Source organism: Marmota flaviventris, chromosome 9 (genome assembly GCF_047511675.1).
Source record: "Marmota flaviventris isolate mMarFla1 chromosome 9, mMarFla1.hap1, whole genome shotgun sequence".
Classification (NCBI taxonomy): Eukaryota; Metazoa; Chordata; class Mammalia; order Rodentia; family Sciuridae; genus Marmota; species Marmota flaviventris.
This window is the reverse complement of record NC_092506.1, coordinates 127379711-127519035: the sequence shown is the minus strand read 5'-3', so window position 1 is coordinate 127519035 and position 139325 is coordinate 127379711. Positions and strand designations below refer to the sequence as shown.

Below are 139325 nucleotides of genomic sequence, written 5' to 3'. Positions count from 1 at the left end.
ACTAACTACATTCCAACCATCACACTCTTCAAAAATGGTTTCTGTGTCTTGCCTACCACATTTATCCCAATATTTCCCTAATATTATGGCTTTCCAAGTATGAATATATCTACCTAGCCAAACCGTTATCTCACTGTCCTCAATACTGTCATGTAAATAAAAAGATTTTACAACTGTTTCTCAAACACACAATGACAGTTTCTGTCTGGAACTTTACTAGATTTTTATGCAAAAATATCTTTGACTTTCTCAATAATTTACATAGTTTATTCCAGTATACTTAATTTTAAGTGTTTACTGTGTTTTTATAAAATTGATTTGTCATTTTTACTTTACCATATTTGTTAATAGTACCTCAATTTTACCTTTATATCCCAAGGGATTGAATTTAGGGCCTTGTGCATGTGAGGAAAGCACCCTACCACCTGAGCTATATCCCCAGCCACAGACTGTATTATAAAAATGTAAAATTTCATAGATACCATTGAATTTATGTATTGAGATGCAAGAATAAATAAAATGGCCTAATGAGTCATGAATAAAGAATAATTTGAGATTATTCAAAAATAATATCAATAATAATGATATAAATTAAGATATTACTAATAATTAAAATGTCTATATTTCTAGCAGTTAAGACAAATAATCAACCTAGTCAGCAAGAAAATGAGCACATGCATTATTATCTAGGCAGTATATATATCCATGTAAGGTCTAAAAATATTTGGCTTTTATTTGGTGCTAAAGTTAAGAAAAGTCACACATCACTATTGCTGCACTATTTAAATAAAATTCTTTTTGTTAATCTTTTCTTTTTGCTGGCATTGTAAATATTTCTAGTAGACTTAATGTATTAATTTATTGAGGTATTCTGCTTAACTTGCATCATAGACTCCTCAAGATTTACATTTAATATGTAAAAATATTTTGACATGCATAATCTATTTTTATTTCATCAACACTTTTTCTTAAGTTATGTATTTATGAACCACATAAACAAAAATAGCCTACAAAGGTGATAACAAAATGAAGAGAAGTAAAACAATTCCATTAAACATATAATAATCTATGTTCACCATTGAGCATCAAAATTTTAAATTATCATATCTTGGCATTTTTCCCTTTTTTTCCTAACACAAATTATATTATTCAATACATCTTATACAAAAACCCTTTAATTCTTATTAATAATGTTTTCCAGCTAAAGCAGAATTTTCTGAATATTTCTGTGTGTATATGTTTGTGTGCATAAACGTGTATGACTTTGTGTGTGTGTGTGTGTGTGTGTGTGTATGTGGAGAGAGAGAGAGAGAGAGAGGGGAGAGAGAAGGACAGAAAGACTTTTTATGTTAGGTAAATATATTTGTATTTGTATGGAAACTCTGGTATAATTTTGCTATAAAATTTGAACTTAAAAATGAAGTATCTGATATAAATAGTTTATAAACAGAAAAATGAAATATATGATAATAAACAGAAAAATGAAAATTGAAAAAAAGTATTATCTGCTCATACATTCTTTATTTTGTAATTGATCTTTTAATATCAGATATTGATTAGATAATATCAGTACACATTGAGACTAATTATTTGGGAAGATCATCAATATTAAATGCATTTGAGAAGTCCAAAATAACAGCTATGTTAACATTTTGTTTTTCTTTTATTAGTTTTATCTAAGTTTTTTTCACTCTTTGCAAAGTATAAACTATCACCACCTTCTTTTCTCATATACTATAGCTACCTAAATAAATTGTTTAGAAAATTTATAATGTATTCTCCAGTATGTTACTTGATCTTTAAAGTTGGAGACAAATGTTTTCAACTCTTTGTATGTTTTTTACATTGTTGCGATATTTTTTCATTTTATTAGAATACATGTAATGGGAGGTAATATCTCTATATTTCAATGTCAAAATTTTTAAAGGTCTTAATCACAGTACTTGTTGTAATACAGAGTTATATACATACAAGAGAATAACATTAATTTGAAAATATAGGACATAATGACAATTAAACAGGAGGATTGCAAGTTCAAGGGCAGCCTCAGCAACTCTGTGAGATCCTTTCTCAAAAATGGTTTCATCTGCTTCCCTGAAATAAAATGTTGGGGATCTTGCTCAGTGGTAGTGCATCCCTGGGTTCAATCTCCAGTGTTAGAAAATAAATGAATAAAAATAAATGAAAAAAAGAACCAATTAGTTGATAACAATTTCATGAAATGAATGTGTATTTTATAAGATAATACATTAAAGGTTTTATTTTATTATTTAGGTAGAACAAACAAAAAGATAAGGTTATTTTGTCCTAATCATATTTATGACTTATGGGATTTATTTTGATAATTTTAAATTACTGAAAAATTGGTATATTACTTTAGTTATTTATATTTCTTTTTGTTAATAACTAGTTGTCATCTAGTTATATCTAGTGTATAGTGAGCATGGTTTGGCCACCATTCTTTGATGATATAAAACATTTAATCATAAATATGGCTTAAGAATCCTAATCTGGAGGCTTACTGAAGCTGGGGTGTGAGTGGAAAATAATGAACTATGAAAATAATAACGAGGACTTTGGAAAATGTTTATTTTTCTCTCTCTTTCTCTGATTGATATGAGTCTATCTATATGTTTATCCATTTATTTATTAACATGTTTGATTGGAGATTGAAAAGGCAATTTGATATTATTTCTTTTTATGTGACAAGGGAGGAAAAAGTCACCTTGTCCTCTACAAAGGACTCCAAAATTGGTGTTCTGTCATGACAAGTCATCAAGATTTGAACAATTTGCTATTTGGGAACTAAGGCAATTTACTTTTTTTTATGTTCCTATTTCTCTATCTAAAAGGTAGCAATAAATATAGCAGCTTGTTTATAATTTCCATTAGTTTTAAATAAATGACGTGGAGACAAGCTGCCATGTAGACAGTGCCCAACAAAAATAGCGGCAACTCTTGCCACTGTCATTTATCTTGTGGTCCTTTCTTGTCATATCACAATAGTGCTGAAGTATCAGAGAGATTTAATCCCTGATAGTATCATTAATTCTCTGTGATCTAAATAGTGATAGCTAATCTTTCTGGGTTTGGTTTGTCATAAATCAGTTGGTGACGAATGGTTCCTTTTCCACACAGATGTTTGAAAAATTTTATGCATTGTTCATACACTGTTGGGTGACATTCTTGGAACACATTCAACTGCAGCTATTTAAAATGTTATTACTAAGAGCCCCTCCCCCAATTGTCTTCATGACACCTATCTTCTGTAGCTTTTCCTATTATTTTCACTTACATCAGAAATTTCTTTCTAAAAATATTCACTCTTGTCACATTACTTCAGATGTACCTTTAGGATAAAAATACAAACAAAAAAGAGACTAACATAAATATAATGATAATGAATTCTTTTTGTTAGTTGATAAGCTAAACATATTATAGAAGTTCTCTAATTTAGTCCTTCCAGGGATTCTTTAATATGGGTGATTGTTTTCCCAATTTTAACTGCTGAAGAGACTGGAAGAAGTAAGATGAATCATGTTTTAGTGGCATCATCTTCTCTTTATTATTGAGACTTAATGAAGAATCTGTCAGTTATTTTCTCCTTCTTACAACTTATAACTTAACATGCTTTTATGCACTGAAAATAAATACTAAAAATAAAAGAAATTCATGTTGCACATCTTTGTTAAGGGAATAGTATACTAAAAATCCTCAGTATCAGCAGTCAGATATAAGGTAAAAATATTTTTTTTAAAATATCTGCATCAGTATTTCTGAGAATAATTTGAAAAAGTGATCTAAGGTATTTGAAAAAATGTTACAACACTTCACTGAAATAAATAGCACTGTTATTGTTTTAGAGAAAAAAATAAACACTCAGGATATTTTTAATTAAAAAATAAGTTATAAATTTAAGCTATAAAGGATACTACTTAAATAATTGAAATTTAACAAAAAAAAAACATTTGTATAGGATGCATAAGTGTGCATCAAGTATAACTATTCATAATAGAGGTAAATGGAAAATAAAAATGAGTAGTTCTACAAAATATTTAACTGTATCATTATACTATAGTAAAGCATTATAGTGTGGACACAAGGTAGCAGGTCTATTATATAGAATAAAAATGGATAACTAGAAAATTTCTAATTTTTTGAAAATAAATCTAATAAATTAATTGTAGAACTTGAAATTTTTATACTATTAACTTCATTTCTAAAAATCTTGCCAGAAGTTACAGAAAAAAAACGTGTGACATCTTATGAATGAGTATATGCATTGTAAGTTAAACAGTAGAACACATTGGTGTTCAAGTTCTTACAGGCATGACATTAAGCACCTTGCAGCAGAAGAACAAGCTGTAGGTAAATTCTTCTCCATGACATTATCACCTGTTTCTTTAGTAGAACTGCATAAGCATCTCAATAAAGTTCAGAATGAATGCACATTTAATTAAGGATGACAGTAATTTTTATGTAGTTTTTTATCTGTCATCATTAGAAATGTAATTAATATATAATTTTCCTACAATAAATATAACATTAGAATTTCAACTATTTTGCAGAAATATTATTCCTGTCTCATCACAGTGAAAACTTTAGTAAACTTTGTATAATCCTTAAAACATTTTTATAAATATTTTGCTAATTCAATATTAATAAGAGATCAGTCTAGATTATATTTTTCCCTAAAAAATGGCATTTTAAAACAAAAGTGCAAATTTATACCTACTTCCATCTTATTTTCAGATGTGCATCTGTAAGAAAAAGTGGATTTTTGTGAAATGTAATAAAAAAATACTTTTTTTGTTTACTTACAATGTATAATATGCAATTTTCAAAGAACACTGTGAATTATGTACACATTAAATACATATAATCATATATGTAAATATATATATATATATATATATATATATATATATATATATATATATATATATAATATAATATAATATAAAGCAATGTTTTGATGTTCTAGAACAGAAGTATCTAGGGAGTTCTTTCAGATTTCCTTACACTAAATTCTAAATCGGCAAGCTAAAATGGATGTATTTCTCTCAATACAGCATAAACTAATAGAAATAAAGAAAACTATGATTTCTAAATTAATTTAAAAACTACTGTTGTGTTACAAAATGGCAAGGTTGGGGCTGGGATTGTGGCTCAGCGGTAGAGTGCTCACCTAGCATGGGCAGAACCCATGTTCGATCCTCAGCACCACATAAAAATAAAGGCATTGTGTTGTGTCCATCTACACCTAATAAAATAAATATTTTTAAAAAGTAGCAAGGTACTAAAATTAGAATTCAAATTCATATCTCTATATATTTTCAAATATTTGTGCTCTTTTCATTTTTGCACGAGTCCAAAATAACAATGAAAATACCTAAATCCACACTCTACTAGCCAAAATTTTCACAATATCTAATTACATACTTATTCTATCCAGATTCCATGGTAACTGTTGGCAATAACTAAAAGTGTTTCTAGTAGTAGTAGTAATAGTAGGTAAATGTTATTTTTTTAAAATCCAAAATTATTTTTTTCTTTTTTTTTTAAATATTTATTTATTTAGTTAGTTATTGGAGGACACAACATCTTTGTTTGTATGTGGTGCTGAGGATCGAACCCGGGCCGCACACATGACAGGGAGCGCGCTACCACTTGAGCCACATCCCCAGCCCCCAAATTATTTTTTCAATTTGTAATTTCTTTATGGTTTATTTATTATTTCTGCCCATGTGTGGTTAAGAGTTATGTGACAGAACAGCCCTGAATGGGGCTATGTAATTTTCCTGGAAGTTACATAACAAAATAACACAAAATGTGTAGCTAACAACAGACATTTATTCTCTCAAAATTCTAGCTGTCAGAATCTGAAATCAAGGTGTGAGTAAGGCTGTGCTGCTTCTGAGACTCTGGATAAAATCATCCGTTCCTCTTCCTAGCTTTGGTAATAACCATTAATCCTCTTCAATTTTTGTCAGCTTGAAGCTGCCTCACTCCAATCTGCTTCTGTTCTCACAGGTCCCTCCATTCCCATTATCTTATATATAAGTCCTTCAAGCATATTGTTTAAGGGGCAACATTAATTCCCTCATGTTTACTGCAAGTAATAAAAACATAATGGATTTTATGATCTTAGCCATTATTAGAGACTGACAGATTAATTTTGTTCAAATTATAATTTAAAATAAACAACTTACAAGAGTAACAGGCTTATTGCGTATTTTATTTTACAGTCCCAAGCTCTGTTAAGTATCCAATTTTGTAATGCCATTTGAACATTCTTAAGTTAGATATGTAAATAGTTGTTTTGTATTAAAATATGCTGGTATTTTAAATCTATAATTTTCAGTTAGGAATAAATTTTCTTAAATGATACTTAAAAAAATCAAATAGTAATTCCTTTAAAATAACATGTTAGCCATTTTAAGTGTGTAATAGAGTAATATTAACAATTCACATTGTTGGAACAACCTAGGTACTCTTCAACAGATGAATCAATGAAGAAAGTATGGTATATATACACAATGGAATATTACTCAGCCTCAAGGAGAATGAACATATGGCATTTGCTTGTTAATTGATGGGACTGAAGCTGTCATGCTAAGTGATATAAACCAGTCTCAAAAAAAAAAAAAAAAAAAAAAAACAAAGGCCAAATGTTCTCTCTGAGATGTGGATGCTAACCCATAACAAGGGAGGGGAAGTATAGGAGTTCATTGAATTGGACAAAAGGGAATGAGGGAGGGGTGGGAAGAAGAAAGAGAGTAGAATGAATTGCACATGATTTTTGAATGTGCATATGAACACATGAGCAGTATACCTGCACAAGAATGGGATAAAAATTGGAATGGTTTGCACTCCATATATGCATAATATGTAAAAATACATCCTAGGGTCATGTGTATGTAAAAAAAAAAACAAATTTAAAAAAGGAGAAATAATTTTATATAGGTTTTGTATTCAAATTAACATTTTATGCTGTCAGTGATGAGAAATAAAATAATGTTTTCTGATAAATAAAAAGAATCAGTATTTGCATATTTTCCTTTCCTAGAATGTTTATATGATCATTTGATTTTTTTTTTGTTATACCATTCTTTTGTTTCCACTTGAAAGACTCCCTGTAGCAATTCCAAAAAGAAGTCTAGTGGTAATTAACTCACTCAGCTTTTATTTTTTTGCCAAGAAAGTTGTTATTTTTTCTTAATTTTTAAAGGAAATTATTGCTGGCGCTCTCTTCTCAGTTGTTAAATTGTTTTTAGTTTGTGTGTGTGCATCCTTTTTCTTTGAAAAATTAATACATCATATCTGACCTAAAGTTTTCTTCCAAAAAATCTGCTGATGTTTTTCTGAAAGCTCCATCTTAGGAGATAAATCACTCTTCACTTCTTGTATTCAAAATTTTTATTTTCATTTTATTTACTTATTTATTTATTTATTTTCTAGTTGCTGATAGACTTTATTTATTTATGTGCTGAGAATTGAACAGCCTTTTATTTATTTATTCATATGAGGTGATGGGAATCAAACCCAGTGCCTCACACTTGCGGGGCAAGTGTGCTTCTGTGAGCCACAGCCCCAACCCATCAAAAATCTTTATTTTTAAATTTTTATAGTTACAATTTGCCTCACTTTGGGTCCTTTGTGGATTCATCTTAATTATTTCTCTTTGAGTTTCTTGAATTTGGGTATCCATTTTCTTTCTCAGAATTGAAAAAAAAAGTCTTTTATTTTTTCAAATGAGTTCTACTCACCCTTCGCTTTCTCTTTTTTAGAGATACATGCAAAACACATATTTGTCCTTGTGATGTTGTCTCATAAGTCCCTTAGAGTTTCTTCACATTTAAAATTTTATATTTTTAATTTTCTTTTTATTTCAATCAATAATTTCAAAAAGCCTGTATTTGAGTTCAATGAGTCACTCTTGTGCTTGATCAAGTCTGTTACTGAACACTTCTAGTAAATATTTTATTTCAATTATTGTTTTATTTAAATACTGTCGCGACCCCTTGCCCGCAAGGAAGACGCAACTCCGAAATCTTCTCTCAGTAGTTTATTCGGGCCCTTGATATTTATTATTCTTTCTTCTTCTCCCTCCTTCCGGATGCCCTCCCAGCCTTAATAAAGCATCCCAAGCCCCAATGCAAAGCTGCCGCGTGGAACTTTCTCACAGGGTGGTGAAAAATCATGTGCCAACTCTCTCAGATAAGGAGTTGTTTGTCACATACCACAGCGGAGCCAGCGCCATCTCGTAATGGCGACCATAGTCTGCAGAAACGGCAGAAGCGGCTCACCACAAAATACTGTCGTTTTGGCATTTTTACACTTTACATGCATTTTCCTGATTTTGTGTCATTTTTTTTTAATTTTTTTATTGTTGGTTGTTCAAAACATTACAAATTTCTTGACATATCATATTCCACACTTTGATTCAAGTGGGTTATGAACTCCCACCTTCACCCCATACACAGATTGCAGAATCACATCAGTTACACATCCATTGATTTACATATTGCCATATTAGTGTCTGTTGTGCTCCACTGCCTTTCCCATCCTCCACCCTCCCCCCTCCCCACCTCTCCCCTCCCCTCCCCTCCTCTCTCTCTACCCCCTTCACTGTATAACCTGAGGGTCTCCTTCCATTTCCATGCAATTTCCCTTCTCTCTCCCTTTCCCTCCCACCTCTCATCCCTGTTTAATGTTAATCTTCTTCTCATGCTCTTCGACCCTACTCTGATCTTAGTTACTCTCCTTATATCAAAGAAGACATTTGGCATTTGTTTTTTAGGGATTGGCTAGCTTCACTTAGCATAATCTGCTCTAATGCCATCCATTTCCCTGCAAATTCTATGATTTTGTCATTTTTTAATGCAGAGTAATACTCCATTGTGTATAAATGCCACATATTTTTTTATCCATTCATCTATTGAAGGGCATCTAGGTTGGTTCCACAGTCTTGCTATTGTGAATTGTGCTGCTATGAACATCGCGCAGTGTCCCTGTAGCATGCTCTTTTTAGGTCTTTAGGGAATAGACCAAGAAGGGGAATAGCTGGGTCAAATGGTGGCTCCATTCCCAGCTTTCCAAGAAATCTCCATACTGCTTTCCAAATTGGCTGAACCAATCTGCAGTCCCACCAGCAATGTACAAGTGTACCCTTTTCCCCACATCCTCTCCAGCACTTGTTGTTGTTTGACTTCATAATGGCTGCCAATCTTACTGGAGTGAGATGGTATCTTAGGGTGGTTTTGATTTGCATTTCTTGTGTGTCATTTTTTTAATATTTATTTTTTAGTTTTAGTTGGACACAGTATCTTTATTTTATTTTATTTTTTATGTGGTGCTGAGGATTGAACCCAGGAATTCATGTGTGCTAGTGAGTGCTGTACCAATGAGCCACAATCCCAGCCCTTTTATGTAGTTTTCTGCTGTTCTCTCATAACACATGTAGGTATTTTTACAAGGATTATTTTTCATTTCATGAAATTATTCATAGACCTTCAAAGTCTTAGGATTGGTCTTTGTAGAGTTATCTCATTTATTTGATTTATTTGTGTTTCTGTGTTTCTTCATGTGTCTTGTTATTTCTGTTATAATTTTTTGTTTTGTTTTTGCATTTGAAGAAACAGCTACCTATTCCAGACTTTGTGAATCAGTTTTGTTTGGGGGACAAGTTTCACAAATTAGCCAGAAATTTTGGAAGCCCTTTGGATCTTTTATGGGAGTGGTTCTTTTCTGGACTTGAAAAATGATTTCTGAATTAGATTTGCTGGTTTCTTTAAGTCTTGTACTCTCTTCCTCCCCCTGGTGTCTCATTGCTGTACGGTAGAGTCTAATGCTTAGACAATCGTTTTGAGCTCTCTCTGGTTCTCAGCCCAACTCAGGTATTGAAAGTAAGAAATTACCTCATATGAGCCTTGAGACAAGTGAGACAAATCATTTCCTCAGACATCTGTCTCTCCCTAAACAACACCTATGATATTGGAAGCATATCCACCCTTCCTTCTAAGAAAGCAGTCATGAATTATGTTTGTCTTGCTGGGTTGGGCATGGGGTTGATAGCAAGTGAATGGAAATAGCCTTTTTTTACCTCTTTAAATAAAACTGTGTATTCCTGGAATACCCCAATTTCATAACTGGCTTATGCAATGTTCTTATGGGATCATTGGACCATAATCTTTGTGTGTCAATATTTGTGAGGAAGTGAGGTCTGGGGCTTTATATTCTGAAAAATTTCAGACATCACTCAAGGAAAACATTTTTATTTAATAAAAATGTCAATACTAGGCTATTCACATTATAATGTGACTTTCATTCAAGTATACTTTCTTAAATGTGAGCTACATTGTAGCATAACTTTCATTTTACAGGAAAGCTTAAATACACTTCGGCCACTTTTATCTTATGACCCATTGAGTAACTACAAATAATAACATTTATGATATTTGTGGTATTGTTAAAATATCCTAAACCTTTTGGGTTTTCAAGTTGCAATATTCTTGTAAAATATGTATTATTTAAATTATTTTCAATGCTGAATAGCTGAATGTGTCCAATTAAAGTCATATGCATTCTCCAAATTTATAATTCAATTTTCTCAAAAAAGTTTAGTCAAATAGTATTTTTTGTGAGCCCTGAAATAAGGGAATCTGATGAGCACACTTAAGATTTTTATATTTTAAGGTGTTAGATTATAAACCAAATCTGAAATCAAAAAGAGTTTTCCATTTAACTTTTAATATTTGATATTTTTTTCTTATTGTTTTATTGAAAATATTTTGCATTCCTTTAATTTGTTCCTCAGAGCCCCCATACATCCTAGATTTTTCCTTTTAATACTATCCCATATTTCATGAAATTCAGCTCCTATTCTCTTAACATCTTTTCTCCATGATCAAGTTTCTTTGCCAAGATTATGTATATTGCCTTTATTATGTCAATATCTATTTTTCAAATGATGTAGTCTGTTGGTAATGCTTTCCATTAAATTTTTAATTTGGTTTAATGATTCTTCAATTTCAAGAGTTTCCAAATTATCCTTCTTCAAAATCTATATCTCCTTCTTGACATGATCTTTCACTTCTAATATTTTCTCACTGATTCCAATCCTTACCTCAATTTTACCTCTTATGTCTTCTTATCTTTGAACTTTCTAAATTTATTCCTTGACATTTCCTACACTACAGTATCAGTAGAGTCTATTGTTGAATCATTCTGTTTTGGATGTTTTCTTCTCTTGTTTTTTTCACATTGTTTATGTATCAACCCATCTATTCAAATGGATCTGAAATAGTGGGGTTTCTACTCTACTAGCTTTTAGTTATCCTGTAATTTTCCAGTTCCTCAGAGATTAAGGGAAGTCAAATAACTGCAAAAACCTATGCATATAATATATAGGATTAAATTAAGTACTTAGTTCCTATTATGACATGTACAATGTTGATTGACACAATAAACAGAAATTGTAGGGTCAGCAATTTCTATCATTAAAGATAGTAGTTAATCATGAATTATGTCCATCAAAAACTCAAACAATTGGTATTACCTATGACTTCCAGTGTTTTAACTGCTTCTATTGTATTAGTGGTGGGGTCTGACATTATACAAACTAATCAGTGGTAAGAGAAGTTAAAAATACAGATAATTAAGATTAAAGAAGAATATATTAGGGAGACAAAGATTTGCGATTTCAAAATAGGGCTGATCCATAGACAACACATTGTTCATTATTTATGAGGGGGAAGAGAAGAAATAAAAGTAAAAGAAAAATTAGAGGAAGAGTGAAAGAGAGAACAATGAGTCTGGCTTCTGTTGGTTTAACATCTATTTATTTATAGATTTTTAAATTACTGCATTATAGACATACACAACATTGAAATTCACCATGCTTTATTCATAGATGTACAAAGAGAGTTTAGTTTGTTTCATTCTACTGTTCATCCCTCTGTTTGTCCTCCATGCCTTCCATGTAACCCCTTCCACAGATATCTCTGATATTTTTTTGAATGCCCTCTTTTCCATTATGTGGTCGAGTATTCACATATGAGGGGAAATATTTGACCTTTGGCTTCCTGAGTATGGCTTATTTCACTTAGAATTGTGTTCTCATTTCATCAATTTTCCACCTAGTGCCATAATTTAATTCTTCTTAATGACTAAGTAAAACTTCATTGTGTATATACACCATGTATTCTTTATCCATTACTCTGTTGATGGGTTTGATGGATGGTTCTGTAATTAGGTTATTATGAATTGTGTTGCTATAAGCACTGATGTGCCTGTGTTTCTATAGTATGCTGATTTCAGATATTTGGGTATATACCAAGGAATGAGACAACTGGGTCAGATGGTAGTTCTATTCCAAGTTTTGAAAGGGTTATTCATCCAGTTTTCAAGAATGGCTGTACTAATTTGAAGTCCTACCAACACTGCATTTCCCCATGAATTATTCTTTCTTTTTTAAAATTATTTTCAGGTGTATGTACAGTAAAGTGTATTTTGACATATTATACATACATGGACTGTAACTTTCCATTCTTGTGCTATATATACTGTGGAGTTACACAGGTTGTGTAATTCATATAAGTACATAGGAAAGTTATGCCTGTTTCATTCTACTATTTTTCCTATTCCCATCCTCTCCTTTCCCTTCATCCTTCTATGTCTAATCCAATAAACTTTATTCTTCCTTTCCCCACAAATGTTCTGTCTGATATGTGGATCTCTGCACAATATTCTTGATAATGGATATTTTGAGTGGAGTGAGATAAAATCTCCATGCAGTTCTTTTTGAATCTAATAATTTTATTGAAGTATAGGGAAGAGCAAAGACATTATAACAGACTTTCTCTTCCTTGTAGTTTTGATTGTCATTTCCCTGATTCCACTTGTATTTTTTCTTTTAAGCAATGTCTGTTTTAGATTTTGTGCCTGTTTTGTTTAGTAATTGGGGTTTAATATTGTTTAGGTTTTTTTTTATTATTTCCTGAGGAAGAGATGAAAAATATTTTATCACATTGGTAAGCTCTTTGTTTACATTCTTGTTTCCTTTGTTGTGCAGAAGTTTTGAAATTTGATTTCATCTCATTTATTGACTGTTAGTTTTATTTCTTGTGCTTTAGAGGTCTTGTTAAGTTGATGATTTTGTCAATATGTTGGAGTGTTGGGCCACATTTTCTTTAAGCAACTGTAGAGTTTCTGGTTTAATTCCTAGGTCTTTGATATACTTGGAGTTGGCTTTTATGCAGGGTGATAGGGATCAAGTTTTATGTTTTTCACATATGAATATCCAATATTCATAGCACCAGTTGTTAAAGTGTTTCTGTTTTCTTCAACATATATTTTTGGCCCCTTTGTCGCATATCAGGTCACTTTACCTATGTGGGTTTGTCTTTGTTTTCTTTCCCATTCATTTTGAGGCCTGTTTTGGTGCCAATATAATGCTGTTTTTTATTTTTTTTAGTAAAGCTCTGTGATATAATTGGATATCTGGTACTTCTGGTTCAGGATACATTTGGATGTTCTATGTCACTTCTGTGTCAAAATGAATTTGAGAAATGAGTTTTGTCTGTGTGTTATGAAGAATGTCTGTGTTGTGAAGGATGTCATTGATATTTTGACTGGGATTGTACTGAGTCTGTTCACTGGTTAAGGTAGTATGACCATTGGGATAATATTAATTTTGCTTTTTCAAGAATATTGAAAGTATTCCCACTTCTTAATATTGTCTTTGATTTGTTTTACTTCACCATTTTATAATTTTCATTGTTGAGGTTTTTCATCTCCTAAGTTAGATATTTTCCAAAGTATTTTCTTTAGGTTTTTTTGAATGAGACATTTTTCTCAATTGTTTTGAAGAGGGTTTGCTATTGCTTATAGGACTGCAATTGATTTATATATTATTTTCTTGTATCATCTCTTTTAGTAGATTTGTTATCAGCACTATAAATTTTCTGATGGAGCATTTTAAATCATCTAAGTAAAATGTTCATGTCAACAGTAAACAGAGGCAACAGGACTTCTTTTTCCTATGTGTATGAAATTAGTTTTTTCTCTTGCCTGTTTGCTCTTGCTGGAGATTCAAGGAGTGGTGAAAGTTTACTTCCTTGTTTTGTTTTTGTTTTTAGAAAAAAATGTTTCATTTTTTTAAATTCAGTTTGATGTTGGCATTTGGTGTCTCCTTCTATCACTAGTCCCTCTGGTGTTTTTAACCTGAATGGGTGCTGAGTGTTGTGAACAGGCTTTTCTGAATCTACTGATTATATCATGGTATTTTTGTACTTAAATTTGTTTATACAGTAAATTTTGTATATATGTGTGTGTGTGTGTGTGTGTGTGTGTGTGTGTGTGCATGCATGGGTGTGTGCATGCATTGGTGTGTGCATATGTATATATGTACACATATATGTACTTAAATATTTTTGGAATTGGGAATTGAACCAAAGCATGATTTTCCAATTAGGTTCATGTGCCACTATACACTTTTTAATTTTTTTCATATTTTTGTAAATGCATTATAGTATTACAGAACAGTGGATTTATTGTTACATATTCACATATGAATCTAATATAAAAATAAGCAATAGTATACCCCAGTGTTTCCTTTTTTTTTTTTTCCCTTCCCTCCCCCAGGTCCTTTTACTCCTTTTTTATTTCTTCTTTTTAGATATATGTGACAGTAGAGTACATTTGGAGATATTATATATGGATGAGATATACCTTATTCTAATTAGGATCCCATTCATGTGGTTGTACATGGTGTGGAATTTCACTGGTCATGAATTCATATGTAAACATAGGAAAGTTATGTTCAATTCATTCTCATGTCTTTCCTATTATCATGCTGCTCTCTTACTTTCAATCCTCTTTGTCTACTGCAATGAACTTCGGTTATTTCCTCCCTGACCCTTATTGTGTATTAGCATCCACATATAAAAGAAAATATTTGGCCTTTGGTTTTTGGGACTGATGTATTTCACTTAGCTTGATAGTCCCTAGTTCCATCAATGTACTGCCAAATGCCTTAATTTGATTTTTCTTTAAGGCAGAGTAATGTTCTATTGTGTATATATAACCATATATTCTTTTGGATATTTGATTTTAAGAGAGACTAGGATGAAGGGTCAGAAGCTTGGAAGAGAAAAGCTATTGGTATGATTCTGTAATTCCCAGGTGTCCTTATGGAGAATAAAATTGACATTTTCACCCCAGGCCATCTGTTCAAGACTACAACAGTACATCTCAAGTAGGGTACATGACAGTCACTTGAAGAGCTCACTCAAACTCAGACTTCTGGGCCTCAACTCAGAGTGTCTGACTCAGGGCCCAGGGTGGCCCTTCTTTATTCCTTACAAGCACCCAGGGTTTACTAAAGTTCCTGGTCTAAACACTTCCAACTGATGGCCCTGGTCTAGAAATTTCAGGGGCAGTGAAGGTGACATAAGGTCCAACTTGGGTCCAGTCTTCACCTTCTTTCCCTACCTCTTTTCCCAGTGCCCTACAGAGAAACCTACTGTAGCTCCTACTTAGATCACACCTGCATATGTCCATGATAAATTGGAGCACATGGGATCTTCCAGTCTCATGGGCCTTCCACAGTTTCAGACTTTTTTCCCTGAAGACTGCAAGCCCTATCTCTGTACTTCAACCACTGTCTACATATCAGTTTTTAGAATCTCATCTTTTGGATTGTTGATTTCCATGTGAACTTTAGAACATTGTTTACTCTTAGAATTCCACACTGCATTTTCATGATATTTTATCCAGGACTTTGTGGACACAGGATGTTGATGATGACAATGGGATTCCTCTTTTTCCCTTTTATGAAAGGAAGCTACAAGTCTGGGACTAACTCCTCTACTGAGTGTCAAGGAGGAGCCAAACATGGGCCCTTTTGGGTTCCTAGGACTACTCTGAAAAATAATACTTAATGGGTGTCCTAAAAAATCAATTTATTGTACCACAGTTGTGGACTCTAGGAGTCCAAACTGAATTATTATAAGGTATCTGCTCTGGAAGGTCTAGGGGAGGATTTTTCCTTGTCTTCTCTAGCTTTCAGTAGTTGTAGGAAATCCTTGGCATACCTTGACGTGTAGATTCATCTCTCCTTTTTCTGTCATGATTATCACATGTTGTTCTCTCTGCACAGGTATACTTGTCCAAATTTCCTCTTCTAAGGTCATGAATCATTAGATTATAGCCCACTCCAATTGACTATGGACTCATACAACTTTTTATGTGCAAAAACCACATTTCCAGATGAGGTAATAAGCTGATATGCTGGGAAGGACATGACTATTCAACCCAGAGCATGTATTGAGCACTTAATGTGCCCTATTCCCTGTATTTCCCATGGCAGTACTGTGAGGTACACACAGGCATCACTCACACTGAATAAACTAGGATATGAAGCTCAGTAAAGTTGTGCTCCAGCCAGAAGCACATGGAACACACAAGGTTGTAGTCACAGTGTAGATGTAGCATGGGTACACCTATCCATTGAAAGAACCAAAGGCCAAATAATCTTTATGATATGTGGATACTAACAAATAATCAGGAGGGAGAAGGAAGAATGAGACATGTGTAGACATGAGACTGCTTCCCAGAAATAGTCCCAGAGTACTACAAAGGACTTCAAATCTTTTAGTAGCTGCCTCTTTGAGAATCTTAGAGCAGGAATGGATGCATAAAATAACAATGCTCAAATTTACTCATCAATTATCCCAAAAGTTGCAATATTACTCTTCTAAATTTAGATTACTAGAATTTCATTGAACATCCTATGCAGGTTTATAGTATGGAATTAAAAAATATTTTTCTTCACTATTTAGATATATAAATGACAGTAGAGTGAATTCTGAAATATTATATACACATAGAGTATAGCATATAACTTATTCTAATTAGGATCCCATTCTTATGGTTGTAACATGATATGGGGCTTCACTGTGTGTGTGTATTCATAGATGAACATAGGAAAGTTATGTCTGATTCATTCTGTCTTTTCTATTCCCATTTCCCCTACATTCTTTTATTCCCATCTGTCTCATCCAATCAATATGTATCCTTCCTTCACCCCGTGATTATTTGTTAGTATCCACATATCATTAAGATTATTTGGCCTTTGGTTGATAGGGTCTATTATGCTGATTTTATGTCCTTTAGGTTTATACTGAGAAGTGGGATAACTTGGTCAAATGGTGGCTCCATTACAAGTTTTCTGAGGAATCTCCATACTGCTTTCAAGTATTGGTTACACCAATTTGCAGTCCAACCAGCAACATATGAGTGAACCGTTTCCCTACATCCTCTCCAACATTTATTATTACTTGTATTCTTGATAATTGTCATTCCAATTGGAGTGAGACAGAATGCCCGTGTAGTTTTAATTTGCATTTTTCGATTTTGTAGTGATGTTGAACATTTATTTCATATATTTGTTGGCCATTTGCATTTCTCCTGTGATGTGCCTGTTCAGTTCCTTTACCCATTTGGTGATTGGAATGCTTGTTTTTACAGTGTTAAGTTTTCTGATTTCTTTATATATCCTCGAGATAAATGCTGAACCTGATGTGCAGGTGGCAACAATTTTTCTCCCATTGTAGGTTCTCTTCACATGCTTGATTGTTTTCTTTGCTGTAAAGAAGATTTGTAAATGGGCAACTCTTGTCCCTCTTGAAGCAATTCAATAATAAATGATACATGGAAAGCAAAATATAAATTACATGTGTGTCACGCTCATTTAAAGAGTCATAATTCCTTCAAGAGATAAAGGCAGTGATAATCCTATAAAATCATGAAAGTAGGTTCATAAAATGTAGGCTCTTTAGCCAAATTCCAGTTTCAGTAAGTCATAGAATACAGATAGAAACCTAGTTCTGCACTGTTATTTGTGTTTTCCCTGAGCCAAGCTGTAGTAACAGGCCCAAAAATCTAATGAATTCAGTTTGTTTGGATAGAGATAATAAGATATTCTTATTAAAACCCACTGGCCCAGATAGTATGATGGTTTAGCATTATGTCCTCTTTGCCAGTATTAGATGTTGACAATTTAAAATATTGTTTAGGATTCATCATTGATTTTCTAAATACAGATGTTTGGGGTGGATGAGGTAGGGAGAGAGGCTCTGCTTGTAATATAAAAAAAAACAAATTGCTTCATTCAAAAGCTGACAGATATAGCTGAAGGATGTTAGAACAGTCAGTGAAAGAACTCAAAGAACTCAGAAGTAAGCCTGTATTCTCATTTCAATTGAATATATATATATATATATATATATATATATATATATATACAAACTGTCATTTGTTTTGCCTGCTTTATTCCCCTTTTTTTCCATTTTGACATCAGAAGAAAAACATAAAGAAGAAAATGCCTAAAAAAGACACAGGAACAGATAAGAGAAGCAAAATCATAAGTCCACAAGCATATGGAAGATTAAGTAAAAAGTGTCTTCTCTCCTGTACCTTATATCTGCGAATGATTTTATTGTGCTTCAGAGTAACAGGTTTATAACTAGACAGGGCCCCCCTCTCTCTGTGAATTTCTCCACTGATTAACTTTCCAAATGATCACTAAATTTATTACAGATCAATCAGTGTGTAGTTGAATAAAAGTTTGTGGCACATGAAGTGCCTTTTATATAAAATGATAAGTAGTTAGGAGATGGTTAATAACCACTATCTGAATGTTCAACATCCTTCATTCAGAGAACATGATGAAAAGAAAACTAGTATCCTGGGAGGCACCTGACCTTTGTCCAACAGCTGGCAAATAGTACCCTCCTAGGAGTAATAAGAATGTTGGAAGTTTATTTTGAAGTGTGAGGTTCCAGATTAGTTGGTAACATGATCCGTTGCTTCAGGGAGAAGATAAAGATGGTCTCCTACACCCTAGAGGCGGTGCATCAAGAGGTATGTGGGCTCATGATTCTTTACACTCTTTAAATGGTGTGTGAGCATTTTGTGAGCTTGTTGAGCACTTATGGAAGTAAATACAATGCCTTGCTGTACCTTTTGATCACTAGCACCCTACAGAGTTGCTACAGGGTGTAAGCACTCTATAATCAGTGTTTCTTCACAAACCATTTTCTGTATAAAAGGGCTTCTTTGAAAATAGAAAAGAATCATTTGTTAAAACATGAACCTATAGACATGATGTAAAAGGGAATTTTTAAAAAGGAATTTGGAGTCATCATCAGTGATAGACAAGACTGGCAGACTCCAGGTGTTACCAGATCCAAGTCCATGCTCCTCATTACTGGAAAACCAGTAGTCAGGAGATGTGAATAAGTGGGAAAGAAATCAGGTTCACTGAAGATCCAGCACACTGGTAGAGGGAAGGTGCTGTCATCCTCATAGTGTCCTCTTGGGAATCTCAGGGACACAAAGGATTTTTATAGGGAGAGAAAGATGGGATTGTGTGGCAGTGGGAGAGGTTTCTTTAAGCAGAACTTTTGTCATTGAGGGTGTGTTTCCTTTTCTTTCTTTCTGAATGGACCATCACAATGGAGCTTGACTTTCTGGGGCTAGTACCTATACTTTTTGTGAATCAACATATTTATTTCTGCATGGTAAGTGTCACAGAAATTTGCTTGTTTTGTGTTGGTATATAGCTAAAGACTAAGAAGAGGCATGACACATTCTTATTTTATCTGAGAATCACCAGATGTTCTGGGTTTTGTAAATCTAAAGGAACATTATATAGCAGTTCACATCTTAATCAGTTAGCCACAGCCTCTCTCCAAAATTTAGAAACCAGGGTGGAAGAGAGGGTGTAACTCTGTGGGGGTGCACAGGAGGAAAGCTGAAGTAACTACCTAGGACAGCTCCCAGTGGTGATGTCCTCCCCATCTTTTTCTTTTTTTTTTTTAAGAGAGAGAGAGAGAGAGAGAGAGAGAGAGAGAGAGAGAATTTTTTAATATTTATTTTTTAGTTCTCGGTGGACACCACATCTTTGTTTGTATGTGGTGCTGAGGGTCGAACCTGGGCCGCACACATGCCAGGCGAGCGTGCTACCATTTGAGCCACATCCACAGCCCCTCTCCACCTTTTTCATTGATTTTTTTAATGAATCCAGAGGCACTTTACCATACAACTGAACTTATATATTTTTAATTTTAAAAACATTTTTGTTCCAATCTCTCATTAAGTTGTTGAAACTTGCCTCAAAGTTGAGATATTCTGTCTCGGCCTACTGAATAGATGAGGTGACAAGTATACACCACTGCACCTGGATAAGGGTGGCAACTGTTACACAGAAGCAGTCCTTATTTTTATTTTTTAATATATTGTTATTAAAATGTTTAAACACTCACAAAAATATAAGTACATGGAATACCATCCCACCCTTTTCTGTTATCACACTGTTTAAAAACTTAGCTCTAAAGTACTAAATATGGAAGGATAATTCTTGACCAGGCCAGCATATGATGAAGTATACAGTCTAGATTAAAAAAAAAAAAAAAACACTTTTAATTTAAAGAAATGTACAAGCTTTTGAATTTTTCTGAAAATGAACCTTTTTTCATATGTAGTTTATTATGGATAGAAGAGGAACGATGTAAATGACAGGAAGAGCTCATGGAAAAACAGGAGGTAAACTTTTAGCAGATTCTGGATGGGGAGCCAAGGTAAATACAAATGACATTTAATCTCAATTCAGTAAGAATTAAAAACTTTCTGCTTCATGTAAGCAGGGTTACATTCCCAAGAGGCTGGCCTGTGGTACCTGGAGTCTTCTGTACCATCCTGGATGACATCAACCCAACTGCCAGTCCAACGCCATCGTGGAAGGGCATCCAGCAGCAGGTAGGGAAGGCTCTAGGGTGACCAGGGGGAGTGGGAGGTGTTTCATTCTTTGTCAAAAGAAGTTCCAGGGGACCAGCACAGTGTTGCTGAGGAAGGTTGGGTTGAGAAGGAGATGGGGGAGGGGAGACCATTGAAGCCTGTTCAGGGGTTCTGTGCAGAGCAGAGGAAGTGGAGGCTGGGTGTTTGTTGGGGGCAGCAGCTTTTCAGAGGTGATAGCATGCCAAGTTGGGAACTGGGAGGGCTTCAGTGTGTGGGAAGCACACTTGGACTGGAATAAAGGAGAGATTTCTTACATAAATAAGTGTCCTGAAGCGGTGTCATTTGAAGTCAAGGTTCAGAATGTGAGCTGACAGTGGTTGTGTTTCCTCTGAAGAAGAACTTGCAGGTTTTTAATGCAGGTCTGTACTTCACCTGATTAGTGCCAGGAGTGGTTATTTTCTTCTTCACTGATCGTTCATCCCAGTTCAACTGAATGGTAGTGGTCCACTCTTTTGTATGCTAAAGATTTCCACATCCATGCACAACTTAATGTTGTCAGAAACATTTTGTGTACTTCTTTCTTGACTTTTATTTGGTCTTTCCCAATAAGCAGAGTAGCTGTCCAATGTTGTTTATTAACATGGTCCCCAATGTCTATACAGACATTTAGACCACTGTAGATCCTTTTTGAAGTGCATGATGAGATGACTTTGAGTCCAAATAGAATTCACACATGTGCAATTAAGTACTCAAAAGTATTTTGAGCCTGAGGGGGGCCATGACATTCTCAAGTATGAAAGAAAAAGGATACTGCAGTATGATCCTTCAAGATATCTCTGAACAGAAAAGCATTATATGTTAAGAAAAAAATTAGCTATATATTGAGATTTGTGTGTATCTTTTCTAGGTAGAAGAATCTACAATTGTTTTAGTTTAGCCTTGATCTGTTAGTACTGTAATGATGGTGAGGACATTTCCTTGCCTTTCCTTATCTTTCTTGCTTCCAGTTTCCTTCTGTATGTAAACCTAAAAAAAAAAAAAAAAAAAAGTCAAGTGTGAGTGAAATTCTTATTTTCTCCCTCCTTCTTTTGTAAATGATGTTTATATTTTGACCAGTAGAAACTTAGATGTACCAGAGCTGTACATATTTGTGGTAGTTAAATAAATTAACATGGTTATTTTAGCTCATTCTGTTTGTTCTCAGTTTTGATAAATCTATCCCTGTTGTCTTAATGCTTAGTAACACATTGTGTTTGTATGGAAATAGCAGCACCGTTGCCTCTGATCATTGGCCTGGTAGTTTTCAGGGCTTGCTTGCTGAGTAGGAGAAGTTTTACGAGCCTCAAGTCAGTGAACTGGTTTCTTGTGAAGAATATTTCCTGATAGGGTTGCACTCTAAATTCCATTTCTGTGTATGACAGGTTGTGTTGATGGGATGGGACACCAAGTATAATGGGAAGAATGGTGCTCCAATGCTAAGGGAATGACTCCTAGAAACATCAGTTCTCACACTCAAACCAAGTGTGATCTTGCAGGTGCTGGAGTGGATTGGAGACACTTGGAGACCCTGCTGCAAGCTAGGAGGCACTGGTTTTCAGTTGAGCAGAAAGGCAGTGTGGGCTCTGGTTCAACATCCACTTGGCAGACACCATCACCAGTGCTTAAGGATGGAAGAGAGCCCCCCAATCTGGATTCTGCTTGACTCCAGGGGAATGACCAAAAATGGAGGTTAGTTGTGGCCTACATGATGGGGAAGTGTGCTCCTGAATATTGCTACTGAGAGTACCACCTGTCTTCTACATGCACCACAGTGCTTTGAATGCCTGGAAGCCCTGGGATGTGTGTCTAGGTATTAGTGAGCAGCAGGAAATTGGGAGGCAGTGGGAGCTTCCAGAAAGGGGAATTGATAGAATGCAGGGCCCTGTCAGGACAGGGTTCTTGTGGGGACTAGGCTGGGAGTCCTGGGAGGGGAAGCAGTGGGAGCCAGTGCAGGGGCTACTGGCTGAGGAGTAGCAGTTTGGGTCTGGACATTGGCTGATTGATCTTTGAAGAATTTAGAGAATGCCAAGCCTGGGGACACATACCAGTAGGGATGTGTGTCCTCAAGGATGTAGGGCCTGTACCTGGGGGTGAGGCAGGGTTATTACATGGAGGAGGAAGTATTTTATGGTGACTGATTGTGGGCCTTGGTTAGACAGAAACTTCTTTTTGTTATTAAGCATATTGAAATATCAAATATGAAATCCAGGTTCTGAAAAACATTTAGCACTTTTTTGTCCTCAATAAGGAGTGTCCTGCAAACTTGTGACTTTTTCACTATAGTCAATAGGTCATAGCTGGTTGCCTATAATTTAAAACAAGCTGACCTTGCCCAAAGCTCTTTTTATATCTCTTCTGGTACTTTGAATTTTATTTTACCTTTGCCAATAAACAGTGTATTTCCACTGACATTTGTCATCAAGTTATGCAAGCTGAGTACTCAGTAACTTTGCTGTCTGTCCCATTCAATATTTTAAGCTCACCCATCTTAAAAACTACCTTGCCACTGAGAAGCTGAATATCCAGGTGTCCTGGTGTAAATGCCAGTGTGTTGCACTTTGTACCCTCAACCCCCAACAACCACAGCATGCCAAGATGGAGGATCCTATCTTGGTGAGACCTACAACTCCAGGAGCAAAGCCTCTTCCATTTTTGTGCTTGAAGGGAAGAAGGAACCCTAAATGCTGGCAGCTGGCTTGGATCAGGGAGGCCCAGCAATTGAGAAGCAAGATATCACAGGAGCTAGAATAGTGTCTGTATCTTCTAAGAGACCCTGCAGTGTAGGCCCCTCCCTCAAATTTCACAGGTTGCTTCTCTGGGAGCTCAGGTGTATGCCTGAAGCAAGTGAGGTTGGTCAGCACCGTGAAGTGGACCTTCTCAAAATCACAAGTAGAAAGAGAAAAAGGAAAGACCAATATCTAAGATCAGTGTTGTTAAGAAACAGATGCATAGGGGCTGGGGTTGTGGCTCAGTGGTAGAGCACTTGCCTTGCACATGTGCGACCCTGGGTTCGATCCTCAGCACCACATAAAAATAAATAAGTGAAATAAAGGTATTGTGTGCAACTACAAGTAAAAAAATATTTAAAAATAATAAAGAAAAAAGATGCTTAGTGCTAGTCTGACTTACTCATATATTGACGTTTGGGGTTGAGAGAACAGGAAGTTGTTCTGACCAAGGAAGTAGAAGCTGTGAATGGATGGGGTCTTCGAATTTTTGAAAAAGTAGAATTGTCTGGTGATTGGTCTTTGGCTAACATCATGCACCCCACTTTCCAGGAACATCAACTCTGCTGCTGGTGACATCAGCATTCTGCTCATGGGCCATTATCAATGTGTGCCTCTTTGGTAGCTCTGTTTGGATATGTGGAAGTTCCTGCAGTACTAGTCAAGACATGATGTTGTGGGTCCTGGAGCATCAGTAGCTGATCAGACCAGACTGTGTACTTGCATCTGTATTGGAGAACCAGCCTTTGAACTTGGACTTGAGGATATTTGAGGAAGGAAGCTGTGACATACAGCAGAATTTGAGCAAAAACAAAGATGGCAATATGGTTATTGATATTGTACTTGGGATAGACATTTCAAAACCCAACAATCTACCAATAGATGTGAAAACCATGACTGAAGTGAAGAAAGTGAGGAGTTCTGGCATTCTTCTGAGAGAGTGCCAGTAGCTCCACTCACTCACTGCACTCTGTACTGCCTTCTGGCGATTTATGAATGAACTCTCTCCATAGCCTCAGTTGATACATGTGCAATGTTTCTTTCCTCTGGCAATTACATCATATGATGTTTTTAGGGCACAAATATTGTTTTTAACTTATTCCTCATTGAGAGAGAATTCTCAGAAACTTCAGGACATTTTTATATATTCCAAAGTACATTTCATCATGTAGCTACTGCTTTACCCTCTTACATCTTTGTAACCAGTCAGGTGGCTCATCACTGTGTGATCTTCTTTCTATTTTTATGTGAGCCCTGGTTGTTCTTCATTTTTCTCTCTAGCTTTTTCATAGGGTATAAAACATTCAACCCTTTGCATTCTGTGTCTGATTATGTCACTGATCATGTCATTCCTTGTTCCATTCATAACTTTGCTGGACATAGCAGCCTTGGTTGGTGAGTATATACTTTCAAAGCTTGGAATACTTTATTACAAACCCCCTTGATTTTAGAGTCTGAGGTGAGAAGTTTGAAGTGAAGCTTATAAACGTAAATATAATTAAATTTATACAAACAAATATAATTTTATATAAATGTGACCTAATGTTTTTCATGTGTATCTTTTACTATTTCTCTTTATTTCCATTGTTAGGTCCTTTGATTATAATATGTCTTGCAGAGCTGCTTTTTATCTTAGTATTATTTCTTAGGGATTCTGTATGTATAGTGTATGTATATGTCTATCTTATTTTTAATGTTTGAAAATTTTTAGTGTTATTTTATCAAAAAGGTTGACACCATTAGCCTGAATCTCTATGTTCTTCTCCAACTTTGGCCAAGATTTTCTATTTGACCTTGAGCCCAAAACAGTGGTGTTTGCCAACCATGTACTGAAAGTTTTGAAAATGTAAGCAAAAATAAACTTTCCTTCTTAAAATTGTTGTATGGTATATTAGTCATATTAATAAATAATTATTAACAGGGAAGGAGATACTTTTTAATCAAAATTTTGAGCTTTTGTTTTTTTTCAGTTTATTCTTTTCCAATTTTAAGGCTATTTTGAAGTGGAACTTAATGTATCTCAGTTTTATATATTAAGATTTACATTTTCATTTATACCGGTTTTGCTTCAATGTTGAGTTTCTCTTCAAAGTCAAATTGGAAAAAATTGATTGAGACTATAAATTTGATCCATTAGATCCTCCAGGATATATTCTTATTTAATATGCATAAGCTTATCTCAAATGATTTGGAGAGTTCTTCAGGCTGGACTACTTGATTTGAAGAGAAGAAAAATTTAAATTAAAAGCTTCAAGTTATAAATACATTTTGGAAACCAACTCATATCCTTCTCAGCTATATTGGTGTTTATATATTGTGACTTGTTAACCACCTGTGGGAAATTTCACTGAGCTGTTCCAATTATTATCTTGCAACTGTTGTTTTAATATTAAGTGATATTTTTCTCAAGACAAATCATAAGTATGCTTTCCACTGATATTTTGAGAGCCATATTCACTACACAGGTTTTAAATAACAGATACTTTTACCTCCAAATCTATTTTCTGACAGGGTACAGTAAGCAAATGTTTTGTGGATTTGTATGGAAAATTAAATAACTCTACCCAATGGAAAATATAAACATTTGCCCATGTATCTGAATCAAAAACATCAAGGTATGTTTCTATTGTAGATGTAATAAAATAAGATTTTGAATTACTCCTTCTTCATACTTATAAACCATTCTTTTAAAAATGATTGTAGTAGAGTGACATGAATTTAATGAAATTCTTAAAACTATATGAGCATCTCAATTACAGTTGAATGGCATTCCCTTGTCTCTCATTAATACTTGACCATATGACACAGAATGAGAATTCAGTAATGAACTTTCCTATGGTTGGAAGAATGATTGATATTAATGTAGAAACAGAGGATCTGTCCTTGAACCATAAATGCTCTTCAGCAGGGAGTAAATGCTCATATAATTAAATACCTATAACTATAAGCTACCATAACTTCTATATTATGATATGTAAGTAAGTCATTTTATGTTGCCTTTATAAGGCATATAGGTAAGGTTACTTTTATAATTTTCTGTTTTTTGATTCTTATTCCTTTGTTATTCAGAAAGTTTTTCCTTGGAACCTATTTTCACATTTAGCACTATTTTGGATGCTGGAAAATATATAATAGCATTTTTATTTGGTATTTAATATTTTTTACTTTTAATATTGGACAGGTTGTCTATCCCTTTCTGTTTTAGAACATGAATATATCTGTAGGGATATCAAATTGGGGTTAAAATAAATAAAGGAGCCAAACAAAAAGCACTTAAGTTAGAAAACAACAAGCCATTATATAAAGAGCATAAATCATGCTGTCTTTAGTTAAGTGGGTCCACATTTAGAAGGTCAGGGGCTCACCCTGCTTATGAATAGGTTGAGTTCTTTTGTAAGTCTTGAGTGTCATAATCTATCTATCTATCTATCTATCTATCTATCTATCTATCTATCTATCTATGTCTATGTTTAGTACAGTAAAATAAATATGCAGAAAAACTTATACATACATGTGTACGTATGTAATAGGGCTTCCAACAGACAGAGCATCATAAAATGATTATAGATATTTGTAGATTTTTAAGCTGAAACAATCAGTTCACACTAGCTCTTATTTTTTTCAACATTTTTAAAATTTGTGCATTATAATTGTACATAACAAGGATTTGTGTTATATATTTATACATGCACAAAATTTAACAATATAATTTGGCCAATATTGCTTCCCAGCACTTCTTCCCTTCCTGCCTACCTCTCAACCCTTGGTATTTTTCTTTAATTATCTCCCTTTGATTTTCCTGAGATCATCCCCCACACCTTTCTATTTCTTTTTCCATTCTAGCTTGCACATATGAGAGAAAGGATATGATCTTTGATCTTCTAAGTTTGACTTATTTTGTTTAATATTATGTTCTCCACTCATTTTCCTGCAGATGACATAATTTCATTTATTTTATGGCTGAATAAAGTTTCATATTATCTCACTTCTTTTTTGAATTCCTAGCATTAGGCAAAGAGGGAAGCTAGTGTTTGTCCATCATATTGATGATAGTAATAGCACAGCCCTCCTTTCTCGTTTGCCTCCAATTCTGATGTTCCTCATGTGTGCCTGCCATGATCCTTTGGGTGATCTTTTCATCCTTATGGTAGAATAGTATAACTTGCGGTAAGGATGAAGGATTCTAAGCCAGAGAAGGAAACAGATGGCTGTGGAGGGAACTCCATTAGTTTGACTCCATGTCCATCATTTTTTTTTCCTTGAGAAGCATGGGTGCCAATTTTAAGCCAGAAAATGTCTGAAGTATGAGGATTGCCTTCATCTTATAAAATTTTATTCTTCTTGTATGTATCACAGTATTTTTCACATGTGAACTATAATTCTGGATGTAGTATAATTTTGATAATTATTTGACTTTCTCATTTTTTCTGGTTGGGGATATGTTAGTATTGTAATAAGTTTTTTCATTAATGAAATAGGTGGATTGGATCAGGTTATTTCTAATTCTGATTTCATCTTTGATACACCTTTTAATCTTTTACAGTTATTTGATATGTGTTTCTTTTTTCCTGAGCACCTAAAAATATTTTTTATTCATTCTATTTAGTTGTACATGGCAGTGGAATGCTCTTTGACACATCATACATAAATGGAGCATAACTTCTCATTCTTCTGGTTGTATATGACGTAGACTCACACTGGTCATGTAGTCATATATGCACATAGGGTAATTATGTCAGATCCATTCAGCTATTCTTCCCACCTCCATTCCTTTCCCCCTCCCTTCACTCCCCTCTGCCTTATCCACAGTACCTCTGTTCATCCCTAGGAACCCCAACCCTTATTGTCAATTAGCATCTGAAATTCAGTGAAAACATTCAGCCTTTGGTTCTTTAGGATTAGTTAATTTTGTTAAGCATGATATTCTCCAGCTCCATTCATTTACCACCAAATACCATAATTTCATTCCTATTTAAGGCTGAGTAATATCTGGTTGTGTATGTATACCACATTTTCTTTATTCATTCATCTGTTGAAAGGCACTTAGACAGGTTTCATAGTTTAGCTATAACATTGATGTGGCTGCATCACTGCCGCAGTCTGGCTGGGCACAATCAGGAGCCACTTGTCAAAAGAAACTAACTTTATTTTTAGAACGACACACGCCAAACAAAACAGCCTCTCAGGAAAAACCCTCAGAGCCCCAACTGCAACCACCGGCTTTCCACAAGCCTCTCTCTCCAACCCAAGCCTCTCTCTCCACCTCCCACAATCCTCCTGCTCTTGAGGCCAATTGTCTGGGTCATGTGGGCAGAGCCAAAAAAGTCCCCCAATGAGCAGCTCCGTGGTCTGAAAGGGCAGGTAAACAGCCCAATGAGCATCACCGCAGAGGAGCTAATCAGCTAGATGTTGCTGGGGCTGCTGTGAGCCAATCATCAGCCGGCAGCTGGAAGTTTGCTGGCAGCTGGAAGTTTGCTGGGGCCCCTTCGGCTGTGGCTCTCAACATCTCCCCCTCTCTGTTTAAACAAAAAGCATGTGGCTTAGGGACCATGCCTGCCTTAGGTTGTCCAATAGTACATATGGTCCTTACCCATTAGGTTGGTACAATTGCAATTGGATCTTACCCGTCACTGACTACCGGTCCAGTATACAGCCACACCTGTGGAGAGGTCTTTGTACCAGCGGGGGGGGGGGGGGTGAGGTTCTTTGCCTCAACTCTGTTGGCCCCCAAATTTTAGCTGGACAATCATGACAAGCAGAAGGGAGGAAGATACACCAAGCCAATTGACGGCTCCTTTTGGAAAAATTGTACCACCGATGACATCATCAGCAAAAATACCCCAACACTACCACAAGTCGCTGCACCAACAGATAGTTCACAATGCATACAGGTGAGTTCACAATGTGTCCAGGCAAGTTCTGCAAGCAGTTCAGTGATGGCTATTGCAGAAGCTGTAGATTGGTTTTATCTTTGACTTCACCAGCACTGGGATGAAGATAGGAATTCTGGCAATAATGGCTAAAGAAAAAATTATGTAACATTCCAGAAGGCACTAAAAGAAAACAATTTTCTTAACAATTTACATTATCTTTAAGAGAATTATTAAATATAATGAAAAGGAAAGGTAAAAGTAAACAAACAGATCTGTTAACCTCCTTTTTTGTTCACATATTAAAACAATCCTCAACAGTTATTTAACCAATTTAAATTAAACCATTTAAATCACATGAATATAAAAAAAATTGGATCCGTTTTTTTCATGAGCGCTCATCATATATGATATATGGACATACGTACATTCAAACATATAACACAAAACACATATAATATAATACATACAACACATAACATAATAGTAAAGGCCTTATAACATTTTATGGGTGAAATTTCCATTGCAATGTTTAAAAACTCTATAGTCAAAAAATAGAACTGATCAGCAAAACATTAACCTAGGTCTGTATGAGCTCAAAAAACAAAATAGAATGTGGGAAAGGACAATAATAAAATTGATATTGAAAAAAGCATCCTGGTTCTATCGCAGATGTAAGGATAGCCAAACTGGAGTTTTGGATATCAGCTGTTATGGACTTGAGTCAAATCATCTTCTTTTTGGTCTGTAGAAATCGCTTTAGTTAATCTCTCTAGAATCCAAATCGGCTGCTGTTCTCCCTGTGGAAACACACAAACAGGCCCCCTACTCCAGACAATCACTGGGTCAGGACCTTGGTTAATCTCTCTGGAATCCAAATCGGCTGCTGTTCTCCCTGTGGAAACACACAAACAGACCCCCAACTCCAGACAATCACTGGGTCAGGACCTTTCCATTGTCCTGTTAGAATATCCTTCCAAAGTACCTTGGGCTTATGCACATTTTTTGGACACATATGCCTTTCCGCAGCACTAAGTCCTGATGAATCCAAATTTTAAAAGTTTAGAGTAAAAAGGGTTATTTTAAGTTTATCTTTGGGGAATATATACCCCTTCCCAATTCCGTCTTTTTGCTTTAATAAGTACATTTTAATAGTTTGATGAGCTCTTTCAACTATGCCTTGTCCCTGTGGATTGTATGGGATTCCTGTTATATGAGTAATGCCAAATGATGAGCAAAATTGTTTAAAAGAGGTAGAAGTATAACCAGGGGCATTATCTGTTTTTAACTGTTTTGGAACGCCCACAGTGGCAAAATTTTGTAAGCAATGAGCTATAACATCTTTAGTTTTTTCTCTGGCATGAAGGGAGCCCATCAAAAATCCAGAAGTAGTATCAACTGTAACATGCAAATATTTTAATTTTGCAAATTCTGGCAAGTGTGTGACGTCCATCTGCCAAATATGGTTAGGTATCAATCCTCTAGGATTGACTCCAAGATTAACTTGTGGTAAAAAGGTCACACAATTTTGACATTGTTTTATTATTTGTCTAGCTTGTTCCTTAGTTATTTTAAAACGCTTTTGTAAAGTATTAGCATTGACATGGAACCGTTTGTGAAAATTTATAGCTTCTTCAAGTGTAGAGAAAATATGTATGTCATGTGTAGTTTTATCTGCTAAATCATTGCCCAAACTAAGGGCTCCAGGCAATCCTGTATGTGCCCTGATATGTCCTATAAAGAATGGATCTTTTCTGTCCCAGATTAGACTTTGTATAGTGGAAAGCAAATAGAAAACAGTAGAGGAAGGGGAAATCCTACCAGCATCTTCAAGGGACATTATAGCATTAACTATATACTGACTATCAGAAAATAAATTAAATACAGAATCTTTAAACATCACAAAAGCTTGTAATACTGCATTAAGCTCTGCCTTTTGAGCTGATTGTTTGGGTACTAAAAATGTAAAAGTTTGATCAGGTGTAACTATTGCTGCTGTACCATTATTTGATCCATCAGTGAATATATTTGGAGCATTCATGATAGGTGTTTTTCTTGTCATTTTTGGAAAAATTACAGGATGCAATGACCAAAAGGACAATAAAGGATTAGATGGTAAGTGGTTATCAAATGAAACATTAGATTTACACATGATTATTGCCCAAGTATTTAACTCATTAGCTAACTCATCAATTTGATCCATAGTATATGGAGTAATAATTTTATTGGGAGAAATTCCAAACACTCCCTTCGCTGCTTTTATTCCTTTGAGTATTAATTGTCCTACAGCCTCAGGATACCTAGTAAGAATAGTGTTAGGAGAATAAGATAAATGTATCCATAATAATGGACCTTCTTGCCAAAATACTCCTGTAGGAATATTTTTTGTTGGTAGTACAATAAATAATAAAGGCAAACTTATATCAATTCTGTCCAAATGCATATTTTCCATATATGTTTCAATGATTTTTAATGCCTTTCTTGCTTCAGGCGTTAACATGTGGGGTGAATTTGGATCTGATGGACCTTTTAGGATATCAAATAAAGGTCCCAACCCTCCTGTTGGTATACCTAAATAAGGCCTTATCCAATTTATGTCTCCTAATAACTTTTGAAAGTCGTTAAGTGATTTGAGTTGATCTACTCGTATTTGAATTTTTGGTGGACGGACCATGGTGGAGGATAATAGAACTCCTAAATAATTAATTGGAAAATTTAATTGTACTTTATCTATTGCTATCTCTAGATTATAATTTTTTAATAAGTTTGTAAGTGTGGCATAACATTCTAGCAGTGTGTTTTTAGCTTTGTGTGCTAATAATACATCATTCATATAGTGAAATATTTGTAGTTCAGGATTTTGATTTCTAAGTGGCTGGATTACTTTGTTAACATAAATTTGACACATAGTTGGGCTGTTAGCCAACCCTTGAGGGAGTACTTTCCATTCATATCTCTGATCAGGACCTTCATGATTCAGTGCAGGGATAGTAAATGCAAAACGTGGACTATCCTCAGGATGAATTGGAATTGAAAAAAAAACAATCTTTAATATCTATAACTAAAACATACCAGGTTTTTGGCAAAGCAGACAACTGAGGAATCCCTGATTGAGCAGGTCCCATAATAACCATCTCATTATTAATGGCTCTTAAATCTTGCAATAATCTCCATTTACCAGATTTCTTTTTGATGACAAAAATGGGAGTATTATGGGGAGATACAGAAGGTTGTATATGTCCTTCTGCTAATTGTTGTTTGACCAGGTCATGGGCTGCTTGTATCTTTTCTTTAGTCAGGGGCCACTGAGGAACCCATACTGGTCTTTCTGATTTCCAAGTAATTTTTATTGTCTCAGTGGCCCTTTCTGAAAATCCAACCCATGTCTGTCTGTTCCTTGATCTATTTGTATTGGTGCTGCTATTCCTTGTTCTTGTTTTTCTAATCTTTTTCCTTTCCTAAAACCTTGTCTAGTCATAACAGTGGGTGCATTTTGGTTGATGTTATTTGTTAATGTCAAACCTAATTGGTCTAGGACATCTCGTCCCCATAAATTTACGGGAAGATGATCCAATACATGTGGCTGTATAGTTCCTTCACATCCTTCAGGATCCTTCCAATCTAATACCATTGCACTTCTATGGGGATTAGTCGCCACTCCTAGGCCTCAAAGCGTTTGAGTGGCTTGTTGTAATGGCCAATGTTTTGTCCATTCTTGACGAGAGATGATGCTAAGGAATGCACCTGTATCCAGTAGCCCATTAAATTCATGTCCTTGAATATTTAGTTTTAGCATGGGGCGAGAATCTAAATTTAAAGAAAGCATAGCCCAATCTACACCTGTGGAGCCTAATCCCTTGGAACCTCTTTCTACAGTATGACTGGAAAATTTATCATGTAGGCTGGGTATTATTAGTAACTGTGCTATTCTATCTCCTGGTGAAATTACTGATATACCCTTTGGAGAACTGGCTATAATTTTTATTTCACCTTCATAATCAGGATCAATTACCCCAGGACTTATCATAAGTCCTTTTAGAGTAGAAGAGCTGCATCCTAATAATAAGCCTACTGTTCCTTTGGGAAGAGGTCCTTTCACCCCTGTGGGAATGATTTGAACTCCCATCTCTGGAGTTAGTACTGCTCTGGCGGAGGTGCAGATGTCCAACCCTGCGCTCCCTCTGGTTTGTCTGATGAGGGATCTGATGGACAATGTGTCCTGGGAACTACCCTGATGGTGTTGTTGGGTTCCTCAAGTGCTCCGTATATTTGTGGTTTTGGGCCCCGGAGCATTGGGCCCCCCTGTCCATTTTTTGGCAACGGAGCCTGATGCCTTTCTCCACGATATCATGGATAAACACCTGGTCCTTGTTCATTTTTTGATAATGGAGTACCCTCTATGGTGGTTTGAGAACGGCATTCATTAGCCCAATGGCTCCCTCTACGGCATCGTGGGCAAATACCTGGTATTCTACTCCTTTGATACCTAGTTTTGTTAAACCCTCCTCTAATGGGGCAATTCCTTTTAAAATGTCCTGTTTGTTCACAATTGTAGCATGTTCTTGGCCTGGCATCTAAAGCCTGTTTTACTGCAGCTGCCACAATTTGCCCTTGTTCATTAATGTCTCTGGCATCTAAAGCCTGTTTTACTGCAGCTGCCACGACTTGCTCTTGTTCATTAATGTCTCTACATAATTTAATATATGTGTTTAAATCTTAATGTTTCCATGGTCTAATGATATCTCTGCACCAACGATTCACTTGCTCATAAGCCAGGTGTTTTAATAATGGCATTGCTTGTTCTGTATTCCCAAAAACTCTGTTAGCTGTTTGAATAAGCCTATCTACAAATTCAGCATAAGGTTCATTAGCTCCTTGTATTACCTTAGATAATTGACCTTGTAAACCTCCATGTCCTTGTAAAGTCTTCCATGCCTTAATTGCATCTACAGCAATTTGTGTGTATACACCAGGATCATATGCAATTTGTTGCTGCTGATCCTCATAAGGTCCCTTTCCTAACAACATATCTAGATTCCTCTGAGGGTAAACAGCTGCTGCATTTCGCCTAGCCATCTCCTTGCAAAATTCCTCATTGGCAACCTCTCATAACAGGTATTGTCCTCCATTTAGCACAGCTTTACACATATTATCCCAATCTGCTGGTGTCATGTTCAAGTTGTTAATGGATTCGACCATGCTTACAGTGAAGGGTGCTTGAGGACCATAGGTTGTTACAGCCTCTTTTAGCTGCTTCACTGTTTTGAAATTTAAAACATGGTAAACTCGCTGCCCTCCTGCCTCAAATACAGGGCATGTTAATATTTGAGATCTTGTCTCAGGATCCCAACTATCAACTGCGGGGGTTGGGGGCCTCCCAGCATATGGAGGTGGCCTTGTTAGTTGGACACTTACGTCCTCTGGTGATAGAAAGGTGTTAGTAGCAGTCTCCTGTAGAGGTGGTGCTGTTGGTTGGACACTTACACCCTCTGGTGATAGAAAGGTGTTAGTAGCAGTCTCCTGTTGTAATTTTCCCCCTGATGGCTTTTTCGGTTTTACACTTTCTTTCTCTGTCTGACTAGCTTGAGAGGCCTTCTCTTTTACTTGAATTTTTTTCCTCTGTCTGACTAGTTTGAGAGACCTTCTCTTTTACTTGAATTTTTTCCTCTGTCTGACTAGCTCGAGAGACCTTCTCTTTTACTTGAATCTTTTCCTCTGTCTGACTAACTTGAGAGACCTTCTCTTTTACTTGAATCATTTCCTCTGTCTGACTAACTTGAGAGACCTTCTCTTTTACTTGAATCAATATGTCTTCTCCTTCCTCTACCATTGTCTGAACTGAAGGCTTTGAACTAAGCAAACAAGATATGAACGTCCACAATGGCAATGTGCCAACTGGCAGAGTCCCTGGGCTTTTCTTTTCTATTCTTTTTAAATCTTCACCATGATGGTTCCATTGTGATATATTTAACAACTCCTCCTTAAAAAGCCATGGGCTACATTTTTGTATTGTATCAACGTATGCCCTGACTGCTCTTGATTTTACTGGGATGCCTCCTTCCTCTAACAATTTACTTAACACTCTTTCGGTTTGTTTTTTACTAATTTCTGATCCCAAATTTCTACTATAATACAACCCAACAAGATAACACCAAACAAAACTGAGATAGAATGAAATAAAAATGGAACAACAAAAAATCATTATAACCTTTTTCCCTATCTCTTCCTCAGATGCAAATAGTTTTTCCTCAGATGTGAGTGGTTTTTCTTCCATCTCACTCATCTTCAGGGACAGGCAACTTAAAACAAAAGTGAAGCAAATCAAAAGAGGAATTTTAAAATGGCTACCCATCCTCTCGCCCTGCCCTCAGGGGCGAGCAGTTTACCTTATCACTTACCCTCAGTAGCTCCCCGTGAGAGCCACCAAATGCCGCAGTGTGGCTGGGCAAAATCAGGAGCCACTTGTCAAAAGAAACTAACTTTATTTTTAGAACCACACACGCCAAACAAAACAGCCTCTCAGGAAAAACCCTCAGAGCCCCAACTGCCACCACCGGCTTTCCACAAGCCTCTCTCTCCACCTCCCACAATCCTCCTGCTCTTGAGGCCGATTGGCTGGGTCATGTGGGCAGAGCCAAAAAAGTCCCCCAATGAGCAGCTCCGTGGTCTGAAAGGGCAGGGAAACAGCCCAATGAGCATCACCGCAGAGGAGCCAATCAGCTAGATGTTGCTGGGGCTGCTGTGAGCCAATCATCAGCTGGCAGCTGGAAGTTTGCTGGCAGTTGGAAGTTTGCTGGGGCCCCTTCGGCTGTGGCTCTCAACACATCACTGTAGTATTCTGACTTTAAATCCTTTGGGTATGAACTGAGAAGTGGGATAACTGGGTCAATTTCAAGTTTTTTGAGGAATCTCCATGCTGCTTTCCATAATGATAAATTGAAAATTTGCCTTCCCACCAGCAAGATATGAATGAACCTTTTTTCCTACATCCCCCCAACATTTATTGTTGCTTGAATTCCTGATAATTGCCATTCTGACTGAAGTGAGATGAAATCTCAGTGTAGATTTCACTTGCATTTTTATAATTACTAAAGATGAACATTTTTTCATATATTTGTTGATGGTATTTTTTTCTGCTGTGCAGTGTCTGTTCAGATCCTTAGTCCATTTATTGATTGGGTGGTTGCTATTATTGTTGTTATTATTAATATTATTAGTAGTAGTAGTATAAAGTTTTTGACTTCTTCATATATCCTGGAGATTAATGCTGAAGCTGAGGTGCAGGTGGTAAAGATTTTCTCCTGTTCAGTAGGCTTTCTCTTCATATTATTGTTTCTTGAGCTGAGAAGAATTTTATTATATTTTATTTTATTTTTTAAGGTGAACTTTCTTTTTTTAAATTTTTTATTGTTGGTTGTTCAAAACATTACATAGTTCTTGATATATCATATTTCACACTTTGATTCAAGTGGGTTATGAACTCCCATTTTTACCCCATATACACATTGCAGAATCACATCAGTTACACATCCATTGATTTACATATTGCCATACTAGTGTCTGTTGTGTTCTGCTGCCTTTCCTATCCTCTACTATCCCCCTCCCCTCCCCTCCCCTCCCCTCTTCTCTCTCTACCCCCTCTACTGACATTCATTTGTCCCCCTTGTATTATTTTTCCCTTTCCCCTCACTACCTATTGTATGTACTTTTGTATAACCTTGAGGGTCTCCTTCCATTTCCATGCAATTTCCAATCTCTCTCCCTTTCCCTCCCACCTCTCATCCCTGTTTAATGTTAATCTTCTTCTCATGCTCTTCGATCCTACTCTGTTCTTAGTTACTCTCCTTATATCAAAGAAGACATTTGGCATTTGATTTTTAGGGATTGGCTAGCTTCACTTAGCATAATCTGCTCTAATGCCATCCATTTCCCTGCAAATTCTATGATTTTGTCATTTTTTAATGCAGAGTAATACTCCATTGTGTATAAATGCCACATTTTTTTATCCATTCGTCTATTGAAGGGCATCTAGGTTGGTTCCACAGTCTTGCTATTGTGAATTATGCTGCTATGAACATCGATGTAGCAGTGTCCCTGTAGCATGCTCTTTTTAGGTCTTTAGGGAATAGACCGAGAAGGGGAACAGCTGGGTCAAATGGTGGCTCCATTCCCAGCTTTCCAAGAAATCTCCATACTGCTTTCCAAATTGGCTGCACCAATTTGCAGTCCCACCAGCAATGTACAAGTGTACCCTTTTCCCCACATCCTCGCCAGCACTTGTTCTTGTGTGACTTCAGAATGGCTGCCAATCTTACTGGAGTGTGATGGTATCTTAGGGTGGTTTTGATTTGCATTTCTCTGACTGCTAGAGATGGTGAGCATTTTTTCATGTACTTGTTGATTGATTGTATGTCCTCCTCTGAGAAGTGTCTGTTCAGGTCCTTGGCCCATTTGTTGATTGGGTTGTTTGTTCTCTTATTGTCTAATTTTTTGAGTTCTTTGTATACTCTGGATATTAGGGCTCTATCTGAAGTGTGAGGAGTAAAGATTTGTTCCCAGGATATAGGCTCCCTATTTACCTCTTATTGTTTCTTTTGCTGAGAAAAAACTTTTTATTTTGAGTAAGTCCCATTTGTTGATTCTAGTTATTAACTTTTGTGCTATGGGTGTCCTATTGAGGAATTTGGAGCCCGACCCCACAGTATGTAGATCGTTCTTGAGCTGAGAAGAATTTTAAAGGCTGCTTCTTTGATTCCATCCCATTTATTGATTCTTGATTGTACTTCTTGTGCTGTACTGGTGTTGTTAAGAAAGTAAGTTCCTAAGCTTACATTCCTACTTTTTCTTCAGTTAGTTGAAGATCTCTATGTTCTAATGCCTAAGTCCTTGATCCACTTTGAGTTGAGTGCAGGCTGAGAAGTAGGGGTTTAATTTCATTTTGCTACATGTGTATTTCAAGTTTTCCCAGCACCATTTGTTGAAAATGCTATCTTTTCTTCAGTGTTTGTTTTTGGTGCTGTTTTATAATATTAGATAACTGTACTTATGTAGGTTTTTCTCTGTGTCTTCACTTCTTTACCATGGTTCTGGTACTGATTGTGATGCCTCCTGCATCACTTTTCTTGCTAATGACTGCTTTGCCTATTCTGTTTCTCTAATACATCCAAATGAGTTTTATGGGTGATTTTTCTATTTCTACAAAGGAACTCATTGGTATTTTTATAGGAATTGCATTGAATCTATATAGCACTTTGGGTAGTATGGTTAATTTGACAATATTAATTCTGCCTAAGATAGGCAGAAATAGGGCATGGGAGATCTGTCCATCTTCAAAGGTCTTTCATTTCTTTCTTCAGTATTCTGTAGTTTTCATTGTAGAACTATTTCATACCTTTTCATATATATATATATATATATATATATATATATATATATATATATATATATATATATATATATATATATATATATTCCAAAGTATTCTATTGTTTTCTGAGGCTATTTTGAATGGGATATTTTTCTAATTTCTCTTTCAGTTCATTTGCCATTGATATATAGGTACATAAATTATTTGGGGGTGTTAATAACCCAATGAATTTTGATGTATTGTATCCCTGTTCCCATTTATTTCTGAAATTTTTTCTCCCATGATTGTATCTGTGATCCAATTCTAATCCAGAGTTGTGAATTTTAACCTCCAGGCATTAAAAGGTTTGTTTCTTGTCATTAACTTCTTTTTTTTTAAATTTTTTATTGTTGGCTGTTCAAAACATTACATAGTTCTTGATATATCATATTTCACAATTTGATTCAAGTGGGTTATGAGCTCCCATTTTTACCCCATATACAGATTGCAGAATTACATCAGTTACACATCCATTGATTTACATATTGCCATACTAGTGTCTGTTGTGTTCTGCTGCCTTTCCTATCCTCTACTACCCCCCCTCCCCTCCCCTCCCCTCCCCTCGGCCCCCTCTACTGACATTCATTTGTCCCCCTTGTAGTATTTTTCCCTTTCCCCTCACTTCCTCTTGTATGTACTTTTGTATAACTCTGAGGGTCTCCTTCCATTTCCATGCAATTTCCCTTCTCTCTCCCTTTCCCTCCCACCTCTCATCCCTGTTTAATATTAATCTTCTTCTCATGCTCTTTGACCCTACTCTGTTCTTAGTTACTCTCCTTATATCAAATAAGACATTTGGCATTTGTTTTTTTAGGGATTGGCTAGCTTCACTTAGCATAATCTGCTCTAATGCCATCCATTTCCCTGCAAATTCTATGATTTTGTCATTTTTTAATGCAGAGTAATACTCCATTGTGTATAAATGCCACATTTTTTTTTATCCATTCATCTATTGAAGGGCATCTAGGTTGGTTCCACAGTCTTGCTATTGTGAATTATGCTGCTATGAACATCGATGTAGCAGTGTCCCTGTAGCATGCTCTTTTTAGGTCTTTAGGGAATAGACCGAGAAGGGGAATAGCTGGGTCAAATGATGGCTCCATTCCCAGCTTTCCAAGAAATCTCCATACTGCTTTCCAAATTGGCTGCACCAATTTGCAGTCCCACCAGCAATGTACAAGTGTACCCTTTTCCCCACATCCTCGCCAGCACTTGTTGTTGTGTGACTTCATAATGGCTGCCAATCTAACTGGAGTGAGATGGTATCTTAGGGTGGTTTTGATTTGCATTTCTCTGACTGCTAAAGATGGTGAGCATTTTTTCATGTACTTGTTGATTGATTGTATGTCCTCCTCTGAGAAGTGTCTGTTCAGGTCCTTGGCCCATTTGTTGATTGGGTTGTTTGTTCTCTTATTGTCTAATTTTTTGAGTTCTTTGTATACTCTGGATATTAGGGCTCTATCTGAAGTGTGAGGAGTAAAGATTTGTTCCCAGGATGTAGGCTCTCTATTTACCTCTCTTATTGTATCTTTTGCTGAGAAAAAACTTTTTATTTTGAGTAAGTCCCATTTGTTGATTCTAGTTATTAACTTTTGTGCTATGGGTGTCCTATTGAGGAATTTGGAGCCCGACCCCACAGTATGTTGATCATAGCCAATTTTTTCTTCTATCAGACGCCGTGTCTCTGATTTGATATCAAGCTCCTTGATCCATTTTGAATTAACTTTTGTGCATGACGAGAGAAATGGATTCAGTTTCATTTTGTTGCATATGGATTTCCAGTTTTCCCAGCACCATTTGTTGAAGATGCTATCCTTCCTCCATTGCATGCTTTTAGCCCCTTTATCAAATATAAGGTAGTTGTAGTTTTGTGGATTGGTTTCTGTGTCCTCTATTCTGTACCATTGGTCCACCCGCCTGTTTTGGTACCAGTACCATGCTGTTTTTGTTACTATTGCTCTGTAGTATAGTTTGAAGTCTGGTATCGCTATACCGACTGATTCACACTTCCTGCTTAGAGTTGTTTTTGCTATTCTGGATCTTTTATTTTTCCATATGAATTTCATGATTGCTTTGTCTATTTCTACAAGAAATGCCGTTGGGATTTTGATTGGCATTGCATTAAACCTATAGAGAACTTTTGGTAATATCGCCATTTTGATGATGTTAGTTCTGCCTCCATGAACAGGGTATATTTTTCCATCTTCTAAGATCTTCTTCTATTTCTCTCTTTAGGGTTCTGTAGTTTTCATTGTATAAGTCTTTCACCTCTTTTGTTAGGTTGATTCCCAAGTATTTTATTTTTTTTGAAGATATTGTGAATGGAGTGGTTGTCCTCATTTCCATTTCAGAGGATTTGTCGCTGATATACAGGAATGCCTTTGATTTATGCGTGTTGATTTTATATCCTGCCACTTTGCTGAATTCTTTTATTAGCTCTAATAGTTTCTTTGTAGACCCTTTTGGGTCTGCTAAGTATAGAATCATGTCATCTGCAAATAGTGATAATTTAAGTTCTTCTTTTCCTATTTTGATGCCTTTAATTTCTTTCGTCTGTCTAATTGTTCTGGCCAGTGTTTCGAGAACTATGTTGAACAGAAGTGGTGAGAGAGGGCATCCCTGTCTTGTTCCAGATTTTAGAGGGAATGCATTCAATTTTTCTCCATTCAGAATTATGCTAGCCTGAGGCTTAGAATAGATTGCTTTTACAATATTGAGGTATGTTCCTGTTATCCCTAGTTTTTCTAGAGTTTTGAACATAAAGGGATGCTGTACTTTGTCGAATGCTTTTTCCGCATCTATCGAGATGATCATATGGTTCTTATTTTTTAGTCTATTGATGTGGTGAATAACATTTATTGATTTCCGTATATTGAACCAGCCTTGCATCCCAGGGATGAATCCTACTTGATCATGGTGCACCATTTTTTTGATATGTTTTTGTATCTGATTCGCCAGAATTTTATTGAGGATTTTTGCATCTAGGTTCATTAGAGATATTGGTCTGTAGTTTTCTTTCTTTGAAGTGTCTTTGTCTGGTTTAGGTATCAGGGTGATGTTGGCCTCATAGAATGAATTTGGAAGTTCTCCCTCCTTTTCTATTTCCTGAAGTAGCTTGAAAAGTATTGGTATTAGTTCCTCTTTAAAGGTTTTGTAAAACTCTGCTGTATACCCATCCGGTCCTGGGCTTTTCTTAGTTGGTAGTCTTTTGATGGTTTCTTCTATTTCCTCAATTGATATTGGTCTGTTTAGGTTGTCTATATCCTCCTGACTCAATCTGGGCAGATCATATGACTTAAGAAATTTATCGATACCTTCACTATCTTCTAATTTATTGGAGTATAAGGATTCAAAATAATTTTTGATTATCTTCTGTATATCTGAGGTGTCTGTTGTGATATTGCCTTTTTCATTCTGTATGCTAGTAATTTGAGTTCTCTCTCTTCTTCTCTTTGCTAGCATGGCTAAGGGTCTGTCGATTTTGTTTATTTTTTCAAAGAACCAACTTTTAGTTTTGTCAATTTTTTCAATTGTTTCTTTTGTTTCAATTTCATTAATTTCAGCTCTGATTTTAATTATTTCTTGCCTTCTACTTCTTTTGCTGTTGTTTTGCTCTTCTTTTTCTAGGATTTTGAGATGAAGTATGAGATCATTTATTTGTTGGTTTTTTCTTTTTTTAAGGAATGAACTCCAAGCAATGAATTTTCCTCTTAGAACTGCTTTCAATGTGTCCCATAGATTCCGATATGTTGTGTCTGTGTTTTCATTAATCTCTAAGAAGTTTTTAATTTCCTCCTTGATGTCTTCTATAACCCATTGATCATTCAGTAACCTATTGTTCATTCTCCAAGTGATGTATTCTTTTTCCTTCCTTCTTTTGTCTTTGATTTTCAGTTCCATTCCATTATGATGAGATAGGATGCATGGTATTATCTCTACTCCTTTGTATTGTCTAAGAGTTGCCCTGTGACATAATATATGATCTATTTTTGAGAAGGATCCATGTGCTGCTGAGAAAAAAGTGTAACTGTTTGATGTTGGGTGGTATATTCTATATATGTCAATTAAGTCTAGGTTATTAATTGTGTTATTGAGTTCTATAGTTTCCTTATTCAACTTTTGTTTGGAAGATCTGTCCAGTGGCGAGAGAGGTGTGTTGAAGTATCCCATGATTATTGTATGGTGGTCTATTAGACTCTTGAACTTGAGAAGAGTTTGTTTGACTAACATAGCTGCACCATTGTTTGGGGCATAAATATTTATGATTGTAATGTCTTGTTGGTGTATGGTTCCCTTAAGCAGTATGTAGTGTCCCTCTTTATCCCTTTGGATTAACTTTGTCTTGAAATCTATTTTATTTGATATGAGTATGGACACTCCAGCTTGTTTCCGAAGTCCATATGAGTGATATGATTTTTCCCAACCTTTCACCTTCAGCCTATGTATGTCTTTTCCTATCAAATGCGTCTCCTGTAGGCAGCATATTGTTGGGTCTTGTTTTGTGATCCATTCTACTAGCCTGTGTGTCTAAATTGGTGAGTTTAAGCCATTGACATTTAGGGTTATTATTGAGATATGGGTTGTTCTTCCAGCCATATTTGTTTACTTCTGTTACTAAACATGGTTTGTTTTCCTCTTTGATTATTTCCCCCCCTTTACTGTCCTACCTCCCACTATTGGTTTTCATTGTTATTTTCCATTTCCTCTTCCTGTAATGTTTTGCCAAGGATGTTTAGAAGAGATGGTTTTCTAGCTGCAAATTCTTTTAACTTTTGTTTATCGTGGAAGGTTTTAATTTCATCTTCCATCTTGAAGCTTAATTTCGCTGGAAACACAATTCTTGGTTGGAACCCATTTTCTTTCAGTGTTTGAAATATGTTATTCCAGGATCTTCTAGCTTTCAGAGTCTGTGTTGAAAGATCAGCTGTTATCCTGATTGGCTTACCCCTAAATGTGATCTGCTTCCTTTCTCTTGTAGCTTTTAAAATTCTCTCCTTATTCTGTATGTTGGGCATCTTCATTATAATGTTTCTAGGTGTGGGTCTCTTATGATTTTGCACATTCGGCGTCCTGTAGGCTTCTAGGATTTGTGATTCTGTCTCATTCTTCAAGTCTGGGAAGTTTTCTCGTATTATTTAATTGAATAGATTGCTCATTCCTTTGGTTTGAAACTCTGTCCCTTCCTGTATCCCAATGTCTCTTAAATTTGGTCTCTTGATGTTATCCCATATTTCTTGGATGTTCTGCTCATGGTTTCTTAACAGTCTTGCTGAGCTGTCTATGTTCTTTTCAAGTTGAAATACTTTATCTTCATTGTCTGATGTTCTATCTTCTAAGTGTTCTACTCTGCTGGTAGTATTCTCCATTGAGTTTTTAAGTTGGTTTATTGATTCCTGCATTTCTAGGATTTTTGTTTGTTTGTTTTTTATAACCTCTATTTCCCTGTATAGTTGATCTTTTGCTTCTTGGATTTGTTTATGTAATTCATTGTTGAAGTGATCTTTCATTGTCTGATTTTGCTGTCTGATGTCTTCCTTGAGACTCCAGATCATCTGAAGCATATATATCCTGAATTCTTTATGTGACATTCCATCAGCTGCAGCTATTACCTCTTCTAATGTTGAGTTGACCTGCATTGCTTGTGGTCCTTTCTTTCCTTGTCTCTTCATACTGTTCGCATTCCTTTCTACTTGGTGAAACTGTTGTGCTATTGAATTTTCCCCCTATATATTTATATTGGTCTTGTATAGTTGCAAAGTCTCCCTCGCAGATGCGGGCGGCCGCTCTGCCCCTCCTCCAATTGGGGCAATGTGCCTACCATGCCAGCAGACCACTGGGCCTGCTCTGCCGGTCGGTAGCAGGTCCGCCGACCTTACAGGCGCGGGCGGCGGCTCTGTCCCTCTGTGGGCCGCTAAGCTTGTTCTGTCGGTGGTCGCAGTTCTGCCTACTTTGCAGGCGCAGGCAGCGGCACTGCCCCTCTGCAGGCCTCTGGGACTGTTCTGCCAGTGGGTCGCAGGTCCGCCTACCTTGCAGGTGCGGGGGGCGGGGCGGCTCTACCCTTCCTCAGGCCACTGGGCCTGTTCTGTCTGTTGGTTGCAGGACTGGCCTGTTCTGATGGTGGTCACAGTTCAGTCTACCTTGCAGGCGAGGGGAGAGGGGGCGGCTCTGCCTTTCAGCAGGCCGCTGCTCCTCTTCTGCCATGGGTTGCAGGCCCGCCTACCTTGCAGGAGTGATTGGAAGCTCTGCCCCTCCGCGGGCCACTGGGCATTTTCTGTCGGTGGTCACAGTTCCGTCTACCTTGCCGGCGCAGGGGGAGGGGGCAACACTGCCTCTCAGCAGGCCAGTGCTCTTCTTCTCCCGGTGGGTCGCAGGCCCGCCTACCTTGCAGGAGTGATTGGAAGCTCTGTCCCGCCGTGGGCCACTGGGCCTTTTCTGTTGGTGGTCACAGTTCCGCCTACCTGGCAGGCGCGGGGGGTGGGGGGCGGATGTGCCCCTCAGCAGGCCGCTGGACCTGCTCTGTGTGTGGTCACAGTTCCCTCTACCTTGGCACAGGGGGAGTTGGCGGCTCTGCCTCTCAGCAGGCCGCTGCTCCTCTTCTGCCGGTGGGTCGCAGGCCTGCCTACCTTGCAGGAGTCATTGGAAGCTCTGTCCCGCCGCGGGCCACTGGGCCTTTTCTGTCAGTGGTCACAGTTCCGCCTACCTGGCAGGTGCGGGGGGTGGGGGCGGCTCTCTGTCATTAACTTCTTATTTCTTTCATTTATGATCTTATAGGGTGCAGGAAGTTATCTCTATTTCTTGTATTTACCTTGTACTCAAAAATATGATTTTTTTTTTGGTTCAAGGGATTGAACTCAGAGGCACTTGACAATTGAGCCACATCCCCAGCCTTATTTAGATACAGGATCTCACTGAATTGCTTAGCACCTTTTGTTTTCTGAGGCTGGCTTTTAACTTGCAATCCTTCTGTCTCAGATTGCTGAGCTGCTGAGATTACAGGTGTGTTCCACCACGCATGACAATATGAACTATTTCAAAGAATGGTCATTGTTTCATGGAGAAGCAAATGAATTTATTGTTGATGGATTAAATAGTCCATAGATGTCTATTCAGTCTATCTGACTAATGTTTTCTATTTAGTTCTGAAGAAGCTAGGCTGGCAGGTTTTTCTTTTTGGGTGGGCATGGTACAGAAAGTTTTCCCCAAACCTCAGCAGTGCAAAGAGTATGCAGTGTGGTCCTCACAAGGCCTTTCATCTTCCACAAAAACTCTGTGTTCCATATGTGGCTCCCTCCAATTGTCACCTCAACCACCCCCCAACACCAGACCATTTTATAGGAATCTTGTTTTGTTTAAAAGCATTGACCCAGGTGTTGGGTATATGGCTTAGTGGTAGAGTGCTTTAGTATGTATGAGAACCTGAGTATGGTGCTTATCTCTTTAAAAAAATGACTTGCCAAAATTATTTTTGCCAATGAAAAAGCTTATCAAGGGAGATTGAGGGATACTGGCTGATGTGGGCCATATGTGGAGGTCCTGACCTGAAAGCCTAGAGAAGCAGAGAGTCCATGAGTGTCTCCATGCATCTATTCACTCATTTTGCAAATTTGACTGAGTCCTGGAGGATAAAGTGCAAGTCACTTATGTAGGTTAGAACAGTGTCCAAGATAGTATGTCTGGTCTCCTTCATTTCAGTTAATATTTAGGGGTAAAACAAATTAAGTACAATAAATACAATAAAGAAGGCTCTGTAAAGGACACAAACTAGGCATTCAGTGTTCATGGTTCCAAGACTGGCTTGCTTCTGAGTGAGGGCTTCATTATCCTGTGATGGCAGGAAAAGTGGGAGCAAGGTGCTACCAGAGGCAGTGGATTAAGTGCAGGGATATGAAATAATGCCACAGGCCCTGAGGGGAGGGAGCAAGATCAAGGGAGGGTACAAAAGGATTACAAAAATCATTGCCTGGTCATGGGGACTGTGGACCATGGTGAGTATTTTGAACTTTATTCTAAGAGGAATAGGAAGTCATCTGTGCCTGAATCAGGGTGGGTGTCATGGGTCAGCTCCTGGAATAAACTTTCTTCATTGAACTGATTTTGTTTTAACCCAACTGTTATGTTGTTTTCCCATTTTCAGTATATCAAGGTCTCTAATTTTGTTGGACCATTCATTTAATGAAGACTTTTTGTGTTCCTTGTGTTACCATGTTTCTCTGATTCTTCTTGACCCTAGTAGCTTGAAAAGGTGCATGCACATTTGAAGAAACCATTACTTCTTCCAGACTTAAGGACTTATTTGAGGATGGGAAAGCTTTTTTCCTGCAGAGCAGTATGGGAGGACATGCTGACCTAGTATAGTACTGGTCTAGTGGCATGGAGCAACATCTTTGTTATCTGAGGTTGAAGGATGCATTGCTTCGCTTTTAGCAGGCACAACTGTTGGTAACATGAGAACCTTCATGGTCATTGGTGGCTAGAGCTATGGGAAATCTAGAGTTGCTATGAGGACTAGCTGGGTCATAGATAGTGCCTCTAGATCCATGCAGAGAAGACTAGAAAAGGTGAAAGACATATGGGCCAGGCAGTGTGCACACTTTGGTGCAGTGTCAGCTGCAGGCATGTGCAATGTAGAGAGGCTACCTGTGGGCATAGAATTAGTAAGGTAAAGCTAGGAACAAGGACAGAAGCCAGGGCTGGCAAAGAGTGCCTATTATGTGGGACCTAGTTTGTTAAAGCACAGGACTGTAAGATCAGATCTGATTGTAGACACATAGGGCTTCAGGGAAGGACCAGAAGCAGAGCTCTGCCTGGCTGCTGTGTATCTACAGATCTGGGGCCTAATCATGGATGCATAAGGCTAGAAACCTCACCTGTGAATTGAAGTATGGTGGCAGGGACATGGAGGTGTTGAGGATGGCTGTAAACATGCACTATTATTTTGTGAGTGGAACTGAGGAGAAACATGTGCAATGGCACAGAACAACTCTCTTCAGGCAAAGCTACATGGTGGTGGGGATGGTTAATGGGACTCTGGTTGCTTACATTTGTTAATATCACCATGAAATAGAGCTGGTGACACATGTGCCTGTAACTTCAGAGGGTGCTAAATATGGCAAGCAGTGGCTCGTGACAGGTGTTGGAAGTGGTATTGTGCATGTGCAACTGCCAGTCCAACATCTGGCAGTGTGCATGGATATGGCTGCAGGTATACACCCATCACATGGGATTGTGCCTCCAGTATGGGCTGTAGCCTTCATGTTCTCTTGCACAGGAGCAGGCTGTTTGGGGACCTTGGGTCTGGATTTGTGGCAACTATAGCTGAGGTTACCTTGGGTAGGCAGAATCTAGAGGTAGTGGTACAGGTGCTTGGAGACTGAATGCAAACACCTTTGAGGCTTTTTGTAGTAGGGAAAGATGCAGGGTTCCTCTGTGGCTGTTGGTTTCCTCAGTGGCAAAAACTACTGCAGTCTGTTTGGAGCAAGCACCTGAAGTATGTAATGGCAAACCCTGAGGGAACGCCAGAAATGAAGGCTATAGTTGTTTACAGAATGAGACAGTGCAGAGGTTGTGGGGGTTCTGGGCAGAGTAGCCACTGGGGACCATGATTTCTTCTGATGCAAGTTGATCCATGTGTTGCACCACTTCTTCTTTGTTTCAGGTCATCTCCAAATAGCTCATCTCTTCTTCTCTGCTCAATTATCTGGGTTGGGAGAAACTGAATCAGGACATTTTGATACTACACTGGAAAGCCTAGGGTGATGGTTGTTACACTATTCTCCTTTTGCTTTTGAGTGGAACTGGTGGGCTGCTTACTCCCTCTTTGTGTTGAGCAGAGTTATGTCAGGGAGTGGATGATGCAGCAGAGTGACACTAAAATTTGCTTTTGGTGCAGTTATTCTGTTGTTTTCTTCTAATCTGTTGCTTTAAATTAAATGCATTCCTGAATTTTTTCCAGATTTTTTAATGGACATCTTAAGTCAGGGATATCCTTTTCTGCCATTTACTGAATAAAGTAATAGGAAGAGTGCAGTATTTGTTTCCTGCTGTGGATATACGCAGCTGTGCAATGGAAGAGAGGATGAGTCCTGCCCACCCAGGTCTGGGTGGGGGGGGGTTCTCACCTGCCCGCCATTGAGGCCCACCTGATTCTGGTGGGGCATCTCACTCACTGTATAGGTTTTGGGGGGTCTCAGGGGAGTCTCACCCAGTTCTTGGTGGGGTCTGTACAGAATAGCCAGGCGCTGATCACAGTACAGGGGGCGGAACTTCCAGGAGCCAATCACCTAGGGCTATGCAGATTGTGGAATGTGCATTTGTGTTTATCAGTGTCACCTGGTAACGACTATTTTTCCAGTTGGTTGGCAGATAGGTAATGGCAGACCTGCTTTGGTAGGCCACTTGACAGAGGTTGTTACCTAATTGTCTTTAGGATGGATAGAGCCTGGAGAAAGTTTGTTTATGTAAGACTGGGAATCAAGTTTTTCGGATATAACCCTCTTGGGAAGATCCACCAGGCTGCCAAAAATTGTGAACTGGGAAGAATTAAACGTTATCTGGGACGTGGATGTCATGTTGATAGCACCGATCATAAAAATAGGTAATAGGGTCTGGGAGGCCAGGGACTGAGGGGTAAGGGACCAATGGGCTGATGGAATTGAAGCCTGCACCATCCAGGCTGTGGCAATGGGAGCAGAGAAGAAAGGATACCAGTTCTCCTTTCACTAGAATATTTGACTTTAATATCCTGTGGAGTCCTCAATATTCAGGACCTGCACACCTTGGAAGTTCAGTACCCAGGACTTCTAATGGGCAGCTAAACAAAACCAAATTTTTAACTTGTTTCCCAGATACTTAAAATTTCCCTATAAAGTCACTGATTTTTTTAAATAAATACACACAACAGCTTTTAATGTACACATTTTTCAAAAGCATTGAAAAATTTTCAGATGTAATCTATTACCTGTTGTGTCCCAAGAGCCTCACAAGAACTCTGAATTGGGAAGATGGCTCCATGTTCTTTCTTCTTTTTTATATTTTTAAAATTCCTTCACACTAGTATATTTAGGGGTGTGTCTTCCACCTCTAAAAATAAGATTTTACTTATTTCTCACATGCTTCACTCACTAATTTATCAAATTCTTAGGATAACTTGGTGTCATCTTGATAATCCAACCATTTTCATAACAACAGTGTTGACAAGCCCTGAATTTTCTGCAAATACTTCATTAACATCAGTTAGTGAAGGTAACTACCTTTAACTACCTTTCCACATAGGACACTAGAGTTCACTGGAAGCTTTCACACTTTCCAAAACACCAAACACAGCATGCTTTTTCAATTTTGTTATCACTTTAGACTAAAGTAAAAAAGCATCTGCCAAAAGCTTCTCGCACAAAATTCCAAAATTGCTGATTCCACTGTTCCAGTACCCTTTCCTGTAGTTATCCATTACTGTTTATCTGTACAAGCATGGAGAGTAGAGCATCCAGGCAGTGCAAGCTCTCAGTCACCAGGGCCAAGGGAGTAGCACACAAAGGGTGCCTAGTCTGTACAGGGCTGCCTGCTGCTACCCTACTGTAGCTTGCCCTACTCGGTTCTGAAGGGACTAAGAGTATCAAAGGTAGGCCCTGCTTGTGGTTTGTACATTAGAATACTCATTGACCCCAAATGTGAGCTCTCTCTGTGGTTATCAATTTCACAAAAAACAAATGAAAATATCAGTACATTTTTTAGTTCCACACGCAGTCATTTAGGGTCATGATGACACTAAGAAAATGTTTGCAATGAACAAACACTTGCCATTCTGTGTATCAAAATACATTATTAACTTTCACAAATTACTTGTTTGCCAATGGCCAAAAGATAAGTTACTGGAACAGGATAAAAAGAATATTCAAATATCTGGAAGAAGAGTAAAATGGAATTGGTAGGTAGTGGCATGAACAGTTTTAAATGTGGCACAGCAGTTATCATTAAATCATCTATTTGAGGAGCAATAAACAGCTCAAGCCATAATCAACAGCCCAATACCACTACTCTTCATCTTAAAAATATTGTAGCTGAGAAATTTATTTCATTTGTTAGACTTAAATTCCTTCTATTTCCAAGGACATAAATATTTTTTTCTATGTTCATATGTCACTGTCACTTGAGCGTCTGTAAAATTAGAGTATTTTATCTGATTAAATTAGAATTCCAAGGTTGGAAATGAAGCTCAGTGTTAGAGCACTTCTTGCATGGCAAAGCAAAGGGTAAGGGTGCAATCCCCAGCAAAACAACAACAATAACATTGTCGTCATCATCAACATAATAAATTTTAAAAAGAGAGGTAGGAAAAAAAGAAGTCTTCTTTCAAATTCATTATTCCTTAGAATGCCTTTGCCAACATGAAGAAAGCATTTATGTTTTTTCTAATACATTTCTATATAGATATCCTGTAGTGCATTTCATCTATTGTAGATATTACTATACATACATTTCTTATATATGCATATTTTATTTTACATATGCAATTATAGGTTAGTAATTTTGTTTTGGTGAGAATAGAAGAGAGCAAGTATAAAAGATTATTACTACTGAAAAAGTATTGCTTTACTTTATAAAAGTTTCACATAAAAATACTAAACTTCTCAACTTTATATTTTTAAGTGATACTTTTATAAAGTAAAGCATTAAAGAATTATTCTTTAATTCTATTCATTTGTACTCATAAAATGAATACATTTTTAATGCGCAAGAAGTGCACATCTATTTATTTTGTATTTGTCATATTCTACTATCTCAGAGAACTCTTACATAAAAACTTTCTAGGTGTGACCAGTTAATTAAAACTGACGTGATAGAACTCAATTTCAAATGAAACAGTTCTTCCTCCTTTTCAATCATGCATTCATGGAGGTAAGAAATTGTAAACGTCTCTTGTGAAAAATTAAGACAATATTAAATACTGAACATTGAAAATACCTGATTCATACATAAATCCCATATATATAAATACTGAATTAATTTAACCATACTAATTCATTTGGGTTCTTTTTCCTTTGGCATTAAGTTTGCTTTTGGTTTGGCCTTTTACTGTTATTATTCAGCCTACTTTACCCATCATACTTTTAAAACTGAATTTGAATGCCATCCATGTCATGAGAACTGCCATAAATCTATTGTTTGTCTCACATTTCACTTAAGGTAAGGCACCATGAATTATGATGGTTCTTTATTTTTTTTATGAAGAAAAAATTAAATGCTGCCAATTATAGTTGTAATGCATCCCAAATTATTAGTGGGATTCCATTGTCAGTGTTGTTAAAATGATAAGAAAAAAAAATCATGTTAGACTCATTGAAATACATAGTTTTTAAAATATATTTTTAAAAATCACTACAATACTACTAACTTATTAATTGAAATACTCTTAGTTGATAAAAAGCAATAATGTTGATTACAATAGCTACCAATTATGGAGCTGCTGCTGGTGCTACAAAATCTTCAGATGTTTTACATAGATTCTCCATTAAGCATCCTGGTAGTATTCAGGGAGATACTCATTTTAATCCTTAATTTTTTAGGAAATTGAGGGAGAGTAAGACTGTGGGATAACTAGTACATCACAGAGTCTAAAGTAGAATTCAAACTGAAGATGAGCTAAATCTCAAGTGCATCTTATTTCTAGGCAAGTGGGCTGCTCTGCTCTGGGGATGTGGTTATGTGGTAGAGCCCTTCCTTACCTAGAATGCTTCAGGCCTGGGTTCTATCCCCAGCAATATGAAAACAAAGCAAACAAAAATAAGTAAAATCAATGGAACCAGGCACAGTCGCACATACCCATGATTCCAGTGACTTAGGATGCTGAGGCAAGAGCATTGGAAGTTTAAGACCACAGTGGGCAACTTAGTGAGACCCTGCATCAAAATTGTTTATATAATAAAAATATGCTTAGGATATGACTCATTAGTTGAGTAACCCAGGGTGCAATCCCCAGCAGTATCAGAAACAAGAAATAAGAAGAAAATGTCAGTGGCATAGGCTGATCATTCATTAATAAAATAAGTAATGACAGCTACTAAATATTGTACCTTCTTCATAAGAAAATAAAGGAATTATGAGCTATTTAATGTTTATAATTGCATAAATAGTTGTATATTTCAAAAGGTACCTTATGAATTCCTAATAAAGCTTCTTACTTGCACAGAACCCCTCTACATTATGCCTGTGCCTATGGCAATCCAGCAGTGGTGGCTCTTCTAGTGAAGAGGAAATGCAATGTCGACTTGTGTGACAGTGATGGCAACACACCATTGATGAAGGTAGATATACCAGTAGTTTTGCAGGAAATGAATTTGATGAAATGCTTAGAAGAAAAATTGGTTAATGCCATTTAGTTATAACTAATGAGTAAAACGTGAAATATTTTTCTTGGATTTCCAAAATTTACAATCTATTTCTTGGTTAAAATCAACAGGCCCTACAATATGAGGAAGAGGAATGTGCAATTATTCTTCTAGAACATGGTGCCAATTCAAATGTTCACAACAACAAGGGTGAAACTCCGCTCCACTATGTTATCTTTTATAGGAACACATTAATAGCAACAAAACTGCTTTCATCCAATGCAGATATTGAAGCCAAAAACACAGTATATACATCAATCACTATTATTTTCAAAATATTTAATTTTTTTTCTTAAAATTAACAGTAATGCATGATAAAAAATACTGATTATAAGCAATTTTTCTTTTTATTAAAATATTAGCAAATGTTCGAAGTTCTCCTCATATTCTTCCTCCTTCTTTTGTAGCTCATGTGTGTATTTAGTTTGCCTCCATCAGTTGAATCCACACTTAGAATTCAAGAGACTCATGCAGAAATCTGAACTTCAAGCTTCTGTGAAGGAACCTGATGCGGTCCCCTTGAACCATAGTACTGTGTGGTGTGGTGTGCAGGCTTTGCCTCTCACATGCTGGGCACACATGTTCTTCAGTTTGCTTCTGGCAACTGCAGCACTTACTCCAATCACCTACTTTGCCTCTATAAATGAGGTTACAACTCCTCTTTTTTAATATAGTGTGATAAAGATTTCATGGTGTTTTCTACTGATATACAAGAATATGGACTACATAATATATTATGAATCTCTTTCAAATGCGATTAATTGTTTGAATTTAGAATTTGGAAGTCAAATAGTTTTCTCTATATATACTATAAAAATCATGTTCCCACTGGAATTTTTGAAAGGCTGATTAGGTCACTCATTGCTGGAATGGATAAATTATTGCTAGAAGTAGATAACTCATGGATTTCGCCACCTGTACTATGTATCAGTCCTCAGCTTTGTTCCTTTAAAATGCAAATGTTTAGTGTCTTTCATGATGCTACAAGTAATCTGTGTAGATCAGCATAAATCTTGATGATACACAAAATTTCTGAATTAAATTTTGCCTAAAATTATAAGTAACTTTAAGTTGCAATTAAAGTGGATAATAAAAAGAATTTTGGAAAATAACCAAGCATTATGTTACCAGGATTGTCATTACAAGTGATAATACATTTTCAATGTTATTTTTATTAGAGTTTATAGTTTTACATAGTAGTTGAATTCATTCCCCCAAAATCTTACATGCATGGAATTCCAGTTGAGTCATTGATTCCCTCTTTCCATCTGTCTACCCCTCCTCCTCCATTCTCCCCCTCCTATTCTCCTGGACCTCCTTTCAACTGTCTATTTATTTATATTTGGTTGATTCTTTTTACTTATACATAAGGGTGCAATTACCTGTGGTATATTTATATATGCATATAACATGAATTTTAAAGATTTCCTTCTTCATTGCCTTCCCTTTTTCATTATCTCTGTGCCTCTCAATCTTCTTTTTCTACACTAATGATCTTCTTTGCATCTTTTGATATTCTGTTCTTCGTTTCTTTTTCTTTAATTAACTCCAGCTTCCACATATGAAACATTTTACCTTTGAGTTTCTTATTTGACTTATTTCACTTAGCATTATATTCTTGGATACCAACTCATTTACCAACAAATGACATAATGTATTTTTATGGCTGAGTAATACTCCATTGTATGCATATGCACAGAATTCTTAATCCTTTCATCCATTCACAGGTATGTGGGTTAATTTCTTAATTTACCTGTTGTGAATTGTGCTACTGTAAACACACATGTGAATGTATTAGTATACAGTTACACGTAAAATTTTGTTTTACTAATTTTGGGAAAATACTGAGTCATGGGACAGCTGTTTCATGTTGTGGTTCCCTTCTTAGATTTTGGGGAATCTCCAAACTGTTTTCCAGGGTGGTTGTACTAGTATGTAGTCCCACCAACAGTGTAAACGTGTGCCTTACCCCCACATTCTTTTTTTTTTTTTTTAACCAGGGATAGAGAGAGAGAGAGAGAGAGAGAGAGAGAGAGAGAGAGAGAGAGAGAATTTTTTTTTTTCATTTCCAACAGACACAACATCTTTGTATGTGGTCCTGAGGATCGAACCCGGGCCACATGCATGCCTGGCGAGTGCGCTACCGCTTGAGCCACATCCCCAGCCCCACATTCTTACCATATATATTACTGTGTGTGTTCTTGATAATTACCATTATGGCTGGAGTAAAATAAAGTCTTAGTATAGTTTTTATTTGCATTAACATAATTGCTAGAGATGTAGAAGACTTTTTTATATATAGTTTGGACATTTGTGTTTCTTTTGAGAAATTTCTGTTTAGTTCTTTTGCTCAGTTATTGACTGGGTGGTTTTTTTGTTTGTTTGTTTGGAGTTTTAAAAAATATTTATATTTTAATTCTTATTGTACACAATACATTGATTTTATTTTATGTGCTGCTGAGGATCAAACCCAGGGCCTCACATGTGCTAGGTGAGTGCTCTACCACTGAGCCATAATCCTAGGTCTGTGTTGATTTTTTTTTTTTTTTTGAGTTGGTTATTTCTCTTTGTTAATCCCCTCTCAGTGGATTAGTTGGAAAAAATTTTCTCCAATTGCATAAAAATAATATATTTTTGTATTTAACTTTCTGACATGAAAGATAATTATGAAAAAGCAACATAGTTTACTCAGACTCTATCAATTTTAAGCAGAAATTCCTTACATGGGAATCTGGGATTCTGATTTCATAAATAAAAAAGAATCAAGTGGACTTGTATAACATGGAGAAAACTTCCATGTTGCTGGAAAGCTCTCAGAAATATATTCCTGTAACTTCAATTGTTCACATGTGAATATCTCCAATGAAAAATCAGTGTCAAGTAGGTGTTAAGCAATGGAAAAGCTACTTCTGTACTACTGGACATACAATGCACAGTTGTGTAAATTTTCTCTAACAGTAAAACAAGGAATCTTTTCTATGCAGCTTGGTATTTCTGGAAAACTAGACGTTCTTCAGAATATGATTTATACATCCTACTAGTGAGTTGAGAATTTGGCTTGTTAATGAAATATAATACTTATATCCTTTACTAATATGTATTAGGGAATGGGGCTATTGGGATATAAAATACAGTTTATGTCCTAAAGATGCTCTTGGTTGAGGAGGGTGCATGTTACATAACTCCAAGATGCCATGATGAATGCTTGACAGCAGCAAAGATCCATGGAAACAGTAAATGTATGAAGCAGTTTTAGAAATGCTGGAGTTCATGTGGCCATTGTAGGCAGAGGAGAGGCATCTCAAAATGAAAGAGCAGCACTTATGGAAGCAGAATGGGAAGAGAAGAGAGTGGCTACTCTTAATTTACATTATTATTATATGCTTATGTTCATACAGTATTTAGTAAGGTTAACTTCAGTTGAAAAATAGTAATTTTGTGAATAAACTATATTTGTTGTTTTTCAGAGTGGCCAAACACCACTTTTATTCACCATAAAGAAAAACAGACAGATGATGGTAGAATTTTTTATTAAGAATAAAGCAAACATACATGCAGTTGATGATAAGGGAAGGTATAGTACTTTATATTTTTTGGAAAAAGGTTAATATTATAGTAAAATCACTCAAGTTAAAAATATTAAATTAATGGGAATGACAATCATTGGAATAGAGTGAAATTTATGAACATAAACTAAAATTAAGGAGAAAAGCAATTATTCAAACTGAGCAACACAAATAAGAGTATGTAGTATGATTCACATGCCCTTATAATTATTGGCTGATGATTACTATTTGATTTTGTTGATCACATAATCTTGTGTTAGCTAGAGTTTTCATGTTAGTTTTGTAAAATATAGACTTTTAGTTTGTGCTTTTATTCAGTATTGAACTTTTAAAATTTTCTGTAATATTTCATCTTCTCCTGGTATAGTTTTCTTTTGGAAATGCTGTGTTGAGTATAGATAGACATTGAAAATTATTTTTTCCTATATATAACTATTTGCTTTAAATTGCTTAATTTGTAGAATATTGATTTCAGATTTTTCCTGATGTCTAATTAGTCTTAACAAATTTTGAACATTTATAATGAAAAAGAGTGTAAGATATGCTTGAAATCTGGTTGCAAGATTATACATGTAGCATTGATTTCAATGCCTGGCAAATGCTTCTCAGAGTGAATGACTGAAGCAACAATTATTATTATTATCACCAGTGCTACTGTTATTATGTTATTCCTGCAAATACCTTTTTTACTCCTTGACCTTTGGCTGACTGTGAGTTACAATATATTACATCACCCTAAGAAAGAAATGGAGCTTTATTCATTGAAATCTTTGCCAACTCCAGATGAATGACCTCATCATAATTAATGTTCATTGAAGGATTTTAAGTTTGTAACTCTCCCCTTTTGGGACACGTGATTTATTTTTTTATGTGTTTGTTTTCCTTTTAGACTTACAAATGATTTATAAAGATAAAGATTTGATCTTCCAAGATGTATATGTCTGTTAGTGTATGTAGAGCTAGATGTCAAATTGGTAAAATGTATTACAATGGCTTTTTAATTAAACTTATTAAAATACCTAAATTTGGAGTTATCTCTCTTATTTTAGAACAGCCCTCATGTTGGCTGTGGAACATAAATCAACACACATAGCTGAGCTGCTTCTTCAATGTGGTGTTAATGTGTCTGCTTCAGATAATTGTGGAGAGATTGCCTTGTCTTACGCCATTGCTAGTGGAAATACTGCGTAAGTATTTACATTATAATACTAATCAACATTAGATGTATATCCACAATAGTTACACTTGTTGCATCTTATATATGAGGTGATATTTCATAGCATTACTATGTATGTAACCGTAGTGAGTTAGGACAGTTCATTAGTCAGAAACCCTTCAAAGTCTAGCCAAGAAGCAGTGATGATACTTTGATTGGGCAAAGAGAAAGATGAAGGGGTAATGGAGGCAAGAAAGATGGTGGAGTGAGATAGACATTATTACCTTGGTACAGGTATGACTGCATATATGATGCAATGGTACATCCTGTAAAATCAGAAATGAAAGTTGTTGCAGTTGTGTCCAATGAATCAAATTGCACTCTACCGTCATATATACATAATTAAAATGGATTCGTTATTTTTTTAAAAAAAAATAAGTAGTGATGTGTGCATGAGTCACCTTCAAGGTTTGTTCTCTCCTCTCTCTTCCCCTCTCCTTTCTTTTTCTTCTCATGCATGCTGGGAAATTTTCCTACCACTGAGATATACCACTAGCTAATATCTTAGGACTTTGCAAACCTTTATCCTTAGGGTTTCCAGCATTATCCAGTTCATTTCAAGCATAACCCCTCCTCACAGGTACAGATAGTATCACACCTATGGTTTTATAATTTGCTATTTGGGTCTTGAAATTCCTTGTTTAGCTGAAGTTAGCTATTCTACCATCCCCCTTTAATTTATCAAGGACCTAATGATATCCTTGAAGTGTAAGGAAGATAATTCTGTAGTCAGATGGAGAGGAATGAATAGATTTTTAAATTGTTCCTTTGTCTCTGTCAGTTCTGTTGCTGTGGTGTTTCTGCCAGACCTGGCCCTGCAGTCTGGTAGTGAAGAGCTTTTATTTCAAAATATCCTGACTGATCCAATCCCTGAGACTAAATGGTAACCCACACTTAGACTCAACACTCTTTTTAGTTCTCATGCACTTATGCTTTTTATTCAACAGTTGTTTCCAAGCAGAAGCACTCTGCTTTGACAGCTTGGCCTCTAGCTTTGGCCAACAAATACTAAGCACTCTGACCCTGTCCCCCTTTTAGGAACCTTATGTGGAATCCCCATATTAGCCTTGCCCTTTCTGGTGCATTATCATTTTAGGACTTTGTCTTTCAGTCATAAAATTAAAATCATTCAAATCTATTAGAAAGGTTCAAGTAAAACTTCAAGTAATCTCTGGAAGAGATCAGAGTGTTCTGTCATCTTAGCTAACAGATCTGTGCCTCAAATCCTTCCATCCCTTGAAATAGATTTCCTTTGACTGCAGGGGGTTCCACATCACTATTTTCCATGGTGAGTGCCAATTTAGATTGGCACTTCTAGTAGTTTTCCCAAATAATGGAAAATTTCCAAGCTGTTGGAATCGCTGCCTAAAGTTTTCAGCATTTATTAAGGTCTGCCTCAAAAGGAATAGATTAAGCAGATTCATTGAATCTAAGAGAGCTAAGCCCCATCATGACTCCTCAGTATCCATTGTGTTAAAGAAAATTTTGTGTTCCAAGTCAGTTGGAGATTAATGTGGAAATGTAGCTACACTTATCTGCTGATTCTGTTCAACTAGGTAGAGAAGAAATCGTAGTAGTGAAGTTTTTGGCATTTGTTAATTTCTTACCTTTGTTATTATTGATTAGTCTCACAGAAGGGGATGATTATATTCTCTAATTTAAGGAGATATTTATAAATAGAGTTATAAATTAATTGTTGATTTGCTCTGAGTTATAAAGCACAAAGAAGAGCCGAATTGATCATGAAAATTAGGACTCAAGCATTTTTTAAAATAATTTTAACTTTTGAATATTAGAACCTATGAAAAATACACATTAGTTCTAGCTGAGATTGTAAGTAGTTAAGTATGCCATTAATTTACTATTTTGCTTAACATGTTTCAATATTATCTTAGTAAATCTCCATAACAACCTGGTGAACTAAAGTGATACAACCCTTATTTTTTAAAAGGCCTTAAGCCTAAGAGAAAGAAGTTGTGCAAGAACAAAAACTATTTTTTACAGAGACAGGACATTTTCTGAGTTCAAGCTACACTAGTTAATATATTTACCTGACCTGTTCTCAATTAATGATCATTTCATCTTTTTTTCTTCTTTAACTTCAAGCTATGGGTGCAGTGACACATGCATTTACCCCAGATACTTAAGAGACTGAGGCAGGACAATTGCTTGAGCCCCGGTATTTAAGATCACCCTGACCATCATCATGAAATACCATCTCACAAAACAGTAAAAAACAAACATTGTACAAATAATTTTCAAGTTAACAAAATGTTTATAGGGCATACAGATTAGGAGAGCATATGAAAAAGTTCTGATACTAGATCTAAAACATTATTAAGTATTGAATTATATTTGGTCAGTGTTTTCATATGAGTGTTAAAATACCAATTTTATTACTTTTTTTTCAAATATAGAAACAGGAATCTAATTCTTCAATACATGTAAATGATATTGTGTGAAGAAATTTTACATTAATTTTGACCCTAAAATTTTATGTCTTTGCAGAAGTAGAATATTTTTATATTATACATTCTGTTTCATATATGGTCACATGATAGCAGATTGGACTTGTTATAAAACCAGGTGTTCTTATCAACTGTTAATATCAGCTCCTATTGAGTGCCTACATTATTGAATTTCACAGTGATATTTCTATACACACATATACAATACTTGAATCCTGACCACTCTCCTTACTTCCATTTTCCCCTCTACTACATTTTTCATCCCCAGTTACCTTCCCTCTTCCTTAATGTCCCCTCCGTCATTTTCTAGTCATTCTTATTTTCTTCCCAGATTCCACATGTTAGGGAGAGAATGTGATAATTGGGGTTTTGTTTCTGATTTTTTCACCTTAACATGATGACCACCCCTTCCATCCATTTTACAATTATTGTCTTTGTTTCTTTTTTAACATTTTTATTTGGGGTTTGAAATATACCATTTCCTGGGCCTTAAAATTTCTACTCAGAAATCTAATATTTTTCTGATGTGTTTATAATTGCTTTGGCCCTTATTATAGATTTCAGTGTACCTTTGGTAATTTTATAGACTATGATCTGGAGAAGTTCTTTTCGGGCCATGTCCATTTGGTTTTCTAAATTCTTATACCTGGATGTCCATAACTTTCACAAGATATAAGAAATAGTTTCTTTTATTCACTGAGAAAGCTTTCATTGCCTATAGCCTGTACCTCTTCTCCATTATGTGTACCAGTGATTCATAAAATAAGTCTATGAATTGTGTCTAGTGGTTTTGTAATTTGTTTACAATCATTTTGATTGTTGTTGATATTGTCTGAATGTGATATTTCATCATCAACTTCAAGCTCTGGTATTTTTTTCTTTCACTTGATCTAGTCTATGGGTCTAACTTCAACTAGATATATTTATTTGAGGTATTGAGGTATTTATTTTCAAGATTTCTAATTGATTCTTTTTCAGAATCTGTATTTAATTGTTCTTTCATGCCCTTCATTGTTTTCCTTAATCTACTCAGTTTTTCTTTGCTTCATCTTTGAAATGATTCACTATTTTAACATTTTTTTGAATATTATTCTGGCATTTTTGTATATTGCATTATCTTTGGAAATAGTTTCTAGGGTAATTAACTATAAAAGAGTCATGCTACTTTGCTTTTTATCTTTCTTATATTTCTATATTGAAATTTGTACATCTTCAGGGATATATATCTTTCCCACATTTATTTGAGTGTCTGCTTATGAAACTATTTTCCCTGGATGATGTGTCTTATGCTATTGGTTAAGTGTGTGATGTTGAATTATTTAAGAAATGGTGTCTCTATTGTAGTTTCCTATGTCTTATCTGTGACTCCTGAGTGGTGTTAGCTTGCACTGTTAAGTAACAACTTTCTTTTCAGTGTTGTGAGAGTGGAGCCATGTTAGTGAAATAGTGATATAGGCAGTAGAGTATCTGAAATGCATTTTCTGTGGTGGTTCCTCCATACTTGTCAATAATATGGTGTCTGCAAATATATGGGAGATACGTAGGCTGAGAACCTGCATAAATGAAGATCTCAAACTCGCATAATTCTGTAAGAGTTTCTTCATTTATTTCTAGTCTTGCTTTAGTGTATCTAGACCACTGAATTTTAGTCATGTCTTTCCATTATTAAATGTGTGTGTTAGGTTAAAGCTTTTTATTGCTGTTCTTATTTTTTAATTTTTTTTCAGCACCAGGTTTTATTTTATTTTTTTAGATATGTATGAAAATAGAGTGTATTTTTTACATACATGGGCTACATCTGATTCTATTTAGGATCAGAGAGAACTTTTGGCCTTTGTTTTTTTTTTTCTTTTTTTTTTTTTTTTTTGGTATTGGCTTATTTCACTAAGTATAATAGTCTCAAGTTCCATCCATTTACCAGCAAGTGCCATAAATTTCATTCTTCTTTATGGATAAGAAATACTCCATTGTGTATATGTACCCCATTTTCTTTAACCTTTCATCTGTTGAAGCTCACCTAGGTTGTTTCCTTAGAATTGGGCTGCTGTAGACATTGATGTGGCTGTGTCACTGTAGTATATTGATTTAAAGTCCCTTGGAGATATATATATATATATATATATATATATATATATATATATATATATGCCCAACTCTACATCATGTTAACTTAGGAACTGATTTCCTCAACAAGACTTCTAAATTGCAACAAATAAAATCAAGATTCAACTGGGGTGATAACTGGTTGAATGGTGATTCCATTCCAAATTTTCAGGGGAATCTCCATACTGTTTTCCACAGTACTTGCACCAATTTGCAGTCTCACTAGCAAAGTATGAGTGTAACTTTTTTCTCACATTCTCTCCACCATTTACTTGTATTCTTGATAATTCTTATTTTGACTGGACCAAGAATGGAATATCAATGTAGTTTTAATTTGCATTTTCTAATTTCTAGAGAAATTTAGCATTTTTGTGTTTTTCTCTACTTTTTGTTGATTTTATAATTTTTTAAGTGCACGACAACAGTGGAATGCACTACAATCCTTATTACACATATAAAGCACAATTTTACCTCTGAATATAAAGTATTTTTATGTCAATTTATGCCATTTTACATGTACTTTTTTGCACTACAATTCATTTTTTATTTTTATTTGTTTAAGTTAGTTACACATGACAGTACAATGACCTTGACATATCATACATTTGAACCACATGAGATACAATATCTCATTTTTCTGAGTATACATGTTGTAGATTCACATTGATCATGCATTCACATATATACACCAATAATAATAATATCTATTCCATTCTACTATCCTTCCTATCTTTCCAACCTCTCCTCTCCCCTCCCATCACTTCTCTCTTCTTAATCTAAGGTAGCACTATTCCATTTTTTCTCACATCTTCATACATGTAGTTTGTATAACAATGAGGCTCTCCTTCCACCATCCATGCAATTCCTTTTCTCCCTCCCTTTCCCTCCCACCCCTCTTCCCTGTGTATAGGTAATCTTCTTCCCATGCTTTTCCTCTCTTCCCCATTTTGTGTCACCCCCCTTATATCAGAGAAGACATTTGGCATTTGTTTTTTGGGGACTGTCTAAATTAACTTAGCATAATCTGCTCTAATGCCATCCTTTTCCCTGCAAATGCAATGATTTTATTATTTTTTAGTGCTGAGTAATATTCCATTGTGTATATATGCCACATATTTTTATCCATTAATCCATTGAAGAGCATCTAGATTGGCTCTACAGTCTAGTTATTGTGAATTGTGCTACTATAAACATTGATGTGGCTGAGTCCCTGTAGTATGCTGTTTTTAGGTCTTTTGGGTATAGTCCTAGAAGAGGAATAGCTGGGTCAAATGGTGGTTACATTCCCAGTTTTCCAAGGAATCTCCATACTGCTTTCCAAATTGGCTGCACCAATTTACAATCTCACCAGCAGTGCAATTCTGATCAAAATCCCAATGACATTCCTCACAGAAATAGAAAAAGCAATTATGAAATTCATCTAGAAATATAAGAGACCCAGAATAGCAAAAGAAATTCTAAGCAGGAAGAGTGAAACAGATGGTATCACTATACCAGATCTTAAACTATACTACAGATCAATAGTAACAAAAACAGCATGGTACTGGCACCAAAACAGACTGGTGGACCAATGGTACAGGATAGAGGACACAGAGACTAACCAACAAAACTACAACTGCCTTATATTAGACAAAGGTACTAAAACCATGCACTGGAGAAAATATAGCATCCTCAACAAATGGTGTTGGGAAAACTGGAAATCCATATGCAAAAAAAATGAAATTGAATCCCTATCTCTCACCATGCACAAAAGTTAACTCAAAATGGATCAAGGGTCTAGGTATTAAACCAGAGACTCTGCATCTAATGGAAGAAAAAGTAGGCCCTAATCTTCCTCATGTGGAGCTAGGCCCCAACTTCCTTAATAAGATTCCTATAGCACAAGAGTTAAAACCAAGAATTAGCAAATGGGATGAACTCAAACTAAAAAGTTTTTTTCTCAGCAATAGAAATAATATGTGAGGTGAATAGGGAGCCTACATCCTGGGAACAAATTTTTACCCCTCACACATCAGATAGAGCTCTAATCTCTAGGGTATACAAAGAACTCAAAAGGCTAAACACACACACACATACACACAGACACACACACAAATAATCCAATCAACAAATGTGCCAAGGACCTGAACAGACACTTCTCAGAAGAGGATATACAATCAATCAACAAATATATGAAAAAAAATGCTCACCATCTCTAGCAATCAGAGAAAGGCAAATTAAAACTACCCTATGATACTATCTCACTTCAGTAAGAATGGCAGCCATGATGAAGACAAACAACAACAAATGCTGGTGAGGATGCAGGAAAAGTGTACCCTCATACACTGCTGGTTGGATATTGAGCATTTTAAAAATATATTTGCTCACCAATTGCATTTCTTGTTCTGTGAACAACCAGTTTCAGATCCTTTGCACATTTATTAACATCCTATGACCACTAGAAGAGAATATTAACTATATTGGGTTGTGTGTGTGTGTGTTAAGTTTTTTGATTGTTTTTTCCATGGGGGCAAGTAGTGGAGATTCAACTCAGGGGCATTCAACCACTGAGCCACATCCCCAGCCCTATGTTTTATTTTATTTTTTTTTTTTTAATTTTTGTTGTAGATGGACACAATTTACTTGATTATTATTTATTTATTTATTTTTATGTAGTGCTGAAGATCAAACCCAGGGTCTTACACCTGCAAGGCTAGTTCTCTAACACTGAGCCCCATACACAGCTCTGTTTTGCATTTATTTAGACATAGAGTTGCTCAGTGCCTCACCATTGCTGAAACTGGATTTGAACTCTGGATCCTCCTCTTTCAGCCTCCTGTGCTGGTTTGTTTTGAATTATTTATATATCCAGAAGACTAATGTTCTGAGGTGCAGGTGGTAAAGATTTTCTCCCATTTTGTAGGTTCTCTGTTCATGTTCTTGATAATTTTCTTTCCTGTGAGAAAGCTTTTTACTTTGTTACCTTCCCATTTATTGATTCTTGATTTTATTTGTTGCAATTTAGAAGTCTTGTTGAGGAAGTCAGTTCCTAAGCCAAAATGATGGAAAGTCGGGCCTATATTTTCTTCTAGTGGGTACAGGATGTCTGGTTTAATGCCTAGTTCCTTGATGTACTTTGAGTTGAGTTTTGTGCAGGGATAGGGATAGTGGTTCAATTTGATTCTGCCACATGCATATTTCCAGTTTTCTTAGTACCATTTGTTTAAGAGGCTGTCTTTTCTTTCAATGTATGTTGTTGGTGCCTTTGTCTAGATTAACAAGACAGTATGTATGTGATTTTTGTCTTTGTGATGTCTTTTCTGTTCCATTGGACATTTTGCCTGTTTTAGTGCCAATCTCATGCCATTTTTGTAGCACTATAGTATAATTTGAGAGCGGATCTTGTGATGTCTGCTGTCTCCTTCACTTTTTTTCACTAAGGATTGTTTTGAATATTCTGGGCTTCTTGTTTTTCCAAGTGAATTTTATGACTGCTTTTTCTATTTCTTTGTGAAATATCATTGACATTTTAATAGGAGTTGCATTAAAACTATAGCATTTTGGTAGTATGTCAATTTTGGTAACATTAATTCTGCCAATCCATGAATATTTGAAATATTCCATCTTCTACGGTCTTCTTCAATTTCTTTCTTTAGTGTTTGGCAATTTTCATAATAGAGGTCTTTCACTTCTTAGATTGTTTCCTGATCATTTGATTTTTTAAATTGTTTTGAATCCATTGTGATTCATCAGCTGATGCATAATTTGTGTACAGGATCATAATTGATTTATGAGTGTTAATTCTATATCCTGCTACTATGCTGAGTGTTGTTATAAGTTTTAAAAATTTTGTGGTGTAGTTTTGTGTCTTCTACATATAAAATATTGTTTTCAGAAAATAGGGATATTTTGAGCTCTTCTTTTCATATTCATATCCCTTTAATCTCTTTTTCCAAACTGCTCTGGTTAGAATTTCAAAATTCATATGTTGAATAGAAGTGGTGAAAGAGGGCAACCTTGTCTTTTTCTAGTTTTTAGAAAGAATGTTTCATTTTTTTTTCCATTTGGAATCATGTTAGTCTTGGGTTTTTTGGTATAGAGCTTTTAAAATGTTCAGTTACATTCATATTATCCCTATTTTTTCTACCATTTTAAACATGAATGCATGCTCTATTCTGCCAAGTGCTCTTTCTTTAACTATTGAGATAATTATGTTATGTTTTTTTTAAGTCTATTAATGAATCCTGTTTTGATTTCCATAGGTTGAACCAACCTTGTGTCCCTGGGATGAACCCCACTTGATCATGGTGCACTATGTTTTTCATATGTTTTGTATGTAGTTTTTTTCAATATTTCATTAAGAGTTGATGCATGTATGTTCATAGGGGATATTTGTCCAAAGTTTTATTTCTTTGAGGTATCTCTGTCTGGTTTTGGTACCAGGATTATTCTTCCTACATAGAATGAGTTTGGAAGTGTTTCATCCTTTTCTATTTCATGGAATAATTTGAGGAGTATTGGTGTTAGTACTTCTTTAAGGGTTTGGTAGGAATTGCCAGAGAATTTATCTAGTTGTGGACTTTTCTTTATTGGTAGGTCAAAATATTGATGTATGAAAAATAAGTTGCTTCAATAATGCTAGAAATCTCTGGGTTCAGTGGTACAAACCTATAATCCCAGCAGCTTGGGAGGCTGAGATAGGAGAATTGTGAGTTCAAAGCCAGCCTCAGCAATGGCTAGGTATTAATCAACACAGTGAGACCTTTTCTCTCAATAAAATACAAAGCAGGGATGGGATGTGGCTCAGTTGTTGAATATCCCCAAGTTCAATCCCCAGTACAAAAAAAAAAAAAAAAACTACAAATGAGAAAAAGAATTATGAATATGTATAAATGTCCATGAATCATTCAGGTAACAATTAAATAGGAAAGGGAAAAAATATATTTGGAAAAAAAATAGATCTCAGTGCTTTTGTGGTGCCAGTGATTGAACCCATAATATCATGAAATTGAGGCACATCCTCTGTGAGTGGGCTATATTTAAATCTGTTGTCTTCCACTTTTAGTACATTTTTACATCGGTATAGGACATGAGGGCATATAGATTGCATGCTGAAGATGTGTGGAGTCTATAAACATCTTCCACTTATGAGGAAGATTGAGAATATTTACATCATATTGTATAACACAGTACTAAATGGACCATCCTGCTCTCCTCTTCTATATGGAGAGAAAATGTTCGGCTCATTCTGAAAGCATGAGTGAGTTCATAGCCTATTTAAATATTTTATCATATCAGCTATTACTACATAACAACTTGTTGCTACCTCCCTAGTGCTTCTTTCTGTATTTCCCTATTACCATGTGGTATGGATAAGAGTGTATAAACTCTGAAGGTTGTCATCTTTCAACACTTTTGTCCCTAGGGGAAGTAAAGTTTTGTTTGTACCACACATAAGATAGAAAAAGTAGCTGGAAGTAAGAGATGAGCATATTTGCTGTCTCCTACACTGGAATGTCTTTGTAAGTTTTCTGTCCCTGATCTGTTTACTGCTTTTCTCTAATTTCTGTAGATGTTTTTTTTCATACATTTGTTGACCATCTGTATTTCTTCTGTGAAGTGCCTGTTGAATATCTTTGCTCATTTATTAAATGGGTGGAGGTGGGTGATGGTGTTATTATTAGTTTTAAGCTGGGTTTTTTTGTTATTATTATTATTATTATTATTATTATTATTATTATTACTTTATCTATCCTGGAAGTTAATGCGTTTTCTGAGGTGCAGGTGGCAAAGGTATTTTTTCCTATTGTGTTGGCTCACTTTTCATGTTCTAGGTTTTTGTCTTTGCCGTGAAGAAGCTTCTTAGTTTGATGGAGCACCATTTATTGAAAATTGATTTTACTTTGTGTTGAGGGGCCTGCCATTTCAGCATCTACTCTTGGGAGCTTGAGGGCATTCAGAAACCCCTCCAAAGACAGTTTCAGATAATTGTTTCTGCTATATTATGAAACAAAACTAGCTTTCATAGTGGCTATGTTCCAATTTACATATAACAGTCATGATTGGCCAGAGGGGATACACAACATACAATATTATGGGAGTCCTGCCACCAAGAGTCTAGCAACTGCTTTGTACCAACTGGGAGTAATTTCTTGTCAAAGGAGCAGGTAAATGGTGCTTGCCAGTGTTCTGACAACACTCTGTTCCAAAACATAGTGTTGTATGTTAGGACATCCCTGCTGCACAATGAGAAAGATGAGCATTCCTCCATGTAGATCCAAGGTCAGGCCCACCAACAATTTCTTGTGCTTTAGAGATTTTATTAATAAGTCAGTTCCTGAGCTGATATGTTGGAGTTTGGGGCCTACGTATTCTTCTATCCGGTGCAGGGATTCTGGTCTAATGCCTAAGTAATTGATCCACTTTGAGTTGAGTTTTTGTGCATGGTGGGAAGATTAGGGTTCAATTGAATTCTACTACATATGGATTTCAAATTTTCTCAGCACCATTTGTAGAAGAGGCTATCTTTGCACCAGTATATGATATTTATGTCTTTGTCTAGTATGAGGTAATTGTATTTATGTGGGTTTGTCTCTGTCTTCTGTTTCATTGATGGTCTTACCTGTTTTGTTGCCAATACCATACTGGTTTTGTCTTTATAGCTCTATAGTGTAATTTGAAGTCTGATATTGTGATACCTCCTGCTTCATTTTTCTTGCTAGGTATTGTTTTGGGTATTCTGGGTCTCTTGTTTATCTAAGTAAATTTCATTATTGCTTTTTCTGTTTCTGTGAAGAACATCTTTGGGCTCCAGAAGGGAGTTGCATTGAAATTTTATAGCACTTTTGGTAGTATGGTAATTTTGACAATATTAATTCTGCCTATCCAAGAACATCGGAAGTCTTTCCATTCCTAGGACCTTCCTCAATTTATTTCTCGAGTGTTCTGTAATTTTCATTGTAGAGGTCTTTTACCTTTTTTGTTAGATTTTTTCCCAAGTGTTTTTTAATGCTATTTTGAATAGGATAATTTTCCTAATTTCTCGTTTAGCTCATATTTTATTGGAGTATAGACACAAAGTTGATTTATGTATGTTACTGTTGTATCCTGAAATTTGATGAATTCATTTGTGTTCTTGAAGCTTTCTAGTGAGTATTTTTTTGAGGGGATCATCTTAATATAGAATCACGTTTTCTTCAAACAGTGCTCGTTTTAGCCCTTCCTTTCCTATTCATATCCCTTTAATTACATTCCTTTGCCAAATTGCTCTGGCAAGAGATTAAAGGACCTGATTTGTTCAGCTCTCTATTTATCATTCAGTCGTGAATTTGGTCTTCTGGTGTTTTATTCATTTATGATCCAATAGATTGCAGAGTATTATCTCTACATTTTGTATTTGCTAAGAGTTGCATTGAGTACTAATAGAAGTAGTGAAAGTGGGCATCCCTGTCTCATTGCAGTTTTTAGAAGAAATTCTGTAGTTGTTTTCCCTTCATAATTATGTTGTCCTTGGGTGTGTCATGTATAGCTTTTACAATGTTGAGGTATGATTCCTTCATTCCTATTTTTTTCTAGTGTTTAAAGCATGAATGGATGGGGAATTATGTAAAAAATAGATGCTGCATCTATTTTGATAATCAAGTGTTCTCATCTCTGTATCTATTTGTGTGATGAATTACATTTATTGATTTCCATTTGTTGAATCAGTGTTGCATTCCTGGGATGAAACCCAGTTGGTCATGTGCACTATTTTTTAAAATCTATTTTTGTATGAGATTTAGCAGTATTTTATTGAGGATTTTTGCATCTATGTTCATCAAGGATATTAGTCTGAATTTTTCTTTTCTTGATGTATCTTTGTCTGGACTTAGTATCAGTGTGAGATAGGCTTCATTTAATGAATTTGAAAATTCCCTCTTTTTCAATTTCATGAAATAATTTGAGGAGCATTGGTATTGGTTCTTCTTTAAAGGTTTGGTAGAAATTGGCTGAGCATCCATCTGGTGCTAGGCTTTTCTTTGTTGGTAGAGTCTTGATGACTTTTTTATTCTCATTTTTCTATATACTTCTGGTTAAATTTGGGTAGCTCATGTCTCCTGGAATTTACTGTTGTCTTTTAGATTTTCTAGCTTATTGGAGTATAGATTTGAAAAATATCTTCTATTTATGCTCTTTTTCAGTAGTATCTGTGCTGATATTTCCATTTTCTCCATAGGTTTTGGTACTTTTCATTTTTCTCTGATAGCTTGGTTAATTTTTATCAATTTTGTTCATTGAAAAAATTTTTGATTCATTTCTTTTTCAGTTTTTACATCTTGATTTTATCAATTTCATCTTTGATTTTTATTTTTTCCTTTATTTTGCTTATTTTAGTGTTTTTCTCTAGGTCCTTAAGATATAATGTTAGATTATTTCACTCAGTAACTTTCTATTCTTTTAATGTATGGGCTCAATGCTATAAACATTTCTGTTAGAACTGCCTTCATAGTGTCCCAAAGGTTTTTATATATTGTATCACTATTCTCATTTACATTTAATTTTTTAAATTTAAACTCTGATTTGTTCATCTATCTGTTCATTATTCAATAGTGAATTTAGTCTCCTAGTGTTAGTTTTTTTTTTTTTTTTAATTTTCATCTTGTTGATTTCTAGTTTTATTCCATTATGGTCTGACAGAGTTCAAGGTATTAGCTCTATTTTTGGTATTTGTGAAATGTTGCTTTATGTACTAAAATATGGTCTATTTTGGAAAATGTTCCCTGTGCATCTAAGAAGAAAATGTATTCAGTCATTGATGAGTAAAATATTCTGTGCATTTCTGTTAAGTCTAAATTATTTATTGTAATTTTAGTTCTATATTTAACTTTTGTTGGTATGATCTTTCTAGTGATGAGAGACACATCTTAAAGTTCCCAATATTACTGTGCTGTGATCTGTTTGATTCTCTATATTGAGAAGGAGCTCTTTGATTACTTAGATGCTTCATAGTTTGGAGCATAGATATTTACCACTATTATTTCTTTCTGTTGTATTACTCTACTAAGCAGTATGAAAATGGAATTTTTTTATGTGTTCTGATGAACTTTTGCTCAGAGTCCATTATATCAGATATGAAAATAGATACACCTTGTTCATAAGATCCATGTGAATGATATGTGTTTCCCATCCTTTCACAGTTAGTCTGTGTATATATTTGCTAAGAGGTGAGTCTCTCGGAGACAGGCTATTGTTGGGTACTTTTTTTTTCCAATTCAATCTGCCAGTGTATGTCTGTTGATGAGTTGAGTCCAGTAACATTTAGTGTTATTATTGAGAGATGATTTATGTTTCCTGTTATTTTGGTTCATTTCTAGTTATCAGGTTGAAGTAGATTCTACTTTGTTTAACTATTGTTTTAGTTTTAGTTTCTGTATGATTTATTTGCATATTTTATGTTTTCTTAATAAAATATTTATTGAGTGTGTTTTATAATGCCAGCTTTCTGGTTGTGATTTTTTTAACTTTGGTTTATTATGGATGTTATTATCTCATATTAAAATCTGATATAATTTAGTATTCTATGCAGAATCTGTTTTCTCTCAGAGCTTAGTATATATTATTTCAAGATCTCCTAGCTTTTAGGGTCTTTGAAAAATCAGCTGAGATCTGAATCAGTTTGCCTCTGAATATGACCAATCATTTTTCACTATCAGGTTTTAAAATTCGATTATAAGTAAAATTCTATACTTATTCTGTATGTTAGGCATTTTCATACTATTGTGGCTAGGAGTGTTGTAATTCTATATATTTGGAGTTGTATATACCTCCTGTGTTTGATTTTTCATGTCATTCTTAAGATTTTGGAAATTTTCAGTTATTTCATTGAAAAGATTGTTCATTTTTTGTTTTGAAATTCAATACCTTCATCTATCACAGTGAATCTTAAATTCGGCCTTTTCTTATTATATATATATATATATATATATATATATATATATATATATATATATATAAATTCTGTTCATGGTCTGGTAACAGCCTTTCTCCATGATGAACTTTATTTTCAAGATTATGCACTACTTCTTTATTACCTGAATATTTGTCCTTTAAGTCATCTAGTGTATTGGTGATGATTTGCATTGCATTTTTAATTTGGTTTATTGATTTTGGAATTTTGAAATTTTCTGATTGATTTTTCTTTAGAACTTCTATTTCCTTATTGATATTTTACTTCTTGTGTCTTCTCTGTGATTTTACTTTTTACATTATCTTATATCTCATAGATCAGTTGAAATATAAACTTTCAAAATTCCTTCTCTGATATTTTCTTCACTGTGGTTTTTGTGGAATCTGCTTTTGAGTCATTCTGGTTTGTTTGGGATGCTTTGTTCCCTTGCTTGTTCATATTGTTTGTGTGTCTATTCATGTATCAAAATGGATCTCTAGCAACACAACTTCTATTCTGTGCATTTCGAGTGATCCTATAGATACCTTGTGGCTCACAGATTAGGGGGGAGCCAAATAATTTCAACCAACTGTGCATAAAAAATATAGAACTAAATTGCATAATTAATTTTTATTTTCACACAAAGTTAGTTGGCACAATAAACAGAAATGTATCAATTTATATCAGTAATGACAGTAAGTAATCATGAGTTATATATTTCATAAAATAAAAGAATAGATGTGGACAACCGACAGAAAAGGCCCAGTGGCCCAGGGCGGGACAGAGCTTCCAATCACTCCTGCAAGGTAGGCGGGCCTGCGACCCACCGGCAGAAGAGGAGCAGCGGCCTGCTGAGAGGCAGAGCCGCCCCCTCCCCCTGCACCGGCAAGGTAGAGGGAACTGTGACCATGCACAGAGCAGGCCCAGCGGCCTGCTGAGGGGCAGAGCCGCCCCCCATCCCCCGCGGCAGCCAGGTAGGTGGAAAGGTGACCACCGACAGAAAAGGCCCAGTGGCACGCGGCGGGACAGAGCTTCCAATCACTCCTGCAAGGTAGGCGGGCCTGCGACCCACCGGCAGAAGAGGAGCAGCGGCCTGCTGAGAGGTTGAGCCGCCCCCTCCCCTTGCGCCGGCAAAGTAGAGGGAACTGTGACCATGCACAGAGCAGGCCCAGCGGCCTGCTGAGGGGCAGAGCCGCCCCACACCCCCCGCGCCTGCAAGGTAGACGGAACTGTGACCACCATCAGAACAGGCCAGACCTGCAACCGAGAGACAGAACAGGCCCAGTGGCCTGAGGAAGGGTAGAGCCGCCCCCCCCCCGTGCCTGCAAGGTAGGCAGACCTGCGACCCACTGGCAGTACAGCCCCAGAGGCCTGCAGAGGGACAGAGCTGCTGCCTGCGCCTGCAAAGTAGGCAGAACTGCGACCACCGACAGAAAAAGCCTAGCGGCCCGCAGAGGGACAGAGCCGCCGCCTGCGCCTGCAAGGTCGGCGGACCTGCTACCGACCGGCAGAGCAGGCCCAGTGGTCTGCTGGCATTGTAGGCACATTGCCCCAATTGGAGGAGGGGCAGAGCGGCCACCCGCATCTGCGAGGGAGACTTTGCAACTATACAAGACCAATATAAATATATAGGGGGAAAATTCAATAGCACAACAGTTTCACCAAGTAGAAAGGAATGCGAACAGTATGAAGAGACAAGGAAAGAAAGGACCACAAGCAATGCAGGTCAACTCAACATTAGAAGAGGTAATAGCTGCAGCTGATGGAATGTCACATAAAGAATTCAGGATATATATGCTTCAGATGATCTGGAGTCTCAAGGAAGACATCAGACAGCAAAATCAGACAATGAAAGATCACTTCAACAATGAATTACATAAACAAATCCAAGAAGCAAAAGATCAACTATACAGGGAAATAGAGGTTATAAAAAACAAACAAACAAAAATCCTAGAAATGCAGGAATCAATAAACCAACTTAAAAACTCAATGGAGAATACTACCAGCAGAGTAGAACACTTAGAAGATAGAACATCAGACAATGAAGATAAAGTATTTCAACTTGAAAAGAACATAGACAGCTCAGCAAGACTGTTAAGAAACCATGAGCAGAACATCCAAGAAATATGGGATAACATCAAGAGACCAAATTTAAGAGACATTGGGATACAGGAAGGGACAGAGTTTCAAACCAAAGGAATGAGCAATCTATTCAATTAAATAATACGAGAAAACTTCCCAGACTTGAAGAATGAGACAGAATCACAAATCCTAGAAGCCTACAGGACGCCGCATGTGCAAAATCATAAGAGACCCACACCTAGAAACATTATAATGAAGATGCCCAACATACAGAATAAGGAGAGAATTTTAAAAGCTACAAGAGAAAGGAAGCAGATCACATTTAGGGGTAAGCCAATCAGGATAACAGCTGATCTTTCAACACAGACTCTGAAAGCTAGAAGATCCTGGAATAACATATTTCAAACACTGAAAGAAAATGGGTTCCAACCAAGAATTGTGTTTCCAGCGAAATTAAGCTTCAAGATGGAAGATGAAATTAAAACCTTCCACGATAAACAAAAGTTAAAAGAATTTGCAGCTAGAAAACCATCTCTTCTAAACATCCTTGGCAAAACATTACAGGAAGAGGAAATGGAAAATAACAATGAAAACCAATAGTGGGAGGTAGGACAGTAAAGGGGGGGAAAATAATCAAAGAGGAAAACAAACCATGTTTAGTAACAGAAGTAAACAAATATGGCTGGAAGAACAACCCATATCTCAATAATAACCCTAAATGTCAATGGCTTAAACTCACCAATTTAGACACACAGGCTAGTAGAATGGATCACAAAACAAGACCCAACAATATGCTGCCTACAGGAGACGCATTTGATAGGAAAAGACATACATAGGCTGAAGGTGAAAGGTTGGGAAAAATCATATCACTCATATGGACTTCGGAAACAAGCTGGAGTGTCCATACTCATATCAAATAAAATAGATTTCAAGACAAAGTTAATCCAAAGGGATAAAGAGGGACACTACATACTGCTTAAGGGAACCATACACCAACAAGACATTACAATCATAAATATTTATGCCCCAAACAATGGTGCAGCTATGTTAGTCAAACAAACTCTTCTCAAGTTCAAGAGTCTAATAGACCACCATACAATAATCATGGGATACTTCAACACACCTCTCTCGCCACTGGACAGATCTTCCAAACAAAAGTTGAATAAGGAAACTATAGAACTCAATAACACAATTAATAACCTAGACTTAATTGACATATATAGAATATACCACCCAACATCAAACAGTTACACTTTTTTCTCAGCAGCACATGGATCCTTCTCAAAAATAGATCATATATTATGTCACAGGGCAACTCTTAGACAATACAAAGGAGTAGAGATAATACCATGCATCCTATCTCATCATAATGGAATGGAACTGAAAATCAAAGATAAAAGAAGGAAGGAAAAAGAATACATCACTTGGAGAATGAACAATAGGTTACTGAATGATCAATGGGTTATAGAAGACATCAAGGAGGAAATTAAAAACTTCTTAGAGATTAATGAAAACACAGACACAACATATCGGAATCTATGGGACACATTGAAAGCAGTTCTAAGAGGAAAATTCATTGCTTGGAGTTCATTCCTTAAAAAAAGAAAAAACCAACAAATAAATGATCTCATACTTCATCTCAAAATCCTAGAAAAAGAAGAGCAAAACAACAGCAAAAGAAGTAGAAGGCAAGAAATAATTAAAATCAGAGCTGAAATTAATGAAATCGAAACAAAAGAAACAATTGAAAAAATTGACAAAACTAAAAGTTGGTTCTTTGAAAAAATAAACAAAATCGACAGACCCTTAGCCATGCTAGCGAAGAGAAGAAGAGAGAGAACTCAAATCACTAACATACGGGATGAAAGAGGCAATATCACAACAGACACTTCAGAAATACAGAAGATAATCAAAAATTATTTTGAATCCTTATACTCCAATAAATTAGAAGATAGTGAAGGCATAGAAAAATTTCTTAAGTCATATGATCTGCCCAGATTGAGTCAGGAGGATATAGACAACCTGAAGAGACCAATATCAATTGAGGAAATAGAAGAAACCATCAAAAGACTACCAACTAAGAAAAGCCCAGGACCGGATGGGTATACAGCAGAGTTTTACAAAACCTTTAAAGAGGAACTAATACCAATACTTTTCAAGCTACTTCGGGAAATAGAAAAAGAGGGAGAACTTCCAAATTCATTCTACGAGGCCAACATCACCCTGATACCTAAACCAGACAAAGACACTTCAAAGAAAGAAAACTACAGACCAATATCTCTAATGAACCTAGATGCAAAAATCCTCAATAAAATTCTGGCGAATCGGATACAAAAACATATCAAAAAAATGGTGCACCATGATCAAGTAGGATTCATCCCTGGGATGCAAGGCTGGTTCAATATACGGAAATCAATAAATGTTATTCACCACATCAATAGACTAAAAAATAAGAACCATATGATCATCTCGATAGATGCGGAAAAAGCATTCGACAAAGTACAGCATCCCTTTATGTTCAAAACTCTAGAAAAACTAGGGATAACAGGAACATACCTCAATATTGTAAAAGCAATCTATGCTAAGCCTCAGGCTAGCATCATTCTGAATGGAGAAAAATTGAATGCATTCCCTCTAAAATCTGGAACAAGACAGGGATGCCCTCTCTCACCACTTCTGTTCAACATAGTTCTCGAAACACTGGCCAGAGCAATTAGACAGACGAAAGAAATTAAAGGCATCAAAATAGGAAAAGAAGAACTTAAATTATCACTATTTGCAAATGACATGATTCTATACCTAGCAGACCCAAAAGGGTCTACAAAGAAACTATTAGAGCTAATAAATAAATTCAGCAAAGTGGCAGGATATAAAATCAACACGCATAAATCAAAGGCATTCCTGTATATCAGCGACAAATCCTCTGAAATGGAAATGAGGACAACCACTCCATTCACAATATCTTCAAAAAAAATAAAATACTTGGGAATCAACCTAACAAAAGAGGTGAAAGACTTATACAATGAAAACTACAGAACCCTAAAGAGAGAAATAGAAGAAGATCTTAGAAGATGGAAAAATATACCCTGTTCATGGATAGGCAGAACTAACATCATCAAAATGGCGATATTACCAAAGTTCTCTATAGGTTTAATGCAATGCCAATCAAAATCCCAATGGCATTTCTTGTAGAAATAGAGAAAGCAATCATGAAATTCATATGGAAAAATAAAAGACCCAGAATAGCAAAAACAATGCTAAGCAGGAAGTGTGAATCAGGCGGTATAGCGATACCAGACTTCAAACTATACTACAGAGCAATAGTAACAAAAACAGCATGGTACTGGTACCAAAACAGGCGGGTGGACCAATGGTACAGAATAGAGGACACAGAAACCAATCCACAAAACTACAACTATCTTATATTTGATAAAGGGGCTAAAAGCATGCAATGGAGGAAGGATAGCATCTTCAACAAATGGTGCTGGGAAAACTGGAAATCCATATGCAACAAAATGAAACTGAATCCCTTTCTCTCGCCATGCACAAAAGTGAATTCAAAATGGATCAAGGAGCTTGATATCAAATCAGAGATATGCCGTCTGATAGAAGAAAAAGTTGGCTACGATCTACATACTGTGGGGTCGGGCTCCAAATTCCTCAATAGGACACCCATAGCACAAAAGTTAATAACTAGAATCAACAAATGGGACTTACTCAAACTAAAAAGTTTTTTCTCAGCAAAAGATACAATAAGAGAGGTAAATAGAGAGCCTACATCCTGGGAACAAATCTTTACTCCTCACACTTCAGATAGAGCCCTAATATCCAGAGTATACAAAGAACTCAAAAAATTAGACAATAAGAGAACAAACAACCCAATCAACAAATGGGCCAAGGACCTGAACAGACACTTCTCAGAGGAGGACATACAATCAATCAACAAGTACATGAAAAAATGCTCACCATCTCTAGCAGTCAGAGAAATGCAAATCAAAACCACCCTAAGATACCATCTCACTCCAGTTAGATTGGCAGCCATTATGAAGTAAAACAACAACAAGTGCTGGAGAGGATGTGGGGAAAAGAGTACACTTGTACATTGCTGGTGGGACTGCAAATTGGTGCAGCCAATTTGGAAAGCAGTATGGAGATTTCTTGGAAAGCTGGGAATGGAGCCACCATTTGACCCAGCTATTCCCCTTCTCGGTCTATTCCCTAAAGACCTAAAAAGAGCATGCTACAGGGACACTGCTACATCGATGTTCATAGCAGCACAATTCACAATAGCTAGACTGTGGAACCAACCTAGATGCCCTTCAATGGATGAATGGATAAATAAATGTGGCATTTATACACAATGGAGTATTACTCTGCATTAAAAAATGACAAAATCATAGAATTTACAGGGAAATGGATGGCATTAGAGCAGATTATGCTAAGTGAAGCTAGCCAATCCCTAAAAAACAAATGCCAAATGTCTTATTTGATATAAGGAGAGTAACTAAGAACAGAGTAGGGTCGAAGAGCATGAGAAGAAGATTAACATTAAACAGGGATGAGAGGTGGGAGGGAAAGGGAGATAGAAGGGAAAATGCATGGAAATGGAAGGAGACCCTCAGAGTTATACAAAAGTACATACAAGAGGAAGTGAGGGGAAGGGGAAAAATAATACAAGGGGGACAAACGAATGTCAGTAGAGGTGGCAGAGTGAGAAGTGGGGAGGGGAGGGGAGGGGAGGGGGGATAGTAGAGGATAGGAAAGGCAGCAGAATACAACAGACACTAGTATGGCAATATGTAAATTAATGGATGTGCAACTGATGTGATTCTGCAATCTGTATATGGGGTAAAAATGGGAGCTCATAACCCACTTGAATCAAATTGTGAAATATGATATATCAAGAACTATGTAATGTTTTGAACAGCCAACAATAAAAAATTAAAAAAAATAAAATAAAAAATAAAATAATAGATGTTTTCTATAGCTTCAATTGTATTAATTGTTCCTTTAGCATTAATGGTGGTGTGTGGAGTTTTATAAACCAAGAGTTCTGGGAGAAATTAAAAATAGAGTACATTATGAAGAAAAAAGCAATGGTGATAGAAAAGGATGAGCAGTTTCAAGATGTGAGTAGGGCAGAAGCAAAGTGATATACGATGTATTGTTTATGAGGAAGAAGCAAAAACAAGTAAAAGAAATAAAGAGTAAAGTGAGAATAATGGAATTTGACTGTTTGTAAGAGAAAAGAAATAGAAACAAAAACAACAGAGTAAGGAAAAATAACTATGTTTCAGAATAGTTCAAATGAGAAAGCATAAACAAATATGTACAAGAGTATGAATGTCCTTCATGTATCCATCAGTACACATAGAAAAAAAAAAAAACAGGATTGTTACTGAGAGTATGTGCTTGCTGTCTCTCCCAAAATGTCTTTCCATCTCTCAGTTTCCATTGTCCATGGGATGGTATGGGGAGCTGTGAAAGGTGCTGTCAGCTCCACCCCCAGGATATAGGTCATGCTAGGTTCTAAAATACGTTCTCAGGGGAGGCAGTGAGGTCCTGTCTTTGCCCCAGGTGTTTCATTTCATGGGGAGTTACTGGGCATAAATAAATCAGTGCACACCTAGGAATTTACTCTACTCTTATCCCCAGGGCTACATTCATGGGATAGGGAAGCCAGTCCTTTACCAGTTCTGTTTTTTCAGGGTACTGTTCTTTCTTACCTCCTTAGGTCTGCCCTCAAGCACCAAGGTCCATCACTCCTGCTCATTGAGATTTTAGAGCAACTGCCACTGGTCTTGGGCACAGCTATGTCAAGGGAGGAGAGGAGGACAGGCTCTCTTTGGCCTATCTGACTAGTATTACCCCCAGAGAAATACTGTCCATGCCAGAAATTCTCCTGTTTGCTAGGCTCAGTTTATGTTTTGTGGATGGTGTCTGCCAGATTTATATATTGGACTGAGCCCCAACACATGGATCTAAATTCCCAGTCTGAGTTGGTGCCATTGCAGTGCAGATGTTTAAATATATCTCCAGCTTCAACTCTCTGTACATTCCAGGCAGACTGGTGGTGACTTTCATGCCACAGTTTAATGAGTAGAATAGCTTGACCCTGTGGTCCCACATTCTGCATTCCAAGACTGTCTGCTGCACTTTTCATATATATAATTAGTTTTAGGTAGACACAGTATCTTTATTTTATTTTACATGGATTGAAACCAGTGCCTCATGCATGCTAGGCAAACACTCTACCACTGAGCCACAACCCTAGCCCCTTGTCTGCATCACTTTTCAGTCTTTTTTTGTCCTAATGTACTGATTTCCCCCAATCACATCAGATCCTAAGCTCCAGCTCTGTTTCTCATCTTTGTCTGATATACCCCAAATTCTCCAGTTTTCAAGGTCTCTGTCCAATATTGAGTATCAGTGGCATGCTTTATCTCCCACCTCACAGAGAAGCAGTTTTCTCACTCTCTGAGTCCCATATGGTGGAGCTGTGAGAAAATCCACTTCCTGCTAATTCACCATCATGTCTCCTCTTGTTTGACACTTATATATTTATACTACTTTATTTGACAATGATAAGGTTTTCTTTCATTTTTGCAACTTTTAGTAAGGATTATGATTATGGGACCAATGATTTACTTTTAAGTATCAAACTTTTATAATTCCTGTTGTTTCTTCCTTGCATTTGATAAGTACAAAGTGCGAAACATAGGAGTTGTAATGCATTCATTACTTACCTGTCATAAATACAATTAATATTAATTCTAAAAATTTCTCCGAGTCTGGGTCTGGAGGAACATTTTATAACAAAACATCAGAGTCGTAAAATGTTATATTTTATATTTCTGTTTTTGATTAATTATATATTTTACTGTTTTATTTAATAGTGAAAGAAAGTCCTAAAGATGACTCATTAAGAAGGTATGAATTTATAGATTTTAAATTAAAAAAAAATGTCTATTAACTAAGAGGAGAGTGAAGGTAGAAGGATTTGTTGAGTATTCTATTGTGAGACAGACACTACATTCAGTTAACACTTGTTTCCTAAAGTTGTCTTATAAGAACTTTGAAAGTATCTGTGCTATTATAATCTGTTAATTACTAATAAAGAGCTGTCATTCATAGAGATTGACTTTTGTCCCATATTTGTGTAATTAATAAGTTTCAGGCCTGTGTTTAGACTGTAGTCTTACCTGGCTGACAGCTCCATTGTGTTGTTCCACTGTACCGGTTGATACCAAGTGGGACCTATACAGGAAAAATCAATTTTATAATTTATTTCAATGTGCCTGACAAATGTATTCTAAATAACATATATATTCACATTTTAACTTTCAAATTGTGTATCATCAATTTAGAAAGTTAAAGGCAGTTGTGTGTTAATTCTGATTTATATTTTACCTGATAAGCCAGGTTATAGTCCAAGATTTTGTCCTGATATTGACAGTTCCACTAGTAATCAGGATTTTGTCTTAATATATCAAAAGCTTTTATGGAAAATCTCACAGAGCTTTGGCCTCATGGTTTCTAATAAACAAGAAGATCGGGCAAGTGCTGTAGAGAAATTATTTTACTGAAAGTTAAGAATAACATTATTTAGACAATGTTGTATTACTTATATTAATCCTTAGAGGACATTCTAATTTCTCTGCTTCCTGATTTTCCAGTTAGTTTCTCTTCAATTACTACCCCTAACAATTTTATGAAGACTTTTACTTTTATACTTTTTTCCCTTTTTTATGACTATAACCTTTTATTTAATTTCTATTTGTATTTTCTGTTTTGTTCTCTTTGTGTTTCTGTTTTATTTTGTCAATTGAATTTTTTTTCTTTTGACAGATCAAAAGTTTAGAAATTTCAGAATTTTAAGGAATTTTAGAGACCTTCTAGTCTTTCAGCATGTGTTCTACATGCCAGCCAAATGATAGTTTTGAGGATGTACCTGAAACTTATATATATTAAAGGGAGTTTTCTGGGTATAAACAATGACAACAATGAGATTTAAACTCCAGTTTCTTAATTCTGAGCTCAGTACATTTTCTGGTTATCATTTTTAAGGTTATTTTTTAAAATAATAGATTGAAGATTGACTATAGGAACCCAACTAAAGAGGACAAGACTAGAATTTTTAAGTGAACACAGTGGTAGAGGATCAAAATTTAACTAGTGAAGGAAAGGGCTATAAAAGTATTTACCCAGAGTAACAACACTGTGTTGGGTAGGAATAAGCATTTTAAAAAAGAGACCAAAATCTTAGGGTTTATGATTAGTTTGATGAGCCAAAACAGGAATGAAGGACACAGAATATTAAAAGCTCTCTATAAAGGCATATTAATATAAAATTTAGAGGAAGTCTTAATAGCTTGTATTTTGCCTGTGTTCATCTCTGCAGTGCAAGAATGGATTAGAGACTAGTGAAACAGACAGTGGGAATTGTTAGAATACATGATATCTGTGACACAAAACAGGTTTTCATTCACCTTCACTTTCTTTCCAAATTGCTCATGTCCTTAAAATGTACATGTAGTGCTGGGCAAAGGAGTGATTGGCAGGGAAAGTTATTACAAAGCTTCAGTTGAGTAGTTGGAAAGGTATTCAGACAGGCCAATGATTGAGACTCCATTTAGTTTAACCTTGTGTCAGGAATCTGAATATTCAAGGGATGTAGATTTCAATTTTAGAGACTGCCACTGAGTTTTGCAGATGAGTGACTGGGAAATGGATTCTCAGAGGAAGGAGGGTATTTACATAACAGCTAATGAAACAGAGGTACAAATATCAAGACTCTGCTTTTCTGGCAGTCTTTCCCCCTGGGTGTCTGAGTGCTTGTAAAGGTTTTAAAAGGCTTGCTAGTTTATGAGGACCTGAATAAAGTGAGACCTATATAGGAAAAATCAATTTTATAATTTATTTCAATGTTTCTGACAAAGGTATTCTGAATAACATATATATTCACTTTTTAACTTTCAATATTTTTTAAAGTTCCAGAGAACTCTGTGCATTATTTGTGGGTAGAGGGAATAAATAGTGTATTATTATTGGTGATTTCCATGCTGAAGAACAACATTGCTTAGTATTTGACTCCTGGATATTCACAAGAGGAACTGTGCCTCTTGGTATCTTGTCTTGTGTTACCAGAGGTTTGTTTCAGTTCACGTGAAAAAAAAATGTCAGCCATTAATTGGGTTTTAAATTCAGCCTTCAAGACAGGCAATTTGCAAGAACAAATTATTATCTGTTTCTGCTCATGTATTGGCTATTGCTCTGAATTGGAATTAAGAGTGCCTTAATATCTATTTGAATATTTTATAGATTCACAGCAGTAGAGTCAGAAAGAGGTGAACACAAGCTATTTTTTTAATCGGAGGTCATATTTTAATTATATCAATCAAGAAACACCATTTAATAAGTTATACCTTAAATTAAACAGAGTTTATTTTAAAAAGAAAACTATTCACCATTTTTGTTATACATTTTTGCTTTAAAGATCTATCAAAAAATCACACTCAGGTGATTCCTTGTTTGCAATGCTTGGGGGCAGCTATGAAGCTCATATTAAGGTAAAGTGATCTTTTGTAAAAAACCTCATGTTCTTGCTCTGAATTTTGTGTTTTAAGATGCTAATGCTGAAAATTTAGCTATATTTTTTCTTCTATTTTATATGAATTTTTGCTAAGAATCAATTTTAAAGAATTATGTTGATTTTTTAAAAAAATGCTTTTTATATCACTGTTCTCTCAAGTACTTGTGGATCGTGGGGGCTGGAAGTAACAATGGGCTGTGAAATACATAGTGAAAGAAAAAATGCATTAGAAACAGCTCTCTAACTGTAGAGGAAATATAATATTTATTCAAGGATTTTTTGTATCAGTTTTCATTACTGTGGTTTTTAAATCATTCTTACATGACTTACAATACTCATGCCTAAATTAATTTTTATAGAATTGTGGAATTTCCCTGGTGCCTTTAGTTTGGAATATATAATATATATTGCACATAATTTTTCTTTTTTTACTTGGACCCTTGATATTTTGGTATCATAGCAATTGAGGAACCTATATTCTCTATTTCTTTCCATGGCTCCATATTTATACTAAAGTAATATTGGGAATTATGGCAACCCAGAAATCTAGAATCTGTATCTTAATACTTGTATTAAAATGGCTTGCATATCCATACTTTGAGTCTTTCCACTAAAAGTGACAGTAATTAAAAAAAAAAAAAACTATAAGTAAATAGCAGAAAGATTAGAAGAACAGAAGGAAGTACTAGGTCCTGAATTAGAACAAATTATATTCTATGCTTTTATAATTATATTCTGGTATATAACTTATATTTTGATGTATAACTGAAAAGAACCAATAAAAATTCTAAAGAAATGTGAGGTAATGAAATTTTCTAAAAATTTACTCTTCATCTAATCAAAGAATAAATGGTGTGTGCAAAGTAATAACCAGTTCTGGAAGCAGAAACACTCAATAATTGTATGGTAATACTTTAGTTTCAAAATTGTTGTTTTTCCATTATAGTTTCTTAAAATATATAAATTCTATGTCAAATTTTGAAATTTCAAATTTTAGATGCTTCTGTATTTACTTACTTTAATGTTTACTGTAAAACACTACTATTTTTATGAACTGTTCCAGGTTAGGAAATATATTTGCAAATATCCTGGAGAAGCTAAAAATAAGGTTAAATGTAAGCGATATCTTTTGTTTTTGAAATTACTTTAATTTTATTTCAGTTATGAAGAGCTAAATATTATGTGAGTAACAAGGGTGTAATTTTTAACTGGGAGATAAAAGTATAGAGTTATCATTCTGTGTTCTATTTAAAATGCTACTTTGGTATTATTTATAACTCAACTGAGCTCATTTGGCCTGGAGAAATGCACCATTTCTAAAAGCTGGTGTTATATACAGTGTTGAACATGAGTAAATGTGGATAAAATAAATATCTACTTGCTGAAATGTCCTAAGTAGTATAATATGCATGATATAACTAGTAATTAGGTCTACTGAATTAAAAAAAATATATGCTTTAAGTTTGCCTTCTCTTTTAATATATGGGATGTAAAAGTTTTGAGTATCTCAAATTGGTGCCATAAAGGAAGAATAAACAAGTTAGAGTAATGTCATAAATATGTTAGTAGGAACAAGAATATCCTCCAAGCCTTCTCCAAACTTGAGTTTAGATTTGAACTTCAGATGAAAATTTGCTAGTTTCTTCCTTCTTGCTTGTCTTTTAAAAAAATGACTTACTCCACTGTCTTTTGTTACCTATGTCAAGCAAACCTGAAATTACTTTAATTTTGTGGCAGCAGCACCTGGTTTATTAAGAAATATTTTATTGTTTTATATCTTATTGTTTTGTTAATTTAATTATATGAAGGTAATGGAATAAAAAGAACATGTTTCCCTTTCTAAAACAATGACTTACTCTAATACTTAATATTTCCCTGCGGAAAACATCTCTTCAGTGTCTATTCATTGTTTCATCTCTGTCATTGTGGTTTGGTTATTTAGCAGCTCTGTGTGGTTATTATTCATTGATATAACCCCCACAAGATGGTTTTTGTCATTTATCTTTTTTTGGAAGCAGCAAAATTTGTATAATTACTTATCTTTAGCTATTTAACACATAAGATGGACAAAACTTATACTGTTTATGAATCCAATCAATCTTCTTTAATAGGTAACTCTAAAAGCTCATGTCTTATGAGCTTTCCCCTCAAGAGGTAATTCATGCCAATATAAGTCATAAAAACACATTAAAATATCACATATAATTTCTCATATTGTTAGTCTTTTTCAAAAGTAGTCTAAGTAAAGATGGCTACAATTTTTTTTCTACATCATTCAGCTTAAGAAAATAGTATAATGGATTTCAGCATTTGTGTAAAAATCAATTTTAGACAAGGGGAGTGACATTTTGGGGATCTCTCTGTCATGGCTCCTAATCCTTCTCCCATTAGAAATTATAGCTTACTAAGTGAGAGAATTGTAGTTTGAATATACATCAGAATGCTTATTCTGTTGTACCCTACAGTAGTGAAGAACAATAATTATTTTGTCATCTTTGGTTCTTATTATCCCTTAATTTTTTTTTTCTTCCTAGAACATCCCAGAAAAAGGAGGAGAATTAATTGAAGCTTCCAGACAATCCATGAAGGATGGTAAGCTATGTGAAGACTGCCTGAAATTGTGCTGCTTAATGACTTTAAATTACAGAATTTTTATATACTCTTTATTTTGTTTTTATTGTCAGAAGTAAAATATGACACTGGGAACCAAAAGAGTGGAAATTTACCTGATAACAGTAAACCTGCCAGTCGAAAGAAGGAAGTACTTGAAACCACACTTGTGCAGGCAATCAGAATAAAGAATGATTGTCCTTAAATTCCATCACCTGACTCAAAGGTAATGGGTTAAAAATCTTTCCATTTTTTAAACATATCATCTTCCAGGAAGAAAAAACATGCTAGAAAGAAATAAGGCTACAAGGTTAGAGTAGAAAACAAGGAGAGCAACAGGTGAGGTATATGTATAGAATTAACATTGCCAGAAAGTGGTGGGAATAAACAGTTCTTCAGTGTGCCCTTATGGAAGGAAATAAATAGAAAAGAAGGGAAAAGAACAGCTTTATGAATATAAAGCTGATAAAAGTGGATGCATACAAAGAATTCATTTATGAAGGGAAAGTCAAGTGTCCAGATTGAATAAGAGAGTCAAGATGGCTGATACTTAAAATAAGAAATATTGAAATTAAAAAGAGCAGCAACTCAATATTAGGGCAAACATAGGAATGTTAGGGGAAGTACATGCTGGACAATAGAATAATGTGTTATATTTGTCTATTACTTACTCTTGACATCCTCGAATGACTAGGAGGCAGGGTGTGGGATTACAATCACAATCATTTGTGATTATAATGAAGAGAAAAATAAGCAAATAAATGTGGCATATTTTAGATGCTTAAGAAATCATTCTTTTCTTTGCTTCTGTTCCTATTAAAGCTTCAAGTAATTTATATTTAGTAACAATTAATATAGACTTAATATGTTGATGGTCAGTGCTTGTTGGATTATATCAAAATGGATTCTATTGTCACCTATAACTAAAAAGAAATCAATAAAATAAATATATATATGCATATATAAATAGTACTGCTATTAAAAAATGAAATCCAAACAAACGAGTAATAGTGGTAATGAACATGATAAATGAACTTCTAAAAATTAAAAAAGATAATCAGTTTTTAAAAAATGATACACATTAATTATACAGAATTTTCACAGTGGCATATTTTTACATACATATAGATCAAATATACTCCCCTAATGCTATCTTTAACATTTTTTTCTCCATACTCCCAAATTTATGTATGCTAATGGATATAATTTATTATTCATCTAGTTTTATGTTGAACATTTCCACCTCTAGTTTTCCATGTGAGATCAATAAATGATACTTGTTTCCTGAGTCTGGCTTATATTATTTAACATTATGCTTCCCTGTTTCATTCATTTTCCTAAAATTAACTTAGTTTTGTTGTTCTCTATGCATAGAAATCTTCCTTGTGTATATATACCACATTTTCTTTATCCATTCTTTTATTAACTAGCATCTAGCCTGATTCTATAACTTTCCTATTATTAATAGTGTCATGGCAAAGATGGGCATATGCATATCTCTAAAATAAGCTGACTTTAATATTTTCTGGTAAGTACTGAGTAGTGTATTTGAATAATAAAGTAGTTCTATGTTCAGTTTTTGAGTAGCCTTCATATGAATTTCCATAGTGATATAGTAATTTATGTTCCTGCCATTCACATGTAAGAGATTTTTCTCCTCATCTTCCCAGTATTATTTGCCTTCTTCTTAATGATTGCTTTTTTGAATGGTGGAAAATGGGAGCTTGATGTTGTTTTGATTTGCATATTCCCGATTGATAAGGATGTTATGTTTTTTTTTTTTTTTTTTTCCCTGAAATGTTGGCCATTTGTATCTCTTATTTTGAGAACTAGCTGTGCATTTGCTCATTTATTGAAAAGGTTTTTGTTTTTCTGGTGTTAAGATATTTGCATTAATATTTTTAGGATATTAATCCTCTGTCAGAAGAATAGCTGGCAAAGCTTTTCTCCATTTCTGGAGGCTACCACTTCTTACTGTTTTGTGTTTCACTTACTATGCAGGAATTTTTCAGTTTGATGCACCCTCTCTTATACATTGTTGCTCTTATTTTCTGAGCTGTAGGGGGATCTATTCAGGAAGTTATTGCCTACATACTGACGTGTTTTCCATATATTTTCTTCGAGTATTTGTAAACCTTCTAGTCTGGTACATATGTCTTTAGTCCTTTCTGAATAAACTCTTGTACAGTGTTAGAAAATAGGCATCTAGGTTTTTTTCTTTTACATACGGATATCTAGTTTTTCCAACACTATTTCTAAAATGTTGTTTGTCTTTTCTCCAAAATATGTTTTTGGTGTCTTTGCCTAGTATCACATGACTGTACCTGTGTGGGTTTGCTCTCTGACTTCTCTTCTATCTATTGGTCTATGGGTCTTTCTTTACACCAGGACCATGGTTTTTATTACTACGGCTCTGTTTTATATTTTGAAATTGGGCATTGTGGTTTATCCATTGTTTCTCTTATGATCAGTATCACTTTGTCTAAGTATTTTTTGTTTGTTTGTTTTTCTTCCATACAGATTTAGAAGTTGTTATTTTCCCCCATTTCTGCAAACAATACCATTTGAATTTGAATGGGAATACATGGAATCTATAATTCATTTATGGTACTATGGCCACTTTCACAATATTAATTCTGCTTCTCTATGAACATAGCAGATATTTTTACTTCCTATTGTTTTCTTATTTGTTTTCTTCAATGTGTAATTTTTCTTGAAGAGGTCATTCACTTTCTTGTTTAGTGTTATTCCTAGCTATTTTTAAAGTTATTTGAATGAGCTATTACTCTTGCTTTATTCTCTCTAGGTTTGCTATGGTATATAGATAAACAGTTTATTTTTATATGTTTATTTTGTATCCAGTTACTCTGATGAATTCATTCATCAAAGTAGAATTTTCATAGTATATTATTTATGTTCTTCTAAGAATATTACTAAATCATTTGCATATAGAAATAATTTAACATTTTAACATTCCTATTTGAATCCCATTTATTTCTTTCTATTTTTCTAAAATTTTAAGTACTGTGATTAGTGAGATTGGTGGCAATGAACATCCTTGTGTATTTCCTGATTTTATAGAAAGTGTTCTTCTTCATTTTACTATTGGCTTTGGGTTTGATATACTTGGTCTTTATTATCTTTTAATAAAATTCTCCTATTTCTAATCTCTCAGGGCTTTCTCATGAGGGCCATTGAATTTGTCAAAGGCTTTTCCTGCAGCTTCTTAAAAGATCATGTAATTTTGCTCTTGATTCTATATGTGATGTATTAGTTTTATTGATTTGCATGTATTGAATCATCCTGGATCAAAATCAGCTTTTATGGATTTTTTTTTTTGTATGTAACTAGAGTATCAAACCAGGAGCATGGTACGAAGGAAACACATTCCCAGCACCATTTATTGTTCACTTTGATAACAGGTCTCACTAAATTTCCCAGGCTGGCTTTGAAATTACAGTGTTCCTCAAACAACCTGATGCTTTTCTGAGAGTATAGACCTGCACCACTATGCCTGATATGTATGTTATTTTGTAATGTGTTGTTGAATGTGGTTTGCAAAGATTTTATGAGAATTTTTATACTATGTTCCTCAAGGATATTAATATCTAGTTTTTTTCTTGTTCTGTCCAATAATCACTTTTCCAGTCAGGGTAATACTTTGCAGAATTGCTTTGGAAGCATCTTTCCTTTGCTCTTAAATGTAATGGGGGATTAATATCAGTTCTTCTTTAAATATATGATAAAATTTAACCATGTATTCACCTCTAAACCTCTGGTCCATAAGGCTTTTTATTATTGCTTCAACCTAATTGCTTGTTATTGAGCTACGGTTTTCTCTATCTATTTGATTCAACATTTTATGACATATTTCATTAATATCACTTAGATTTATTTATCTTTCAATTTTATTCTTTAAAATAGTCTAAATTTTTCTCATTCATTGAAATAATTTTTCTAATAGTCTCTAGAGATCTTCTGGATTTCAGTGGTATCAATTTTAATATTTCACTTTTTGTTTCTAGCTTTATCCATCTGTATCTTCTTTTTTTCTTTTAGTTCCCTTGGCCAAGGGTTTATCAATTTTATTTACCATTTTAAAAACAAACTATTTGTTTTATTATCACTATGTTTTTTTTAAAAAAATTTATCTATTTTATAATTTTGGCTTTGACTTTAATTAATTATTTTCTTGTATTGGTTTTAGAATTCATTTACTGAGGTTTTTCTTAGACCTTGGGATGCATTATGAGGTTTTTAAATTGAAATATCTTAGATTTTCAAATGGAGGTAGCCCTTAGTATAAACTGTCCACATACAACTGCTTTTGGTGGATAAATGGAGGGATATCGGAAGGGATAGAAAATGTACTGGACAGTAAGATTTGTCTAAATATGTTATATGCATTTCTGTATAAGTTATAATGAACCACATTATATATATATAATGTTTCAATAAAAGAAAAAAACAACAAAAAAGATCTGCTTTTACTTTAACCCATAAATGTATAAATGTTGTTTTGATTCTCATGTGGTTCTCAGGTTTATTTAAAACTTCCCTCCCCTAATTTAATTAGTGACACTTTGATTATGCAAATGTATTATCCATTCTTCAAGTGTCCATGAAATTTCTATAGTTTTACTCACTGTTTGCTTCTTTTTATTAATTAGATCTTCATTTCACATATAATATTGAGGTTCATTTTTAAATAATAATACAAGCATGTTATACAATTTTCCAATTTTATCCCCAGTAATATCCCTTCCCTACCTCTGTTATCTCTGTTCTACTCCACTGTTCTTTCTTCTATTTACTTGTAGTTGTTTTAATTAGTGCATCATTGATATACATAAAGGTCAAATTCAGTGTGATATATTTTTAAGTGTACAAAGGAAAATTTGTTCAGATTCATTTCACCACAATTCCTCTAGCAGTCACTCCATCCCTCCTAATCTCCTTCCTTGACTCCACTGGCCTCTCTTCTGTTTTTAGGGACCCCCCATTTTCCCTTTATTTTTATCTACCTTCTTAATATAAGGGAAAATATTCAGCCTTTGACTTTTTGAGTCTGAGCAGGATATTTGCTTTGACTTAGTGGGACATTTTCCAGTTCCATTCATTTACTAACCAATGCCATTATTTCTTTTAATTGATGACTTACTGAGTAGAGCTTCATTACATATATATTTTTTATACATTAATCTGTTGATTGGCAACTAGGCTTCATTTGATAGCCTTTCTATTTTGAATTGTGCTGCCATAAACTCTGATGTGGCTACATCCCTAAAATATGCTGATTTTAAATCTTTTGAATCTATACCAAGCAATGGAAGAGTTGGGTGTACCTTTCTTCTGCATCCTCATCAACATTTACTATTATTTGTGTTTTTGATAATTGCCATTCTGAAGAGAGTGAGATAAAATCTCAATGTAGTTTTTATTTGTATTTCCAAACTTCTGGAGATGTTGAACTTTTTAAAATATATTTATTGTTCAATTGTAATTCTTTTTAGAAAGATCCCTTTAGTGTTTTTCAATTTATTCTGTGAGTTATCAATTGTTTGTGATAAGTTTTTTGAGTTCTTTATATATTCTGAATATTAACCCACATTTGTGGATCAGGTGGCAAAGATCTCCGTTTCTGCAGCCTCTGTCTTCATGCTCTTATTTGTTTCCTTTAGTGTTCAGAAGTTTTTAATTTTATGCCATCCTACTTATTGATTCTTGGTATTATGTCTTATGCTTTAGGAGTTTTGTTAGGACAATTGATGATTGTGATAATATGTTGAAAAATTCAGCTTACAATTTTATCTAGCAGCTGTAGAGTTTCTTGTGTAATTCCTAAATCTTTGATCCATTCTTGAGTTGATTTTCCTCTTCATGTGTTTAGGTATTTTTTTCCCAGACCCACTTGTTAAAAAGGCTGTATGTGTTGTTTTCTAATAGCAATCCATTGTGATCTGATAAGGGATAAATGGAATTATTTTGTTTTTGTATTTACTAAGACATGCTTTGTATCCTAATATATGACCTATTATAAAGAAAGTTTTTTGTATTGCTAAAAAATTATGAGTTCTGTTCTTGTCAGATGAAATAGTGCCTAGACAACTATTAAGTTGTCATAATAAAAATTAAAAGTGATATATAGGAAAGTTATTGATGTTTTGTCCACCTAACCAGTCACTGGTGATATTAGTATTAATGTCACCCACACTTCTGTATAAATATTTAAAGACATTTTTCTTGTTGTTGGATTTTTTCCTTTAGCTGTAGGTTGTGACCTTCTTTGCTAACTTTGAGTAATTGTTTAAAGTCACCTTTATCAAATTTGCAAATAGATATTATTTTTTTTGGCTTCCATTTACATGGAATATCTCTCTATTCTTTAAGTTTTATTCTGTGAACATCATTGCATGTCAGGCTGTGTTTCTTGTAGACAACATACATTTGGGTCTTGTTTGTTAATTGAGTATTTTAATCTATGTCTTTTGAGTTGATAATTAACTTGATGTGAATCCAATGTTAATGAGGTGTGTTTCTTTATAATATAGGGTTGACTCTTTATTCCTATTTGCTTATCCACTCTTCTAGTTACATTTATTCTTTTATATTCTCCCATGATTTATTTTAATCTTCTTCTTGTGTATATAGAATTCCATAGTGAATCTTCTACACTGGCAGGTTAGTTGTCATAGTTTATTTTAGTTTATTCTTGTCTTGAAATGTAATTATTTCTGAAGAATAACTTTGATGCAGATAACAATGTAGGCTGGCAGTACTGAAGTAAGACAGATAAGACTGGACACCAGAGGAATTAGCAAAGTGCAGGTTTATTGTCTGCAGCCTGTTCAGAGGGGGCTTTCACCTGAAACAAATTCTCTCTATGAATGCTGAGTCTAGACATTTGTTGAGCTTTATACCTGGTGGTGTGGAAATGGGAGCCTGGAAGTATACATTTTGCAGGGGTCTACATGAAAGTTATTTTTTTTTCTGTGAGTTCTCAGAAGTAACCTATTGTCTCATTTCTTAGAACTGTCAGGGATTTTACAGATTACACCACAAAAGCAGAGTATATTCATTAAGTCCAGGGATAAATTTAGTCTTTTCAATACAGAGCAGATCAACAGAAAAAAAGGATGTATAACAACATTTGAGTCATTTTGCAGAGATCTTAGCTAATATATTGTATACAAGAAAAATTGTGGTGAGGGTCTCTGGGGAAGCTTAATGAAGATGCATTTGTGGAGTAGGGGGTGCCACTATAATATTTCTGTTTTAGTGCTTGAAATATATTATTGCATGTCCTGCTGGCCCTTAGAGTTATCCAGATGCATTACCATTTACCAATAACTTGGTGCTTCTCTCTTGAATTTGTAAAAATCTTTCTTTGCTCTGAATTTTGGCATTTTAACCAAAATATAATGTAGACAGTTTCTTTTTGGCCATGTCTATTTGGCCTTCTAAATGCTTTCTGTGCCTGATGTTCTTATTTCCACAATTAAATATTTTTTTTTCTGGTGCGAATTCACTGAATAAGTTTCTATGCCATTAGTCTGTCTATACATTCCTTCCTTCAAGACCTTAATCTCAATTGGTCTTTTAAAGTTGCCCTAGAATGCTTGGATATTCTTTTTTTTTCTCAGACAAAATACATGATATTTATTTATTTATTTATTTTTATTATTATTTTTTATTAGATACTATGACATTACAATGATCTTAGCAATTCAAACATTTGAATCAATTGGGGTATAATTTCTAATTTTTCTGATTGTAGAGATTGCAGAATCACACTGGTCATAGAGTCACCTATATACATACAGCAATCATAATGTCTATTCTATTCTGCTGCTCTTCATATCCCCGCTTTCCCTCCCCTCCCCTCCCATCATTTCTCTCTATCCAATATAATGTTACACACTTTTTTTCTCTTTTTAAAGTCTCTCATTTTTATTACATTAGGAAAGTTCTACACCATCCACCTTGTCTTCAAGACTTAACATTCTTCCATCTACCTGATGTAGTATATTTTCAGTACTTCTCATTTCGACTTTTATTTGATTTAATAAACTTATTATTTCCAAATTTTCTGACCTTTTTTCCCCACAAACTCTATTTCATTGTGAGGATATTCTTTCAAAACCTGGATTTCCTTCATTAATTCATGTTTTAGTCCTTTAGTTTCTGAAATTATTTTCATAAGAAATTGTTTGAATTATTTACTATCCTACACATCAATGTATGTGTAGTAAGTTATTAGGAATTTAAACACTTTGGGTAATGTGTTAGTGCCTTGCACTCTCATTTTCTTGTTTTAATATACGGAGGTTTGTGCAGATGTTCAAATAGATTTCTATTCTCTTAGATGTGGGCCATTTTCTTCAGCAGATTTCTCTTCAGATATTCCCCAAACAGAGTGTATGTTCTATTTTCAAAGCCCCAACTCAATGACAAAAGTGTTGGGACCACTAATCCAAAGTAATTTAAGAGGAAAGAATAGCCACCAGCAATATCTAAAAGTTAGAAGCTAAGCACATGTTGACTTAAGACCAAAGCAAAAACTCATAAAAATGATCTCTACAACTCAGGTTACCAATGAAGAAGTGGTAATAATAAACAATATCCAAAATTCAGTTGTGAGAGATTCTAAAATTAATACTAAAATACACAGAAAAAAGAAGAAAAAATGAAAAAAAGAAAAATAACGCTATTACAAATGAAAAATAAGAAAACAAGTACAAAGAAAATTAAACAAAAGATCATGTGTGTTAGAAACTGAAAAACAAATGATAAAAAAAGCCGTTTAAAGATTCAGTGCCAAGAAAAGAATGATTTCCTCATCTGATGTAATTCAAATATAGACAGTTTCTTCCCCAACATCTACTTTTAAGATTAACCATTTGGGGGGTGTTTGGAGCAACTATAGCTGTACTTGTTTCTTCTCAATTCTAGCCTGAACAGGTCAGTACTGGTTGTGGAGTCTTGAATGTTGAAAAGTTTCATTTGTGCCTACCAGGAAGTACTATAGAACCATTTTTATATGAAGAGGTAAATCAGTCACAATATTGGATTTTTATGTACCTGAGTATGGGGCTCTTGTTAGAGTAGGAGCTATCAACAAAACTCTAGGACATGGAGCCTGTGGGTCAGTCTGTGCTGAAAATCCAATTCCACACTTTTATCAGTGAGCTCAAGGTCATGCAAGACATCAAGTCTCCGTGGTTGGTTTCACTTCCTCTAAGCATGGTAGAGATGGACTGCATGCAGGTCTGTGCTTGGTTGGGGGAGATGCAGGGAACAAGCTTTTCAAAAGACCTTTCAAAGCATTCCAAAAATGTTCTGCCCCACAAAATCACATGCAACTCATCTTTTTTTTTTACTAATCTCTAAACACCAGTTTTAAAAGGGAGATGTCCCCACTGCCCTCCATTCTATAATGCAGCCAACCAGCACACCATAATTCCTGCTGATCAGAGTTTTCGACATATCTCTGTTAATCTGGACCAATAAGATGGGTATCCACAATTCCAGTAAATAGAGGCAGTCCCTGTGTCTTGGAGATAAAACATACAGGAGATCCTGATATCTCAAAGACAGAGTTCCACCAATGGGACCTTTCTAAAGAGGGAACCCCCTTGGTGAATCACCAAGGAAATGACTATAATTGCTTCAGTTGAAGAAGTGGAGGTTCCTCCTTTACATGCCTCTAAGCACAGTGAGATGGCCAGACTCTGGAGATCAGCTCTCCTCTCTGTAGATGGTAGCAGCAAGTTTTTTTTTTTTTTTTTACCAGAACCAATTCTGTCTTCTTTCACATAGTTCCTACAGGAACGTTTAATTGGAACTTACCTCAGTTTCTATCTCTTGGATGACCATGTAACCATGACTACAGCTTTCCAGAGCTCCTTACAGATATGTGTCTCAGTTACTTTTGTTGATAGAGCCTGACTTGTGTTGTTGATGACTCTTGACCTGCCAAATTCATGTCCTTGTTGGGTCCTGGAAATATAAGAACTTAAAGGCCTTTCTTCAGTAAGCACTCTGATTCTTTTTTTTATTATTGGTTGTTCAAAACATTACAAAGCTCATGATATATCATCTTTCATACATTTGACTCAAGTGGGTTATGAACTCGCATTTTTACCCCAAATACAAATTGCAGAATCACATCGGTTACACACTCACATTTTTACATAATGGCATATTAGTGACAGTTGTAATCCGCTACCTTTCCTATCCCCTACTATCCCCCCTCCCCTCCCCTCCCATCTTCCCTCTCTACCTCATCTGTTGTTGTTCAATTTTCTCCCTTGTTCCCCCCCTTTCCCCTCACAACTTCTTATGTGTAATTTTGTGTAACATTAAGGGTCTCCTACCATTTCCATATTATTTCCCTTCTCTCTCCCTTTCTCTCCCCCCACTCCACTCTGTTTAATGTTAATCTTTTACTCATGCTCTTCCTCCCTGTTCTGTTCTTAGTTGCTCTCTTTATATCAAAGAAGACATTTGGCATTTGTTTTTTAAGGATTGGCTAGCTTCGCTTAGCATAATCTGCTCTAATGCCATCCATTTCCCTGCAAATTCCATGATTTTGTCATTTTTCAGTGCTGCGTAATACTCCATTGTGTATAAATTCCACTTTTTTTTTATCCATTCACCTATTGAAGGGCATCTAGGTTGGTTCCACAGTCTAGCTATTGTGAATTGTGCCGCTATGATCATTGATGTGGCAGTATCCCTATAGTACGCTCTTTTAAGATCCTCAGGGAATAGTCCGAGAAGGGTGATAGCTGGGTCAAATGGTGGATCCATTCCCAGCTTTCCCAGGAATCTCCAAACTGCTTTCCAAATTGGCCTCACCAATTTGCAGTCTCACCAGCAATGTACAAGTGTACCCTTTTCCCCACATCCTCGCCAACACTTATTGTTGCTTGACTTCATAATGGCTGCCAATCTTACCGGAGTGAGATGGTATCTTAGGGTGGTTTTGATTTGCATTTCTCTGACTGCTAGAGATGGTGAGTATTTTTTCATGTACTTGTTGATTGATTGTATGTCCTCCTCTGAGAAGTGTATGTTCAGGTCCTTGGCCCATTTGTTGATTGGGTTATTTGTTATCTTAGTGTTTAATTTTTTTTGAATTCTTTGTATATTATGGATATTAGGGTTCTATCTGAAGTGTGAGGGGTAAAAATTTGTTCCCAGGATATAGGCTCTCTATTTACCTCTCTTATTGTTTCTCTTTCTGAGAAAAAACTTTTTAGTTTAAGTAGGTCCCGTTTGTTTATTCTTGTTATTAACTCTTGGGCTATGGGCGTCCTATTAAGGAATTTGGGGCCCGACCCCACAGTATGTAGATCGTAGCCAACTTTTTCTTCTATCAGACGCAGTGTCTCTGATTTGATATCTAGCTCCTTGATCCATTTTGAGTTTACTTTTGTGCATGGCGAGAGAAAGGGATTCAGTTTCATTTTGTTGCATATGGATTTCCAGTTTTCCCAGCACCATTTGTTGAAGATGCTATCCTTCCTCCATTGCATGCTTTTAGCCCCTTTATCAAGTATAAGAAAGTTGTAATTTTGTGGATTGGTCTCTGTGTCTTCTATTCTGTACCATTGGTCCACCTGCCTGTTTTGGTACCAGTACCATGCTATTTTTGTTACTATTGCTCTGTAGTACAGTTTGAGATCTTATATAGCTATACCTCCAGATTCACACTTCCTGCTTAGAATTGTTTTTGCTATTCTGGGTCTTTTGTTTTTCCATATGAATTTCATGATTGCTTTATTTATTTCTACAAGAAATGCCATTGGAATTTTGATTGGCATCACATTAAACCTGTAGAGAACTTTGGGTAATATCGCCATTTTGATGATTTTATTTCTCCCTATCCATGAACAGGGTACATTTTTCCATCTTCTAAGATCTTCTTCTATCTCTGTCTTTAGGGTTCTGTAGTTTTCATTGTATAAATCTTTCACCTCTTTTGTTAGGTTGATTCCCAAGTATCTTATTTTCTTTGAGGATATTGTGAATGGAGTGGTTTTCCTCATTTCCATTTCAGAAGTTTTGCTGCTGATATACAGGAATGCCTTTGATTTATGTGTGTTGATTTTATATCCTGCCACTTTGCTGAATTCATTTATTAACTCTAACAGTTTCTTTGTAGACCCTTTTGGGTCTGTTAAATATATTATCATGTCATTTGCAAATAGCGATAATTTAAGTTCTTCTTTTCCTATTTTTATGCCTTTAATTTCTTTTGTCTGTCTAATTGCTCTGGCTAGTATTTCAAGAACTAAATTGAATAGAAGTGGTGATAGAGGGCATCCCTGTCTTGTTCCAGATTTTAGAGGGAATGCCTTCAGTTTTTCTCCATTTAGGATGATGCTAGCCTGAGGTTTAGCATATATAGCTTTTACAATGTTGAGGTATGTTCCTGTTATCCCTAGTTTTTCTGGTGTTTTGAACATAAAGGGATGCTGTACTTTGTCGAATGCTTTTTCTGCATCTATCGAGATGATCATATGGTTGTTATCTTTAAGTCTATTGATGTGGTGAATAGCATTTATTGATTTCCGTATATTGAACCAGCCTTGCATCCCAGGGATGAATCCTACTTGATCATGGTGCACAATTTTTTTTGATATGCTTTTGTATTCGATTCACCAGGATTTTATTGAGAATTTTTGCATCCAAGTTCATTAGAGGTATTGGTCTCTAGTTTTCTTTTTTTGAAGTGTCTTTGTCTGGTTTCGGGATCAGGGTGATGTTGGCCTCATATAATGAATTTGGAAGAGCTCATTCTTTTCTATTTCTTGAAATAGCTTGAAAAATATTGGTATTAATTCTTCTTTGAAGGTTTTGTAAAACTCAGCTGTATACCCATCCGGTCCAGGGCTTTTCTTGGTTCTTAGTCTTTTCATGGCTTCTTCTATTTCTTCCTTTGTTATTGGTCTGTTTAAATTGTGTGTGTCTTCCTGACTCAATCTGGGCAGATCGTATGGCTTAAGAAATTTATCGATATCTTCACTATCTTCTATTTTATTGGAATATAGTGGTATGATTTTTCCCAATTTTTCTATTTTATTGGAATAAAAGTATTTCAAAATACTTTCAAATTATCTTCTATATTTCTGTAGTGTCTGTTGTGATATTGCCTTTTTCATCCCGTATGTTAGTAATTTGAGTTCTCTCTCTTCTTCTCTTCGTTAGCATGGCTAAGGGCCTGTCGATCTTATTTATTTTTTCAAAGAACCAACTTTTAGTTTTATCAATTTTTTCAATTTTTTTTTGTTTCAATTTCATTGATTTCTGCTCTGATTTTAATTATTTCTTGTCTTCTACTACATTTGCTGTTGTTTTGCTCTTCCTTTTCTAGGTTTTTGAGGTGTAGTGTGACGTCATTTATTTGTTGATTTTTTTTCTTTTTTTGAGGAAAGAACTCCAAGAAATTAATTTCCTTCTTAAAACTGCTTTCATTGTATCCCATAGATTTCGGTATGTTGTGTCTGTATTGTCATTTGTCTCTAAGATTTTTTATCTCCTCCTTTATGTCTTCTGTAACCCATTGATCATTCAGTAACATATTGTTCATTTTCCATGTGATGTAGGATTTTTCCTTCCTTTTTTTATCATTGATTTCCAGTTTCATTCCATTATGATCAGATATGGTGCATGGTAATATCTCCACACCTTTATATTTACTAAGAGTTGCCCTATGGCATAATATATGGTCTATCTTTTAGTAGGATCCATATGCTGCTGAGAAGAACGTGTATCCACTTGATGAAGGTTGATATATTCTATATATGTCGGTTAAGTCTAGGTAATTGATTGTGCTATTGATTTCTGTAGTTTCTTTATTCAGGTTTTGTCTAGAGGATCTGTCTAATGGCAAGAGTGGTGTGTTGAAGTCACCCATAATTATTGTGTTGTGGTCTATTTGACTCTTGAACTGGAGGAGAGTTTGTTTTATGATCGTTGCCGCACCATTGTTTGGTGCATACAATTTGATAATTGTTATGTCTTGTTGGTGAATGGTTCCTTTTAACAGTATATAATGTCCTTCTTTATCCCTTTTGATTAACTTAGGTTTGAAGTTGATTTTATTCAATATGAGTATGGCCACTCCTGCTTGGTTCAGAGGGCCATGTGAGTGGTATGATTTTTCCCAACCTTTTACCTTCAGCCTGTGTATGTCTCTTCCTATCATAGGAGTCTCCTGAAGGCAGCATGTTGTTGGATTTTTTTTTTTTTTTGATCCAGGTTACTAGCCTGTGTCTCTTGATTGGTGAATTTAGGCCATTAACATTTAAGGTTACAATTGAAATATGGTTTGTACTTCCAGTCATGTTTATTTATTTATTTATTTTAGTTTGGCTAGTTTTTACTTTTTGGTTATTTTCCTCCCCCTTTACTGAGATACCTCCCGCTGTTAGTTTTGGGCATTATTTTTCAATTCCTCTTCTTGTAGTATTTTGCTCAAAATGCTTTGCAGTGCTGGTTTTCTGGCTGCGAATTCTTTTAGCTTTTGTTTATCATGAAAGATTTTAATTTCATTGTCAAATCTGAAGCTTAATTTTGCTGGATACAGTATTCTTGGTTGGAATCCCTTATTTTTCAGTGTTTGAAATACATTGTTCCAGGATCTTCTCGCTTTCAAAGTTTGTGATGAAAAATCATTCGTTAACCTAATTGGTTTACCCTGAATGTAATCTGCCTCCTTTCTCTCATAGCTTTTAATATTCTCTCCTTGTTCTGTATGTTGGCTATCTTCATAATTATATGTCTTGGAGTTGGTCTATTATGGTTTTGAATGTTTGGGGTCCTGTAGGCTTTCAGGATTTGGCAATCCATTCCATCTTTCATCTCTGGGAAGTTTTCTAGAATTATTTCATTTAATAGGTTGTATATTACTTTGGTTTGAATCTCTATGCCTTCTTCTATCCCGATGACTCTAAAATTTGGTTTTTTATGACATCCCATATCTCCTGAATAGATTGCTTGTGAGATTTAAGCATCTTTTCTGTGATGACTATATTCTTTTCAAGTTGATAAACTTTGTCTTCATTATCTGATGTTCTGACTTCTACTTGATCTAGTCTATTTGTAATATTTTCGTTTGAGTTTTTAATTTGGTTTATAGTTTCCTGCATTTCTAGGATTACTGTTTGATTTTTTTTTTAAGATCTCTATCTCCTGGTAAAGCTCGTTCTTTGCCATTTGAATTTGTTTGTTTAATTCGTTTTCAAAATATACTTTCATTGCTTGAACTTTCTGTCTCATGTCTTCTCTAATATTCCTTTCCATCTGAGTTAGGTATGCCTTGAGTTCTTTCCCTATCCATGTCTCTGATGCTTCTAGGTCCTCCTGTAGATTTAAGTTGTCCTGCATTGTTTGTACTCCTTTTTCTCTTGTTTTTTCATGTTGTTTACGTTACTTTCCAGCTCTATTTGATTGCTGTATTTCTGCTCTCTCCTATAGATTTGTTTCGGTTTTGTATATCTCTGTTGTCTTTCCTTTGTGTTGGTAGACTATGCCTGCTAAAGTGGATTCTGCTGGGAAGGAATTCTGAAGGCCAAGCTCCAGTGACGTCAGCTCTCTGCTATGGCGGGCCCCAGGATCCTTGCTGGGGTGTCCGAATCGGGGGGTGGGACTGGACTCTCTCTGGTTGGTTTCAGCTCCTGGTCGCCAGAAGGTGGGTGATCTCTAGCCGCCCAGTCGCACTGTCGGTCTCCGGCGGGCGGGCGGTCTCCAGCCGCCCAGTTGCGTGGGCAGCGGGCAGGCTGTCGCCAGCGGACGGGTGATCTCTAGCCGCCCAGTCGCGTGGTCAGTTGCTGGCGGGCAGGCGGTCTCCAGTTGCCCAGTCATGCAGCAGTGGGTGGGCTGTCGCCGGAGGGCCTCTCGGCAGTTCAAACTGTACTCTGGGCCTGCTGTTTGCTGGGTGTGGAGGGTGGCTATTGGGAACCCCGGCACTCTATTGTTTTGATTTTTTCCGATGGCCCCTCCCCCAGCGCTGGCAAGACAGGTTTCGTTTTCACCGCTGATGGGTGGGGGAGTTGGAGGTCAGGTGTTGCTAGTTTTCCCTGCGTCTTTATGCAGGCTCGTTCTGATAATCCCTTCCCCGGAAAGCCTAGGAGAGAATTCCCTGCTGTATGGTAGATGGGTTGAGTAACACACACCTGTATTAGTGTTGCAATCTGTTAGAGACTGGTGGTTGTTACGTCAGCTCTCCAAGATGGTGGCCGCTGGCTTCCTTGGTGGAGTTTCTGTTGTGGGGGATAGAACTGGACCATTTCCTTCCCCGTCTGAAATCCCGAACTCAGCCCTGGGCTCAGTGAGGGCACAGCCGGCAGGATTCCACAGAATCTGTAGCAACGCTTCTCTCTGCTTGCTGGTAGCTTCTTGGTGGCGCCCCGCCATCTGTAGCTGCGGGGCGGGCCGTGCAGATCAGTCAGCCTGGATCTCCGGTCTCACAGTTGGCTCGTGTTTGAGACTCAATTACTGGACCTCGGTGCTCGAAATCCTTCCTCTAGGTTTCAGTGCATCCCCATTTTGCTGTAAATTCCTAACAAGATAGTTTTTTGTCATTCTAACTCGTTATTCACCTGCGCAGTGATGCAGTACATGGGGTGTGATGCACTCTATTTGTGCCCATCTTGGAGTCCCTCGAGTAAGCACTCTGATTCTGCTGAGAAGAATCTGCAGTGCACCTGTCCTCCATTGACATCTCAGGCAGAATCCAACTGGATGAAACTCATTACTGGAAGTTAAAATACATTTTTTTAAGATTATAGAGGGTGTGAGCCTACCAGAGAAGAGTTTCAACCTAGCCAGTTTTTTTCCTGAAAACTGCTGCAGTTAAATTATTTTATTAACTCTTTTATAACATATGTTTTCGTCTAATCTGTTCATTGGCTCTCTGTAATTGCACTCCACTGCGTGCCCTTACTCAGGTTTGCCAAACACACACTAGTTGATGTGACTCAAATTCAGGGTGTAGTCAGTAACCACTGTATGCATCTACATATAAGTTTTTTACCATAGTATAATATTTTGTAATTTTTTTCTTTGTGGAAACTGTATTGGAAAAGAAAGAAAACTTTTTAAAAACCAGTTTATCATTTTATTAAACTAGTTTTCCTATCAGTAAAAGTTTCACCAAAAGAAATTTAGATTTCTGTAAGCCTTTGCTTCCCTAAATAAAACAGTGGGAACAAGGCTTCTTTTCTATTTGATGTGACATAATTCAGTCTCAACACAAAAAGCTTATAATTAGATTGTTTTAAATGTTTAATGATGTGTAGCAAATGTGTATATATATATATATATATATATATATATATATATATATATATATATATATATATATATATATATATATAACTTACACTTTATACATGTTATATAGTATATATGTTATATATGGTAGAAGGTCCTCTTATTTTTAGTGGTAATTTATGAGTAGTGTTCGGTGTAATGAAGTTACTTCCTGATAGAAATATGCACATCAGTTAGTGTACTATTGGTAGTTTTCTCTCTCTCTCTCTCTCTCTCTCTCTCTCTCTCTCTCTCTCTCTCTTCTTTTAGCTGTCAATGGACCTTTGTTTTATTCATTTATATGCAGTGCTGAGACTTGAACCCAGTTCCTCACACATGCATGGCAAGCACTCTGCCACTGATCCACAACCCTAGCCCTCGTGTTGATAGTTCTCTATTGTTCTTCTATCCTGGTTTTATAGAGTTAGTAGACAAATGAATATAATATTTGGCTGATTTGCAGAGTATATATAACACTGTGATATAAAATATTTCAATTTTTAATGTGCACTTCTCTAGTTTTTAAATCTAATTCATTTCAAATCTGGAAAATTAGGGTCTCCTTAGAATACTGATTAGGCAATCTTCATATAATTCATTAGTTGTTTAATTTTACCAGACGACTATCTCTCAGATTCTTCCTCAGAATAGTGTTGGTCATTCATTTGGTGATGCACATCAAAGAGAAAAAGATGGTATAAATGGACATACAGAAGGTAAGAACCACTCATTATAAAATCATTGGATATAATGCATGTTTAAAACATGAGCACTAGTATGATTTAATAGTGGAAGAAATGAAAATAATAAATAGTATGGGAGTTGAAATAGTGTATCTTATGAAGTTACAACCACAGGGCAATTTGGAGTGGTCCTAGAGGAGCTGAGTTATTAGGTCCAGACCTGCTGAAATTGGAGGAAAGTTGGGACATAAGAAAGGGGAGAGAATTATTCAGAAATGAAGAATGAGAAAAGACTATAGACAAAAACAACCAAAAAAAAAAGTAAGAAAGAAAAAGAAAAAAATAAGCAGATGCACATTGATGATGGCCTGATAAAACATTCCTTGGAAAGATTATGACTTCTAATACATCTACAAATTAGAGTACAAAATAGGGAGAATTTTAAATAGGTGAAATAAATGGCCAGGCACATGTTGCATGCCTATATTCCCAGTGGCTCTGGAGGCTGAAGACGGAGAAATAATTTTTATTTTAAAGCCAGCTCAGTAACTGAATAAGGCCCTCAGATATTCAGCAAAACCCTTTCTCTAAATAAAATATAAAAAGTGATGTGGATGTTGCTCAGTAGTTAGAAACCCATGGGCTCAATCCCCAGTCCCAATAACAAAATAACAAAGCAAAAAGAAACAACAAATAGGCATGTTAAGTTAGAGGAATTGGTAGAAGATTAAGCATGCATAAGAACTCTCAAATTTTATTCAATCATATGTTGGGGACCATGTACAAAATGTATGTTTTGACTCAGCAGGTCTTTGGTTCTACATCCTGAATACATTCAAAGATGCTTCCAATGCTCCTTGATCCACAGACTACATTCTGATTTGCAAGAGCAGTTGAATGAATTGCCCTTTAGAAAATCTAAATTAAGAGCCATTGTGTCTTAGTTCATGGCATAACTATATTAAATTACAGCATAAATCTTGCTTTGTTTTTCATTATGTCTGTTGGCAAAGGGGAAAAACAAATGGATGAAACAGAAATCGTATTTTTTAAAATATTTTTGTAGTTGTACACAATAACTTTATTTATTTATTTATTTATTTATCTATCTATCTATCTATCTATCTATCTATCTATCTATCTATTTATTTATTTATTTTTATGTGGTGCTGAGGATCGAACCCAGAGCCTTGCACATGCAAGGCAAGCACTCTACAGCTGAGCCATAATCCAAGCCCCCAAATTGTATTTTTTAAAGATTTTTTAAGTTGTAAATTGACACAATACCTTTATATTATTTATTTTATATAGTGCGAGGATTAAACCCAGTACTTCACATGTGTTAGACAAGCGCCCTAAGACTGAGCCAAAACCCAGCTCCTAAAAAATTGTATTTTTAAGATACAGTTACTGCATTGGGAAGAAAAAAGTAGTGGGAATAATCTAAATAACAACAACAACAACAAAAAGAATCAAGACTACAGATCTAGAGATAGCTTTTAAAAATCAAAGGGAGGGGGTAGTGAGGAGGGAGTAAAATTAGCTAGGTAATTTTGAAGGTAATAATAAGGAGACTGAGGTAATGCATTTCAGCTGGTTTCACTATATTTGCCTTCAAACAAAAGTGAGAATTACTGGTCCAGAGATGGTTTTAAGCAGGGGAAACTGTTAGAACTGGGGCAACCAGCCACTTTAATTCCTTTGCTGCATAACTACCAAGTATAGGGAAGAATGGATACCAGTATTTGAGATCAGAAACATAGCATTTAATAAACATGGGGCATTTTAAAAGACAATTAGTTTTTTTCTTTAATGAAACCATGGCTTTGGGCATGCTAGGAATGCACTCAATTACTCTGCCAAGTCCTTTTCTCTAAATAGCTAGTATTCTGATATGACAGATATTTTATGAAAATCTTTGAAAGTCTAAGAAGTTATATCAAACAAGGCTCATTTTGTAAACAGCAGACTCTTTAGGTTAATTTGTTGAATACCAAAGCTGTTATTTTTTGTATATATGCTAATGAATTTGAAATATAAAAGGTTATTCATGTCTGATAATTATTTTACATTTCAGTTCACTTTTCCCCTTTGGATTACCATATATTAATATTTTATGCTTATTAAAAATTATTTATTAGATACAGTCCCTATGTCTTCTCAAATGAATGAATCAAGAAACTTAGAGTGGCTCAGACCAGAGGATATATTAAAAGAAGATACACCACTGTCCTCCATGGGTATGGAAAAATGATTATTTTAATAAGTGTATACCAAAGCTGATCATTTCTCAGAACTTTCCTCAATGCAAATGAATTATACTTTCCACTTGAAAGTTATCACAACTTTGGACTTACTATATTGTAGGACAAATGGAGGAACAGGATACATACCTGTAATAAAGTTAATTAAATGATTGTGATAGGCTACATTAAACATACCTGCTGTTAAATTATTTTCTTTATTTTATATATTTATGCCCCAAAGTTTCTCCTTTGCTCCTCTGATTAGATATCCCCATTCCCTCAATCAATCCGCACCTTTACTTGGTATGTGTGCATTCCCTATTATATTTGTGGTAATTGGAACTGTAATCTCACTTTTGAAAACCTAACTCTATGCTTAATTAAACTAATATTGGATGTTTTTCTTCAATATATTTGAATCACGCTGCTGTACTCAACAAAAAACAGCAAACACAGAAGTCCAAATGCTAAAATATTATTTATCAAAGCTAACCCATGGAACTTGACTCCATGTCAATTCAGCAGGAAGGTGTGGGTGATTTTGTCATATTCATGTTTTGTGGATTGTGTATCCCTTTTGCTTTTCAGTATTTCAGAATTTCACACATCCTGTTGTGAAGGTAATTATAAACTTCTATATTATCTTGAATTATTAACTGTGTATAGTATAAAATGTACAACATGTATTTAATATCTACTTTCCAAACCCATACACCATACAGCCTATCTTAGACAGGAGGTGTTTTCTTCAAAAGAATACAGTGGGGACAACAGAAGAAAGGATATGCAAATCAGGTAATATATATATATATATATATATATATATATATATATATATATATATATATATATATATATATACACACACATACATACACACATACATACACATTCCAGTGTCTATATTGGCATACAAGTTTAAAATTACATCTTTAAAGTCACAAATAAATGATTTCTAAAAAAATCTTTATCTCAGACATTTTTAAAATTAAATTTCCCAGAATTTTTATACCTGTTAGGTGAATTATGAGGCCCTATTTTCCTCCAAAATTTTATAAAAACTTATTGCATAGCTGCCAATAATTTCCAAATCTTGGGAGATTAAAATAAAAATATGTGTCTGAACCCAGAGATTAAGTATAGTGTGTGAAATAAGACCCAATTAAAATTTAATTTCAATTCTAATATAATACCCACTTTATTGAATAATTACATTGAACCCGTGTTGTACTTTATGCAGCTGTGGATTCTATGTCCTTCATCAGTTTTGATTATCTCTGTATTAAACCATACAAAGTATTATTGTGTATTCTTTATATTATTCATTTTCTATAAAACTAATAGAGTATTTTTAGGAAATTACTCTTTTATGATTTTTATTGATCCAGAGTTGTAAATTCAAAAATACTTACACAAACCACTTTATATATTCCCTCTTCATGCTTTTCTTTCTTTTTTTGTTTGCTTTTGTTTTTAGTTTACTTTTCAATGGTGGGGACTGAACACAGATACTTTGGCATGCTAAGCAGTGGCTCTGCCACAAAGCTTTTTCTCTTATTAATTGGAAGTTTGGGTAAATCCAAAATTCAGGAAACTGACCCCCAAGCACTAAAATGAGTCCCTTAACATACAAAAATGAGAAATTCAAATATTACATGGTAAATCCAAAGAACTTAAACAGTTGGTGTGTTTTATTCTACATGTCATTTGAAACCTTGTGTAACAGTACAGAGCCTCTTATTCCAGAGACCCAGCTTTGTCCTTTATTACTTAATGGAACTTCATTCTACACTGGTCCCAGAAAATGATATATCCTCTATTTTTCATGGAACATTTTTTTTTTCCATTCTGGCCTGCTTCCCTCTATTTGGCACACCTGCCACCTTCTTATTCATTTCTGCTCATGCATATGCTCTCCACACTCATCCTATCTTCAGCATTTGGAGCCATCTAGCTACAATGCAAATGTGATTATAAACCTCTCTAGAAGATAAAAGGCCAGCTTTTAAAATTACCCAGAAATCTTTCATGAGTTCAGCCTAACACTTTATCCTTTCCCTTAATTTTACTGTCATCTTGATGGCTCCTCACCAATCCCGATATTTTCAGACAAATACTGACCCATTTAATGCTTCACTCTGTGTCTAGCTACAGCCTTTTAAGCTTTCCCCATTTTCTGCCTCTTACTGGTAACCTCATTCCTTTAGTCTCTGCTGAATCCTAGCTCTAGGAAAGCCATTATTCCTGGCACCTTTTTACTCTATTCTCATAGGGAACATAATAATTCTCGGTTCAAATATACTGTTGATGTTAAGGTGATATAAATGATGTCTTAAGTTCAGGAGCCAAAGGGCTATACAGGGGAAGGAGTAATTTACAAGTCAACTGGTAGATATTCAGTTGAACAGTGGCTGAAATGCTGAGATACATCAAGGGGTAAAAAGCAGTTTATGACAAGGAGATTGATAATCATGCAGGACTGAACAGACTAAGTCTTACAGAAGAACACATTTTTTAGAGTAATGTAGAAAAACTTTGCATATGCAAGATGTTCATTGATAACAGTAGAGAGAGTCTAAGTCACTGTGGAAATGACTACTGATGAATAGTTGTTTTAAAAAGTTACTGTTATGGGGAAGATAATACCAAATTGTGTGTATCCCCACATTTCTATAGTGTTTTTAAAATTTAATTCTGGCAAATTTTAATTCATCTTGAGTGGATATACCTTTGAGATATTCTTGTTTCTTAAACCTGATGATATATAGTGTCTCCTCAGGTAGACTGTTGAAGTTTTATACCACTAAAAACATTACCTGAAAAAAATTCTCTACTGGGTACAGTGGATCACCTCTAAACACAGCTATTGGGAGATTGAGACAAGAGCATGGCAAGTCTCAGGCCAAAACAAACACTTTAGAGAGACCCAGTTTCCAAAAATAAACAAATATACAACTCTGGCAAAGCTCTTGCCAATGTTGCAATGTTCTAGGGTTAAATCACTGAGTACACACAAGTATACCCCACCAATAAACAGTTAAAAAGGTAATAGCACCTAAAATTCAAGCTTATTATTACTTTTTATTTTTGGCAGACTATCATTCTCTCTAAATGTTCTAAGTTGTTTACGTAAATCTACATACATTTTTCAGCTGAACCACTTTGGTTCTCATCATCTGAAGAAGAGGAGGAAGGTCTTGATGACACCAAAAATAAGCAGCCACAGGTGTGTTCACTCAGATATATATTTTTAAAACTTCTGATTTCTTACTGTATTCCTTGTTTTAAGAAAGTCAATATGGGCAAATTTGATTACCTTTCATAACAGTGGTTTGAAATCTAAAGATGATAATTTAATATTGAAACCTAATAGAATTTAACTGGTTATAAATCTGAAAATAGCATTAAAATTCAGGATAACATGTAGATAAATATTATCCTTGTGATTCGGGCAGAATTTTTTCTGAATATTATTTGGGTTTAAGTGAAATGTTCACAAATCCATGTGTCTGGTCATAAATTTATATAAAACAATATTGTAATTAAAACAAAGAAAAAATAAAAATACCTATATCAGACATTCTTGCCACTACCTGGGATGAAGCACAGAAGGCAGACACAGAAGTATGGGAAGTGGAAAAATGTGCAAATTTTTATGGACTGATAACTAAATTCATAGGTTTTTAAAATATTCTTTGGACAATTTGGAAAGGAGAAGGGAGAATAGACACTGAGAAAAGCAGAGAGAATACAGTGAGTAAATGAAGGAGAAAGGGCTTCTTCTCATCATTCAGGTTTGGGAACATTATTGGGTGGAAAACTGGCTCTATTATTGTAAGGCATTTGAAGGCAGGGAAATGAGAAGCAGACTAAGTGCAGACTCAGACTCTCAGACTCTAATAGATCATCTGTGGGGATCCCTATTCAAAATGCATACTCCGACTTACCTGGCCTGCACATCTATGTTTTCTTCCATGTAAGGTGATTCCAATGATCACTATCTGTCAGCCACCATGTAAAGAGGTCAGGAAAGGATTTCCTTTTAGCAAAACTAAATGCAGAGCCCCTGGAACATCAAATGTAATAAAGTTATTGCATACATCTAGTTTTTATTCTGATCTTGTCTCTTGGCAAGTGATAAGAACTAAAAGTATAGAATTTATATTTCTTAGATCTAATCTTTAAATTGGGAATTAAGAAAGAGTGGTGGACTGGGGTTGTAGCTCAGTGGTAGAGTGCTTGCCTTGCATGCATGAGGCACTGGGTTCTATCCTCAGCAACACATATAAATAAATAAATAAATAAATAAATAAATAAATAAATAAACAAACAAACAAACAAATAAATAAATAAATAAAATGAAGACATTGTGTCCATCTACAACTAAAAAAAAGAAAAGAAAAGAAAAATAAAGAGTGGGGATAATTCATAGACAAAATGGAAAATATAAAGAATCAAGACCAGAGATCAAGATGTTGCTTTTGAAAAGTTCCTGGGAAGGTGAAATGTGGAAGAAACAAAATAAGTTAGCTGGTTAATCTTGGAGGGAATGATGGGGAAACTGAGAGCATGCAATTCAGGGGCTATCAGTATATCTATCTTTCACAATATGTGAGAGATTGTAACTTGTCCATCATTTGAATCATGAGGGGCTTGTAAGTTGAGGAAAGATTCCAGCCATGACCATATTTTCTCCATACCTATCAGACATATTGCTTGCTGTGGATTAAATTGAGTCATTCTGAGGAGCAAAATTGCATTTCAGAATCATTCGTGGTTTTTAATGACAGCTCTGCTCTTTCTCTTCTTTCATCCCTCCCTCCCTCCCTCCCTCCCTCCCTCCCTCCCTTCCTTCCTTCTTTCCTTCCTTCCTTCCTTCTCCCTTTCCTCCCTCCCTGTATTTTTTCCTTACATAATTACTTTCTGAATTTCTTTCCTATTTGCCTGAAAATAAAATTTTGATCATGGGCATTCTAGAAATTCACTTCATTACTGAGCTACATCCTCATCCTTCAAAAGCTAATTATAATTTTTTGATAGGCCTGGCCTTTTATGAATACACTTAAAACACTGGCAAGTCACAGCAAACCAAACTCATTTGTAAACAGAACTCTTTATACAGTTTACTCTTTGAATATCCCAAATCTTTGTCATATATGCGTGTGATTTGTGTGTAATAATGTATTACTGTTATCAGATAAAGCTGTGCTCTTCCATTTCAACTTTCCTTTTAAATTTTTATGTCTCAAAAATTTAAACCAATCAAACCTTATTTCTTAGATGTGGAAACTATCTGTTCTCACACAAGGGGATCATGAAAATCTAATGTGTTTAAACCAGAGAATACAGGAATAGAGGATGCACAAGAGGAACCAGCATCCCACCTGAATATAAGAAACCAACAATAGGTGTCATAGCTTTCAGTGTCAAAATATGTATTTCAACTGACTCCTTCAGATATCTTTGTTGAGAAATGAACCTAACATTTCCCTGGGATCTGAACAAAGCTTTGGCCTTACTAAACAAAAATGAAAGGACAAATTCAGTAAATATATACATATTTAAAATTATAAAGATTAAATCTTTTCAATAGTATTTCAGTAAGATAGGTTCTATGGCTTGTTTTTGTTTTGACTTCACCTTTGCCATTGAATCTCTTAGGGACCTTCTTTGCTTCTCCACTAAAGGATTGTTGGATTCTCCATCAGTCTGTATCTTTGTATTGGTATATGTTTCCTTGTCTGTTTTATTTATGGTCATTGGACAAATAATCTCAGGTTTGTGAAATGAACAGCATGTTTCACAAAACCTATTCACAAAATTCCTTTGGCAGATTTTAGTCACATGATTGTTGTCAGCCAAACCAGCCAGCACAGAAACCCAGGAGATAGCATAATTTTTAGCACATCTGAACCATAGACCTCAGATGTATGTGGAGGCATCTGTAATGTATGAGTTGTTTTGTCCTCTTCAACTTTGCTTGATTATATACCCCTTTTGTTTTTCAGCCTCTAGGGATTCATCACGGAAAGGATTAGGCAAGTTGAAAGAAAAGACAGTCAAATTGGGTAAGTTTTACATTACAACACTTCAGGGAACACAATGTTAAAACACTTGAAATGCTACCAGTTTTTCTCACATGCAAGGTGGTTTTCCCAAAGAGGTGGGAGGATTTTCCTCACAATGTCATCATTAGTCACAGAAAATTATCTCTCCTCTGTGTTTCTGGGAATATCCCCTCAATTCTGAATTGTTTCCCCTACATATCATACTATTACATTCTCCCTATTTCCAGCCTTTGGAGTGAACTAGCTACCAAGCATCTCTTTAGAATGTGAAAGGTCAACCTTCTGAAATTTCTTAGAAATATTTCCTGACATGAGCCAAGCCTCATGCTGTATCTTTATACCTTTCCTCTGCCTCAACTGTCCTCTGGCATTAGGCCTCACCTATCCCTTTATTCTGAGAAAAATCCTGACCTATTTCATACTTTTATCTGTGTGGGCCTACAGCATTTCATGCTCTCACCATCTCCTGCTCTCTGACTACTCACCTCTCACCTGTCTTTTTGAGGGGTGAGTAGCCAGAAAAAAACACCATCCCTGGGGGCACATTTTCTCTGCCTTCTTAGGTCATTTTCTCTGACACTTCAGCTGGTCACATTATCTTCCAGACACATAGGTTCCCCTTTGCCCTTCTTACCGGAGTCACACGGGTATAGTCTAACCTGCACCAGTTTTTTCTACCTTCCATCAGGCACAGTGTAGGTCCCTTCATAGGCACTTCCAGGATCCTCATGTGTGTGTGTGTGTGTGTGTGTGTGTGTGTGTGTGTGTGTGTGTTGTTTAGAAGAACTGAATCAAAGAAACCACTGTTGCACTCTTTCCGAGGATGGCTATGGCTTCAGCACTCCCATCACCCATTGAGAGAAGAGCATGCTTTTTAAGCACCAGTGCATAGTGCACCTTTGGTCAGATCAGTTTAAGCAATATTTTTGATCTCAGGTTTCTCCTTAGCAGGCCACATCATGGTACAACTTAGAATGCAACTTCCTCTTCTCTCCCCCTTTGTCTGAGGCAGATATGCACTGATATTTGCATGCAGGTTGTAGGCTTTTTTTGTTTATGGTCCACAGATTACTGAATCTCTGGACCTTTTCAGTGTTCAGAAATTTTAGGGATTTGAATAAAATCCCTCTTTCACTCACTTTGCTGAGAAGCTCTTCACCAACTCTTTGGTCTCCATGCAATAGTGCAGCTTAGAATGCAGCTTACTCTATAGTATCATTTTCCCAGAATCAGCCCTTCTTTCCATGTGTATTTTCAAGCTTGTTTCTGAGCAAATTTCATTGATCTTGAGTAGACAAATCTTGGCAATATTGTTTGCACTGAACCTTGTATCCTGTCATGTCTCTATAAGATGTGTGTTGAGGATTTGGATCAAGAAAAAATACTCCCTGAGAACTCAATGTTTGTTGGGTGCAAATGGGTACATCTTTATTCACAACTACTTGGAAGTCCAAGCCTTGAAGGATGGCTGTATTCAGTCCACTCAGAGGACTCCAGTTGACAATTAAACTGGCCATGGGATAGAACTAAGTGGTAGAGTATTTGACAAGAATGCATAAGTTTGTGGATCCACTCCCAAGGTGTATACACAAACAAAGAAAAAGAAAAAAAGAAAAACTGTGGAAAGTTGAAACCAGTAATTATTCACCAAATATTAAACTTAATTGGAAATCATATTTGGGAATATTAAGTTGTTTTGGTGTTACAATTACCCTTTTCTATTTGGATTGATGTTCACTCTTTCTAATGAAGTTCTAAGGAATGTGAGTAAATGTATTCATTTATCAGCAGAGACTCATATTGACATGACTTCAGAGGAGGAGCACAAAAGTTTTGATGATGCTCAATGTACCCAGTCTCAGGTATGCCAACATATAAAGCATTTCTTCCTGTTTCCTCTTGTTTTTCTTTTTTGAGGAAAGTAAAGGAGGCCAAATGAAAATACCTTTTAAATAGTTTTTTGGAATTCAGGTATTATATATTACTAATTACATCTAAAACCACTCTGAACTGGTTAGAATCTGAAAATAGCATTAGTAGTCCTGCCAACTTATAGCTAAATTTACTATGTAATGGAGGCAAAACAATTCTAAATGTTGCTTGTGCTTCCAATTGCATAGACATTTTGAAAAATAAAAAGTTGAGACTAAAATTGAGACTGACGAATAACCACCTGGGTTATGAATGGTAATGGTCACTGACTGCATTCATGTGAAAGGGTGATGTTGTCAAAGGCTCAAAATTCTAGTGAAAATCAGTAGTTATTTGCTACAAGTTTATATATATATATATATATATATATATATATATATATATATATATATATATATATATATAAACTTTACATCCTAGTTAATGTTTATTTGTTTTTTTTTGTTTATTTTTAATTGATTTTTTTAAAGTAAATGACAGCAGAATGCATTATAATTCTTATTACACATATATAGCACAATTTTTTATATCTCTGGTTGTGTATAAGGTATGTTGACCCAATTTCTGTCTTTCTATATGTATTAATTTTTTTTTCCCTGTTGTGACCTTTTCATTTTGTTTCTCATCCTTGCAGAAAATTCAGTCAATATGTTGAATAATTTTATCAAAATGTCTTAGTATATTAAAGAAATGTATTTGTGTGCATTAATGGGGGAATGATGGAATTTAGAGATGCTGTCTCATCTTTTTTCTCACATTTCCAACATTCCTGGTGTGAGATTTAGCACACATCTAGATTTATTTTATTTGGCTGGCTTATGTAGGTCCTTGGGTTTACAGCTTTCCCTTTGGGATGTATCCTGGGCAGGGGCCATATCTCAGTGTCAAATCCCCAACTGAACAACTAAGTCTCATATTTTCAAACAAAAACTTTGTTAGTTCATTGTTTAAAAAGTGGAATCCTATTTAATATGAAACATACTCCTCAAAATTCATTAAAATAAGACTTGAAAGCCTTCTCACATTTGATGGTGAATGCAAAGTCGGATGAGTTACAATGAATATCATTCCTCCCGTCCTTTGGGGTGTATACACCTTTGTTAGCATGTTGTCAAGGAATGCCTTTTCTATGACATCCACCCTGATTTTACCAAATCAGGAGCCATTGGAAGATAAGTGTTCAGCTTCATCTGGAGCCCAATGCTAAAACACCCTATGGAAAGTATGACTGCTCAGTCTGTAGTTATCTACATGTTAGTTAGCTGCTTTCAAGACCAAAATTTGGGTGATGTCTAAAAGAGTGATAGTGAAGTCTTCATGCAGCTCATTGGGGTCCTTTATTTTGCAGGTATTTTCTGAGGATCATCCACAGATGTGTGTTTCTCACTCATCTGGAGAGAAACATCATAAAGCAAAAGAGAAAGAAGATGGACATGTCCATGGTAAGAACAACATATTCTAAACAGTTCTTTGGATAGAATATTGATTTATAACATGAGTGCTGATATATTCTAATACTGGGAGAAATGAACCTAGTAAACATGGAATAAAGAAAAAGCAAGAAAGATAAAGAGTTGTCTCTTTCAAGACCAAAGTCCAGAAGCAGGTTATAGTGTGAGTGTCCCTCTTAGTTTCTGTACAAGACAAGTATAGACCACAGGGGAGTTGGAAAACTTGAATTTTTATGTTGGAAAGAATAATGTTCTTCACATTCTACCTGCTTTCTGTTCATTTCTCAGTGTATTTTCATTTTCCTCAGGGAATCTTTTCTATAGATCAGATTTATGTATTAGATCACAAACCTCTTTTCTAATATCATCTGTCTAAAATTATAATCATCTTTTTTGTGTGTCTGTCTTCTCCATTAGACTTTAAGCTAAAGAACAATAGGGGTCTAATCTCATCTGCTATATCTTCAGAGTTCAGCATATTGTGTCATATGTTTTATGCACTCATTGCTTTAGTGTATGAATAATGCATGTGAAATATACAGCATTCATATATTTAAATTAGTCACATATTTTATTTCTATCTTCTTTTTTCTGACAGATTCTGTTAGCCTGTCAAAAACCCAGAAAGCAGTTCTATCACTTCAAAGAATAATAAAAAGCAAAAAAAGTCACTGCACACAGTGTTCACTACATGTTAAAAAAATGCACAACTGGAAAATGAGATTCATGAGCTAAAAAAGAGGGTATCAGAGTTTAAGCAAGAAAATATAGAATTGAAACAACAGCTCCACAATTTGAGGTATTATATCCTAGATAGAAAGAAGGAGTGGAATCTTTTCCTTTAATCCAGTAAAATAAGAAGGACAAAATTTTTTTAACAACTGCCTCATCTGTCAGCACTTTGCAAAGGAGAAAACGTGAATAAATTATAAAATTCTTACAAATATGATAGCATATTATTAAATGTGATTACTTCTAAAAACTAAGTTCATATTTTTCCCCATCACAATTTTAATGGCTCTATGGAACCCCATCTGCTAGTAATCTATTTATTTAACAAGCATAATTTGGGATTGTTATTTGTTTATATTTTTAACTTTTTATTACAATTAATATTTCAAGAAATATCATTTATAGAAAAATCATTTCCTACTCAGATACCATGGCATGTGCCTATAATTCCAGCAGCTTGGGAGACAAAGATAGGAGGATCAAAATTTCAAAATAATCCTCATCAACCTAGCAGCAATGTCCTAAGCAAATTAATGAGACCTTGTCTCCAAAAAAAAAAAAAAAATGAAAAAGACCTTGAGATGTAGCTAAGGGATTTAGCTTCTGTTTGTTCAACCCCTGGTACCAAAGTTGGGGATGAGAAGAAAAGAAAAATAATAACTTTCTATATTTCTCTTTACTTTTGAAAAAAAAAATTCAATATAGAGTTATTTGGTTAAAGTTGGGAAACTTTAAAAAGATTACAGGATTTTTAAATTTCTCTCAAGAAAGTTTGTATTCCACAAGTGAGGCATTTTTCACTGCCCTGAAACATGTTATTATACATTTATAGTTTTTAGGCTGATTTTGGGGATCAAACTCAAGGTTTTGTGTTACTAGTGTGATGTGCTAGTGCTGAGCTAGACACTCGGCTACACTTCTAACATTAACATTCATTAAAAAATGAAATGAAAACAGATTATTTTTTTATTCAAATTCATTCTCATTCATAAATTTGTTCATATTTCTATATTGAAAGGACATATACTTTTTATGTTTTTTAGGTATACATGACAGTAGACTATATGTTGACATAAATTTATTTTTGTTATGTCTTATATTCCATTGTGTGTACACACACACACACACACACACACACACACACGCACATATTTTTGTATGCATTCATCTGTTGTAGAACATTACTCTTCATTATTGGATTAAATATTAGGTCCCATCTTGTTCAAAAATGGATTTTGAGTTTTTTGTAAAATACATAATGATCAAAAAGTAAGTTGAGAGTGTTACCATAAAAGAAACATAAAAAGTATAATAACAGGTATTAGATTATTTATCCCAGTTCACGGTTATAGTAACACAAAAGATACATATTTTTATATCTTTATTTTATTTATATGTGGTGCTAAGGATCAAACCCAGCACCTTACCCATGCTTGGCAAACACTCTACCACTGTGCTACAGCCCCAGCCCCCAAAGACACATATTGAAATAAGAATGTCTGAATATGCTGTTACACTGTAAGCCAATTATAGGTATACCTGACATATTTTATGAAGATAAATTATATTACTACTGAATTCATAAGTTTGTATATAAACAATGTCTTTAAAACTTATTTGACATGAAATTATCTTTTTAACTGGGGAGGACATACGATTGTGCAAAAAAAATTACCTTAAACTTGTCAATTTACCAAATCATTTCTAAATTCCTTTTCTGTGGTATCTAAAAGATTTGCTAGTAACAGAAACTTATCAAATGACAAAACAATCTTTTATTATTGACTTTCAATTATATATGTTTTACACAAGATTAAAGGAGAAATTTAAAATGTTAAACTAGAAAAGCTTCAGAGAACATAGAATTTTTATTAAGATACTAAATCAGCATACAAAGAGCCACAACATAAAAAGACATTTTTGGTTTTTGGCAAAAATCAATTAAAAGGCATCCATATTAACTTCAGTTATACCTTAAAAGAAGATGAGGTGAAGAGAAAAAATGATGATATGTTACATGAAAAAAAATAAGAACCCATTAAAAGAAAAAGAAGCAGAATTTAACAAAGAGGATCAAGTGAGAAAGCAAGCTGAAATCTCTGTTTGTACAATAGATACAGAATTGGAGACTGCAATAAATCATTTTAATCAGGTAAATGAACGTTCAGTAAAGTTTCAAATTTTTACTGTATTTCATTTGAATTATTTATAAAATCCCTTTAACTTATTGTATGTGGCCATGTTTCACTTAACGATGGCAATGTGGTCTGAGGAATGTGCTGTTTGGCAATTTCACCAACATGCAGTCATCATGTGTGTGTACTTCCACACACTTCAGACATCTCCCACAATGCCATGAAACACAGACTTATAGGACCTCCATTTATATGCAGTCTGCTGTTTCCCAAAGCATGGGTATGTGGGGTGTGAATTATTATTTTGATTTAAAACACAATGTTCATTATTTGGCAATAAAAAATTAAAAAAAAAAGATCTGACAAACCAGAAAAAAAACCCACAATGTTATCTGACTCTAAAATTAAATGATGATATTTATGACAAAACTAGTTACAGCAAAATTTAGCAACTGTTAGTTGTTCAGCATTTGTTTTCTGAATGAAGAAGTTTAGTTTAATCACTGACATAAATACAAATTTATGTGTTTTATGTTAAAATACAAACTAAATATCTATGCACCTATTTAAATCATTTTTTAAAAAGTGTTTCACAATTATATTTCTGTGTGCATTTAAGAATTTTTTTTTAATTTTTTAATTTTTTTAAAGATAGAGGGAGAGAGAATTTTAATATTTATTTTTTAGTTTTCGGTGGACACAACATCTTTGTATGTGATGCTGAGGATCGAACCCGGGCCGCACGCATGCCAGGCAAGCGCGCTACCACATGAGCCACATCCCCACCCCAAGAAATGTTTTCACTCACCCAAATTTATCTGTCATTTGTGCAAGTGAAGTGTAAGACATTTACTCATAAAGAATAAATCTACCTTTTGGAATTATTTTTTAATCTTGAAGGTCCCACTCTTAAATTATGCTTTTAGACTTCTGTCACCTGCTGATATACAGCCAAAACCTTGCTGAAATAAATTTGTAGATTTTAGCAGAACAAAATGAAACCTACAGACAATTTCCATGAGAACATAATGCCAGAATTTACAATATGAAATTTCAGTAACACATCTTTGCAAACAAAAAGAGATAGACATGTGCAGAAAGGAAATGTTTCCTGAATTATTTTCTTCTGTTTTCAAATGAGTGAGTGTGTGTGTGTGTGTGTGTGTGTGTGTGTGTGTGTGACATAGTTAAACAGTAAATCTATTAATCATGGGAAAGTATAGAGGGTTTTAAATCCATATATTTATAACCATAATGTACATATTTTGTAGGTGAGGGGTGCAATTTTTGTCCCATTGAATTAAATAATGTTCTTAATTCAACTGTATTTCTCCGCAGCAGTCCCATGACGACTTTCAGAGTAGCCTTATAAAGAGAAAAGACTTTTATTATTTTCCAGAGGAATAGATGATTCTTCTATGATCTCAAAACCCTTGTTTCTAATAGTAGATCTTCTAGTTTGGGGAAGTTACTTTGCTCTCTTGTTGTATTAATGTGCATTACTACTCCCACTGTTAAGTAAGGAGGAAAAATGGGGCCAGCAAATACTCTGGTTTTGTAAATCATTTTCTCACTTTTGAGAAGAGAAATAAACACTTTGCTCCAAGTAATCTCCTACTTCAGCACAAAACACCTTTGGAAAAAATGGCATACCATAATATGTTCTTGGAAATAAATTACTGGTAAGTATTTGTTCCTAATACATAAGATCTGTTTATTTCCTTTATTTTATATTGGCTCATGTTTCAATCTTCACTGAGATGAAACAAATGCTACTTAGTAGAAATCTCAGGATTTTCTGAGTAGAGCCTTACACATTTTGCCTTATTTGTCATTTGTATTTTGAAACACAGGCCTTCTTTGGTGTTTATCCATTCATAGGACAGAAGTAACTGGCTTTGTGGATGAGCACTAGAAGCAGAGGCAAAAGACTTGGAGAAAAATCATGCAATTTGCCTATTTTTTTAGCCTTGTGCTCCTTTTCAGAATTGTGATACATTGTTCATTGATATAGATCATGTGTTTAATGCTGTTCCTACATTTATCATTTATCAATAGATGCAATTCTCATTCCCAGCTACAAAATGTTAGAAAACAAAATATGCTAGGAATATTTTTAGGAAAAGACCTTGGAGAACTTTTGTATGTCTCAGTAGATGTAGAGCTAAGGCTCTTACTATGGTCTGGTTGAATACATGAGGTGTCAGATTGCAAACTTATTCTTCTTAAAGTTAAATGTTATTTTATTTGCCACTGAAGCCATCCCAACAGATAGGTACATAATAAAATATTTGGAATTTTTAACTGGTTAAAGGGTAGATCATATGATCCTAAAAGTGGATCAACATGAGAAATAGTGAATTCTAATTTTTATTTATTGTTTTTGGGTATACATTACAATAGAGTTCTTTTGGTGTATTACACATACATAGCATATAACTTCTTCTATGTAGAGTTTTTCCGGTCATGTATTCATATGTGAACATAGGAATGTAATGTCAGATTCATTCTACTATATTCCCCTCCCCTCTCAGACCTTTATTTACTTTTGTCTAACCAACAAACTTCTATTCTTTTATCCTCCACCCTTATGTGTGTTAGCAGCTACATGTTAAGGAGAATATTCAGACTTTGTATTTGGAGGACTGGATTATTTCACTTGGCATGACAGTGTCCAGTTCCATTTATTTGCCAGCAAATGCCATAATTTCATTCTTCATAGCTGAATCCATTGTGTATATATGACACATTGTCTTTATCCTTCCATGTGTTGAAAGGCACCTAGGTTGGTTCCACAGCTTAACTTTTGTGAAGAGCTGCTATAAATATTTATGTGGCTGTGTCACTATAGTATCATTGGAGTATACACTGAGGAGAAGAATAACTGGGTCAAATGGTCATTTATTTCCAGGTTTTGTGAGAAATCTATATACAGCTTTCCTGAAAAATTGCTTGGTGCAATGTATGAGTGAATCTTTTCCCCACATTCTCACCAACATTTATTGTTACTTGCATTCTTTATATCTCAGTGTAGTTTTAATTTTCATTTTTCTAATCGCTAAAGATGTTGAACATTTTTTTCATATACTTGTTAACTGTTTGTACATATTTTTCTTTGAAGTGCTTGCTCAGTTTTTTGTTCATTTATTGATTGGGTTATTTTTTTGTTTGTGAGTTATTTTTCGAGTTGTTTATATATTCTGGAGATTAATGCTCTATCTGACATGTCAGTGACAAAGATTTTCTACCATTCTATATGCTGTCTACTCACATTCTTGATGGTTTCCTTTGCTTTAAAGATACCACCCCATTTATTGATTCTTTATTTTGCTTCTTGTGCTTTAAGTGTCTTTTTGAGGAATTCAGTTCCTACACTGACAAGATGGAGTGCTGGGCCTGTCTAGTCTTGTAATAGGTCTAGGGTCTTTTATCTATTATCTAGGTCCTTGATCCACTTTGTTTTCGAGAAATAGGGGCTAAATTTATCCTACGACATATGAGTTTTCAGTTTTACCAGCACAATTGGTTGAGGAACCTATCCTTTCCCCAATGCATGTTTTATAGTGTGTTTGTCTAGTATTAGATAACTATATGTGTGGGGTTTTCTCTGTCACTTCTCTTCTGCAAAGTTATTTTTTTTACATTGGCAAACTAACTAATCACTTAATCTATTCTTTCATTCTGGTATAATGCAGATATTTTCAATCTTGATTTATTTTTTTTTCTTTTTTTATAACCAGGAATTGAACCAGGGTGCTCAACCACTGAGATGCATCCCAGCCATTTATTTATTTATTTATTTATTTATTTATTTATTTATTTATTTATGAATGAGTCAGGGTCTCACTGAATTGCTGAAGACTGGCTTTGAACCTGTGATCCTCCTGCCTCTGTATCCTGAGACACTGGTATTACAAGCATAAGCCCCTGAACCTGGCAGTTATTACATTCTTTAAGTTGTAATTTTCTTTTACTCTCATAGATCCATCTTCTTGAATTAACTTTTGAACTCTTGGGAATTTATATTTTTATAAGCTCAGAAGTTTACATCTAATTTTTCTTCTGTGGGTATCTATTTATTGAAACCCTTTCACCATATAAATATACAGGTTTTCCTTTAATTTCAGTGAAAATTATGAAACATCATTTTATTGAGTGCTAGCTAAATGTATCCTTGGTTTTATTTAGGTTTCTCCTATTGATGGGACAGAGAACAAGCTATTGCATAAATATCACAAGAAGAAGGATGAGGTCTCTATGAAGAGACTGGGAATAGACACAGTAAAATATCAGAACCAGGAAAAGAAGTGCTTTGAGAATACTGAAATTTTAAGAGAAAAGAATACCAGCCTTCCATGGACACAAAAATTGAATGAGGAAACACTTATGGAAATATTTCAGGACAATGAACAGTTGGGTATTTGGAAAGTTGAGAGTACATTGCAAAATTTCACACCTGAGAGTGAAAAACAAAGCACAGAAAGAACAGAAACAGATGTCAAATCTCACCCTGCCAGATCTGGTCCTGCTCCACCCAATCATGGTGAAAGTCCAACACCAAAAAGAAATCTAGAACTTGCTTTCCAGAGAGGCAGAGATAAAGACTTTAGTTCACAGGAAAAAAATAATATTGATGTATCTAACCTAAACGGTAGTAGTCAGATTTCTTCCCAACAGATTCCAAAGTCTAAAGTAAAAACAAGTGACCTAGAAAATGAGCTGCATCAGACAAGAGTAATGACTTTGGCTACAGATCAAGTAAACAGACACCTAAAACAAAGACAGTGCCAACTGAAGGAGATGGAACACAGGTATCAAAATGAAGAAAGAAAAAGGAATGAACACCTCAGAAAGCAGGAAGCTTCTAAAGAGAAGGTATCTAAACTACAAAGAGAAACTACATTGCGTGAAGACCAATTGCATGACTATCAGAACAAAGGTGAAAATAAAATAGGTGAAATTATTAATGTCCAAACCCAATTTTATGATGTTATAAAAAACTTCAAGCTTAGAATGACAGATATCGTCTCATGCTGGAAAACAAATATTTGTAATTAATCAATGAAACTAATCATTTAAAAGAACAACTGGATCAATATGGAAAGGATAAAGCAGAAGAAGTAAGTATCAAGCAAGATATCTTTATCACTCAAAGTGATATCTGCTTATGGCTAAATGTTGAATCTTGATGAATATAAAAATGTAGATATTATGAATGTGTTTCTGTATCAACACAGAACTACAACCTGTTGTCCAGCAAAAATAACTTAGACCTCATTTGCAGCACAACCAGTCTGTGTTTGAAGTGCTGAGTATTCCAATTTCCCTGCTCTGATTCTTACACACTGTGTACATATTTTAAAATAACTATAGGTACTCATGTGTCAACTAAACACAAAAGACTTAGTTAAAATGAATTTTAATATTTAAAAAGGAGAAAATTTTAAAAACTTGGGCCTAACAGAACCTTCAATTTAAGAAATTGTTTCTTATAAAGATTTAAGAGGTTGAGTTAAGTTTTTTTTGTAGGTTGATATGCTGACATTAGTAATATGGTCTCAATAATGCTGAAAGAATATCTAGTTTTGGTGCTATTAATTCAACCCAAAGTTTTCACATGCTAAACACATGTTCTACCAATGAGCTACATCCCATTACTGAATAACAATTTTAATGTCTTCTTGTTGCTATACTTGAAGATCACAATGAAACACATAATGGACATGCTCATACCTAGTTTCAAATAAATTAGTTACTTTTACAGTTCATTCCAGATTTTACAGTTGAACTGAAATGTAGATGCTGTATTTTGTAATAGACTTTCTTCAATATATTTTTGTATATTTATAGTTGGTAAATTTATTTTTAGTCATTTAAGTTTAACATAAATCTGAAAATAACTGTCCTGATATATTTTTTTGTTTGTTTTCATTCATGTCTTGTCCACCTCTTTAAAAGCATCTATTTGTCATCATCATAAATTGGGACTAATGTGGTGAATTGCAGCAAAACCACAGTTGATTTCATCTGTAATTTGATGCATATATTCATGATAACTTGCTAATAGTTTTCTTCATTTCATGGCCTAATTCCTATTATATAGTGACTTTCAGTACAAAGATAATTGTAGCCATCTAAAATTCATTAATTTGGCACTGAACCCCCATGTCCAGACTAATGAGGGTGGCAGGGTTTATGTAAAGCAGGAGTGGTGTGAGGACCAGTGAGAAATCTAGGAGATGTGGACAGGCAGTGAGGTGGAGACCAGGTTACCTAGCATCTCCTTTATTCTTTGTAAAAGTATATTGGAATTATTTTAGCAAACCTTTAAAGATGTGAGGATGTGGAGTATTAACTTGAGTCTCTAATAAGAGAGGGATAATAACCTCTGTAGAATTCACCACTACCAATGAGACCTGTGTAACCATTTTTGATTGAGATTTCAGTAGTTTGTTAAACATTGCAACTTTATCAAGAGCAGTATGTAGAGATACAGGGCTCACCCTGTTGTGTAAGGAATGTGATAGTGACTAAACAGGAGTACACAATCTTCTATTTTCTTAAGGGAATTCAGAAATAAACAACAGCTTACTGTTGTATGTAGTGATATTTTTTTCAGAGTAAACATCATTATATAATAATAATAATAATAATAATAATAATAATAATAATAACAACAACAACAATAGTAATAATAATAATAATAATAATAATAATAATAATAAATTTTTAAAGTGAGCTGAGTAACAAAATCATTAACAGAAATATCAGGTAATTGCGAGACATCTTGAAAAACAGCCAGCTGGTACCCTGAAACTACAACGTGTATCAGAGGCTTCTCTAGAAGATTTAGCACATTTTCACATAAATTTAAAATATAAAGACAGGATTTAATGAAGAAACTAAGACAAATGACAAGTCAAGTATGTAGAAAATTGAACAAGTCATCTGTAAATCAACACCTGCTTAAGTAATAAAAGTTATTCTGGGATACTAATTTCAATGAACAGCTTTCTTTATATTTTCATTATAATTGATCTTATTATATTTGGGGATCTTTACACTGCACTTATTTCTTACACTTAAAATTTTCTTTTAGAATTTTTCTTTCTCTTACAAAATCAGCATCTTTCATTAAACTATCTAGTCTAAGGAAAGCTGAGACTTTTTTCTATAACCCAGCAGCTTTTCATGCTGTCTCTACTTCCATGGTACAACAAGGAAAACTAAATTAGAGGTACTATTTAATAGAATGTTTCAGGAAAATTTGTTATTTTTACTTCATTTTTGTGCATCTATTCAAAATCTGCAAGTAATTACTAAATTGACTTCAAACATGTGTACAAACCTTTTTATGCTTTTCTCAAAATACAGATATGTTTTAGGTTTTAGACTAATTATTGAAAAACTTAGGCTATTTCTTTATTTTTTTTTCTTTTATTTTAGATACATTATGAAGCATATAAATATTTGTATTATGTCTGGACTGATATCCAAACTAGACAATGAAAAATGTTAGCTAAGTTTTTTTCAGTACATCTCTTAAAAGGCATTTTTATGATATATGTAATGCACCTGACACCAAATTCACCCATATAACATGTAAAATTCAGTGTCTCTTAGTACATTAACAGAGTTCTGTAACCATTTACACAGTCAATTTTAGAATATTTTCATGTTCTTGAAAAGAAACCTGGCACCTCTTAGATGTCAGTTTTCTAATCCCTACACGTCCAAAGTCCTAGAAAACTACCAATATATTATTTTAGTAATTTACAAATGTAAAAAAATAGTAATTTTATTTATTTTTTTTAACTTTAGGCAAGCCTCTATTTTATTTTTACGTGATTTTTAAATTTGTTTTAATTAGTTACACATGACAGTACAATGAACTTGACATATCAGACATTTGAATCACATGGGATACAATATCTCATTTTTCTGAGTATACAGTTTGCAGAATCACATTGGTCATGCATTCACATATATACACATGGTAATAATAATGTCCGTTTCATTCTACTATCCTTCCTATCTCCCCAGCCTTCCTCTCCCTTCCCATCATTTCTCTCTACCTAATCTAAGGTAACACTATTATTTTTTTTCTCACAGCTTCATACATGTATTTTGTATAACAATGAAGGTCTCCTTCCACCATCCATGCAATTCCCTTTCTTCCTCCTTTTCCCTCCCACCCCTCTTCCCTGTGTAGAGATAATCTTCTTCCCATGCTCTTCCTCTCTTCTCCATTTTGAGTCACCCCCCTTATATCAGAGAAGACATTCAGCATTTGTTTTTCTGGGGATTGGCTAACTTCACTTAGCATAATCTGCTCTAATGCCATTCATTTCCCTGCAAATGCCATGATCTTATTATTTTTAGTGCTAAGTTATATTCCATTGAGTATATATGCCACATGTTTTTATCCATTCATCCATTGAAGGGAATCTAGGTTAGTTCCACAGTCTAGCTATTGTGAATTGTGTTGCGATAAACATTGATGTGGCTATGTCCCTGTAGTATGTTGTTTCTTATAGTTCTTATTAGATGTATATGACAGTAGATTGTATTTGAATATTTACATTCATAGATTATAACTTCACATTTTTATATTTGTATATAATATGGAGTTACACTGGTCATGTATTCACATGTAAACATAGGAAAGTTGTGTCAGGTTTATTCTACTGTCTTTTCTGTTTCCATTTTCACTTCCATTCCTTTTGTCTATTTCAATAACTTCTATTCTTTCCTCCCCCATTCATTACTGTGTGTTAGCATCCACTTATGAAAGAGAACTTCCAGCCTTTGGATTTGGGGGATTGGCTTATTTCACTTAGGATGATAATCTCCAATTCCATCCATTTACTGGCAAATTCCATAATTTCATTCTTTCTCACAGCTGATTAATACTCCATGGTGTGCACATGACACATTTGTTTAATCTGTTCATCTATTGAAGGGTGCCTCGGTTGGTTTCATAGCTTCAATATTGTGATTTGAGCCACTTTAGACATTGTTGTGGCTGTGTCACTGTAGTATGATGATTTTAAGGATTTTGTGTGTAAACCAAGGAGTGGGATAATGGGTCAAATGGCGGATACATTCCAAGATTTTTGAGGACTCTCCATACTGCTTTCCAGTGTGATTGCACCAATTTGCAGTCCCATCAGCAATGTGTAAGTGAACATTTTCCCCACACTACCACCAACATTTATCATCATTTTATTCTTTTCAGTTCCCATTCTGACCCGAGTGAGATGGAATCTCAGAGTGGCATTTGCATTTCTCTAATTGCTAGAGATGTTGAATTTTTTTTTTTTCATATATTTTCTGACCATTTGCATATGTTCTTCTGGGAAGTGCCTTTTCAGTTCCTCTGCCCATTTATTGATTGGATTATTGGTTGGTGTTCTTTTGGTGTTAAATAATTTGAATTATGTGTTCATCCTGGTGATTAATGTTCTATCTGAGGTGCACATGGCAAAGATTTTCTCACATTTTGAAGGCTCTCTGTTTATAATTCTTGATGATTTCCTTTGCTTTGAAAAAGATTTTTAGTTTGATACCAACCCATTTATTGATCCTTTTTATAAAAAAAATTAGTTGTATATAGACCACAATATCTTTATTTTTATGTGGTGGTGAGGATCAAACCCAATGCCTCACACGTGGAAGGCAAGCATTCTACCACTGAGCTACAGCCCCAGCCCCAGCCGCATATTGATGCTTTCAAAAATATTTTTAGTTGTAGATGGACACATTATCTTTATTTATTCAGGTGTGGTGCTGAGGATCAAACCAAGAGCTGCACACATGCTAAGCAAGCACTCTACAGCTGAACTACCAGCCACCATTTGCTGATTCTTGATATTAACTTTTGCTTTTTGGAAACCTTGTTTGGAAGTTGGCTTATACTTCTAACTCTAAAATTGCTCTGTAATGGATATTTCATGCAAGTGAATTTATACAACAGTAGTAGGTCTTTTTTTTTTTTTTTTACCAGTTTCATTGACTTAGAATACTGTTTTCAGGGATCCTCTGTGTTCTAGCAAGAATTACTATTTTATTTCTTTCTGTTGTCTAGTAGAACTTTGTTTTATGACTATGTCACTTAGCCAGTTATCAGTTGCTAAACCATAAAATGCTTCCACCTCTTGACAACACCAGTACTACATGGCTGGGGGCATCTATTTACAAGTTAATATTTGGACGTGCTTTTATTACCCTGCCTCTTTGTGGTCTTCATGAATTGTGCCTATTGTACCATATCTCTGTCTTATTCATGCTGTACTTTCTGACTTGTCTGTTTTTATTCTCTTGATCATGTTTATTCAGAGATCACATAAAATATATATATTTTTTTTATTTTTCATGCACTTTCTCTGAATTTTCTGTCACCAACAGTGTTTGCATGGTGATTACTCTTGTTGAGATATAAATTCTCCCAAGGTGAGAGTAATATCTGATATCCACAAATATTTTAGAATGAATGGAAAATATTAATGCCTAATAGTTGTTTTAACAAATTTGCTATTTGATATCAACCAATATTTTTTGTTAGTAGATTGGCCTGTTAAGACTTTTATTCTAACTATATTTCAGTGACAAAATATAAACTTAAATTCACTTAATCCAATAGTGAAAGTGAATTCAGTATGGGAAAAATCATCTTCTATATAGATTTCCTCAACATTTATTATGTAGCCAGAATAGGGATTTATAGATCTGTAATCTTTACCAAATGAAAAGCTAATATACCTTATTATAGGAACTTAATCTACTCTTCATAATGCTGGTATAGATTATGTTTTGTTGCAATTCAATTTATGTAAAACTTGTTGTTTGAGTTCGTGTCGAATATTTTCAGTATCTTATTTTCATATTGTGTTTTCTCATTCTTCTTTTATTCATGCAGATGGATGATCTTACTACAAAGATGAACAATGCATCTTCAAAGTATTTACATTTGAGAACAAACGATGAATGTTTTATGCAGAACTTGTTTTTTTATAAAAAGTATACAAGATACATTTGAAAAAATAGAAAGGAATCAAAAGAAGTTGGAAGAAAATGTAGTAAACTTTCCAAGGCACACACGGAGCACTCGAGTAGAACGAGGACAAGGAGTATGGTGGGAATGAGACATTGAACATCGAGCAAGATGGGATTTAGAGGAGAAGCAAGAACAAGTATTTCTGATTTTACAGTCTATCTTACTTCTCTGCAATTTGCTTTCATTCATTTTATTGTAAACTGTATTTTTGATATATATATTATAAGTATATTCTATATCTCTTGAGGAAAGATGTTGTGTAAATTTCTAAGAGAAGGAAGACATTTGATGCCCCTTCAAATACCTCAATTTACATCATTCTTTCAGCTAATTTGATCTGAGTAATAATTTTCATCAGATATCTGTTGGATATTTGGTAATAGTGGACATAATTAAGACTATGAGGTAATGCAGAAATATAACATACTTTTAAATTGTTAATTTAAAATTTTCAACTTCCATATTTTGAATTGATTCTATTATTCTTTAAACTGTTGGATGATCTGAGTGCTAACATGAGAATGATTCATTATTTTGAGCACAGATGAATGGTAGATAGATAGCCTAGCCTGTGCAACGCCCTGGGTTCCATTCGCAGTAGAAAGGAGGAGGAGGAGGGCGTGGAATGAGGAGGGAAAGGGGGAGAGGAAGAACTCTATTAATATTGGTTCAGATTTAATGTAATTGATACTGATGACAGAAGTTTACAGTCTAATTTTTTTTTCTTCACATTTAAAATTGCTTTCTGAATTTTTGACTCAGAACTAAATAAAATAACTACATAATAATTATTTTGGTTCTAATTATTTTTAAAATATATTCTTTTTATTTTCGTTACACACAAGAAGCAGCTCCAGAAATTTCAGAGCAGTTCAGAAAGACTAATTTTACTTCAATAAGAAGTCGAATAGAACTCAGAATTAGCCATCTGGAATCTGAACTGAAAATTCTAAGAAATGCAACTGAAAGAATATAGGCATTTCCATATAGAACAATCCAAATTCCACAAGTATGTGAAAACTTAGACTGAAAGAGAGCAACTTAGTCTCCTTAATTTGTGTCTACTGCATAACTTTGAGACAGTTGATGAGATCGGTAGCATGCAAAAGCTAACTAGACCCTATAATTTGTGGAAGTAATGTTAGGAAATGAATGTACTCTTTTTTTTTTTAATTTTTTATTGCTGGTTGTTCAAAACATTACATAGTTCTTGATATATCATATTTCACACTTTGATTCAAGTGGGTTATGAACTCCCATTTTTACCCCATATACAGATTGCAGAATCACATCAGTTACACATCCATTGATTTACATATTGCCATACTAGTGTCTGTTGTGTTCTGCTGCCTTTCCTATCATCTACTATCCCCCGTCCACTCCCCTCCCCTCACCTCCCCTCCCCTCTTCTCTCTCTACCCCCTCTACTGTCATTCATTTCTCCCCCTTGTATTATTTTTCCCTTTCCCCTCACTTCCTCTTGTATGTACTTTTGTATAACCCTGAGGGTCTCCTTCCATTTCCATGCAATTTCCCTTCTCTCTCCCTTTCCCTCCCACCTCTCATCCCTGTTTAATGTTAATCTTCTTCTCATGCTCTTCATCCCTACTCTGTTCTTAGTTACACTCCTTATATCAAAGAAGACATTTGGCATTTGTTTTTTAGGGATTGGCTAGCTTCAGTTAGCATAATCTGCTCTAATGCCATCCATTTCCCTGCAAATTCTATGATTTTGTCATTTTTTAATGCAGAGTAATACTCCATTGTGTATAAATGCCACATTTTTTTTTATCCATTCGTCTATTGAAGGGCATCTAGGTTGGTTCCACAGTCTTGCTATTGTGAACTATGCTGCCATGTTGGTATCCTATGCAAATGGCAGCATTTCGTTCCCTTTTCCGGGTGACCAAAGCAATGGGTGAGTCCTGACCAGCCCTCACAGGCCCCGTCTCAGTCCTGTTGCCACTGCCCACGAAGGCTCGGTTGGTATTTACCTCCACAGTACTCAGCAGGACCCGGACCGAGAAGCAGTTTCCGCGGGCTCCTTAGCCCTGGGCCAGAGCAGTACCGGGAGCCGGAACTCAGCCGTTCTGTGCTCAGTGTATGCTCTGATAACAGCAGGCTCCAAGAAGCAGTTTCCGCAGGTTATTTAGCACTGAGCCTGAGTAATTTGTCTGCAAGCCGCAGGCAAATGGCAGCCTGAAATTACCTGTTCTATGGCTGAATGAGCTGCGATCAGACGAAAACAGGGATGGTGAAGTCAGCTCTCCAAGATGGTGGCCGCTGGCCTCCTCTGTGGTCTGACCGGTGTGGAGAACTGAATTGGACCGCTTCCTTCCCCCATCTCAAACCCAGAATTCAGCACTTAGTACGGTAATTGCACAGCTGGCAGAAGCCCGCGGAAACTGCAGCGCTGTATCCCTGCATCGCTATCTCCTCGTTTCCCAGCGTGTGCCGCAGACTCTAGCCTCGGGGCGATTTGCTGAATAAGCAGTGTGACCCTCCATGCGGACAAATCTCTCGCGTTTGAACCCCCGTAGCCGATCCTCGTGCGATGGAAATCCTTCCTCCAGGTTCTGGAGCACCCCACTATTGCTGGAAATTCCTAACAAGATAGCCTTTAGCCTTCCTGACTCGTCATTCTCCCACACTGTGACACAGCACACGGGGGCAATGCACTCCTCTTGCCGCCATCTTCCCCTCCTCCGAATGTACTCTTGAAATATTAGTCTAGGAAGTTTATCTTTCACACTCACCTTTGCATTTTACATCTGAAGGTAAATTATCAAGCTTTCTTCCCTTGGCATTCTCCTGTATGTAATCTGGTCTATTAGACTTTTAGTTAAGTATTTTTGAAGTTTTGTGATTCACATAGTTATATTGTGACAAACTGCTTCTACATGGCAACATGAACAAGTTTCACGATTTTTGAAAGATTATAACTTAAAACTTAAGTGTCCAGTGTTGCCATAACTACACTCTGGGCACATTCTGACACCTGACAGATTAACTGATTTTTATTTTAATTTTTTAATATTATCCTTACATGGTATCTAGAGACAAAATGTTCTATACAGTTTTTCCTCTCTACATTGTCATACTTGTGATGATGGGAAGTATAACCTGCAAAGTGGTTAAAAATATTCTGATGATCAATGTTGGGGCCTGTGAGTGACAGAATGAATGGGCAGTCTCCTGAAGCCCTGGTAACAAATTCATGGGCCAACTTTCTAGGCAGCAGCTTTAATCTATCTTGATCACCCACTCACCTATCTTGTTCTGTACCAGTGGCTGTTGTTCTGAATTGTATCAGTGTCAAATGCTTAATTTATCTAGGTAATATTTAGAATATATATATGATGTTAATAAATGCTTGACAACATCTTCAAGGAACATTCTTTAAGTCCTTGAACTGGTTCACTAAATATGAATCTTTCTAGCTTTACTTAAATTTTCTAGTTGCATATGTTTAAGGAAACCATGATGATTTAATGTACTTCAACATAGTAAAATGGCTTTGGTAGTCAAATAAACTAAAGTATACATCATCTGCTATATCTGTCTTTAAAATACCAATATTTCTAATGGCATTCTCAAGAATTTTCCAAGGAGAGTCTTTCAAGAAGGCAGCATTGTTACTTGCAAAGTCATACATCACTGATTTCTGTCCCTCTTCCACCAACATTGATTTAATTAAAAGTTTGAAGCCCCCTAGAAATATGTACACTTCTTTAGAGAAATTACAAACCCACAATTGCATGCACTGTCTCTGTTCTGATTCTTTTCAGTGTTGTGCCCACATACAAAGAATTTCTACCTACTCTCTTTTAAAAATTTTATTTAGTTATAGATGAACAATACTTTTATTTTCTTTATTTTATGTGGTGCTGAGGATTGAACCCAGTGCCTCATATGTGTAGGCAAGTACTCTACCACTGAGCAACAATCCCTCCACTTACTCTTATGGAAAATTTAAATTCTTCTTTTATTTGATGAAAATTTTGAAAGTGAATTTAGACATAAATAATATTGAGGTTAATTTTGACATAATTAAACAAGCATGAAATATAATGTGCTCTAATTCAGTGACCAGTACTTCCACGTTTTCTCCCCTTCTTCCTCCCTGTGTTCTCTTTCTTCTGCTCTACTGATCTTATACTTATTTGTAGTTTTTTAAAGTTTTTTTGAATTATGCATTATGAATATACATGAAGGTGAAATTCACAGTGATATTTTCATATGGATTCACAAAAAAAAACATTTGATCAGATTCATTTCACTATTCCATACTGAGTGCTGTCCCCAACTCCCTGGCTTGGGTTGGGTTAGGGTTAGGGTTAGGTTAGGGTTAGAGTTGCATTGTGTAACAGGAGCCTGTCAGCACAACCAGGTGATTTCCTTCATACTAAGACTTCATTTGAGCAAGTCAAATATTAGTCCAAAAATGATGAGCTATTTTTTAAGAGCTGATAAGAAAAACAATGTTCAGCTATTTTGAACCCATTTGAAGATATTTCTATAATATTTGACAATTTTTTTATCAGGGGTATTATTACAATAATGAAATATCTGCTTGAAAATGAACAAATAAAATATACCATCTTGCTTTCATTGCACCTTGGTTTAGAGCTTCCATGTTTTTTTTTTTTTTTTTTTTGGTTGTTTTTTTCTTTGTACCAGGGATTGTACTCATGGGCACTTGACCACTGAGCAACATCCCCAAACCTATTCATGTTTTACTTAGAGACAGGTTCTCACTGAGTTGCTTAGGCCTCATGGTTGCTGAGGCTAGCTTTGAACTCAAGACTCTCCTGTCTCAGCCACTTAAGCCACTGTGATTACATGCATGTTCCTTCACACCCTGCTTCAATGGTGTTTTGATGAACTTCTTAACACATAGTAAAGCCATGCATATCTATGTTAAATGTGGCCTCAAGCTTATTCTTTTATTTGGCATTTTGACCTAAAAAATCACAGGAGAAAAAATCTAAGCTTTATAAAACAATTCTGAAGTTAAATAGTTGTGACATAAAGAATAATTTTAATACATAAATTACAATTTAATTTAATAGCTGATATATATTTTTGAGTTTGTTAGCTTACATGAATATCTTTATGAAAAGATAAGAGAATCAGGTTTGAAGTGCATCAGAGTCATAAAATTGGATGACTATGTACAAAAAAGAATAAAAGTTAGTTGTTATGCATGATGCAAGTATAAGTTGTTCTTACTAGTTCTTACCAGAAAAATGAGATAATTTATCATTTACAAAACAATGATAAATTGTGTATGAATGTAGACACAATGCAAAGGGGATTTTTTTGGGGGGCAACTCTTTTTCCAATGTATTTCTGGGAGAAAATGATGTTTCTTTTTTACTTGTGCATAAGCTAGTTTATTTAAAACTTAATGTAATAGTTCTACATTTCCTTGTGGAACATTAGTTTGCCATATCATGTTAGCCTGGATAGAAGAGTGGTTTTTAAACTCTCTCATCATGATACAAAGATATGTCTCTGTAATCACTGCAGAATGCCTTCAACGGTGAAGGTAGAAGGAGAGGAAAAAACTACTAGAGAAAGAATGATCAAATTATTTTATGTGAATCTGTGAATATGTCATAATTACTTCCTCTATTATATATAGTTAAATGCACCAGTAAAAACTTTTGTTTAAAATAATTTTCTTTAAAAATAGAACATAAATACAGGAATGGGAATTCTGTCTTTCAAAATCATTTGTTTTCACATCAAATGTGTAGAGGCATTAGACACCACCTTATTGTTATCACTGCAACATACTTACTATGTTCAGTAATATCTTTTAGACCCTATTTGGGGAATTAGTGAGCGAAGAGTTTTATACAAAGAACACTCTACATGGTGATATCTATATAAGAGTTGGAAGTATTTACCACATTTCTCATCAAGTGCACATCTATAATGAGCCAAATGCTTAAATACTGCTGGGTGTAACTTCTGAAATCAATTACAATTAAAGAGCTATGTATTTTTCCCAATTCTGAAAATCAACAAATTAAAGACCTTAAGTGTGAAACTGCTTTTTTTCCCACTTCTGCCCCACTATTAAACTGTCAGCCTATACACTGACATTCTTTTGTGGGAAAAAATGGCATCACCCTTTTTCTGTGGTCTATGGTCAAAAGCCCAGACTGACTTAGTAACAGTCACACATTTAAAATACCCTGTCATGACTCTGTCATTAGTTTACATTTACCTCAAGAAAAGTATGAAATTTCTTAGCCAAAAATTAAAATATCCAAATCAAATGGATGTCTGTCAGGTTATTCAGCCTATCTCATCTCATTTGCTTTACTGTCACTTTGCTCTAGATTCTAGTGACACTGGACCACTGTGATTCCACAAGTGTTCTTTCTCATCTCAGTGTCTGCATGCACCTCTTCCCTTTCTGTCACAATTTCTCCTTTTACTTCAGATGTTAACTCATGTATCACTTCCCCTGAAGGACCTCAAACACTGACACAAATTTGGGACAGAACTCCCTTCTAAGTGTTCCAGTATTATCCTGCTTTAGCCTTGTCCTAATGCCAATGACTCTGTATGGAAATTGCCTGATTATCTGCTTTCAAAGCTATGGTATATGACTGTTGAGACATGTCCATTATCATCTCCATGTTGTCATCCCAGTGCTTGCCAGAATACCCTAGCATATGGTTGTCAAATTTATGCATAAGGGGTGGAAAACCCAAAGCTCTGATACTCAGTCATAATGACAACTGTGTATGAAAATATGGGCATACTGCATTCCATAGTGATTTTGTATTGTGGAAATATCTATTTTTCTTCTTATAAACAATGAAAAGTTCTAAACTTCTTCACTGATTTATACTTGTAAAATCTTTGAGAAAAAAATATAATTCTTTTTCTCTTCACTTGCTGCAGAATTTGAATCCTGACAATGGGAGCTTCTGCCTTATGTATTACTGATAAGACAAGACAAGATCTACTTTTGGAAACATCATAAGGATATACAGAGATTTTAAGAAAAAAAATATGAAAGCTAATATTGTGTTTTTCAGACTGTTAATATAATATTTAAATTATTTATGATATGTATGATGTAAAAACTTTATTGAAATGGATGTGTGTAACATATATAATATGAAATTATCAAAATATGAAAATTATTTATATCTGTAAGAAAATTTGAAGTGCAAGTGCAAACCAGTTTTTAGTGAGATGTGTTTTCAGACTATCTAAATGTTAGCATTTAAGCTCAATTCAGCAACCAAGTCAACACTAATTTGGTAGATCTAAATATCACATTAATGATGGATTATTTATATTATATCACTGAATATGGGTCCAGAGAATTAGGCAACAATATTTTTGCATGCTGGTTACTATATTCACTAATGGATTAAGGTATTGCAATTATTATACTGCCATCATTAAATTTTTATAATTTTAATTTGAGACACTGACTTAATAATTTTTCTAATAAGAATATTTGCTTAGTGTCTTGTCTTTATTTTTTTCCTTTTCTGTTTGTTTATACAATCTTGGGAAATAATAGTAAATTTACAGGTTCTAATATAAAGTATTTTTGTCTGGTGAAGCATTTTAAATTGAATTGCTAACATATGCTATCATTTATGATAATTTTAGTATTTTGTACAAGTCAGAACATGCTAGACAACTACAATTCAACATTCATTCATTATGAATATATTTTTCAAATATTAACAAGTAACAGCATAGTTGTTAATTATATCAGTTTCATTATGAAGGTTATACTGTTATCTAGCATGTTCTGACTTGTAGGAAATACTAAACCTATCATGAAAGATGGCATATGTTAGCAATTCATTTTAAAATGCTTCAGTGGTAAAATGTACTTTGCATTAGAACCTGCAACTTCACTAGTATTTTCCAAGATTGCATAAAGAAAAAAAGCAAAAACAAACAAACAAACAACAAAAAAAACACATTAAGCAAATCAACACTTATACATTCTATCATAATGCCTTCAACCACTTGATCCTCAGATTATTTTCATGTTTTTCTAGTAGCCTAATATTGTTCTTTATAAAAAAATTATTCAAAGACATGAAATGAAATTAATTGTTTTATTTTATAGATGCCTTCAGATTTAAATATTCCTTAGTCTTTTCTTAACCTTCATGACCTTGAATTTTTCAGGGGGAAAGCTTGTAGAATGGGCTTAAAATGTATTTTCTGGTTTCTTTATGATTGGAACTAGGTTACATGTTTTTGGCAAGAGTACCACAGAAATCAATTCTATGATTTTCACTTTGAATCACATTATGTGACCTACAATATCCTCATTACTGCTGATGTTAATATTGGTCATTAATGTGGTATTTGCAAGATTTTACTTTGAAATTATTATTTGTGTGAAGATAGATTGAGAGTATAAATATAAATATAAATATAAAACTGTATCATTCACCACTAAATTTGTTCATTTATTACACCTATAGAGATTCTTGGTTTATTTTATTGTGTTTGCTGTTACTTGTTAATATTTTAAAAAAATATTTTTATTTCAGAAATGTTCTATTTGGATAATCTCAGATTTATAGAAGATTTAAGACAGTAGTTAAAGGAATTAAGAAGAAACATTCCCCAAATATTATTCTTCATTTCTAGATAAGTCTAGGTACATAACAGTTTTTATCTCTGAACCATTTGCAAGTTGCACACAATGTCTTTTTATTTGTAAATAAAAAAACCTCACATTTTCTAAAAATGAGAAATTATCTCTGTAACTATGGTGCAATGATCAAAATAGGTAAACTATATTGTGAATATCTGCTCTACAAATCTTATTTAAAATTTGACAGTTATTTTAACAAGTGTCTTTGAACCAAAATAAATCCAATTTTGGGAAACTTTAATATCAATTATTCACTGTGTCCAGTGGTCT

The 139325-nt window shown here is 35.0% G+C and overlaps 1 protein-coding gene across 1 annotated transcript; it reads left to right on the top strand.

The window, feature by feature from the left end:
- The first annotated feature begins 53695 nt into the window (after positions 1-53695).
- LOC139707022 (putative ankyrin repeat domain-containing protein 20A3) lies at positions 53696-124395 on the top strand. Its single transcript, XM_071617008.1, has 11 exons — positions 53696-53875; positions 56695-56801; positions 57843-57980; positions 84063-84135; positions 86693-86750; positions 86843-86943; positions 102484-102714; positions 104710-104806; positions 113028-113087; positions 114879-114949; positions 123526-124395. Exons 1-11 carry the CDS (start codon positions 53696-53698, stop codon positions 124393-124395), a joined length of 1986 nt encoding a protein of 661 aa, XP_071473109.1.
- The last annotated feature ends 14930 nt before the right edge of the window (positions 124396-139325 follow it).

Bases quoted from the DNA above. Each gene is read 5' to 3' on its own strand.
- LOC139707022 (XM_071617008.1), top strand. From the start codon at position 53,696: ATGCAGAAATCTGAACTTCAAGCTTCTGTGAAGGAACCTGATGCGGTC. The intron at 86,944-102,483 runs GCAATCAGAATA...GGTGATCTCTAG, and splicing joins TTGAAACCACACTTGTGCAG to CCGCCCAGTCGCACTGTCGG. The intron at 102,715-104,709 runs GTGTGGAGGGTG...TAATTTTACCAG, and splicing joins CTGGGCCTGCTGTTTGCTGG to ACGACTATCTCTCAGATTCT.